This window comes from Cajanus cajan, chromosome 7, assembly GCF_000230855.2.
Source record: "Cajanus cajan strain Asha chromosome 7, NIPB_CcT2T_4, whole genome shotgun sequence".
Lineage (NCBI taxonomy): Eukaryota > Viridiplantae > Streptophyta > Magnoliopsida > Fabales > Fabaceae > Cajanus > Cajanus cajan.
In genome coordinates this window covers 56,488,073-56,629,598 of record NC_138523.1, presented here as the reverse complement: position 1 = coordinate 56,629,598, position 141,526 = coordinate 56,488,073, and the positions used below count along the sequence as shown (strand labels likewise).

Genomic DNA, 141,526 nt, shown 5'->3' with positions numbered 1-141,526 from the left:
CAGATAAACTATATTTTTAGTACATTTACGATTTTTAGAAATAAGTTACCGTTTCTAACAATATATACTTCCTATTTATATCATAGTTAATTATCCAAAATAAAGCATAATCTCACTTCTACAAAATATATATATATATATATATATATATATATATATATATGTATGTATAATATTATCGATTGTTGATTTTTGATCAATAATTAAAATTTATTATTTTACCTTTTATAATGAATTGCTCAAAGAAATAAAAACCCTAACTATTAAGCCTGAACGAGTGATTTTAATTAAAATTTTGATGATGATTAACAGAAGAAATAGTTTAGGGAAAAGAGAGCGAATAGGCTTTGTTAAAAACCCTAACTATTAACCCTAACTATTATTTTTTTAATAATTCGGACGATATTTCGGATTTCGGAGGATACAACAGTTTCCATGTGAAAATGGTTTGGAAATGTCAAATAAAGCCGTTGATAATTTTTTTATTGTTTTCTTCTGAGTAAGTCTTGTTAAGAATTATTATCGAAATCCCTTTACAATATATAAGGTACAAAAATATCAAGTTGGCATGGTTTTACTTCCCCTAGCCATCATTGAATGTGAGATTAAAACTTTCAAATCGAAATACAAAATATGTCACTAAAAAACCCAACCACGTAGGTCCCTCACATTGGGCATGCATTAGACTTGACAGCTACACAAATTGAAAAAACAAGTAAAAGAAAGAAGAAAAAGTTGACCACCTCCCTCCCACTTTTTAATGGGATCTTTTCTTCTTGCTCATGCTCATTTTCTTCCTCTTCTTCCAAGATTAGTTGTAAAGCTGAGCCCACCACTGATCTCACACACCCATTTTAACTACGTTCTTACATCAAGCTTCTCACTTCTCAGTTCTCACCCCTTATATTTTTTCTTTATCACCCAAAACCTGCGTTGCACGTGCTGTGGCGCGTAAAGAGGAAGGTTGCTGCTAAGACCAAGGAAAATAGCATATGGTTTGGGTCCCAAATAGAAGAGACTCTTCTTTAATGTTCCTGCATGCTGATTCATAAATTATTACGCTAGCTACACTCATACACACCACACTGCACAATACAACCACAACATGGATTCCTTTTGCTATTCTAGTCAAAACAAGAAACATACGTTGCCACAAAATGGGAAAGAATATTTCAACATGGCAGTTAGAAAGAACTTGGAAGCAGGAAGAGAGTGACAACATGCATTTCGAAAAAGGAAAAAAGAGAAGAAAAATAAGAGTGTCATCACAAGTGACTACCACACTAGCACGTGGAAGTCCTTTCAACTAGCTACTCAGAAACCTCCATCACAAGATACCTTCAGAAAATCCCCATTAGCCAGCTTAGATCCTCTTATAATTATAATTAACTAAGGACATATATATAGTCATGCCTATTGAATTCACGTGCACTTGTTCAACATGATTTACTAAGATAATCATTGTATTGAATATATCATATATAGCATCATAGTATGAGATGTGTGTGTAATTTAATTAGACCATTAAAAAATCACCAATAGAATGTAATAATTTTTTTTTATTTCCTTTCTTACAAAAGAATGGACAAATGAACATAATATCTGTCACGCATGCTACGAAATTTTTAGTCAAGTGTATTTTGAGAAGCCAATTAATGGCTAACAATGGTTGGTTCATGACTCGTTGTCCTCATTTCCATATATCCCATGACATAATTAGGCCTCGAACCCTATATGATGTTATAATCACAAAACTCACGGGAGTAAGCTTTCAATTAATTGCTGAATTATAAGATCTAGAGGTAGATAATTATTTAAGTCAGCAGTTGAAGAAGTCTTTGAAAAGAGTACAAAAAGTTAATCAACTTATTTCACCCATCAAGTTATAATTAATAATCATATGCCTAACCTGGACTCACTTGGATCACTTATGGTTTATGTATATTCTTTGATAGTGACAATATTTGAGGGTTTTAAATAAGCTTATGAGAAAAGTGGAAACTATTAATGCAGCTTTAGAATTAGGAGGGTGCAACATCAAATCCAACTGAAGGGGAAGTAGGAAAAGAAAAATGTTACGTCGATCTCCTACTTTTTGAAAGCAATAAACAACAATATATAGAAGATGGAGAAGGAAAAGGTTGTTGGGAAGAGAATGCCTTTGTCGATAAGGAACAACAATTTTGTCTACTGCATACATAAAAATGAGATTGGCCCACTAATCAGTAATCATTTCATTTAGTTGTAATTCTGGAGGCCCACACCTTTATGATAGTCCAAGTTTGAAGATCATGCAAACGGCTGTGATAGTGAAAGTATATAATATATAAATATAATGTGCATGTTGAAGAGTTTACAAATAGTTTATTTTAATTTATAATAATTCTTGTAAGTGTTTTTCACCTTAATTTAAAGTTTATCAAAAAGGGTTATTTTAATTTATTTAATAAAATTACAATTTAATTTATGTTATAAACTCTAATGTAATAAAAAAATTATTAAATATAAATACTTATTTAAATTATTTAAGTGAACGCACTGGTAAGACTTCCTATTTCTTAATTGGGGTCAGTTGGTGCGCACGTTAGCAAAATAGGGTTCCAATACTTTTTGTTTTTGGATGATGGGGCAACATTCTGAATCATAACTGATATTTAATTAAACTAACTGGCCCTACTACTGAAGAGTAAGTAGGATAGAAGAAATTAAAATCCAAAAGTGCACCTTAGGAACAACAGCAGATGCTAGTTGATACACAACAGATTCCCATCATGAATTCCTTATATATGTTTAAATTTGAGCCAATATATAGATTGGCTTAATAATTTCAAGAAGCGTTGTTATGAAACTATTGCATATTTTTTTATGTTGTTTTTAAGTTATATTAAAGATTACAAATCCCAGTTGAAAACAACGTGTGGAAATAGTTAAAACCTTGTTGAATTTAAGACGAGCTGAAGCTTCAGCATAGCTATGGTTGTGAAAATTGTTAGAGGCTAAATTAAATTAAACTTTAGTTTTATTAATTAACCTTATTTGGTTGAACAAGGAGAAGAAGAAAATTAAGAAATGAAAAAGAAATTGTATATGTTTTGCGGAGTCAGACTATCCTTTGGGAATAAAAAAAGATAGGCAGAAGAGTGTTTGGTTTAGTTCATAGTTCACAAGAATCTTAAGATCATGGTGGGAGATTTTCTTAGCCTCTTATTAGTTGGATGCACCGAAAAAAGGATAAAGTTAAAACGCGTTTTTCTCTGGGCCCCAACGTCATAAAAAACAATGCTTAACAGTTCATTCATCTTCTTTTGTTTATATACAGTTAATAAAGACGATTATTACTTTATTTAGTATCTATATTTTTATACAATTTTATTTTTATGATTATCATTTTATAAGAATTGACAAATTTTTTATTTTTTATTTATAAATTTTACTTTATAATTATCTATATTTTTAATAATTATTTATTATTACATGATTTTTATTATTTTCTATTTTTTAAAAATAATTCACAAAGGAATGAAGAGTCTTTTATATCTAGTAAAAATTAAAACTAATATTTCAACTACTCAATAAATATAGTTCCTTGTTCAAACTTTTATACTCTACCAATACGTGTTATTTTTTATTTTTATTTTTAAAATATCTTTTTAGTTTTCAAAACGCAATCAAACAAGATTGCGTAAATCAGTGTTTTAAAACCCGGACCGACCCGGCCGGTCGGACCGGTTGGACCGGGAACCGGTGGTTCAGCCGGTCCGAATCTGAAGTTGGATCGGTTATGCAGTCAACCCGTTTCAAACCGGATTGAACCGGTCAATTTTCCGGTTCAACCGATGAACCGGTCAATTTTCCGGTTCAACCGGTGAACCGGTGGGTCAAACCGGTTCAACCACTTTTTTTTTTTTTTTAAAAAAATTTTAAGGGACCATAAATCACAAAAATAATAATGAAAATTGAATCTCTTAATGAAAAAGCAAGGAGTCTTATTAAATATAACAATGACTACTTGTTCTAATATACTTATTTGCAATATATACAACTTAAATAATTTTTATAGTATATTATTAATTTTAAATTATATATTTAATAATGCAATATCTATGTAAATATTACATATATTATTTTGTGATATTAATTGCAAGCATATTATATATGTACATATTATTTATATTTTTAATTTGTATTAATATACTGTTTAACATGTAATTTTTTTATGTATTTTTTTACAGAATAAAAATAAAAATAATTTTAAATAAGATAGAAAAATTGAAATTTAAAATAAGATATGAATTTATTAAAATTTATAAGTATAAAATATATTTAATATGAATATTTTTTAATAAAAATAAATAAAAATCGAGTCATGCGGTTCAACTAGTGACCCACCGGTTCAACCTTTGACCCACTGACCCAGTACCTTAATCGGTTCGATGACCGGTCCGGTTTTTAAAACTATGCGTAAATGTGTATTTAGATTACAATTAAAAGGTTAAGTTGAGCCGAATTTAATTTTTTAAATCAAATTTCAAAAAAAAAAAAAGAAGTAATATCCTTGTAGTTTTAGATTCAATTGAAGTTTATTTATGATTTATGCTCAATAAAATGAGAAAAAAAATATCAAATATGTAGACACTAAATTTGAGGTTAACTAACTAAAATTACAAATATTATAACCTAAATAGTTGGCCGAAGGTGAGAGAGCAGTGCATAAAATTGAGAGAGATTGAATAAAAAACTATTAATTTTTAAAATATGTCTACACAGTTTAGAAAACAGTTTAAAAAATTAAAAAATGAGTAAGAAATTAAACATGTTTATCATGTATTTTTTATTATTATTATTACGCAAGATGTCGTGTGGTGTCGGAAAATAAATAAATAAATGTCGTGTATAGATAAAAAAAAAAAAATGAAGATGTTCGTGCATAATAAAATGAAACGACAAAAAGTTGTCCTCTTTAATTCTGTGGTACTACGTACCAGTATATTTTAAGATGTGTATTTATAAAATAAATAAATAATAAATTATTTGTACCAAACTTTCCTTCCTCTATATATTCAAGACAACTAAGTCAATTATGCAAATCAAAGCAAGAAGCACTAACAACATTTTTTTTTTTGAAATTGTCTAATAATAAATAAAAAAACATTTTCACTGTAACATGTAATTTTATATCGTTTAAAATTAGATAAATTTGTTTATATAAATAATTATTCTTTATGAAGTACTTAATATGTGTACATATAAGAGAAAAAAGATATTTGTGCGTAAAACAATTTTTAATAAAAATTTTAATTGGAGTAAAAATTAAGTAAGATAAAATAAGCTATTTATTTGAAGAGCTTCCCAAATGCTCTAAGAATATACTCATATAAGATGTATCTTAGTGACATCAATTATATAACTATAAAAACACTTTTAAAAAAATCATATCTAAAAGACTAAAATTTATTCCAACAATTAACACAAAATAGATAACACACAATTTTTTTTTTCACTTAACTCTCTTGCAGTTAACATTTTAAATTTAGGTTATGTTCGGTCCATTTTTTTTATGACTTCAATTAAAAGCTAGCTTAAATGATGAAAAATAACAATCTTTTCTAATTAGGAAAATTAACAACTTTAAAAATAAAGTAGAACCCATTGGGAATTTCAAGTACTTAAAGTTGTTTTTAATAAAGTCAACATTTATGTTTCTCTGTTACACGTCGATTAATTTAGGAAGAGAGAAGTTAAGATTTGCATCTTATTTTAAAAGTTACTTCGTATAGTTTTTATGAAAAAACTATTTTCCCTTCTTTTCTTTTATTTATACATACATATATATATATATGACATTAATAAAGAAATATCTTATTTTGATTTCTAAATTTTTTTTACTTTTTTATTCTTTAACTAATTTATTTAGTTATCTTTTATCTCTTCAATAATTTATTTAATTATCTCACTATTCTAGTGTTAACTACACATTTTATTTTATTTTTAATTTCATCACTTTTATTTTTTATAACAAGGCACAAAGTCCTTATTTTCACTAATACATATAAAGAGTATTTCCTGTTTTCACGTATATTTCATTTGGAAAAATTTTAACCTTTTAAATAAGAATGAGAATTTGTTAAATGGAAATTATAAAAGGTTACAAAAGTTTTTTAATATATAATAACTACACATTATTTTATTGCCATGAATAGTTGAACAGAGACGCATAATGTCTTTTCTCTCACCAAAAAATAATAAATTTTTAATATTTTAATAAATTTCTATAATGTGTCCTAACTTATATAACAACCTACTAGATTATTACACTTAATCAGTTATTCGTAGTAGAAAACAAAAATATACTATGTAGGATCGACATGCAAGTAGTATTTGAATATGCATGTAATAATATATACCTATATAAAATTGGTTCCAACAACTAAAATAATAAGATAACTCCAAAAGTGTATATATATTTGTGTGTGTGCGTGTATACATATACACATACACAATAATCCAATATTGAAAGATTAATCCTAGGTTGCTAGTTGAACAACACTACAAACTAAGTTAATTACATCAGGATAACTCAAAAAATCAACATTGTTATCCTCTAGCATGGCTCCTAAAACAACTCTGTTTTCGGCTTATCCATGCCCTACTCCTATATAAATACAATTATCGCAATCCAACCATAGGAAAACTTGCAAGGTAAGCTAGTAATACAAAGTAATCAACAAGTATGGAAGAGTTATCTAACTATGCTGCAACTCAAACAACTCAGTATACACCAATAATCATCCATTTGCAATTCAACTTTTCCACATAACACAATTTTAACTTACAACACCAATCATGCAACCATCAACCTATCTTCACAGTATACGAACAACACAACACAATATAAGCAACAACATTGCAACTTATCCACACAACATCATAGCATATACATGTTCAACGCTTAGTCAATATTTTAACACATTTGTTAAGCAACGCACGCCTGGCATCAATGAGGCAAAGAGCCTCTAACTCGTCCATGTCTAGGCCAATCTATTTGCGCTCAATGTGAATGAGGCATAAAGCCTTTCTGACAATCACATTTGGCATGACTAAACCCACACTTGACCTCGTTCAAATAGATAATCTTTACCTAACTTACACTTGACGTCTAACACTCAACATTATCTTAACAGATAGCTTTTATCATGTTCATGCTTGTCGCCACCCGGCCCAAACGGGCCTCGGCGGTCGCGAAGACGGTCGAGCTCGCCTTTATTTTAGTTTGAAAATGTATTGGATTATTAGAACGACTTGTTCTCAAACTGAGACCTTGTCGATCTTATCCAATTTATTTATTAAATGTCTCACCAATCCATATTAATCCCAAGCGGGACCCTCCATGGATTAGTGGTTTTCGCAAAAGGAGGGTTCGTGGAGTCGCCACCAATGTTTTACTCAAAACATTGGAAAAAGGGATAAGGCAATTGATTTTATAAATCAACTTTGGCCATTACAACCAGAGTCGGGTAAGGGAGTCGGTTACGCGTGGGGAAGGTGTTAGCACCCCACAGCGCCCCTTTCGGGTTCCCTATGACAGATTATTTTCTAAAATAACAGTGTAAAATTACTAAATTACCCCTATTTATTATAAGCGATTATAAATTAACTATCTACATGATGACAGTTTAAATATGCACACAGAAAGCAGTAAAAGGAAGGATTTAAGAAGAAACCTCTTGAAGCGTGCTTTTATATATTGAGTAAAACTGGGAAGCTTTTTGGCGTTCCCTCGCTCTACAAGCTCGCTCGCTCCTTCCTAAAAACTTTTAACTATGGAAATCCGGAGGATTTCCCTTCGACTAGGTTCGATCCTCAAGCAAAATGGCTCGGGGCTCAAGAACTTTGTCGGATCAACTCTCCGAGTGATTTCTAGGGCAGAACACTGCTCAAAAACCCCAGAATACTCAAGGAGAGGGTTGAAACTATCTCCAAAGTGTGTAATGACGTCCAATTGACGTCATATTTATAGGGAACAGGCCCAATACGGGCTACAGAATCAATACGGCCGTATTGAAGCTTTAATACAGCCGTATTGAACTCAATACGGCCGTATTGAAATTTCTGAATTTCAATACGGCCGTATTGAACTCAATACGGCCGTATTGAAGTTCAAAAATTTCAATACGGCCGTATTGATTCTGTAGCCCGTATTGGGCCTGTTCCCTATAAATATGACGTCAATTGGACGTCATTACACACTTTGGAGATAGTTTCAACCCTCTCCTTGAGTATTCTGGGGTTTTTGAGCAGTGTTCTGCCCTAGAAATCACTCGGAGAGTTGATCCGACAAAGTTCTTGAGCCCCGAGCCATTTTGCTTGAGGATCGAACCTAGTCGAAGGGAAATCCTCCGGATTTCCATAGTTAAAAGTTTTTAGGAAGGAGCGAGCGAGCTTGTAGAGCGAGGGAACGCCAAAAAGCTTCCCAGTTTTACTCAATATATAAAAGCACGCTTCAAGAGGTTTCTTCTTAAATCCTTCCTTTTACTGCTTTCTGTGTGCATATTTAAACTGTCATCATGTAGATAGTTAATTTATAATCGCTTATAATAAATAGGGGTAATTTAGTAATTTTACACTGTTATTTTAGAAAATAATCTGTCATAGGGAACCCGAAAGGGGCGCTGTGGGGTGCTAACACCTTCCCCACGCGTAACCGACTCCCTTACCCGACTCTGGTTGTAATGGCCAAAGTTGATTTATAAAATCAATTGCCTTATCCCTTTTTCCAATGTTTTGAGTAAAACATTGGTGGCGACTCCACGAACCCTCCTTTTGCGAAAACCACTAATCCATGGAGGGTCCCGCTTGGGATTAATATGGATTGGTGAGACATTTAATAAATAAATTGGATAAGATCGACAAGGTCTCAGTTTGAGAACAAGTCGTTCTAATAATCCAATACATTTTCAAACTAAAATAAAGGCGAGCTCGACCGTCTTCGCGACCGCCGAGGCCCGTTTGGGCCGGTGGCGACAGATGGCGACTTCACTGGGGAAGCTTTGAGAGTCAGTCCCATTTAGTGACAGATTGTTTTTAACAAATAATAGTTAAAAATTACTTCATTACCCCTTGCTTGTATGATAACATGCTTTATATATTTGGCTTTAAATAACTGTTGTTTGTTTAAATTTCCGCAATTGTTTGAAATAAAAATTGCACACAAACCTTTGCACACAACAGTTCCCTCTATACCCGGGGGCATGAGTGGTAATCCATAGGGAGTGGATGTTAGTACGGCCGGTTGAATGGGTCTATAGGAGCCTACGAGACCGTTGTCGGAAAAACATCACTCAAGGTGATAACCATGAACTTGAGTCCGACAGTGCGTTGGAGCTTTCCATCGACTTACGACGAGAGGAATTGGGTCCCTATAATGGGGGCACCTTGGGGGCCTTTGACCAAGTGAGAACAGTTAGATCCTCCTTGAATATGCACTTTTCTGCAGGAGACCCCTACCTCGTGATTCGCTCGTGACTGTTCGTGGATGAGTGAATTGTTTGTGTAAATGCTTATGTGAAATTGTTTGTGCATTAATAAATAACCTCGTGATAAGGTCTAAAGAATAATCCCCATGCATGAAAAAACCATGACATAAGAGGAAAGACCATGTGTGAAAATATAATAAAAGTGAGGAACATGTGCATCATTACCAATAAAGATATCATGCATCCTCATAAATCATGCATTCTAGGTTCACCAATACCTCTTGACATGAGTAAAAGAGACCCATAATTATCGAGTTTCTCCGTTGAGGAGAGATCATAAGTCAAGGAGGGTGGTAACACTCTGTTTTAAAAAGGCAGCGCCTTAAAAATGGAGGGTTATCAAGCTCATGTCAAGAGCGTATTCATGAATAAACTAATTAGATTAAAAAATTCATTTTAGAAAGTGGCTGGTCATCTCTCTGTCCTCACACGCGCAAAGAAGATCAAGAAAATGGAAGCATTGGAGGAGCAAAACAAAAAGCTCACAACCGAGCTTTCACAACTTAAAGACCAAATGGCGCAAATGATGGAACTCATGCGTCATCACAACATCCATGGATCTCATCACAGTGATCATGGGTCCCATCATGAGGGAGAGGAGGAAGAGCATGAAAAAGATCCTCCACACGCTGTACCCCTTGGGGCTGGAATTATGATTAAAGAGCCCGAGGTTTCAAAAGAACAATTCCACGCCCTAGAGGATCGGTTGAGGGCTATGGAGGGGCATGATTTTGACATCAAAGATGCCGCTGACATGTGCTTAGTGAGGGACATTCAATTCCCTCCTAAATTTAAAGTGCCGGATTTCCCAAAGTACGTGGGATCGACTTGCCCCAAAAGTCATCTCACCATGTACTGTCGCAAGATGGCTGCATATGCCACAAATGAAAAGCTCTTGATCCACTGCTTTCAAGAGAGCTTAGCCGAAACTGCACTCAATTGGTATATGCAGCTGGATGGAAATCAAGTGTGCACGTGGAGGCAGTTGGCCGACGCCTTTCTCAAGCGCTATAAGTATAACATCGACCTAACACCCGATAGGTCAGATCTTCAAGCCTTGAGTAAAAAGAATGATGAATCCTTCAAGGCGTACGCCCAACGTTGGAGGGAGTTGGCGGCCCAGATAGAGCCCCCGCTGTCGGATAAGGAGACGGTGTCCTTATTCATCAACTCGTTGACTGGTCCCTATTACGATAAAATGATAGGGAACACAACGACACTCTTCTCGGACATCATCACTATTGGGGAAAGAGTGGAACAAGGAATCAAAAGTGGGAAGCTGGCTAAGCCTTCCCAACCATATGAAGCTAAGAAGGCCTTCGGGAAGAAGAAAAAGGGAGGAGTCAACGCCATAACCATCTCTTCGTCTTCTTCCACTTCGAAGTCGGGAAGATCGCAATCTACCCCTGTGAAGAAGTTTGATAAACTTCCGACCACTTATAGCGATCTCCTGCCGAAGCTAGTAGAAGCCAAACTTCTAGCTCATGTTCCACCAAGGAAGATCGACCCACCTTACCCCGATTGGTACAAGCCACAAGACAAATGTTTATACCATTCGGGGGCACCAGGGCATTCAACAGAGAGATGCCTAGCTCTCAAATACAAGGTCCAAAACCTTATTGATGCCGGGTGGGTCACCTTCGATTCGACAGCGCCCGACGTGAGCAAGAATCCTCTGCCAAAGCAGGAGTAGAGAGAAGAACAAGCCACGATAGGGCCCCTTCATATTTCTCTTTTAGGGACTCATGATCAGTACCCGAGATCATGAGAACCTTTTCATGTAAATAAGGGTTTTGTACAGTTTTACATACATATATCAATAAAGAGGCATTTTTCACATTATTCTCTTTTTTGTTCTTTTCTCTCTTTCCTCATTAACATTAATAATTCTAAACCTAAACAGAACCAATAAAATAATTATGTCTGTAATTGTTCGCTCTGACCGGGATCCGAAGGTGAAAGGGTTGAGTTGGACAGTGATGAGGAAACCATTTCTCTGGATCTGCAAAGATTGCTAGATCAAGAAGCTCGTCAAGAGAAATTGGAGACTATAAATTTGGGGCATGGCCGAGAGATAAAAGAGGTCAACATTAGGACCCATACCAGTGATGAAATAAGGACACATGTTTCCGCTATGATTATAATAAAATCATTCTTCATTGCTTCTTTTCTTGCTTATAATAAAATTCTAAACCACATTATTTTTAACCCTGTTTGAATAAACATGAATGAGGTTAAAATCATCTTAATGATAATAAACCCACATCATTTTTATGTGGAGGTGTGTGTGACAACTTGGAGCACCTTCCCTTGGCCTCGACAAGTGCCATCATGGGTAAAAAGAAATCTTTCAAAATTAAAGAAGCTCGGCAGGAAACCCAAAAAGGGGACTGCGCAAAAATAAGAGCAAAAGACCCGCTAGGAATCCCACGAAAGGGTGACCTAGGCAAAAGTTAGGGTTACAAAAATAAACAAAAACAAAGGTCCGCTAAAACGCCACAAAAGGGTGTTTTAGGCAAAAATAAGGACAATCAAAAAACAAAAGAAATCCATGATGGTACCATGAACCAAATTCAAAAAGAAAGGTTCAAGGGAAGCTATCCAAGTTGTCGAATCACAACACGATTTTTTAACTTCATAAGTGTTTAATCAAACAAGCCTAAACACTTAAGCCCACCTTGGCCACCCATTCTTACAAAAACCATTTTTGAAAAATAAATCCCCTCTAAAACACAAACTTCAGAATAAAAATATCTTTCTTTTCTTTTCTCTCTTGTCCCAAAAGATTTTAGGATAATCTAGTGGAAGCATGGAGAAATAAATCATCACTGATAATGGATCTAATCTGAATAATAAAATGGTGGAAGAACTGTCCCAAGAATTCAAGATCCAACATCATAACTCTTCCCTATATCGGCCAAAGATGAATGGGGCAGTCGAGGCAACCAATAAGAACATCAAGAAAATAGGGCAAATGATGGTTGCCTCATTTAAAGACTGGCACGAGATGTTACCCTTCACTCTTCATGGTTATAGGACTTCAGTACGCACATCTACAGGAGCTACTCCATTCTCCCTCGTCTATGGGATGGAGGCAGTTCTACCCGTCGAAGTCAAGATACCTTCTCTAAGGGTAATTATGGAAGCAAAACTTTCCGAGGTAGAATGGGTTCAAAGCCGGTATGACCAATTGAACCTCATTGAAGAAAATGGCTGAACACCATATGCCATGGTCAAGCCTATCAGAGAAAGACCAAAAAGGCTTTTGACAAGAAAGTCCACCCTCGAGTCTACCATGAGGGAGAGTTGGTAATGAAGAAATTGCTACCAACTCAAAAGGACAAAATCGGAAAGTATGCCCCAAATCACGGAGGACCATACGTGGAAAAACGAGCCTTCTCAGGAGGAGCATTGATCCTCACAAACATGGATGGAGAAGAACTTCTATACCCAGTCAACGCTGACGTGGTAAAGAAGTACTACGCTTAAAGACGTTGCTTGCATAGGCCCGCTAGGATGAAAACCCAAAAAGGGCGTCCTAGGCAAAAGTTAGGGCAAAATAAAAAGCCTGCCAGTACAAGGGTACTAGGCAAAACAAAGGCAAATTTACCCCGTTAGGATACGTCCTAAGCAAAAGTTAGGGGCAAAAGAATAAGATGTAAAAACAAAGCAAGCAACGATCACTTGAATCGAAAACCGAAAGGCGGTACAAGTGATAATCTTCTAGAAGCAAGCGTCTTGCAGTATCTACACTCCTGGCTCAGGCATTTCACCCGAAGCAATTAGGGGAATGGGAAGGGCGACAACTACAGATATAATTGTTTAAAGCTAAAATGTATATAGCCTACCCTGGCCAGCCATTCTTCGGAAATTCCTTCTGTACATCTTTCTGTAAAAACATTTGTGAATATTAATAAAATATCCATTCATTTCTTTTCTCTCTTGACCATGTGATTATGCCTCTAAATTGGTATTTCTAAAAATTGTATGAGATTCCTTAATAATCGGTCAATAAAGAAAATTGGAGGGGTTCCTGTAAAATCCATAATCTCCTGCATAAAAGGCTCACAAAAATCCTCCCTCGCGTCTATGACAGAAACTCCTCCAAAAAAGAAGAGGATAGGGAGAGTCATTCACTTTTCTAAATAAAAACAAAAATAAAAACTTGCATCGCGTGCATCACACACATTAGTTGCACATTCAAAGACCTTATCATGAGGCAATTACATAAAATAGGAAAAATAGAAAATTGCTTGTGTATGACAGCAGTCAACAAAAAGGCAAAAACACAGAAAAAGCCAAAAATCAACAAAAAAAAAAAAAAAAAGGCAAAATACAGAAAATCCAACAAAATCGTACAGAATAGTTGAGCCTGGAGAGGCTCGCCGAAATAATACTCTTTCAGAATAATTGAGCCTGGAGAGGCTTGCCTAAATAATACTCTCAGAATAATTGAGCCTGGAGAGGCTCGCCGAAATAATACTCCCCAGAGAAATCTCAGCTTCCACTCACGGGCCAAATTCCCCAGTGAAAGCTATCAAAGTGAGATCAGCAAAATTCCTTAACGGAAGCATGATTCAAACAGTATATCTAGTCAAAGGACTTAAAACTTCCTCAGTGGAAGATAGCTCTCCAACTCAAATGAAGAGTGAAGCTAAGCCTGAAGAGGCTTTCTAAATAATACTCTGGGATACATAAAATCCCCAAATCCCCAGTCGCCTACTCAAGAGACACCCCTACAAAAGGAGAAAAATAAAAAATATATATATCAATAAATATTCCCCAAGCGGAATGTGGCATCCAGCCAAGCACCAAACATCAAGATCATTTGCCTAACAAAAGAGGCCAGTCAAGAAATGAATGACAAAATCCCCAGCGGATAAACAGCCTACACAGAGGCTACAAAAATCAGAAAATCCAAAAGAGATACCCGAATAAGGACAACCGGGATACTCCACCCACGTCAAAAGGACGTCAGCCAAACATAAGGCATCGCTCAACTCAGAGAGAGAGCATCTGTGTCTACACCCCAAGGAGTCAAAAATTCCTCATGGGTACCAACAATGCAATGCAAGTTGGGGCACAAGAACCTATGAATGACTGCACATCCCCTAGACGGATCCCTGCGTTATCCAGCCCTCAGCGGCACAAAATCAGAAAAATAAACCGTCGAAGCAGCATTGTGGACTGTGGAGACAAGCTATACTCAACTGCCTCATGTTGAGAGGCAGGGCCTGGAGAGGCGATACTCAACTACCTCATGTTGAGAGGCAGGGCCTGGAGAGGCGATACTCAACTACCTCATGTTGAGAGGAAGGGCCTGGAGAGGCAATACTCAACTGCTGAATGTTAAGAGGCAGGACCTGGAGAGGGTAAACTCACACTGCTGAATGTTAAGAGGCAGGGCCTGGAGAGGCAATACTCAACTGCTGAATGTTAAGAGGCAGGACCTGGAGAGGGTAAACTCACACTGCTGAATGTTAAGAGGCAGGACCTGAAGAGGGTAAACTTAGCTACCGAGGTTGTCAGGAGCGCCAAGGTATGCAACAACCTGGAGAGGTTACTCAACAATTTTCCACCGGAAGACGCTACAAGTCAGAAGGTCGGCGCATCACCCGGACAATTGGGTCAACTCCTTTACTTGTCAGCCGGTACACCAAAAGGCCGTCCGACTAAGTAAAGGGGGGGCAGCTGTAGACCCCTAAAATTGTCCGGGTCGGAAATAAAGCTTGAAGACTCTCGAAGACTGAAGGAAGATCAGCCAGAAGGACTCCTGGAAGGCCCTAGGAGGGTTCTCTGTAGGTCTAGAGGTCTTAGAATAGCTCAAAATAAGGAAGTGGAGGGAATGAAGCCCAATACGGCCGTACTGAACTTAATACGGCCGCATTGAAGCTTCAATACGGCCGCAGTGAACTCAATACGGCGTATTGAAGTTTCAATGCGGCCGTATTAAGTTCAGTACGGCCGTATTGGGCTTCATTCCCTCCACTTCCTTATTTTGAGCTATTCTAAGACCTCTAGACCTATAGAGAACCCTCCTAGGGCCTTCCAGGAGTCCTTCTGGCTGATCTTCCTTCAGTCTTCGAGAGTCTTCAAGCTTTATTTCCGACCCGGACAATTTTAGGGGTCTACAATGCTTGATGTCACTCAACTAAGGTCCATCACCACTAAGTTAGAAAGCTCCAAAGGCATCTACACTCAATGCAATTCAACTCACGTCCAACGTGACCAAGTTAGAAGGCTCTCCTCTAACTCACATCTAACGCCACCAATCTTGTGCTCAATGTTAGTAAGGTAGAGAGCCTTTGACTTGTATCATGTCTTACACCTTGAAATTTCACCTGACATAATGATAAATTTTGCACTTGACAGATTCACAAAATTGGCTATTTTCACTTGAAAACCATAAGATCTAAGCATGCAACTCAAGAAAACACGACTACACATCTTCAACAACTTGTTTATGACAACAATTTCAACATGCAATCAACATAGGATCAAAACACATATTTCACCTCTTTATGTTCAAACAACTCAAAACTCACATCATCCAATTTCCATTTCAACCACAACACAACCACAAATTCAATATAAATTCAAGCAACATATAACATCATATATCAACAAGTAATTAAGTTATAATTTTCTTTACTTCTGAATTCAAGAGAAAATAGGAGAAAGAAAAAGAAAACGAGCTCCGAGTTATCTCTGGGAACTTCGCACAACACTTTGATCTCTAATTCCAAGCTTTCCATTAAATCACAACACTTATGACTTCACTCAACTTTGGGGAAGGATCAAAAGTCTACTATGGAATCAAAAGGAAGCATGGTTACTTATGGTTCCAAAGTTTCTTTCTCTAAACTATCTCTCTGAATCTTTTTAAGAATGGACTTAAAGAAACTCTTAAACGATTAAAACTCACGAGAATTCATAAATTCAGAGTTTCTCAACAATTAAACAACAAATCATCACAACATATATCATAATAAAACCAACAATAATTAAAATGCATGATGTTACAACTTTTTGTAAAAAAAATTGAGTTAAATACTACTTTAACACTTTTCTTACAAAATATTAAAATCTTCTATTTTTTCCCCATAAAATTAGAGACAAATGCAATTACATTTCAACCAATAGATTTATGGGTAAACAATGCATATACTAAAAATGTAGATCATATTTCAATCACAAGTTGCTATATATACAATATGGTAATTTTGTTATATATTAGATATGTCATTCGGTTATTAGATACTAATAAACTTGTTCGGTACCCTTGGATGTCGAGCACCCTTGTGAATTTAGGTATGCTCATTTGAATGTCTCGAACACCAAAGCACCTTGTTGAATCTAGGTATACCCATTTGACAACCTCAAACACCGAAACATCCTTGTAAACCTAGGTATGCTCATTCGATATCCTTTAGAATACATTGTAAATAAATATTTTTTTTAATGTAGAAGTAATTAAGATGATTAAAGTTTAATCACAATATGGAACAAATTACCAACATATTATCTAATTGGTAATTATAGGTTGAGACTTATTGAATTTTGGATTCATCATGGTTAGTATAAATAGTACCATATATTAAGGTAAAATTATTGTTCACAATATACTTACATTTATTACTATGAGTGAGAAACTTATTTAAACGTTAGAGTACTTTTCGTAAGTATATCTCCTCAATATAGCTAGACAATCAGTTTAGAGAACAAAGAGAATTGAAAGCATCGAAGAATGTATCCCGATATAGGTATATGTTAATTTTTATTATAATTATTTAAAAAAAATACACCAATAATAAATCCTAATTAGATATTAATGTAACTTTTTGTACTAATATTAGATAGAAATTAAATTTAAGTTTATTTATATAAAAATGAATGACATATATGAAAGTTAGGCAACAGGCGCATCCATGAAAATTGAATGTTTTTCATCTGATAAAAGTTAGGCAGCAGAGTGGGACTCACATTGATCCTTCTTCTGTTGAGTGTTGATGAAAGATGAGAAGAATTAGACACGAATGGGTATTATTAGTCTTAAATTGAAGGTGCAGGTCCTTAAGCCTTGGCTCCTAGTAGGCTAGTCCTGTGCTGTCAACCTATTCGTTTCTAACTCCAAAAACATTAGCCCACGTTGAAAATATCCACACCAACAAACAATGTAGCAAAAATTAAAATAATCATACACTTGTTGAATAACAAAATCGAATCTTTACAACGACATACAAATGTGACTAAAACTGTATGATTTAAAATTTTAAATCCTACTGTAGAGTTAAAAAATATAGCTCATTTAACATTGATTTGAATTTAAATATTTTATAAAGTCTGCTCTGTTTAAAATTCACAAACACCTACTTTCCTTGAATATAAATAGCCTCCCTTTTTTAAAAAAATAAATAAATCCAACTACATTGATACCCAGTTAGTTGCAACTAACAAAATCAAAGATATAAAGTAATATTTTAAAATTTGAATATCAGGAAAACTATAATTATTCTTCATTTTGACTTTTATATGCAATCAGTGTAGTGATTTTTTATATGAAGTAAAAATGTAATAATGATGTGGTTTATAAGGTTTGTTGAAAAAGAAAAATAAGCTAAAGTTTATGGAATCCGAAAGTGAATATCTTCGTTATAATAGCTACAGATATACTAGCTAGTATAATACAAAAGTTGACGAGTGAGATTTTAACCCTCTTTACTCTCTCAATTAAACCGTGTTGATATTATTATTTTTTTTCTCTTGTTTGTATGTATATTTCATAAATTAGTCTCAAAACTAATAAAAAAATTACTCTCAGTCATCTCAATTACACTTATTTAATATAATATAAATAATTAATATCAAACTTTGTGTTTGCGTATCTATATTTCTACAGCACTAACATGTTTTATTCTGTTCAAATTGATGTTTATAATCATCTGAAATAATAATAATTTAATAGATACAAATTTGTTTAAATACAAATATTTTAAAAGTCATTATATTACTTATTCATCACAATATTTTTTTTAATTATTTTTTGAAGTTGTCAACAGAAGGCACAAGAATAAAAAGAGAGACTATTATTTTACGATAGCGTTTTTAATAATTTTTAAAAAAAATCTTCTCAAATTTTCACTTTCTTTCAATTTATTTTTCAGTTTTATATACAGTTTTAATATTTTAAAATTAAATAATTAAAAATAAATTTATTATAATATAAATTATTTATTATAAATTATAAGTATATACAAACAAATATTTATAATGCATAATACACGTACTAAAATACTACTATAGTTTTGATTGAAATGTGTGTCAATTCAACAACAACTTTCACTTTTTGAAATATTACCGATTCATTCATTCAAATATAGATTTTCAAAACAACTTATCCCTTCATTAATAGTTATAAAAGATTAGCCAGAGAGGAATTACAAGTCTCTATTATTTTAAGAGAATTTATACGGTACCCTCTATAAAAGAAGGGTACTGTTGATGATGTGTCACTTACGTGTAAATCCAAGTTATTTATAATTTTTTAATTATCCAAATCATTTATGATATTTTATTTTTTCAAATTTTAAATTATTTAGTCATTTTATTTTTATTTTATATATTCTAATTTATTTGTAATAATATTATTATATATTTAAGTAGTTTAATTTTAATAATTTTTTAAGTATATTTTTATTTTTTCACTTAAATTTTTTGAATTTCTATATTTTAATTTTAATAATTTTTTAAGTATATTTTTTGTCTTTTTATCTTAAATTTTTGAATTTCTATATTTGTAATTTTAATAATTTTTTATTTCTACTATTTATTAATTTTTAAAATTTATTTTTTAATATTTTATAATATTATTGAAATCTTATAATTTTAATCTCTATAATTTTATCTTACTTTTTATTTTATAAGTATAATTTAGATTATTCATTTTATAATTAAATTAATTTTTTTAAATTTTTTTATGAATTTACATAGAAAAATGTATTGAAACCTCTCAATCTTTGAGGGTACCGTAACAATTCCCTTATTTTAAAAATAAAAATAAAAAATAAAAAGATTAGGCAATTAAAATTTACTGAAAAATAAAATAAAAATAATAATTTATAAATAATTATAAAGACAAAACCATCTAAAGTTCTAAATAATTATGTACACAAAAATACTTTACTACTTTTATATATCGTTACAAATTATAGATATATATTGTTGTAGATACAGGTGTTTGGTCCAATTATTTTTTTATTGTTATAATTTTTTTTTATTTTGGTTCACAATATTGTTGGGGATTTTATTCATTTGTTTATTGTCTCTAAGGAACACGTGAACTAAATTGTTAATATACAAATATTGGAAGAAGATATCACGTTATCATCTAGTTATTTTGTGGGCTACATTATCATGTCCTTGTTTAACTTGAGATTTTATACCTTTACATTTTAGAAGATAAGATATTTTAAATATATTTGAGATTCTCAAGTTGAGAAAATACGAGTACGGTTTTGTTTCGACATTTTTTTTTTCTTCGTATTATTAATATATTTTTTATTTCCGACATGCTACATTTTATGAAGTTTTAGATCTCATAAAATATTTTTAATAGTTTAAACTATTTTACTTAAGACATCCTTGCCAATTGACATTAAACATATTTTAAATCTTCATAAAATAATATTTTACGTAATAATTATTTTAGAAAACTTCAAAACTAAACATTTAAATTAGGATTATTTTTCAATTATATTTTTTGTTACCAATGAATATTCATCAATATATTTATATTATATATGTAATTACAGATGAGATAATTAGTAATTATAGTAAAAATATCTAGATAACATTATTCATTGTAATTTACTACTTACCCATAATATATAACTAGATAATTGTACCTTCCCGGTAAAATTCCGATTAGACCCCCTACTCGTTTAATATCCGACTGGTCTTCCAGGCCACAAGCCCTCTCGCCTTATCGGCTCAGGGCTGGAAGGCAAGTGTACCTTCCCGGTAAAATCCCGACTTGACTAACCACCACTCACCCCCAGGGCTTCGAGATAAGAATGGTTAAGGGGGATCTCGATAATCGCGAGGCCCACGAAGCCCATAACACAAAAGTATAAAACTCAAAACCCTAGGGCTAGGACGACAGATGACACTTTTGAGTGCTCTGGCTTTGAGGCTTGACCTAGGCAGAAACTCTAGTCCATCCCTTGGCCGGAACAATAATATACCCCAGTTCATTTTTACCACTAAGTTTTATATTATTATAAATGCTCCCACTTAAACTATGTTAGTTACAGGAGTGTCAGCTATTCAATCTATATTAACCTAACAAATGAGACCTATTTACATAAAACTACAAATAAAAAAAATATGAATCAATAATCTAATGCACCAATAAATCAAGTCAAGCCACGAAATAAATGGTAACTAAAAAATTTAATCAGATTAAATCAATTTTGTTATAAATTTTAGCTTCGTAATCAAATCAACCCGACCCATTTCTCAGCTATACTCAAAATGGTGATAATTATCCAAATATTGTGGGAATATGTTCCACTTATAGATGGGCATAAATTGCATGATTGTAATTTGTAAAAGATGCTTGGTTACACTCGCCCAAGTTAAATTCAATAGTTCTATTAAGGCTTTAATATATTCTTTCTCTTCTTTTCCCTATGCAAATTTACTTGATTTGAGTTTTTTATTATATTTTATGGCATCAATAATATTTAAAAGTCTTTTACGTCTTAAAATCATAAATAACTCTAAGAATTATGAATCATTAAAAATGTGTTTAATTATCATAAATATTTTTGAAAATGCTTATAAGTATTGTTAAGAAAATAATTTTTTTATTATAATAAATAAATAAATAAAAATAATACAATATTTTTATTATATTAAAATTTATTTTTATCTTAAAAAGTTAATTTTTCATCTTTTTTTTATGAATAATCCAGGATAAATCATTTCTAAACAAATATTTCTTAAATATGTTAGTTTTAATTAAAAAAATTTAACGCAAGAAATGAACATACTTAATGTCAAATGTTCAGAGAAATAAAAACTCTTCATATACCCAATGTAATTGAAATATATAATTAACATAAGATATTTTATAGCATTAAATATTAATTAATAATTTTTTTATATAATTATGATATTATAGAAAATAATAAATTTATTATATTTAGTGGTTATAATTGAATAAATAACATGAGTTTTTGTTAATAATAATTATAATAGTTAAAATAAATAATTGTTTTTAAGGTAATACTAATATCAATATGGTACGATTCAAAAAAATATTTAAAAAAAAAATAATGAAAAACAATTTTACACATTTAAAAAAAAGGAAAAGATTTAATTTTTATTATATAATTTCATAAATTTTATCTTTTAATTTTATGGAAGTTGTTGTTGTTATTATTATTATTAGTCTTTTTAATTATATATTTTTATAAAAATAAATAATAAAAAATATAAAAAAAAGAATAGAATATTTTTAATATAAAGAATAAAATAAAATTAAAAGAAAAATAATTAAATGAATAAAAAAATATTCTTAAGTTGCAATGAGGAAAAAGGTTATATATAATATTATTATGAGAACCTTTAAGCGTTCCCATAAAGCAGCAAATAAAGAAAAAAAGAGTAGCATTCTCTCTCTGAAACCGTACGCCCACAAACGCACACACTGCGCTCAAAACTAGCAAAGTCATCCCCACCCCCCTTCACTCACTGCCTCCCACTCTTCCAAAACCGTTTTTTTCCATTCTCTATCATTCTATCTATGACCCTCTCTCCCTTCCCTTCACCACTCTCAACCTCCTAGGAGTTAGTTACCTCTCTCACTCTCTCTCAAATGGAAAAGAAGCAGGGTTTCTTCTCCGCTCTGAAAGACGAGGTGGTCCGCGGGCTCTCCCCCTCGCGTTCCCGCTCCTCCAGCCCGGCCCGCTCGGCCTCCCCCATTTCGGGCCTCCTCCGCCGCAAGAAGCACCAGGCCGACTCCTCCGCCGCGAGATCCGTCAGCCTGAGGCCGCTGGGGGAGACCCTCACGCCTCTCATGGAGGGGCCCGACCCGGACGGAACCGAAAACGGGGATCCCAAGCGAATCGGGTCGGGTCTCGGGAACTGGATGAAGGGCCAGCTCTCGCGTGCCCCCTCCCTCTCCTACAAGAGGTCCGATCTCAGACTCCTTCTCGGTGTCATGGGCGCTCCACTCGCGCCTCTCCACGTCTGCTCCACCGACCCCTTGCCTCACCTCAGCATCAAGGACACTCCCATTGTAAGTTCTCGCGCCTTTCTTCAATTTCCGCAGCACGCTTTCGTCTTTTGCTGTTTCTCAACCACTCTCTCTCTCTCTGTTCTTCTTGTTTGGATGTATCTGCTTTGGATTTTTGGTCATTTTCTTCTGCCTGTTTTCTTATGAAACAGCGGACGATGAGCCTTTTTCTCATCTCACGAGAATATGGTTTTTATGCTGCTTGTCGTCTTTTGATCCCGTGCAAGATTCACTTTGTGGTTTCTAGTGTTATCCCTTGTTCTAAGTGTTAACCGGGGAGAGACTCAGTCACGTGCGTCCACTTCGAGAGTGCATACTCAGAGTTTTTCTTTTTTATTTTTTAAGCAGCTAGAATAGGGACCAACCAAAAGCCTGTAAACCCGGTTCTATGTTCTGTGATATCATGATTTAAAAATTCAGCTTGTTTACTCAAATAATGTGTAGTTATGTTCGTAAATTCATTCATAATAAGGGCCGTCTACTTTTTAAACAAAAATAAGTTTACTCTAAATTTGTGAAATTCAATTGATGAGCCAATATTACTAATTTTTTCTTGCAGGAAACTTCGTCTGCCCAGTACATATTGCAGCAGTACACGGCGGCGTCTGGGGGGCTAAAATTGCAGAACACCATACGAAATGCTTATGCAATGGGGAAGGTTAGAATGGTGGCATCTGAATTTGAAACTGCGACCAAGGTAGTGAAGAACAGGAATGCGTCTAGGTCTGCAGAGTCTGGTGGATTTGTTCTCTGGCAGATGAATCCCGACATGTGGTATGTTGAGCTTGCAGTTGGGGGAAGCAAGGTTCATGCTGGCTGCAATGGTAAACTTGTCTGGAGGCACACTCCTTGGCTTGGTGCTCACACAGCCAAAGGGCCTGTGAGGCCTTTGCGGCGTGCTCTTCAGGTTGATTTTGTTTACCAATTTCCACACTGCTGCTCATATGCCATTTGTTTTTGTGTTTGTTTGTTCCCCTTTTCTCTCTAATTTCTTAGTGGGTATATTTGTTTGATTAGGGTATTGATCCTAGAACCACTGCCAGTATGTTTGCTGATGCAAGATGCATAGGAGAGAAGAACATCAATGGTGAGGACTGCTTCATCCTGAAGCTTTGTACGGACCCCGAAACATTGAAGGCTCGGAGCGAGGGTCCTGCTGAGATCATAAGGCATGTCTTATTTGGCTACTTTAGCCAGAAAACTGGACTTCTGGTTCACATTGAGGATTCCCATCTGACCCGCATCCAATCTAATGGGGGTGATGCAGTTTATTGGGAAACCACAATCAATTCATTCCTTAGTGATTACAAGCCTGTGGAAGGTATAATGATTGCCCACTCAGGGCATTCTGTGGTAACTCTTTTCAGGTTTGGGGAGATGGCCATGAGCCATACCAAAACAAAAATGGAAGAGGCCTGGACAATTGAAGAGGTTGCGTTCAATGTTCCTGGTCTTTCAGTAGATTGCTTCATTCCCCCAGCTGATTTGAGAACAGGTTCTGTCAGTGAAGCTTGTGAACTTCCTCAGGATGAAAGAGGAAAGAGTTCTCTAGCATTACACCGGGCCAAAGTTGTTGCTCTGGAGAAATCACATAACTGCAGCATTGATAGCATGATCTGGAAGATGGAAGTCTAACGATGGCAGTAGGATCAATTCAAGGAAATTGTTAATAGCAGTCACTAGTTTTTGACTACTAACGTGTAGATGTTAGAGTAGGGGTTCAGTTGGTTCTTTGTGAAAGTTTGTTTATGCCTCTATATAGTTCTGTAAATAGAGCATAAAGATTCACGGGTGTTATGGCAAACCTGAGTGAATATTTATACTCAATGCAGAATCCAACTATGGAGTTGGAGCTCGTTTTTCCACTTCGGAATAGAGCAATTGGAGGTTAAATTTTTATTTTACCTTCCATAAATGAGGGAAGGTGGTGAAGCTTTGGTATAGTGGACCCATTAAACTTTTGTTACTTTAGCAACTTATCTAAGGGTCGATGGTGGTAATATTAATGAATCTACCATTGACCACAGCCAGTTTGGCGCTAACAGCTTCTATATGGCGTGGAAGTTCTGTGTTTGAAAAGGTAACGTGGGTGTTTATTTTTGATAGCCGACATAATGGAGTAGGGTTTATAGAGACAATACTCAGTCTATATTGATGTACCAAACATCTCTAGTATGTTACCGCTTGTGTTATGATGTTATTTTGTCAGTGCTGCTGATAATGAAACTGTCAGATAATGAATGCTCGTGATGGATATATGTGTTACTCTTTACATTATATTTTGACGGACTTGCTGACTTGTAAAATGTACCATAATTTACTTCTTGACGTGTATTTGCATGTCATTAGAGCCTAAGGTATTGGATATTCTCCAAATAGTACCACCGGGTTGAATCATTAAGAACAGTAGAACTTTGGAATTTAATATACGAATTGTAATGTAATTCTGGGAATTCAAACTAACGTGTTCTTCATGTATAAAAAATCTCAATTATAATTTGATATGCTTATATAAAATAATATTTATGGAGAAGGTGAAACTCTCAGGAAGTAGTGCTCTGGAAGCATTTACTCATCAATTGAATCTGAATGAATGCGCATCTTGTAACTCCCAAATTATTATATTGTTAGCATAATTTAATTTTCTCTGCAACGGATGGGTCCTCATGGTTACTGCATGTGTGGAAGCTTCGCTCTTTTACCGACGGTCTTGGTCAAATGAGCATAGGGACCTAACGGGAATAAATATATTTTTAAAATATAGGGTATTGAAGGCAGAGATGAATAAATAAATAAGATTTGGTTATTATGTTTCTGATGAAAGGCCCGCGCGTGTCTGTCTCCTTGCGTGTGTGAACGTGATTATGGAACGACCACGAGGTTCGGTGCTTCCAAAGCCCAAGTGATGACCAGCTTCTTTCGCTTTCCTGCTCAATCCACACCAGACTTTATTATTTTCTTTTGCTTTTTCAGGCACTGTCTTTCACTTCTTTAGCCACTTGAAATATATTCCTAGGGTAAGATTCTCAAAGCAGTCAAGATGAGTTAAGCTTTGTTTTTATTTTTATTTTTTATTTTTATTTTTAATTATTCCATTTGTATTCCTCTTTTTCTCTTTAGCGATGCTTCATGCTTGGTTGAATCTTGTTATCTACAGTGCATATATTGCATTACTATGATTGTTTGCCCATTTTCAATGGCATGTCATACTCTAAAGTAATGTATTAACCTGGAAACCAATTTTCAGAGTAAAACTCCTTGAGTTTTCGTTTTCTTTCTTGTTATCCAATTTCAGCAAATCGTTTTACTTTTCAGAAAAAGCTCCTTTAAAGGTCTACCATCCACTCAATTTTAGTGAGTTAAAGATTACATTATATTTGTGGGTACTACTAGTATAAATTAAGCATGAGTGCTTAAGCCCGTAGCACTATTATTCTATTATCCTTATTTTTACTAGCACATTCTTATTTTTATTTTTATACTTCATAGAAAAATTCGCCTTAAAATATACTATTATCCTTATTTTTACCAGCACATTCTTACATCTTTGTGGGGGCGCGGTCAAATGTACACATTTATGGCCAGCACCACCCCCATACTTGCGAAATTAATTATGTGTGGTTAGAAAAACTCTAATGTTGACTCTTGGTTGGTTGGATGGGTTTCTAAATTCTATGAAACTTACTTTGCAACAACTTCTTCCACTACAGAAGTAAGAAGTTAAAAAATAAAAAAAATGAAAAACTCGTTTGATGGGGTTCCTATTACAGACGAAAATTTCCAGAATTGGGAGAATGCTATGAAAAAAAGGTGGATGAGTAGCTGGTGTCTTTGCCTTTCTTTAGATTTTAAACTCTATCCATCCTAATCACGGTTGAGTCAAGTCAAGTCCAGGTAGCTTTGCTTTTTCATTATTTTACCATTTTAAGATGTGAATGAAATTAACTCGTTGATATAGACAATGCAACCAAATTTTGTTGAGCTGGTCCTTGTAAGTTGTAACTAACCACCGTCTGTCATTCCCCAAACAGGGATAAGGGCGCGTACATTCTGAAACGGTAAATATGGAAAACAAATGATCAATCCTCAACCTATAGTAACTAACAAATCAATTCTGATAGGTACTTGTGATAACTACATACACATGCACATAATCGATTTGAAAGAAATTAGAATATTACACAAAAATACTATCATTTTACCCTTTACACAGTATTTTATTTTATTTTCATTTGCCAGCGTAACCAATTTTACAATTGAGTATAATTTATTATCCTATTCAACAAGCAACGCATGAACGAGGTCTTGGTACAAAACTGGATGTCACATTGCACTCATGTCTGCACCGGAAACGAACGAGTCGCGAGCGTGGAAAGTAACTTACAACAATCAAGGGTACTCACTCAATTCTCATCTTAGAGAGAAATTTTTGTCATGAGACCCAAAAGAAATACAAAAGCTTACTTCCTTCTTCTTCTTCTTCACACACATAAATAGTGCTACCAAATACAGCATAAGGGTCCAATGGAGTTGAAGGTTGGATTTAATTAGACTTGTCCGGAAGTTGAGTTTCTGTTGGTCATGTAACCTTGGACCAAACAAGTTTGTACCAAATAAAACAACTACACCTACTCAACTAGTAGGACATACAACTTTAATTCATTTTATTTACAGCTGATGTTCATCTTCATCATAAAATATAAATTGGTAGATCTGAATTTTTTTAAAATGTCACATAAATTCCTTTTACTTACTAGCTCTTCCTTACTACACGCTTAATAGGCTGGTGACGCTTTCCTTGGTAACAGGGGACTGCTAATTTTGAATGTCGCATTATTTTTATTGATCTTATAAGATCCAAATCTTTTTAAATTTATACAGTGTCAAAATTCAAAAACAAAATACTAGATTATAGCGCCTGATTAATATCGGTTTGACTTTCTTAAACACATCTCTTTCCTTGTATGATCAAGTTAGATTCCAAGGTTGACTTACATAACTTCTAATTTAATCATGAAAATGCATTGTGCCTTCCTAGCAAAACCCGAAAGCCTAGTCAATTGCATGGGAATATAATAATAATAATAATAATTATTATTATTATTAATTCAACCCTACCTATCAATTTGAGTCATGGTTTGGTACCAAAGGCAAGAAGAAATTTCAGAGTGATAATATATAAGCACTTTTGAATATTATCATAATTAATTTCATCAACACTTACTGTTGATCTAAAACTATACCCCGTATTTAAGGTTAGTAAAATATCAATAGTTTTAGAAGAAAAATAATATTATCATTTCTATCTTTTTTTCTTTCTAAGCGATCAAATCTCAAATCGTATTAGCACTTTTTTTCCCCTCTTTCTAAGCATACGTATTAAAAAGGCATGGATGGAGTGTGCATCCATAATTCTTCGAATTTACGTGGCCATGATATGTAAGCATAGAATAGTGAAATCTAAGGCAATTGCCTTGAGTTTTGTGAGGCTTGTTTCGCTGACACAGTTAGCACAATCCTGCATTGCAGGAGCGCCTTAGGAGTGGTTCTTTATTTAGTTGTCACGGTGAGAAGTTCAAAGAGATGTGTGCACAGCATAAGTGAGAAATGTGCAACTTAAAATACTCGAGTGAAAATTTCAAGTTTCTAAGGAGTGTCGGCAGAGGAAGCTTGGTATGCACGAAGACGGAGACAAATTTATTATACTGTTTCTGAGTCCTGCAATTCATGCAATTTATGACACTGTCCATGTGGTACCATTTCTTACCTCTTCAGAAATTGAATATCCCCCTCAGATTGCCACATGATATTTCACTCTTAGTTGTTCCATATACCCTATTCCCACAAGGAGGGAGAACAATGACCATATATAATTAATGAATCAATGTTTATGTACTGTTGTCATACTCATGCCTATAGTCTAGAAGGTCGATAATGATTTATTATTTGAAAAATACTATAAAAAATGCTTTCAACATTTTTTAAAGAGTAAAATAAAATAAAATATAAAACAATATTAGTACTTATTATTATATATTTTACAAATACTTCACCCAAATAAATATTTCAACAAGAACATTATAATTATTGTTTTTTAATAAAATAATAATAATTGTTATTAGACCCCCAACGCTTTGACCCATAAAATTGTATGAATGCAACTATTAGGATTGTAATTAAAAACAAAGAGACTTGATGTTCTAAAGTTTAATTTTTATCTGTATTAAAATAATGTCTGATTAATAAAAATAATGTTTTATTAGTATAAATTAATTTTTGGTTATCAATTTTAGGATACTATGTAGACATGTCTATGGATAAAACAAAATCATATTTTACTCCATAAGAAAATTTATAGAAAAATCAAATTTATAGATAGAAAATATAACTAAACAAAAGCATTAAAAGTGAGTAAAGCTAAGAGTGATTAATTCAAATTTAAAATACATGTTGAAAGAAAATGTAATAAAAGTATATTCATACTTATTTCATTATGTCTAAAAGTTTTACAACACTTAGAAATTGAGGCAAAGGTAGTTTATAAAAATATTTTTTTAAGGATAAAATTGTAACAACTTATCAAGTACCAAAACAAACAATGTTTCGAACGCGGTAACCTTAATGATTTTAGTGGATTTTCAGCTGAAACATTTGTGCTAAAAGGAAGACCTTAGTCACTTTTGTTTCAAGTCCATCAAATATCAAAGCAGACAATAACTCAAACATAGTTATCCTAATGATGTTAGCATTTTTACAATTGGAACCAGTGGCAGACCTTTTATGTGACAGGGGAGCCATGACTCTCCCAAACTTTTTTTTATAATTTTTTTTATATATACTTATATATATATATATTATTTATTTATTTCATGATTATTTTATGAAATGACTAGTGAATAATAATATTTTTTCTTGAATTCCATTATCATGCATGTTTATTTTGAGTAGAGAAAATAAGAAATTTTATTATTTTTTAATTATTAAAAAATTAATTTATATATAAAAATATTAATTTGACACTCCCAAAATTTTTATTGAAGTTCCGTCATTGATTGGAACATTTAATATCTCATATGCGTTAACATTTACAACATTCATAGACTTATGGTCAAAATCTTAACCTTAGAAAGAGGATCAAAGTCACTCTTGCCCTTAGCCTCAATTAGAAACTTGTTTCAATATGCTTAAAAGGGATGATTGACCATATTGGGGCAGTTCCCAAACTTATTTACGTAAATGGGGTTGTTTTTAAACAATATACACCTTTGGGGCACTTTTAACGATGTCGCTATGGCCCATAGCGACACCGGTGACACGTGACATTTTTGTAACTCCAGCGAAGCCATGAAAGTCATATTGATAATGTCGCTACAGCCTATAACGACACAAAACAGCTTTACTGAAGTCACTATAGCCTACAGCGCCACATATTTAATATAAAAAATATAAGTAAATAATATAAAAAAAAAGAATTTGTGAAAGTGGCGCTATGGCCTATAGCGATACTGTGTCGCTATAGCCCATAGCGCCACCCGTTTAAAAAATAAAAAACAGAAATAGAAAAAAAAATATATAAAATAAAGAAAAAACAGAAAAGATAAATATATAAATATATATTTTTATGATATTCATAAAATAAATTAAAATGTGGGAAAACTTAATTTCTTTAATAATTTAAAAAAAAAGGTCAAAAAGAGTGGCGCTATGGACTATAGCGACACTGTATCGCTATAGGCCATAGCGCCACTTTTATAAATATTTAAATAGATAAAAAAAAATATGTATAAAATAAAGAAATTACATAAATAATAAATTTATAAATATAAATTTATATGAAATTGATAATATAAATTAAAATTTGAAAAAAAGAAATTAAGTAACCATTTAAAAAAATAATTTACTGGAATTAAATAAATTTTTGTAAAATAATTTACTGGAATGTTGAGTATATAATAATTTTTAACAGATAAATTTTATTTGAAAATTGTGTATAGTGTATAATAAAAAATGAAAAAAATAAATTTTTTCTAGGGACAGAATTTATTTATATAAATGGAAATAATAAAAAACACAAAAAAAATGAATTACAAAATAATTTTTAGAAAAAAAACTAATACAATAAATCTGGAGAAAAAAAAAAGCCCCAATAACCCAAAAAAACAAAAATTTTGAAAAGAAAAAAAAAAGGCTGGTGTCGCTATGGCCCATAGCAACATCAGCCTTTTTTTTTCTACCTAAAGCCGCTATGGCCCATAGAGACATCAGCTTTTTCCTTTTTTTTTTTTTAGTTTTTCATTTTTTTCTACCTCTGTTTTTTTTCTTCAAAATTTTTGTTTTTTTGTTATTGAGTCATTTTTTTCTCCAGATTTATTCTACCAGTTTTTTTTTTTTAATTTGTTTTGTAATTCATTTTTTTTTTGTATTTTTCTACATTTTTTCCCTTCACTTATTTTTTGCCCAGTTTTTTTTTAAAATTTACATATAAAAAAATTATTAATACACTTAAATAATAAATTTTCTTTAAACTACACAATTAATTGTTTTTAATTAAATTTATTAAAAAATTACTGAAAATATATTTTTAATTATATTAAACAAAATACTTAAAATATAAATTTAATTAAATTTGTTTATTTCTGTACTTATTTAATTAAAAATATAAAAATTAAGTTTTTAAAATAAAATGTTAATATTTAAAAAATAAATTATATACAAAAATGGTGTCGCTGCCCATAACAACACCTATTTTTCCTTTTTTCGTTTTTATATTTTATTTACTTATTTTTCCACAATTTTTATAAAATTTAACATATTATAATATAATTTTATTTAAATTATTTAGTTTCTGTAATTTTAATTAAAAATTAAAAAACGCACAATTAAAAATAAAACGTGATTATTGCAACAAAAAAAAATACAAAATGTGTGGCGCTATGGGCCATAGCGACATAGTGTCGCTATGGCCCATAGCGCCTCCTTTAAAAAATACATATAATTTAATTTATAATTATATTTTTAGAATATTTAATTTTATTTTTATAAATATATAATAAATAATTTAGTTTATTGTTTTTATTTTACATTTCTATTATTTTCATTTTTTTATTTTTTATTTTACGGAGTGTCGCTATGGGCTACATCATTTTTGTTAGTCCATTATCTGTGGTGGCTAAGTCTATAGCGACACTCATGTGGCTCGTTCCAGCCCAACTAAAACAAAAAAAAAATGCCACGTGTCAACGGTGTCGCTATGGGCCATAGCGACATCGTTGTAAATAGTCCCAAAGGCGTAAATACTTACAAAACAGCCTCATTTACATAATAAACTTTTAAAATAACCTCACTTTGGTCAAAAAGCCGCTTAAAAGTCTCACTTTGAGACTAAAGATAATTTATAAGTATTCTTCCTCTTTAATCCGCTAAAATATATTTTCAAAGACAAAACATTAATAGTTTAACGAATGTTAAAATTATAGACAATACTTCGAATATAGTGATCTTAACAATATCTACAAACTTACGATTAAAATAACATTAAAAAATAAAGAAAATATTTATTATGCACCAAATATATTTCATAAGCTGAAATTATTCGTTTGGCGACATAAAAATTGGTAAAACATATTTTCTCTAGAACATACTTTTAAACTTGATGAAAAGGGAGAATATAGTAAATAAATATTTTCTCTCTCCAATTATCAATTATCAATTTTATTGATATTAATGCATAAATTTTAATATAAAATAATATCTTCATTTTTTTTCCTATCAATTTATTAATAAGTAAGAGAGGTAAAACTGAAATATCATGATTTGTTTTTATAAAACTAATAAAATCAAATAAAATAATTACTTATAAAAGTTTATATGAGTATGTTATATTAAGACATATTAGGGTTTATAGAAAGTATTAAGTAATTATATTAAATTATTACTTAGTAAATAATTTTCAATATATAAAAAATATTTCTCTCAATATTATTAAATATTAATTATTATAAAAAAAATTCTAATGATAAGAGATTAAAATAGATGTAGTTAAAAACCTAAGTTCAAACCTTATTAAGGTTGATGTAGTTCTTACAGATAAAAAAAAAAGTGTAAAATAATAATCATTACTTAAAAAATTACTGATTGATATTTTAATAATTTTATAATATTTTGTTTATTTATATATTTTATTAATGTTAAAAGTAATAACAATAAACTATATCTATGCAATTTAGATCTAAATCTTGATTATTGTAACGAAATATACGACTCTACCTGAACATTTAACTTATGTGAAGAGAATAATTTATTTTAACTTCTTATTTTTTCTTATAAATACTTAATAATAACTTTATTCAAATATAAGTTTTTTTAATTAAATAAAAGGATAATTATCTTGCTCGAGCTTGAGAATGAAGATTTGTACCATCATAGCTAGTCATAATGTGGTCACAACTCATAAAATATCTAACTTAAAATCAACTTCAAAGATGAAAAAAAATAAAAAGCTTTTCACATATTGTACGATTAAAACCAAAGATATCAAATTTAAAAAAAAATGAAAAATAAAAATATTTTTTACATGATTAAAATAAAAAACTTCGTTCATTTTATATAAATTAAAACATATTTAAACTAATAATGTTTTACAAAAGTTGAATGAATTCAGTTTCTTCAAAAAGTTAATTTTAACTCAAAAAAAATTATTTGATTTTTTTCTTCTTAAATGAATTTAGTATCTGGGCTTAAAGAATTTTTGTCCAATCTCACTTGGGCCCTATCGTTTGCGATTTTAAAGAGTGGGTTCTCTATCTTCACGAGAAGTTTGGACTTGGGTCTTCATACCAGGCTTTCGTCGTGAACGTGTGATTGTATGAAGCACTTGAAAAGAAAGTGATGACCCAACACCTGACGGGTTATCAGTTGGGCTGGGTCTTTTGTCTACTGGGCCTCATTCTTTTCAGCTTTCATTTCTTGGAACCTAATAAAAATGAGGGTGATGATATATACACCTCCTATTTTTTATAAATACACCTCCAATCTCTTTTTTTTTTTTTATAAATAAAATTTCTAAAATATCCTTCTAACTAAATATGATTAAGTTGATGGAAACGTTAATTTTATCATTTTGAAAAGTATTTTCCAGAATAGTAAAATTATTGTTCCGGAAAGCATTTTCCGGAAGTATGTTTTTTATATAATTCCAAAAAGTTTTTTTTCTGGAATATTAAATTTAATATTCTGGAAAATATTTTCCGGAATTATGTAACAAGCACATTTCCGGAAAATACTTTCCAGAATAAAAAATTTACTATTCCTAAATATACTTTCCGAAACAAAAACTTTATTATTCTAGAAAACACTTTCCGGAACAAATAGTGAGAAAAATTACTTGGAAGAAAAAATGCATATGGTTTGACACATTTTCCTTCGATATTGAACCCACTTACAACTTATAACAAAACTAAAAAGAAAAGAGGATAATGCAAAAATTGAAAGGGAAGAAGGGGAGGTATGGAGATGCGGAGAAAAAAGTAAGGAAGAAGAAACGGGGTGCACAAAGAAGAAAGGAGAACGGTGAGAAGGAATATCTGAATCTGAAAAATTATAAGTTAGAAAAATAATAAATCCGGAAGTGTGCTTGTTACATAATTATGGAAAATATTTTCCGAAATACTAAATTTAATGTTCCGGAAAGAACTTTCCGGAATTATATAAGAAACACACTTCTGAAAAATGCTTTCCGGAATAATAATTTTACTATTCCGGAAAATACTTTTCGGAATGCTAAAATTAACGTTTTCATTAATATAATTGTATTTAGTTAGAAGGATATTTTAGGAATTTTATTTTAAAAAAAGAGATTGGAGGTGTATTTATAAAAGTTAGGAGGTGTATATATCATCACCCTAAAAATGAGGCTCATGATATATACACCTCTTTTATATACACCTCATTTTTTTTTAAGTAAACCTCCTTTTTAAAATTTTTTTTATAAAATATTATTATTTTAAAAAAAATTAATTTTACACTTTCAACTTTCAATTTGCTACTTTCTTCTTCTTATTCACACACCTTTTTTTTCTCTTTCAATTTTCACATGTTACCAAAATAGGTGGGGTGAAGGAAAAATAAGAAGGTGCATGTAAAAATTGAAAAAAAGAGGAAAGATGTGTGAAAAAAAATACTAAATTAAATATTGTAGATATAAAATTAAAAAATTAAAAACAAAAAATTAAGAATATTTTAAAATTTTAATTTTTTTTAAAGGAGGTATACTTATAGAAAAAAAGAGGTGTATATATCATGAAACTAAAAATGACGATGCCAAGCCCAAGATCCTTTTGTTCATAGGCCAGAGTGGATACCTTTGTCCTTCCACACTTAATAATTTAGGATTGTTTTTTTAAGTACATTAGGAATTTAGGATTTAAAGGTAGGGAAAAGTTATTTATTAATTTGAAAATTAATATTTTTCTTTTGTAGCGTTTGTTATACACTTATACGCGTACTTTATTTTTACTATAACCTTGACTATTAATTTATTAATCAATGATTATAAGGGTATTTTATTTAAAATACACTCTCACTTTAAAAAAATTAAATATGTATTAAGAATTTAATTTCAAAGAGAAAAATACGAGATAAAAGTTCCATTTTTGATAAATTCTATTATTTAATTTAATAAATTTTAATATAAAAAATTAAATAATGTACTGCCACTAATTTAATTTAATGTCTTAATTTTAAAATAAAAAAACAAATTTTTAACTTTAAATAAAAATATTTTCTTAATTTTTTATTCTGAAATTTATCATAAAAAAAACACTAATAATCTAATACTAACCATAAAAAATAATTTATTTTACATATTTTCTTTATAAAAGACAATCCTGATCAAATTTAGTAAAATTAGTAAACAATAATAAATTTTCTTCAAATATATAAGTAATTGCATACTAATAACTTAAAATTTATACTACTAATTAAAAAAGGATAACCTCACAGTTGAATTACATAAACACAATAGTAAAAGTATGTTATATAATGCATTCATTTAGAAAATTATATAATTTACATATTTTTAAATCCATGTAAATTAGATTCACATTTGTTGACTGATGCAGAGGAATAGGTTTGGTTTCCATGGCACAAAAGCTGTCTCTCCCTCTCATCCTCCCAAAACCACAACCAACACCCCTTCTTCAAGACCTCTTTTTTAACCAAAACCCCTCTTCTCCACCCCACCGTCTTTCCCCTCACGCTCACCAAATTCTCCAAACCCTAATCCACCCTTCCTTCGATTCCAATCGCTTCAACGATATTTTCCCTCTCTTATTCCGCCAACCCCCTTCCTCTTCCCTCTCCCGTGACATTCTCGCCATAATCAAGGGTTTAGGCTTTAACAAAAAGCTCGACCTTGCTTTGTCCGTCTTCGACTTCATTCGAACCCGAAACGACCGCGTTTCGCTCTTGAACGGTTCCGTAATCGCTGCCATTGTCACCATTCTCGGTAAAACGGGTAGGGTTTCTCGCGCGGCTTCGTTGCTGCACAATCTAGAAACCGATGGAGTTGAGATAGATGTCTATGGCTACACCTCTCTCATCACTGCTTATGCTAATAATAAAAAATATAGAGAGGCACTGAAGGTGTTCGTCAAAATGAAAGAAGTGGGGTGTGAACCCACCTTGATTACTTACAATGCTATTTTGAATGTTTATGGGAAGATGGGCATGCCCTGGACTAAGATCATTGCTCTTGTTCAGGATATGAAGTGCCATGGCCTTGCCCCTGATTTGTGCACTTATAACACCCTTATAAGCTGTTGTAGGGCTGGTTCTTTGTATGAAGAAGCTCTTGACCTTTTTGAGGAGATCAAGTTGGCGGGATTTACGCCGGACGTGGTTACGTATAATGTGCTATTGGATGTTTATGGTAAGTCCAGGCGACCTAAGGAAGCCATGGAGGTTCTGAAACAGATGGAGAGGAATAACTTTCGGCCCAGTGTTGTTACTTACAACTCGTTGGTGTCGGCTTATGTTAGAGGTGGTTTGTTGGAGGATGCTTTGGAGCTTAAAATGCAAATGGTGGAGAAAGGGATTAAGCCTGATGTTTACACCTACACCACCCTTTTGTCAGGGTTTGTGAATGCTGGGAAAGATGAGTTTGCGGTGGCAGTTTTTGAGGAAATGAGAGCGGCGGGGTGCAAGCCTAATATATGCACCTTCAATGCGCTTATTAAGATGTATGGTGACCGAGGAAAGTTTAAGGAAATGGAGAGAGTTTTCAAGGAGATCAAGGTGTGCAAGTGTTCCCCTGATATTATTACTTGGAATACACTTTTGGCAGTGTTTGGACAAAATGGAATGGACTCTGAAGTGTCGGGGGTATTTGAAAAAATGAAGAGAGTTGGGTTTGTGCCCGAGAGGGACACGTTCAACACTCTGATAAGCGCATATGGCAGGTGTGGATCATTTGACCAAGCTATGGCTGCTTATAAGAGAATGCTGGAAGCTGGAGTGAGTCCTGATCTTTCTACTTACAATGCTGTTTTGGCGACATTGGCTCGAGGAGGGCTTTGGGAACAATCTGAGCAAGTCCTTGCTGAAATGAAAGATGGCGGATGTAAACCTAATGAGGTAACATACTCTTCTTTGCTCCATGCTTATGCCAATGGCAGAGAGGTTGAAAGGATGAATGCTCTTGCAGAAGAAATATACTCTGGCACAATTAAAACACATGCAGTTCTCTTGAAAACACTTGTTCTAGTAAATAGCAAAGTTGATCTCCTAGTAGAAACTGAACGCGCATTTTTGGAGTTTAGGAAGAGAGGAATCTCGCTGGATATCACTACTTTGAATGCAATGCTTTCGATTTATGGGAGGAAGAAGATGGTATCCAAGGTCAACCAGATTTTAAACTTTATGTATGAGAGTGGATCGACTCTGAGTTTGACTACTTATAATAGTTTGATGTATATGTACAGCCGCACTGAAAATTTCCAGAAACCAGAGCAAATCTTGAGGGAAATTCAGGACAAAGGTATTGAGCCAGATGTAATCTCATACAATATAGTTATTTATGCATATTGCAGAAATGGCATGATGGAGGAGGCTAAAAGGATATTAAAAGAAATGAAAGATCCTGCACCTGTTCCGGATGTTGTAACTTACAATACATTTGTAGCAACTTACGCATCTGACTCAATGTTTGTGGAGGCTGTTAATGTAGTTCGGAACATGATCAAGCAAGGGTGTAAGCCAAACCAGAAGACTTACAACTCCATAGTTGATTGGTACTGTAAGCTCAAATTGCGAGACGAGGCATGTAATTTTGTCCAAAACCTTGGCAACCTTGATCCACATGTTTCCGAGGAGGAAAAGAGCAGGTTACTAGAGCGCATGGCAAAGAAGAAATGAGTATGCTTAGGTTATTAGTGCCACTAGTTGATCCATAATTTTCTGGAGCCTTTATTGGAAAGTTTCTTGGGTCTCTCTGGTTAGATATTCTTAGGTCCTATTTTGGATAAATTTTTCAATGAATACTTGTATGGGAAGAAAATTAAAAGCAAAATAAATCAAGTTTCTTTTATAAGTTAAAATCAACATATGCATTTCAATTTTTGAATAAGTTAGACAAAATATTTTCTATAAAATTAAGAGTGCATAAATTGAATTTAACATATAAAAAAATGATTCGTTTTATCATTTTATTTTTTCTATAAATATTTATTGAAAATTTTATCTAAATGAAAGTACCATGTTTGCTACTTTGCTGGCCGATGCACTGCTGCTTAAAATTACACTAGTGGTGGGAAGTTGCAAAGAGAGGGAGGGGCTTCAATTCTTGAAGGTCAATAAATTGTAGTGTACAATTATAGCGATGAAACGAAGAGAAAATAAAAATGAAAAAAATGCACCGTGTGTATAGTGATGGCTCTTGTTTTCTAGGAGTCAGATAGTCCATTTTATAAGAGATCCGTTACATCTGTAAAAAGAGAGAGAGAGATCCGTTACAGTTTTTTATTTAATTCAGAAGTTTCATTCTAGCTTCAAGCCTAAATACGCCAAAATTATGGTCTAAGAAAGTGGTGTAGCAAATGTTGATAAGTACTAAATTTCAATTTAATAGCTACACGAGAAACTGAGAAAGGCGACTTGAAAACGAGAAGCTTGGAAAAACGAAAGTCATTGATGTCAGACCCACATTGACTTCGGGACCCAAGATCACGGTTGACTTGGTTTTCGCAACTATTCCCAAATTTCAAGTAACCAAAATTATTAGTCATTCCATAGTCCATACCATATCACAAAAGCAAAATAAGTAAAAAGGAAAACCCGTAAGTGAAAGCTTCTTTCTCACATTAATTACTAGAGAAGTATCGTACGCATCTATATGAAATGAAAATAATTGATGTGAATATATAATTTAATTTATTTACATTATTATATTTTTTATTTTATCTAAATAATAGAAATGTGAATTCATTTTTTTTGTATTAAAAAAATTTGTTTCAAATTAATAAAAATCACTTCTATGATAAAACATGGAATAAGACCCTTCTGTTCTGTGTGAAGCAAAACATACCACTTTTCTTTCGGTGAGATTTCATAACATATGGTGGAATACTAAAGTGGGTTAATTATATTGCAACATATTATATGTTTTGGTTTAACTTATCTTAAATGAATATTTATTATTTTATTAACTGAAAGCTTAATTGTTGTTGTTGTGAGAGTTGAAAAATATAAATTTGAGCAATCAAATCATATTTAAATGACTAAGTCTAGAAAATTAAAGTGCACGCATTTTAAATGATTACGTGACCATTACTAACTTCTAATCTTGATTGTCTATCTAGATTTCTAAAATGATCTAAATTTATTATTTTCATTATTCAAAGTTAACTAACTTCAAGTTATTTTTATCAACAGAAAAACTAATGAAGAAAAGAATTTTCTTCTTCAGAACAGTCATAATTAAACACGAGCGTTTTAGTTTGATAAGAAATACTATACAAATTTGCCAAATATACCCAGGCATCTTTGAGTTTCCAGATTTGTACAGTTGTGCCTATTCCATTTCTTTTTGCTTACTAGTTTCGATATATGCTTTGTTTAGTTAATTCAATTCATCGTTGGGGACACCATCCATAGGGCTCCTTCAAATTCTATTTTTTTTCATAGTTATTCCAATTTGGTGTCAATCGTGCTTATCAATTCCTGTTCATTTCTATCATAAGGCCAACAAAAATGCCAACTCAACGTTCTATAGAATATTAACAAATTGACAATTACCATAAAGTATTTTGCTAATTAACGAGTTCAAAAGGTTGGCTATTTCTCGAACGTGTGAACATTCATTTCAAAACTCAGAAAATGATAAGTCAAATATCCCAATAAAAAACAACGCGTCTGATGACTAAAATGCAGTATGGCTAAACCAACATTTGTAAAGCACTTGCATTTCATGGTTGTAATCAATACACGTACCATGGCAACACGATAGTGCTTGTGAAAAATATCCACTCACCCTGCAATTCTTGTTAGTTGGTGAAATATCATCACCAACGCTTACCTCATACGCATTCTTCGTCGTGACGAACATCACCGTGAGATAAATATCATGACTAACCAATCAATATAAATTTTATTCACTCTTCCCCCAAAGAAAAACAAAATTGATATCACCAAACCCAAAAATAGAGACTTCACAACTATACACATGCATATCTGCACCAGAAAGAATCTGTCAGCAACTCCCCGCTACTATATCTATGCAGTAATTTGTATGATTTCTCGAGAATTCCCTTCATTTACCAACAATATTAATCTTCACCTATAAATAATTTTCGCCCCAAATAATGTCAGTGTGTGATCCTTTGAAGCAATCTCACTCTTTAGGCAACTGTACCAAGCATACTCTTTTCTGCCTCATCCGCATTTAGGGAAAAAATATCAACAGGGGCAGTTGTGTAGCCAACAGTGGTTTGCTTCACTCTGCCATTAGAGGAGCCCGCATGGTGATCAAGATAGATTACAATTACAGTGATATCATCATGGAAGTGTCGTCTTATTCCTTTGTCAATTTTCTTTATGTCATCATATCTCATCTCTCTCTTCTTTGCAGCTTCTTGAAGTGCAGCTCTCACTAGTCTCTTGGCAATTCCCTGCACATACCAGAAACACAAATCAAAATCATTGTAAGAACCCACAAAGTTGATCATTATATGCAGCTCCGGAGTAACAGAAGGTACTCACAGCTCTTGGATATTTGAAAACTATCTGAACAGCTGCCTCATCACTTAATTGTTCCCAGAGGCCATCGGATGCAAATATCAAGAATAAATCCTCTGACTCGAGCTCCCTAATAATTATTGATGGTTCAGCTGTCATTGCAGGACGCTTCAAAGGAACAGGATTCCCATATTGCTGAAAGACTGGGTCTCGGTAGAAATCAGGTTTCTTCAAATATACATCACCAATAGATCTTGACACCTGCAAAACACGAAAGCTGTCAAGATTAGCTATCCTAATCCCATGTTTCTGAAGTGAAATAAACTGGGTGTAACGTCTCTGAACCTTTCTCTTTCAAGGAAGCAAACACATGAAATGAAAAGCAGAAAATCACAGGTTAGAGCATCCAAATCCTTAGTTCTAATCAGTAATCAATAATAGGAAACCTCAAATTCTATGTCATCATTGTGTAGAAGGCTGGAAATACATCAAGTTCATAATAACCATGGAAGTAGGTAAAGAAAAGTTGGAAGAAAAAACAAAAAAAAAATAGATGAACTATTGAACTGGTTTTACTAACTGTAAATAACAGAATTAACACCTGAAGAAATTATGCTACAACCAGACACAATTAGGAACGGCAATCATGGATAACACCACGGATATATAAACAATGTATTTATCTATATTCAACATGAAGTTCAAAATGAAGCACATATTTGATAAGAAGAGAATGATAAATGGTATACAAAATATCAGTTTATTATACCTGTATAATGCCCTTAATCCTCCAAACCCCACGGCTGTAAACCACAATGTGCGAGTCATCAGGATGGAGAGCTTCAACTTCTCTTCTCACCTTCTCATCAGCTACATTATGGTCAGTTGACAAGCGCTGTGCCACCACCGGACTGTTCCTTCTCTCTGTATCCCTCCTGCCAAGAACTGCTCTCGAGTCTCCAAGGTTGGCAACATACAACACATTATTAGAAATTGCACCAAAAAGGCAACAGGATCCCACGGAAGCAATCTGAGGACTAATGGGCAATGATAGCTTGACCAAATGCAAGAATTCCTCCTCCGTGGCACTAAATGCCTTCTTTATCACATCCACAGACAACCCCCCTTGCTCAGTGGCAAATTCTACAAATCAAAAACAACAAACAAGTGGGCAAGGTGCAATTTCCTTCCAATTCTTCGTTCACAAATTTAGTACAAATTAACATGGCTTATGTAAATTTGGGTAAAGACTAAAAGAATGGAAATGAGGATGGAAAGGGACAGGTATAGATAGCAATTGTACAATCCATTGCAATTCACAGATGCCTCTTTCGAATAATTCTTCTTCGTACTAATGAGTATCATCCATACAACAAACGAGGGAACAAAACCATGTGCTTCCATTTGAGGAAGTATAACTGGTGAGAGACAACAACAGTTGGCATATCACTTTTTATGTATCACAAAACATAGAAGAAAAAGAAAAAGAAAAATCCGAATATCAATATCATAATCCATATCTTTCAGAAATATTCTTCGTACTTAGGGGGCCTAGCTCAGTTGTTTGAGCTGAGTAGACATGAGTTGTTGTAAACTACTGAGTACCGAATTCGATTCCCATTGATCAAAGAAATAAAGAAAGTGTTTAAAAAAAAATCTTATAGCAAAGAACATAAAAAAAATAAAATTATGGATAACAATATGAATATGATATCATCCCCAAATATTGATCATAAAGAAAGCATTAAATTAAAAAAATGGAAAAGTGAAGAGTGATTGAATATTTGAATTGAAAGAAAGGAGTGAGCGTGGAAGCGGAAATGGATCTGAAAAGGTTGTGTAGAGGAAGGGGGATTAATTGATTACTGTGTAAATAAGGGAAGAGGCGCTTGTTGACGAATCTAGAAGCTTCGGGGCCGCCGTGGCCGTCGTAGACGCCGACGTAAGTGGCGGAGGGAGAGGTGAAGACTTGGCTCTGATCCTCGAGAGTGTAATTGGCCTGAGCGACGGCGATGGAGAAGTCGCCGGAGGCGTGGGGCTTGAGGTCGTTGTGCCAGAGAAGGGCGTCGACGCGGCCACCACGGCGGTGGAAGCAGCAATCGAGAGGAGCGTAACACAAACGCAGCATGATCCGTGTGAGAGCGAGTGCGCGCGTGATCCCAATTTATTTAGGTTAGGTTTGGTGTATTCAGATTTGAGAGGAATGAGAGAGAGAGAAGAAAGCGCGTTTGTAGAATGAGAGAAAGATATGATATTGTTGAATTTGAATGTTGATGCTTCAGTTGACGCGTATATCAATATCACTCTCACTCTCCCCTTTTCTTCCACTCTTCTTTCTCTTTTCTTCTCTATCAAACCAATTTACCACCTTACACTTAACACTTACCTTACTCTTTTCACTTTTCACATTCTCTCTATTTACACTTAACACTTACCTTGTTATAAGCGTGGATCAACTCCTACCACTGAACTGACTATTTACTAACAATATAATCATTTTTAATATTTTACTAATATTTTTAAATACTTCTTACTAATTCCTTATATACATCATGATTTCTAATTCCTTAATAATGTTTAATTTTGGATCACTATTTACTTTTTTATTTATTATCTGACTGTTTAATTATATTCAAATATCTATTACTTATTTAGTTATAGCTTTACCAGTTTACTTAAAATACACTAATATTTATTTTTTAAATATACTATAAAATAACGTTTTAAATATTCTTTTGATCATATTATTCAATATTAAGATTTGAAAGAAAAACTAAACTAAACTTTTATTATATGCTTGAAAGTTTCAAATTATTAGCTAAGTGTGTGATAACAGTTAACATGACGTGCATACACATAATCTATGAACGTTATTAAAGCCTTACAAATTAAAATCTGACCTGTTTTAATCTATTCTTATCCGTACCAACACATATACATGGCGTGCATGACAAAGTATTCCTTAAAATAAAATAAAAATCAAAACACACACACAGATTAATACTTTTCTGCGGGCTGTATCATTGACTTTCTTTTGCCTAAACACAAACACAAGGGACATTATATTTAAATTTTTCTTAACAATTGATTTAAATTTAAATTCAAATTCAATTTGTAATACTTTTGTTTATAACATCATCTCAGTTTCTTTAATTTCTGATTCCTCCTTCTTCTTCTTCTCCTTTATTTGTTTTCACTTTATTTTGTAAGTAAAAATACAATAATAGTATAATATCATGGGAAAATAATTCATAGATTTGTGTTTTCATGACACGTCCTTTCCTTTGCTGCGGTTTTTATACTTTCAAACAAACCTTGATGACTAAGGTTGTTATTAAGAACTTGTACACTCCATTTTTTTAGTTATATTATTATTATCAATTATGTAGTGTTTGTTTTATTTTTATCACACCATTTATCTTATTTAAAAAAAAATATCTAATTTTAATATCTCTCTCTAGTTGTAAAAAAAAACGGTGTTTACTTTTATTACATAAAAACTTCCATGTTATTTAGAGCTATATATTAATTTGAGATAGTTTGAAATATTGAAGCTAACACATCACGTTAGGTGAAAATTTGATATTTCTAGATTTTGAATTAAAGAATAATATAAGAGGAGAGAATGCAAAGGCAAAATAATGTTTGTTTGTAAATTGTAGTGCAGCATTGGAATGTTTGTGGTGTATAGAAGACGGTTGGGTTGACTCTTGAGTTGAGGTGAGGTTGTGTTCTTGTCTTGGTCTAAACGCGTACGAACTTGCGTTGCTTGGAAAGACAACAACGCGTTCCATCAATTTAATGCTCCTTTCTCCCCATACAACACCTCTCCTTCATGCTACTTATTATACAACCGTTGAAAACTTTATGAGGTGGGAGAACAAGTGTTTATTTATTAAATTCTCTTTTCTTTCATAGTCTTTAATAAGAGCAAGAAATTAAAAAAATAATTAATATTTTATAAAAAGATCTACTTATTCTAATCATCACTTGTTAGACACAAATTAGAGTGGAGGAGAGAGAAAAACACATAATTTTACAAAATGTTATTGTATATTCATGCTTAGAGATAATGGATTAGAAGAGAATTGTGTAGAATTTCGGTAGAAACCACTGACAAAAAAATTCTATACAAAGATAATCAAATTTATTTATAATTTATTGGTTAAAAAAATCATATTTACTCACTGTTGTGTTATATATACTAAACATATTTAACTATGCTTATACATAATTAAATATGACTATAAAAAAAAATTTAAAAAGTAACGAGATAAACAAAATATCAATAAGGGGGAGAACAATAATTATTTAAAACGGAAGTGGTATGTTGTAGTTTCTTCCACCAAGCACCAACCAATGATATCTTTTTGTAGGGTATGTATGGAATTATCAATAGTTGCCATACAATGATGATTGTTCCTGTTGCAAGCCAAGTTAGGAAGGACATAAACTAACAAGCAAGTGGGGTTTCATATTGTTTTTACTTATGTTTGGGAGATAAGGACAATAGCAAAAGACCTAAACTTCAATGAGTTTTCCCACAACACACGTCCTATTCCTTGGTATGACACCCAACTATTGTCTTCTAGTTGTTGGCCTTATTGATATTTGGATTTGTATGATTTTTTTTAAATATCAACAAAGTATGATATACTTGATAAATAATTTTATTTTTTAAACATGTAATCCACGTTTATATTCAATTATTAATTTGTGCATATAAAAAAATTTAATAGAAGAGGTTAATTTCTTAAATAAATCTTATTTTAAGAGACTAGTCACTAATTTTTTATTAGAAACTACATTACTTGATTTACTAAAATAAACATAGATTTTTAGTCTTTATATAAAATTTATTTTCTATCTATTCTCACATAAAACAAGTTTGTAAACAATTATTCTAATGAAAAATCTTTTAAAATAATTTTTTATCATTATTTCATGTTATAACACGGTTAAAATAAGTTTAATTTGTTTAAAAATAATTATTTATAACGAGAAGTCAACGTATTATTCTTGAAATACGAGCAATTATGTGAACTTAATGTATAAAAAAATATAATTATGTAAATCATCCAATTATGTGAACTTAATGTATAAAAATATAATTATATAAATTTAATATATAAAAAATACGAATTTTAGACGGTCAAAGTAAATAATATATATCTGATTTATTATTTTATATTAGGGTTTAGGATTTATCAATTCAGTTTTTTTTTTAATTTAAAATAAACTAATCAAAAATTTAATCTTCTTTTGTTTTTCTTCTATTTTCATTATATCGATGAATCTCAACTTTTTCTTTATTTATTTTTTATTTATTCTCCATTTTTTTCCTTCACCAACTTCTTTCAATTTTGTCTTCTTTGTCTAACATAATGCAAATAATTAAATGTTGGTACATATTTACATGAGAGTGAAACAAAATTATAATTACTTTTAAATGTCACATTGCATAACTCATGTTGCATCATAAAATGAGAACGAATATATGAGGTGAGGAAAAAAAAACCATTGTGTATAACATGATAAAATAAAATTTTGTAAATGCAAATTAGTCATTGATTATGTTTATTTTAAAATATTGAGCGAATTATGTTTATAGATAAAAAAAATATTATAATTATTTATAAATTTAAATTAATGAAATTAAATATTATATAATTTTTATTTTATTTTTATAAATTTGTAAGCTTAATTTATATATTAAAAATTTTAAATTTAATGATTTAATTATTAAAAATTGATATATAAACGATGAAAAATTAGTGGGGATAATTGTCCCCACTCTTTCATATGACAATATACAAATAATTTGTGATTAAGCTATGTTGTAATGAAGGTATATAAATATGCTCCTTCAATTTGAAAAATTACTTATAAATATCATAATTTATTTTATATTTTGATTACCAAATATTATTGATTTAAACTCACTACTCTTGTAATTTAAACATTTACGACTTAATCTTTATATGTATTATAGTAATAGTTATTTTTTATTTTTAAATAAATTTTCCTACTAACATAGGGTTCTAGATTTATCACCACTATTTTCTCTCTACTTCTACATCATATCATTAACTATATATGTGATACTTTATTTTTTTCAGGCAAATTTGTGATACAAATAACATTTCTCATTTTAAAATAGAAACTTTATACTGCGTATACTTTCTCTTCAAATTTACTAACCACCACTACTAGTCCAGTCCATTGTGGGAGCAAGTATTATAAGGTACATATTGGGCCTTGACTCATGTATATTTGTAAAATCTGCATTGTAGATGAGTGATATTCCCCCGTTTTCTTTAATCTGTGGAGACATTCCCCTACTTTACGTAAGAAGTTGATTTTTTTTAAAAGTTAAAAATATAAATAACTAAGAGACGTAAACATCTATAATTAATGGTGGTTTCTAAAACCAGTTGAAAGATAAACCTATTTTAAAAAAATGTCTATAATAAATGAGTATTTTCTTTATTATTTACTATTACATTTATTTTTGGTGTTCAGTTAAGTAAAGCATTACTTTGAATTGAAAGAGAGAAACACTAATTTATATTCATGAGACATATTTTTACTAATAAAATATTATTTTAATTTTTTTGGTCTATAGTTATATCCTTATTGGTTTAATTTTTTGTGTATAAAGTTTTCTCCATTTTATTCTTTAACTCGTGCATTAGAGAAAGGAAATTGAAATATAAATGAAAGATAAAAATGTCCGAAAAAAGCGGAAATTAAAAAAAATATATTGCTATAGATATAATAATTATTTACATAAATATAAAGACTCATAAATTTATAAAAAACCACAAATTCTTTTATTTTTTGTCAAACAAACATATTACAATAGAACAAAATCAAATTAACTAAAATGTAATAAATGAATATTGATACAAATGAATGCTTTAATTTTCCAGGTAAGAATGCAGATATTAAAATTACTATTCACGAAGTATAAGAACATTAAAACACGTATTACAATACCCTATTCATCTATCCATAATTCCATATCTTACCCATTGATTGTGATCGGGAGGTGAAATTGAAAAAAGAATAAATAAAAAAAACTAGATAATTTCAATACAAAACACAACATCGTTACAAAAGCCAGCTGCATTACAGCATTCTTGTCCTGTGGTACAACCACGGAATGAAACAAAAAATCTAGAAAGCAGCTTCCCCTCCTCGTTGTGGTTAGTTAGTATTTACAACTATACATCTTCGACAGTATGGACAGTCACCACAGCAGCGAACCCAAGGATCCAAACAAACAGAGTGGAATTTATGTTCACATGGCAAACGTATCAGCTCATCTCCATCTGTGAAAGATTCCAGGCATATACCACAATCTTGCAGTACCCTGGACTCCGATCCTATCTCGCTGCTGCTAAAAACTTCCTGATGCAAACAGTCCAAGGCCTCCTGAGAAAGTCCAGGAGGCTTTTTGTTCAGTTCTTGCAAGAACTGGGACCTTCCCATTTGTGAAGTCAAGTCAGTAACTAGAGAGGCCTCAGTTGGAACTTCATTTGATGATTCACTTGCTCCATCCTCACCCACTGAATCTCTACCATATTGCCTAGGGAAACGAAACAAAACAAACTAGAACTTCAACTTAAATAAATCAAAGGGCAATGGCATGTCTTTTAACAATAATCATACCTTGAAAGAACACTAAAAATCTGATTACTAACTGCAACTAGAGCAGCATCTACTTGAGAAGACAAGTTCTATATGGAACAAGAACAAGTATGTGCTATATGAAAAACTCAACAAAATAAGTACTACAAAATCCTCCAACAATTAACAATACATAATCTTAACTTGCAGAGAAACTCATTTAATTTTTTTCTTCTCCTAGAAGGGCTTATATATGAAGAAGTTTATCCAAAAACACAGTGAAGTAACTAGATCATCAAAGAATTATGACATTCACACTGTAGGCATAAAACTGGTGTGAAAAAGTCACGAATTAATATTAGATAATCAGATAATTTATTTTAAAGACATAGGCATCTCAAAGCAGAATTTACAGTGATCTTAATGAAACAGAAATGAAATTAACAGAGGTAGGAGTACAAGTTAAAAGGCAATTAAATATTGGTCGATATCGCACACATTACTAAGAAAATGAAAAAGGTTTAAACGCTGATGAATAAGCAAATTAACCTGTTTGTAGATAAAGGTTCCCCTCTCAACCTCTGAAGGAGTCTTGCCCGCGCAAGAACCACACCTACGGGTAGTCTCTCAGTGGCAGTCCCTCCAAGACCACCTCTTACATTTTCAGCAGAATCAACGCTTTCACTCAAGAAAGAGCGGCGATACCTCACATCAATTCTGTCAGACGCACGCTCCTAGCAACCACAAAATTCGGTTCATCAATACTAGGCAATAGGCATCCATTTTCCGCTCGTAATAAATACTAGGCATAGGAATCCTCAGAAATTTCAATTGTAAGAAGAGATTGCGTACCGGATGGTGACGGAGGCGGCGGACGCTGTAGTGGCGGCGGAGGGAATCGGCGGCGTGGAGTTCTGAGTCGAACCCTAGATCGAGAGCATTTCGTCCCAATCGATGCCTTCTGGTGTGGAATAGCTCCGAAGCGCTCGTCATACACTGAATCCGTGCTCCTCTCTGCGCTGAAGAGATTGAGAATAGAGAGAGAGATAAAGAAAAAGAGGTTAATGGAAACTGGCAAGTTCGATGAAGAAGCCCAACAGTGTCTGCGATTCTTCCGTGATCCAATCACTTTTTTTTTTCTTACCAGAAAGTTCGAAGAAGCTATGACAAATTACATAGCCGATTAAATCAAAGAAAGAAAAAGATATTTTTACTTGTAATGCTCTGTGTAAATCGTGAATCTGTGATGTGACTTGTCATATACAAATAAACAAATGGTTTGAATTTAATAATATTCACACACATATATTCACATAACTCTGGCTGAAATTTTTTAACTTCATATGCAAATACACAATTGTACTAAATGTAACAATGTTTTCTTATTATATTACTCACAGAATTTATATTTCTTAAAAAATCAATATGTTCATTTCATGGTGATCGTTGATTCGCTAATGAAATGAGAATTTCATATTCATTTTTCAAGAATAATATATTTTTATTTGAAAAATTCAACTTATAGTTTTATTTGAACGTATGTCGAATTCAGAAAAAGATCTTTCATTTATATATTTAACCACAGATATTTACAAATACTTTTGTTGCGTGAAAACAAATACAATATTTTTTTTTCAATTTTCAAATTTTTTTAAATAATAAATTCAATAATCTGAATATATTAGTTCAATTTGTATTTCAGAAAAAAAAAAAAAGTTAGAGAAATATAATGAAAACCAATCTGATTGAATATATTTGGATCAAAAAAAAAAAAAAAAAAAACCAATAGAAACTCATCCCTAAAATTGATATCCAATCCACCCAACACTCAGAAACTCATCTTTAGTGTAATGGATTTAAGATATGCCTGGTTCGCCCTATCATGAGCCTTGCTCATATTAATCTTAAGTGCCACATCTCTCATTTTCTTCTTTTTGTCTTACACTTCAAATGATGTATGATTTCAATTGTGACTAACACATTATCAGTGATGGATTGGTTTGCAACAAAAGTTGATTGCTCCTCCGCAATGTACTTGAGTGAAAAAGGATTCGGACTATTTGCTAGGACTTTTTATAGAATTTTGTAAGCCACAATGCAAAGGGAGGATTATCTCATTTTATAAATGGAAACTACACAATAAACTTCTCTTTCATGATTTCTATGAGAATGCAAATGATAAATATTCTAGTTAATTTCTATCCCATATCTCTCGTTTTGTTTTTTCTTCCTCTTTCATCCCTAATACATTCATTGAAGATAAAGACAGTGTAAAGGATCCAATTCCAATGATGGTCACCCTTAGACCCCAGGATAAGATTCTAGCTTTTGCAATATCATATTTTCTATGCAATCCAATAAATCTTTCTCCCTATTTCAGTCAAAAGCGGAGAAATTCTTCCATACCCCTGCATGTCGAGAAAAATTGCCTGACATGACTTAATATTTTCGATCGAATATCATATAATGTCGCTAGCAACACAAATAATTATTTGTATTCCTCTTCCACTAAGCCAATCCTGTGTGGCTAACAACACAGAGTATGGTGGACTGAATATGTCACAAAATACTCGAAAAGATATTTTCTGTTTAAGTGAAAAATATTATTACTATGTAGGGAATATAAACAGTGTGTCATACAAATGTTTGTTTCTGTTTTATTTTATTATTATAAATCGTTTTTAAACATCCTTTTTATTTTTCGTTTATTAGTTATGTCATAATATAATTTCATATTTTAATTTTAATTGTATTTTTTTTAAAAGGTTGTAACATTTTTTTTATATTTTTTAATGACGTAATCCCTCTTTTCCTATTTCATTAAAAAAAAAAAAGAACTATTACACTGTGTTTGAGAGCACTAATTTAAAGTGGAATCGAAGTGATCGAAGAGTGATAATTTGCAAAGGATTGCAAAACAATTTGAAGACAATAATTTGTAAGAATTTTAGAATAAATAAAAATGGATCCTACAAAAAATAAATTCCTACTTAAATAAGGAGATTTGTGTAGATTTCTAAACATGACAAAAAAAATTGTTCGTTCATCTTATTTTTTCACCTTATTTATAAAAGTACTTAACATAGTCCATTATGTAACGTTTACAATGATATATAATATATCGATTCCAACAATTAAGTATGTGTATACATAATTGATTGTTGGATTAGCATTTTCTGTTGTGAAAGAGAAAGAAAATGAATATAAAATAAAAATAAATAAAAAGTTGATGGCATTAATCATGCTTAAACTGTGTGAAACACCACACAGTAGAGACAAGAATACTTTGAATCATCGGCCATAGGTTGCACTTGCCATGGCATCATTCACGCTGTTTACTTCATGTTCATGTCATTGCCATTATAAATTAGGGAGAAAGGCACTTCATGCCTTTATAAAAAAAAATAGAGAAAATAATTTTTTTTATAATTGTTTTAATATTCGTGATTGTTTTTGACAATTTTTTCAATAATTATTAAAGATAAAATAAATAAAAAATATTATAAAAATTAAATAAGACAACTCTCTTTATTATATTAGTATATATAACAAAGCTAATACTCTAATAGATTTATTTATAATACAGGTTACAATCTTTATAAAAAGTGTTCGTTTCAGAATTAATAAATTGTATATTTTTATTTTTAAAAACTATATTTTAAATATATTTTATATTTTAATATAATAAATATGAAGAAATTAAATTAATCTGAAAATAACTTTTATTATCTATTTTCTCAAAATTGGGGCCTCATTCTAGAAATGAATTGCTAGCAACAGAGTTCATCCATAGCTATAAGTTCTCTTCTTACAATTGATAGAGTAAGAACTTTATTTTTAAGGATGTAGATTTTTTATTTATTTTTATTTTCTTTCTTTCTTGTTTTCTGACGTTGTATTAAAAAAAATACTTGTAAGAATAATTAAATTATGAAAATAATAAAGACGAGAATAAAATTTTCTTCCTAATAAATATTTATTATTTCTTAATTTTAATTCTTGATCGATATATTTTTAGGATAATGATTAACGCACATAAAGTAGGCACCAGGTTTATTTAGTCTATTTTATAATTAAAATATTTATTTCAGATTATAAATTTCTATCTAATTTAATTTTTATTTATAATAATTATATATGAATTAAATATTAATATTTTAAAACAAGTTATCAATAAATATAAAAAAATTTAGCTACAATATATATTATTTATTATAAATTCAAAATATAATTTATATATTTAAAATATCTATTTATATTAATATAATTTATATATCCAGATATAATATTTATTTATATACATAATTTAATTTAAATTTAAATTATATAATAAATATTAATTAACCTATATATTATGCATACTAGAATACTAGTTATAATAATAAATTAAATTAGATTTTAACTAAACTAAATTATAATTTTTTATTTTTTTTATTTTTCTTATATATTAATTTTATATAGTTTGAAATTAAATCATAAATAATAACTTAATATATCATTTAAAATTATACCAGTAAATTTAAACTATATATTGAAATTTTTTCTCTATATTTAATTCATATAAAAATAGAAAAAGGTATATGGTTAAAAATGATATATTTTAATTTTATATAAAATAAAAATTGAAAAATACATTATTTCATTTTTTATGTTATCTATGTCGAACTCTATATTATTTACGATTGCATACGTTATTTTCTACAGACTGCAGTTTATATTTTTATTAAATATAAAATAAACTAATAACTTATCAATTATGGGATTGCATTTTATAAATTTTTATTATATATTCATATTTATTTTACAAATCCTTGATATTTCATTTATTTAAAATTTATTTCCAATTAAAATTATTTAGTTTTTAATCTATAATTATTAATAATATTTAATATTCAAAGAAAATATATTTAATATTAAACTTTATTTAGTGGGATCTTCATTCTCGAGTGAATATGCCTTCTCAATGCTCATTATTGAGTAATGGTGGAGTGTGGGATAAGGATGATTATTTGTAAGAAAGTACTGAACACTTGAGCTCTTTTATCCATTTGGATTAATTTGTATCTTTTAATTCTTAAGATCTACTACTTTTACAAAATTATCGTGTATTTGTAACATAACTTTTTAAATGGAAGTCGTATTTTATAAATATGAATTTTATTTTTGAAAAAGATAAAAGAAAACTGGAAATCGTATTTTAAAATCCATTTTTCTAACAAAAGTTTGCATTTAATTCACCACTTGCCATTTTTTAAAATTAAATTATAAAATTATATTTGAAAATCACGAGTTTCACATAAAAAAAAGGTCGTGTTTATGAAATTTGAAACTTCTGTCAATAGATGAGATTATTTTGTTAACATACGTAATTTTTTTATTTTATAAAAATTAATAAATATTTGACTTAAATATATTTTTAGTTCTTCATATTTAAAATTATTTTTTTTAGTCTTTATAATATTTAAAAATCTTATTTTAGTCTCTCAACATTATAATAATATATACGAAAATGATAAATTGAAAAAATTATGAAGCATTATCTAGATTTAATGTTTGACAAATATTTTAATAAGATTTAAATATAAAAATTAAAATTAAAATTTTAAATTTTAAAAAATTTAAAAATTAATTTTAAATTTAAGAGATGAAAAATAAACTTATCTTATATTTAACATGTAGGACCTGGACTGTTTTCCATCTTTACCCATGAATGGCCGTTTTCTTGCCACCCTGCAAAATAAAATATAACTATTAAAAATAAGAAGAAAAAAAAATTACATGCTATATACGGTCATTTAATCAAAATCTATATTGTATAATAAATTTGTTGAATATAAAAATACTCATTTAAGAAGTTATATTAAAACATATTTTATTTAGTTGATGATCTGAGATCTTTAATTTATAACATTGTATATTGACTAAACTCCAAAAATTATCTCTGCCTCTATGCTTCACTGCTTCTCTTTGGATCCACCGAGAGATGTTGGGTGGGGACTTCAACACCGGACAGCACTTAAATGAGTAGGGAATAAATTACACAATGAATTTTATACTACATCATAATTTAAAATTTTAAGATATTTATTAATAAATACATCTTTCTCATTTATATATTATTAAATATATCTAACTCTAATATAATCGACATGTGAATTTCTTCACACTTTAACTCAAATAAGTGATACATAATAATACATCATACATGCACAGTAATTATGGGTCAAAAAATGACCGTATACATGCAGCATTAAGATGGCAGGGCAATGATATCTCTCGCTTTTCCTAAGCCATTTCAACACAGAAAGAAGTTGTTAATCAACTGTCAAATATCGTTAGAATTTGAACAAATAATTGCAGTCGGCATAAATGCTTTTATGATTGAAAACGCTTTTTTCCTGTGAGACTTAATTATTCGAGTACTCGTGCTGGAAAACAATCACCTGACGGTGCAACAGAAAGTTCAAGCTGCACCACAAACTAGGCTTTCATATTATTATTCCTTTAGAAAAACTTGAAAACACTATCCAACTAATTTATAACACAAAAGTTCGTGATGTAAAATGTAAATTAGAATCCATCCAGATGCGAAGATGATCTTTTTGTGATTAATATTATTGGCTACTTTATTTAGTGCTTATAAATATATAACTGTACCAATAGCAACAGAAAGAAGCTAAGAAACTAGGCTTGTGATACAGATAGCTTAGCTTAATAAACTTACGATACATATAATCATTATGCATGCTTAAAAAGTCATCACTACTTCTTGTACCACTGAATTGCCCTTAAACTAGTTGTCTCAAAGATTAATACATGGTCTGTATCATGTGGTCTGACCAATCTTGATGTAACACAGATTAATTAAGGTTGGTGTTCGTGATTATTTGTCCACACCATCAACATTTCTGAACCAATAAGTCTGGTTTAAACGAGCTGCATCTGCTGGAACATCTTCCATCACCCACTCATGCCCTTTTGGGAAGTAAATTCCTGTGCGTGGGTGTGGGACCCACCAATCCGATGAACCCTCTATCTTCCCACCACTCTTAACTCCTCCAGAGTTTTCTGCAGCAGCAGTGCCTGAGAATTTGCTAAGTCCACTCTTTGCTCTCTTAGCTGCCCTGCATGACCTTCGCATTGCATTTGCCATATGTTAGATCATGACATGATCTTTGAAGTTCTCCACAAAAATACAAATAAAAATCTGAAAAGGATTACGACTATCAATCAAAGATTCTCTCCTTTCATTAATTAGCATTCAAATGAACAAACATATCATGGTAAAGAAATTAATATCTATTCAACACAAATATACTACTCTATGAAGTATGTAGATCAGTCCTAGTTTTGTCTATGTCTAAAAAAGATATACTACTACTCTATACAGTATTTCAAGTTACAACATTGAAGGGAACTATTAATGATAATTTACCCGAGAAGCAACGAGTTTGCTTTGGTGATGCCTCCTCTAACCATTCGCTGCAAGAAACAGAATCAATGTAGTTATTGCAGTACGTGTGTAGTACAACAAAAATATGTCTCAAAACACGGAACGTTTTCGCTTTTGTAAGTCTCAAGAGCATGTGAAGGGTATTTATAGGAAAGGATCCAATAGAGAACAAGTTCAAGTGCACGTGTAAGGCACGAAACCAGACGTTTTAGATGTGAAAAGCTCAAACCTTTTGTTTGTGCGGAAACGAATCTGCGGTTATAAAACCTTGCTTTAGATACAAAATGTTTCTGCCTTCTAGTAAGGGAAGGCAGTATATAAATTATGGAATTTTTCTTCCTCTTAATTTATCACCTATATTTGTAAGTGTATCACCCTCCAAGATGGATACACTCAAATGAATTTATTGAAATGGGATAGGTTACTAATATATTATTTTGATACAGAAAATATGAATTAAATCTTATTTTTAATAAAAATAATATGTCAAAATATGATATTTATATTATCTTATCAAATCTTGAAATTCTCTCAAGGTCCATAAACCCATATACAATCAATTATAATTACTTTAATCCTAAAATAAATATGAATAAATTATACTTTTAAATATTTTTATTTTTACCATTTACCTACAATAAATCCTAAAACCCTAAATATGTTTTGGACCAAAACATTAAGACAATATAGGATTCTACTAGTGGACTACTAACGTTTTCATACGATGCCATTTGATATTGTTCTAATTAATTTCTCTCGTGAAAGGGTTCACCCTATCTCGTGTGGAATCCGTGTGAGAATAAATGCTATGGAACTCTCGTTTCCCATGTTTTTTACTTTTTTTTTTTTTTTTTTTAGCTGAACCAATCGAACAGCATCAATCAGTTGAGCGTGTAGCTTAAAAGAGTTGAGCCACTCACAAAAGAGGAAAAAAATAAATAAAACAAAGTGGTGCATTGGGAAACAAATTTAGTAAGCAAAAGCAAATGCTTCCGCACCACCCAACACACACTTGTTCAGTGTGCTTAGACAAGAGAAAAATAAAATAAACGGATAATAACATGTTTTTATTTGGTTAAAGTGGAAATTAAATAAAAAAATTAAAGACAATTAACCTTATTTTTTAATTTTATATATATGTCATTTTACAATTTTTTCTACCTTTTTTCAATGTTAACCTCTCCCTCCCTTAAAATTCTTCCCCCCGCTGCATCTATTTACTCTCGTGGTTTAATTGCCCAATTAACTATATCAACATATCAAATTTTACAAGAATAAATGTACCTAAAAAAATTTCCATACTTCCCAAGAATAAAATATCACAGAATGGACCCTTACGTACATGCATCTATTCAAATAGATTTGGGTGCACGAGCACGAATATGTAATTTAATTCGATAAACTTTTTTAGAAGAATTTATTTCGTGATTAGGAGTATTATTTTATTCGTGTAAAAAAAAGCTTGATCCGGTTTAAAAATTTATATCTCCTTATTAAAAAAAAAACGTAATCTTTGTCTCAGTAATTACCTTCAGTTATATAAAAGGTTAGTTGTGACAAAATTACTTTTTAGGAGGTTACCACAAAATGTACGAGCAACAATGCAAATGTGATAGATGTTACAATATTGATAAAATAATATAAATTTATAATCAAGTTATAATAATATCACAACGTATAACTTCTAAAATTTCTTAACTATATATTTTTTTGTTCGGCTCTGGATACCCCGACAGTAGTGACTAATTTCCTCGCTAGGTTGGAGGCACCTCAAAGGGTGGGATAGCTGGCCCCAAAATTTAACGCGACTGCATACACAAGGTAGGATTCAAACTCCTAACCTTGCTTAAGCGTGGATCAACCCCTACCGCTGAACCACACGCTTGGAGTTTTAACTATATTTTGATATATTATGTTTTAGTTATAATAAAAATAAAGTTCTCATTTTGATATGAATGGTCCGTATAAATATATAACACGTCTACAAATATATTATTTTAATATTTAATGATGAAACAACATAATATTGTAATTATATTAATACATCTTATTATTTTATCACGAGTGATAACGCATGTTTAAAACGTGAGTAATTAATAATTTTGAATTAAAATAATGTGATAAAATATTAAAGTTGATAATTATATATGTAACACAAATTTAAACATGATATAGACATAGATATGAAGATATGATAAAATAAGAAAATATAAAACACGTGAACATGACATATATATAATATAAAAATGTAACGTGAATATAACTCAAATAATCTTTTATTTGTTTTTATTTTTATCAAGATTTATTATTTGTTTTTTAAAAAAATCTCAAATCCACGTATTGAGATGAAGACATATTCATTTGCAGGTGTCTATGATACAGACGCGTCAGTTTTGTAAGCATCCATGATAGAAACACGATACTTTTGTAGATATCCGTAATGGAGACGTGTCTAATTTGTGTGAACATAATCTGTCAAAATGTCCTATACGTGTCTAAGATGTGTCCATTCTTAAAAAATGTTGAATTTGGAAACACTACGATTTCATATTATATCTATGTAACATAGGTGGATAAAATTGACTCAATTCAGTAATTTGATTTATTTGATTGATTATGCATCCATAATTCAAATATTAAACTCTTAAAGTTGAGATCTATAAAGAATAAGGCCTATTTGATTTATTTGATCGGTTATTCATGACATGCGTCTAAAACTATTAGGTCGAAAGTTATTATTTTTGTGTCGTCCAGGTTGAAATCCGACCTGCACCTCTATTCGACAGTGGGGCGACCATGCCTACTCGGCACCAACCCGACCGAGGGCTCAGCATAGACCTAGTCGGTCATGACTCGACTCGACCTGGGGGACTCGATTCCTCTCGCCTAAAAGGATTAAGGAGACTACTCGGCATTAACCCGACTGGGTCTCCTGCGCGGACCCAGTCGGTAAGAACCCGACTAGACTTATCCCCTTTAACCTCGCGCCATCAAGATAAGAATGGTTAGGGAAATTCCTTTATTCTCGGGGCCCAAGAGGCCCATGAACGACGTACCATAAAACCCAAAACCCTAGAGTTGAGAAATGAGATTACACTTTTGAATGCTCTGGCTTTGAGGCTAGACCTAGGCAGAAACCCTAGTACATCCCTTGACCGGAACAATTTCCATTTTAAATTTTTAAAAAATTTAGAAGAAAAAAAAAACTAAAGAACTAATTTAGCTGAGTTTCTTCTTTCCTAAACTATTTCAAACCTTCTTTCTTTTATCGCTCGTCTTTTCTTGTTCTGTTCACACCCACAATTCCTTTATTCTCAATAAAGATCTTGACATTATATTTCACAACATTCTTTAACATTCTCATTTGCTCCTCCTCATCTAAAGCATAAGTGAATATAACATTTCCTTACTAAGACACCATTTTAAACGAAAATTACAATGTTTCTAAAAGTAATTTTCGAAACTATATTTTAAAATATATTTTTAAAAAGTATATATATTGTTTCAAAAATATTATTTAAAATTATATTTTAAAATATTATTCTAAAAAGTACTTCTGACTATTATATATATTTGGAAAATTTAGGGTGGAGGAGGAAAGGAGAGAAGGAAGATATATTTATTATAAAAATGAGGCACATATATATCATTTTCACTCTAAAATATATGAAAGATTAGTCAAACTTTTAGTTAACAGTTGAAATCAGGATTTGATTATTACTAGAAAATTATTGTAAAAATGGGTCTGACTCTCTTTCACTACAAACTCTCCTTGTGAAGGCGTCGAGAAAAAAATAAAAAATCCAAATGAGCTTGACTAGTATGTTGAAAAAAGGATTAGTAAAAGCTGCATACAAGTAAATAACACACTTCTTAATTAGGTTGAATGCGCTATTAATATTTGAGACTACTATATCTTATGATCAGTTTCTTCCTTCTTGACTTTGTGCATGTTTGCGATATATGTCTATTTTGAATTTTTGATCCGTATTAAACATAAGTTATCATTTTAATTTCTGCAAAAAAAAATTGGTTATTAAACAAGATTTTGGATCTTAAAACATATTATTATCGTGGTTCTTAATAAGTAATTTAAATTACAAAACAGAATGAGATAACCAGAGTTTACAAAAATAGGTTTACATGTAATATAATTCAGGTGAATATTAGAAGAAAACTGAGATTATTTATCTAATAGCTATTAAGTACTTCCAATTTTTAGAGTTATCATATTCATAGGTTTTAGTTTATTGGCTTAAATATGTTTAAATTACTTCGAATTAGCTCGATTTTCAGATTACTACTTTTTAATTTTTTTTTTGTTAAAATTACTTGATAAATTTTTTTTCTTCAATTTAGTACCTGACGTTAGTTTTCTTTGTTAAATGATGACGTGACAAACGGTTTGCCACGTCATCACCCAATAGTGTCTGCCACGTCATCGAAGGGACTGCCACATGGACATGATGATGATGTGGCAAACAATGTTGGGTGATGACGTGGCAGTCTGTCTGCCATGTCATCACTTGACAGAGGGGGACCAACATCAAGTACTAAATTAAAAAAAATTAGTCAGGTATTTAAAACAAAAAATAATAAATTAATAGGTAGTAATTTGAAAACCGACCTAATTGGAGGTAGTAATCTGAAAACCAACCTAATTGAAAGTAGTAATCTAAAAATCGACCTAATTGAAGGTAGTAATCTGAAAATTGTCACTGAAGGACAATTTATTTTAAGGTCACCATATTTCGATTGCATAAATTACACTGAGTGAAAGGAGCGTATACGAATATTCATACAATTCATCGACTTCAAACTTTTTTTTATTTATTACGTGATGGAAACGTTAAAAAAAAAGATTTGATATAAATATAAAAAAGTTAAGTGAATATTTGTGGCATTAACTTTCTTATCTTACAAGTAAAATTCATAAGATTTGAAATTAAATTTTTATTTAAAAACTTATTATTAGTAAATATAAATATTACACACACATATATTATATATATACTGAGTTTTAATATAATCATAATTTTCTTTTTTTATAATCAAGTGCAATAGTTTCCATACATAATGAATGAGAAGCTAATTTATGTGCATTTGTTGCTTTTGTTTTCTAATTACAGGTGTTTTATGTCTTCTTCATCTTATTAATTTTCACTTTTCTCCACTTCCTTATTGTCCACTATCTTTGTTGAAATTTTTGGTCCAATTTTTTTATGATAAACCAAAGTTTGAAGTCGATGGATTGTATGAATATTCACATACGCTCTTTTCACTCAGTGTAATTTATGTAATCGAAATATGGTGGCCTCAAAATAGGTTGTCCTTCAGTGACAATTTTCAGATTACTACCTTCAATTAGGTCGGTTTTTAGATTACTACTTTCAATTAGGTTGATTTTTCGTATTACTACCTCCAATTAGATCGGTTTTCAGATTATTACTTATTAATTTATTATTTTTTATTTTAAACACCTGACTATTTTTTTTCTCTTCAATTTAGTACCTGAGGTTGATTCCTCTCTGTCAAGTGATGACGTGGCAGACGGACTGTCACGTCATCACCCAACAGTGTTTGCCACATCATCACCATGTCCATGTGGCAGTCCTTAGGATGATGTGGCAGACACTGTTGAGTGATGATGTGACAATCCATTTGCCACGTCATCATTTAACAGAGAAAACTAACGTCAAGTATTAAATTGAAAAAAAAATTTGTCAAATAAGTTTAACAAAAAAAAAGATTTAAAAAATAATAATCTGAAAATCGAGCTAATTCGAGGTTGTTTAAACATATTTAAGCCTAGTTTATTTGAAAGTTTTTATACAAAATTGATATATATATTTTTACTAAATATAGATATTCGCTTAAAATTATTTACAAAATAAAATTTTGTTGCGAGTGAATAGTGGTTATTTGTTAAATTACTTTGGTTTTCTTCTTAAATATAAGTAATTAGTAAGGGTTGGTGTGAAAAAAGAAAAAGAGAGTGAACTAAACGCAATGTGGTGCAGAGTGGGGGTAGGAGAAAGTTGTAGACATGTGAAGAGAAGGTGTGTCACGCGCTACGTCGTCGTACGGGGAGTGAAGGATGCGTGTGGGGGAGTGAAGAGGAAATAAAAATAGAAGAGAAAGTAGCAATAAGACGCGCCGTGAATGCGGAGTGAGAGAGGAGCGAGTGAGGCAAGCGAGTTGAGTTCCTCTCCGATCCCATCCATAATTGAATTGTTTCCCCCAATTTTCAAAACCCTAGCTTTCCCACTCGCGCTTTTCCCCACTCGCGGCTCCTGATCTCCCGCCCTTTAAGGTTTTTCCTCTTCCCTTCCAATTTTCTGCGATTTTTTCATTATGCTCTGTGAATGCCAACCTACTTGCGTGCCTTTTCTAGCTTCATCTCATTTTTCACATCCAGATCGTTTTAAATTTAGTTCTGAATAAATAAAATTAAATAATACTTGTACTCTAAGAAAACAAGCGCCACTGTCAGCAAATGAAAATGAGCTATAGCACGAGTTTTATAGTTAGAACCCAAACGCAGAAGCTTTGGTAAAACGTGATTTCTGAGTGAAGAGCTGGAAACTGCGTTTTGCTCTCTCAGTGGTCACTGGTCACTGTCAAACTCTTCTTACCTAAAGCTTCGTTTGTTTTTCGTCCGTTGGCCATTTTGTGTTCACTCATCAACAAGTTTTTAAGTTTAGTTTACCTAAAGCTACTTCTTTGGGCTAATTTCACACAGCAGCATACTTTCTTTGGATTTACCGTTTCAGTGGCCTTCTTTTAGATTGTTTGCTTAGCTGCGGATTTTTGCATAATTGGCTTCTTTCAACAACTTGTTTTCTGATAGTGATACCATCGGGAGTAAGATCAATTGGAGGAGATTAGTCTCTAACAATGTGCTTGTTTGGATATAAGTTTAGAAGAGTTTTTGAGAAATTCACTGCTAAAAATAAGGATTTGTTTTTTAGTAGAGAAGTTCTCAAAAATACTTATTGCTTGTATCTTGACATGCTGAATATGACAAACAATGTTTGAATCTTCAATAGGAAAGATGTTGACATTTATTGTGAGTCTGAAGGAACAAGAAACCAAAACAAAAAAAATGTTTTCTGATTTAGTACACTTCTCGGTATGGCTGCCCAGATTTGGAAACATCTATAACTGTTGTATTTTCTAATGAATAAACAGCCTCTTTTGTCTTTAAAATTGGTAAGGGCTATCACATTATTTTCTAAAATTAAAAAAATGTAAAATAAGTTTTATTTTACTTACTGTCATTTTGATCCATAAATATATGACTTAATATTATCATTCTAGTTATGCATCTTTTTGAGTTTTAGACTAATTTGATTGTTAATTCACACTTAAGTTTTATTTTATTTTTATAATTTTCTTCGATTCAAGAATTAATAGAACAATGGCTTCCAAATTTAGAGGCCAAATTGACTGTTTACTCATCATTTCTTAATTGTCTAAAGTCAATTGTTAATGAATAACAGTAGTCCTTAAATTGGGTACTGGCTGACTATGACAGTTATCGTAAGTTACCCTACAATTTTATGTGTTACATTTTAAAATTGCAAGGTGTGCACTCTTTCCTCCCTCACGAATCACTGCAAATTTTATATTTGGATGACTACATTTGTCTGTTGAACTTATTATTAACTTTCTTTTGTTTTATTGTTCAGTGACAGGTAGCAACTACTGAAGTGCATGGTAGTGCAGTGCGTCAAAATATGGGTGATGCATTAAATGAAGTGCATCGCAGAGGTGGTACTCTTGCTGCTTCTCCCAAGAGGGACATTGCATTGTTTGAAGGAGACAAAGATTTTGAGCCCCACAATGGCATTGAATTTGAATCCCATGAAGCAGCATATTCATTTTATCAGGAATATGCCAAATCTATGGGATTCACTACTTCAATAAAAAACAGCAGACGCTCAAAGAAAACAAAAGAATTTATTGATGCCAAATTTGCGTGCTCTAGGTATGGAGTTACACCTGAGTCTGACAGTGGGAGCAGTCGAAGACCAAGTGTAAAGAAAACAGATTGCAAAGCTTGCATGCATGTGAAGAGAAAGCCGGATGGAAAGTGGATCATTCATGAATTTATAAAGGAACATAATCATGAACTTTTACCGGCCTTGGCATATCATTTTCGGATTCATAGAAATGTGAAATTAGCCGAAAAGAATAATATTGATATCTTGCATGCTGTTAGTGAACGCACCAGAAAGATGTATGTTGAAATGTCTAGGCAATCTGGTGGCTGTCAAAAAATTGGGTCTCTCTTGGGTGATATAAACTACCAGTTTGACAGAGGCCAGTATTTGGCTTTGGATGAGGGAGATGCCCAAGTTATGCTTGAGTATTTTAAGCACGTACAAAAGGAGAGTCCAAACTTCTTCTATTCTATAGATTTAAATGAAGAGCAGCGTTTAAGAAATCTATTTTGGATTGATGCAAAAAGTATCAATGATTATCACAGCTTTAATGATGTAGTTTCATTTGATACCACATACATAAAAAACAATGACAAGTTGCCATTTGCACCTTTTGTTGGAGTGAACCACCACTCTCAACCTATATTGCTTGGATGTGCTTTGGTTGCAGATGAGACTAAACCAACATTTGTTTGGCTAATGAAGACATGGCTTAGAGCAATGGGAGGGCAAGCTCCCAAAGTTATAATCACTGATCAAGACAAAGCTTTGAAGACAGCAGTGGAAGAAGTCTTTCCAAATGTACGGCATTGCTTTTCTCTTTGGCACATTCTGGAGAGGATACCCGAAAATCTCTCTTTTGTGATCAAACAGTATAACAACTTCTTGCCAAAATTTAACAAGTGCATTTTTAAATCTTGGACAGATGAACAGTTTGACATGAGATGGTGGAAAATGGTCACTAGATTTGGACTCCAAGATGATATATGGGTTCAGTCACTGTATGATGACCGGAAAAAGTGGATGCCAATTTACATGGGGGATACCTTTTTAGCTGGAATGTCTACTCCTCAGCGCTCTGAAAGTATGAACTCTTTCTTCGACAAATATATTCATAAAAAAATTACCCTTAAAGAGTTTGTTAAACAATATGGGATAATTCTTCAGAATAGGTATGATGAGGAAGCCATTGCAGATTTTGATACATTACACAAACAGCCAGCACTTAAATCTCCTTCACCTTGGGAAAAACAAATGTCAACAGTTTATACCCATACAATATTTAAGAAATTTCAAGTTGAAGTTTTGGGTGTAGCTGGTTGTCAATCTAGGATAGAGGCTGGAGATGGAACTATTGCAAAATTTATGGTTCAAGATTATGAGAAGGATGAAGAGTTTCTGGTAACTTGGAATGAGTTGAGCTCAGAGGTCTCTTGCTTCTGTCGATTGTTTGAATATAAAGGTTTCCTTTGCAGGCATGCATTGAGTGTTCTCCAACGTTGTGGTTGTTCAAGTGTTCCATCTCATTATATCTTGAAAAGGTGGACCAAAGATGCCAAAATTAAGGAATCAATGGCAGATAGGACAAGAAGGATACAAACAAGGGTGCAACGTTATAATGATTTGTGCAAACAAGCTATTGATTTGAGTGAAGAAGGATCATTATCCGAAGAGAATTACAATGTTGTTTTTCGTGCACTTGTTGATGCCTTGAAGAACTGTGTACTTGTCAATAATTCTAATATCAATGGTGCAGAAGCCAGCAACAGTGCCCATAGCCTTCGTGAAGCAGAAGAAAATCAGGGTGCTCTTGCTTTGAAACCAAATAAAAAGAGGAATGCAGCTAGGAAAAGAAAGGTCTGTTCTAAGTTTTGTGGTTGATCTGTATATTTGTTAAGTAGTTTTGGCTTTTTTGAAAAATCGGGAAATTGATTTGAGAATTTTCTTTTACAGGCACAATTAGAGCAGGATGTTATACTTGTTGATGCTCAAGATAGCCTGCAGCAAATGGTTTGTGTTACCTCTGTTTCGATCATGATCTATATTAGTTTTTATGAAAAAGAGTACATTTAATCCCTTAAAAGTGCTTTACTATTTTCGCAAATATCCATTGCATTATATCAAGACCGGAAGGAGTTCTATAGACTATGTTTCCTGTAACTTGTGCTTTTATTCTTTTAGGATAATCTTAGCTCGGACGCAGTAACCCTTAATGGGTATTATGGTTCCCAGCAGAATGTGCAAGGACTGGTATTTTATACTTGTTGATCAATAAATGCTTACATATATCCTGTATTTTAAGAGTCAATGCAATGTTTAATAATTTTGGTTTTGCAGCAAGTACAGTTGAACTTAATGGAGCCGCCTCATGATGGTTACTATGTTAATCATCAGAGCATGCAAGGCCTGGTAAATTGTCCTAATCATTGATTATAATTAGCAGATAGTGTTATATTCTTGTATTGAAACAGGATTATAGATTGATATCTATATCATTGTAGGGTCCTTTGAATTCTATGGCTCCAAGCCATGATGGGTTTTTTGGAACACAGCAAAGCATTCATGGGCTGGTAGAGTACTTTTTCCTTCTTTTTTTTTTTCTATGAAATTTTGGGACGTCGGATTACTTGACTAACTTTAGCATGATCAATAATTGCTAATATGTTGGATCATGTAGGGAGGGCAATTGGAATTTCGTCCAGCTACTACTTTTGGATATAGCCTTCAGGTTTGTGCATAAAATGGGCCATATAATAGCATATGAACATGGAATGAAAGAATTTATGCTTTGTTTTCACTGTCTTTAACACAACCTTGATTGCAGGATGAACATGATCCCCAGTTTCATGGCAACAGTTCAAGAAATACTTAGTAAGTTGTCTCTTCTGCAAATGGCAGTTTCCTCAGAGGCTGTCAAATTTCTATGTGATGATTGAAAAGACCATCAATGGAACTTGGGCACTTCATTGGCTCGACAACAGTTCATATTTCAAAGTTTCTGTAACTATATTCACCAGTGAGGTTTTGTTTACCTCATCTTGATAATATTTCACCTTCCTGTATTTTACACGGAAGTTGCCCATTGTAATCTAATTCAGGCATACGAGATGTCCATAGTCTGTCTCCACATGCCTTCCCTGCATTGTGGTGACCACCTCAAAATGATTATATGAATGAGTCAAAAACCATCTTTCTTTATGCATTGTCATGTGTTCCTGGTGGCACAAAAATTGGGAATAAACTGTTCTCCCCGATTGAGTAACACGAAAACCTATGCTAGTATGCTGAGAAAGAAGATAGAGTTCCTCACGCGAGATGCAGAAGTTGTTGCCGTCTGTCACCAGAACAAATACAAGCACGTCACTTTCCATGGTAGTAATTATACGAGGTAATCGTAACTGACAACATTTCCTGTTAGAAATCCAGTGCCATCACGGACCCTTTTCCGAGATAGTTCCAACTGTTGTAGTTTTCATATTGTATGTAATATAGTTGATGGTATATGCGTTACAAGGTTTTGTAGGGGTCCTCCCACATCTTTTAACCCAAAAAAGCTTTACAAGTTCCATTGTCGTATGTATTAGAACGATTATGTTATTTGTTCATCCAAATTGGAGCTTGCCAATTACAGTTAATGTTTATACCTTTCTGTATAAGAGAACTGATTCATGTTAATAAGGTTTCTGGTTTGGAGGGATTTCATAAGTTTAGCCGAAATGCGTTCCTAGAAGTAAAATTGAGGAGTGGTGAATGGGGGAATTCAACTTAAATAATAGATAGCGGAACAGCTTAATACACGTATGGTCCTAATTGTGAAATTAGACATTAGAAAGTGTAGATTATTGAGTCATCATGGTCCTAATTGTGAAATTAGACATTAGAAAGTATAGTTCATTAAGTCATCGATTCAACTGTCAATTCAATAATATGATTAGTAAAATTATATATAAAAAAAACTTATTAGAACTATTAAATATTTCGTGCATTACATAAGTATATCCACAAATAAGTAATAAGTAGAATGCAAAAAAAATAAATAATAATAATATAAAAATATCATAAAATAAAAAAAAAATCATTTTCAAACATAAAAAATCAAATATATAAAATAAGAGCGAAACGTTGCATGACTTGATTAATCATTCTCTTAGTTAAGATGTGACAATAATTGAATAATAAAATTTGTATTTCTTTCAAAATATATATTAATATATAAAGGGAATACCGGATACTACTTTCAATAACTACTTTTGATTTACACTTTTACATGCACTATTTTATTTTATCCTTTATTTATTTTTCAATAACTATTTATTTTTATGAGTCACTTCTCATTCTTTTCATTATTTATTTATTTATTTTTTTAATATAATGCAGACACATAGTGTCTTTTTCCTGCTAGTATAATAGTAAGTTGTTACGAATATATTTATAATAATTATAATTATTATATAAATATTTAGTTTAATTGATCAAAATTTGGACACATTTGCTTCTCTTTTGAAATTGCTGCCAGATAAATGTTTTTTTTTCTTTTTTGAAGTTTTAGACAATTATCAAATTGATTTCTTGTATTTAACTAGATTTATATAAAAGGAATATTTATAAAAGCAGGAATAACGTATAATTTAAATGATTTACATTACATAAAAATATTGAATATTATAATTTATTAATATAGTTACCAAATTAATTTAAATTTAAATATATTGAAATTTTGTAAAGAGAGAAAAAGGAAAAATAATTAATAATTTAAATGGCCGTTACAGGGTAAATGATGCAACGGCTAGTTTTTTTCTTGTTCCATTTTCGCAACTAAAAGGAGGATTCTACTCCGCGAACACTAAACGGTAGCAATTATCATATTCCGTGTTTTTTTTTTCAATCTGAAACTGAGAGTAAACAGACAGATACAGTGATGATGGATGTTGGGTCAGAGAATCACTCCCCCGATGCCTGTGCTCCTCCTCTTCATTCTCCCACCGCCTCCGTCAATTCCAAGATCGGAAAGGCAAGCCTTCTACTTTTTATTTTCAATCGTTTTTCGTCCTGAATTTCGATATATTCAAATGTACCTTTTGTTTTATTTACGATTCTGCAATCCTCCTTTAAGTTTAGTGTTTACTGATTCAAAACCCTAACCTGACGAGGCACTGATCCGTTAGTTTTTCTGGATCCCAATCCCTAATTTTATACAATAACTAGTAATAGAGAAGGCCTTGTTGCTCGCGGAACTACTAGCGCGTCACACTCTGCTGGATTTTGAGTAATTCCAGATATGAGCGTTGTTTAGAAAAGAGTATAAACATTCAACCATAAATCACTTGCATGAAAATCATTTTAAACCAGAATCAGTTTTGCTAAAGCTCACCCAAAGTCAATAATAGTTCACAGAGAAGCAACACTACCGTGAAAACATGCTTAAGACTGGCAGTGAACTTGATGAATTAGTGAAGTACACACAGCAATCATCAAATAATTTGAGAGTTCGAGCATATGATGATATATTATTGTCTTCAAAAGTTTACTAAATAGTTTTTTCTATGCTTTGCAGCTTTATTTATTTATTTATCTATCTAACTGTACTAATTGTTTGGCTTAGCCGTTAACAATTCTGTGTTTTCTTTTATTGAATGGTGCAGAATAAATTGACAAAGGAGGCTGGTCAATCTACATCAAGTGCTCTTAACAAGTTCAAATCACAAATTAGAAAGCCTCCTCGTCGTAAAACCTCTCCTGTTAACTGGTTCCCACGCAAAAAAGGGGATACCTACATGAATAGGAAAATTAAGATGCTTCAGGTTTGGCCATGTGCATACATTTGTTACTTATTATTTGATTACTTCTGAATTCCAATGCTAACTCACATTTGACCTTTTCAGGAAGTAGGTGGTATGAATTTGACCCTTGATCAGACGCTAGGCAGTTCTAATCCACATTATTCGAGAGTTCTGAGAGAGAAAATGGCAGCTAAAGAAGCGGCAAATAAGGCAATGGAGGCCCGAAGAGGTGCATTAGTGGAAGCCTCTTGGTGTTGTATTTTACGTGCTGCCAGGTAAAGTTTTCTGCAAACAATTGCTTGGCATTGTTGATTCTAATTTGTATATCTGTATGTTGGATTTTATGATCTGTCAGGTAAAGTTTTCTGCAAACAATTATGCTCAGTATTGTTGATTTTTTATTTGTATGTTAGATTTTTATTCGTTTTTCATATTGGTGTTTTCAGGATTCCTAGTGATGATGCAGAGGCCCAACTCTTGAAGGCAGAAAAAAGTGCAGTGGAGGCTTTTGAGACGGCCCAGGCTATGGGTGTTATTATGTTTGACTTGCCAAATTGCCCTAGCAAGCATTGTCAAATAGAGACATCCTCTGTTAATGGAGAAGGATCATCTACCCATACCGTTACTGCATCTTTTGAAACTGCCTTTGAGGTGGACAGAGAAGTAGCTGCTGCAGTCAAAACTGCATTTATTAGGCTTGCAAACTGTCCTTCATTCAGTAAAGGTGAATTTAGAGATCTGCTAAAAAAAATTAGTGAAAATCCAGATACAGATGAAAGTAATCTGGACTTGTCAGAGTTCTCTTCAGAGTATGAATCTGAGTCTGGGTCAGAGCTTAATTCAGTCGCTCAAAAGAGTGACTTCAACTCCCAAGACTTGGAATCCAAAATACCATTCCTTGGGATAGGTCAGAGGAAAAGCCGGAAGAGACAGTCTCTTGATAACAGAATAAAACTTGTGGATATGATGATTGAGAGGTTAAAATGTTTGCAAGAAGATGAACTTTCTTCTCTTGCCACTATAGTCGCAACTTATGGTTTGAATGCTGCCTTGGCTGAAGTACAGAATGCCAAACTGCACAATCCAGACTCTACTACCAAGTATTCATCCTCTTCAACAATGAATTTTCCAGCAAGAAGAATGTCATCATTAGGATTGGGAAAGTCAGCCTTGGATGCGATGAGAAAGAAGCAAGTTGAGCCAGAATTACCAAGCCTAGATAAGTTTTTAGTTAAGCATATGACAAAACTTGAAAGAGAGGTTTGCGAAGCCAAAAAAACCCAAAAGAAGGAAACAGAATCGGTCAGGGACAGGGATCGTAAATCTGTCAATGAAACTCCAGCAGAGATGGTACCTGATTTGGGAAGTATTCTAGTGAAGAATTATTCAAAATTAGAGAAAGACATCAAGGAGGCAAAAATTAACTCAGGAAAGGAAATGTCAGAAGTTCCAAGAGGCATGCCAACCAGTCGAAAGGATCACATAGAAGTACCAAGCTTAGATAAGGTCTTAGTGAAGCATGTCTCAAGACTAGAAAAGGAAGTCCAAGAAGCAAGAAACAGAACAATCAGTATGAAAGAAAAAATTTATCTAGATACGTCAGGTGGACTGGACTCAACTTTCTATTCTGACGAAGCATTGGACAGGAAAGAAAACATAAATTCAAATACAGAGATCAATTCAGGGGAAAACAAAGATGGGTTGGAAAAAATACTGAAAAAGCCGGTGCACAGATTGGAAAGGGAGAAGTTGCATGCATTGTCACAGGGAAGCCATGTTGAAAACTATAAACAAAGAACGAATCATGAAGCAAACAATGTCGCGGATTGTGAGAGCTTGGATAAAGTTTTAGTGAAGCATGTCTCTAGACTGGAGAAGGAGAAAATGAGGATCAATTTGGGGGAAGAATGGGGGCAAGTTAAGAGAAGTCACAGAAATATCCATTTGGAAACAACTGAAGGTGGTCTGGATCAAGTCTTGGTTAAACATAAATCCAGACTTGAGAGAGAAAAAATGGTTGCTGCTCAGCAGCCGGAGAACTCAGTTAGTCTTTCAAAGACCCGTCGTGAAGCAAGGGAGAGAGAGTTTCAAGAAGCTTGGGGAGGACTGAGCTTAGGAAACATCCATTTGGAAACAAATGAAGGTCTGAACAATCATAAATCCAGACTTGAGCGAGAAAAGAGGGTTGCCACTCAGCAGCCAGAGAACTCGGTAAGTCTTTCAGTGACTCGCCGTGAAGCAAGGGAAAAAGAGTTGCAAGAAGCTTGGGGAGGACAGAGCTTAGGAAACTCCATTAAACCTCGTCTCTCCAAGCTTGAAAGAGAAAAGGTTAGTCTTATATATAGCACCTCTGATTTAGCTTTTGGAACTTAAAAACCTTTTCCAAAACCAACCTGCAATTCGTGAGTGCTTGACAGTTGACGCTCTAAATTTTTACTCGTATTCTTTTTCAAAATCTTTTTATTTTGGAATGACAGTTGTAAAAAGGTATTGACTCTGCCCAATCTGCTTTGCTTTGTTTTCTTTTATCTAGGCTTCTTGGATTAAAGCTGAAGAGGAGGAAAGGAAACAAGCAATGAAAGCAATTTGATAGTAATTTTCCATACAATTTCCTTCATTCATCCTTGTTGATAAAAATGTGCTTACATATATGATATATCGATTGTGTAATGTAATGCATTGGCTTCTTGATTGTACTTAAGCTTCTGGCGCATTGATTTGGTCCCTTTATGAAGGAAGTCGTTGCGACCCTGCTTTGTTTTCTCTTCCTTTTGTATTTTTTTTTTATAATAATTTGTGATGCTGCATATAATAACGAAATAAATGATACTCTCAAACCTCTTACAAAAATATTTTATAAAATACACGTATACTTTTCTATAATGCCATATGTTTTGACTACTTTAAGTTATGCAATTGAATAACTGTAAAAAAGTTGGTAAAAAAATCCCACAAGAAAGTATATATAGCTTGGGAAGGCAGGGAGTTGAGTTCATAACATGGCCCTTTTTCTTTCTTTCTGCTGAGACTCTTCTTCTTCCAAGACAATGCTTCTTTTGTTCTTCGTTCTGACAATGGTAGCTCCCAGCGCACCCACACCCACGACGCCAACGCAAGAAATGAACAACATCGTGGACGCCCTGATAGGCGCGGGGGACTTGAGCGCGTGGGTCTCCATCCTCTCCTCCGCGAACGCCACTGGTCTCCCGGTGAGCGCGACCCTCTTCGTCCCTCGCGACGGAACCGGCAACCGTCCCCCGCCGGACCCCTTCCTCCTCCCCTACCACGTGGTCCCCCAGCGGCTCCTCTTCTCCGACCTCCTCCTCCTCCCCCGGCTGGCCCGCCTCCCCACTCTCCTCGGCGCCAAGTCCATCTCCGTCACCGACAACTCCCCCGGCAACTTCTCCCTGGACGGCATCCCCCTCACCCACCCCGACCTCTACTCCACCCCCTCCCTCGCCGTCCACGCCCTCCAAACCTTCCTAAACTACGATCTCTTCGGCGATGGCCTCCCCCCGCCGCCTCCGCCTGTTGCCTACGCCATCTCCACCCACTCGAACCAGGCTGCGCCCTCCTTTTGCTCCCGCCCCGACGACACTGTCTTGCTGCTCTTCTTCTATTTTCTTCTTCTGGTGCTGCTCTGATAAGACAAGAATTATCAAACCTCACTTTCTTTAAAGTCTTGGTTTAATTCTCATTTTGGAATAGAATAGAGCTCTTCTGTTTGTCAGCCAATTGGTTTGTATGTACTTCTGTATCACTATTCATGCTTCCACTACTTTCTTTCTAATGTATATACCAGGATTATGCACTCATTTTTCTTTCTTTTCTTTTTCTTTCCCACTTTGAACATTCAAATTACTTCTTGTTCTTAGTTTCATTATTTCATCACAAAATATATCACATAATTCATCTTTAATACGAAAGCAACTATTTTTAGTGTCTGATTTTATTATCCACAAAATATTTCCCTTCTAATTACTTTTTTCATTTTATCTAAAACATTTAGAGTGTCTCATCATCTTTTTTTGGCTTTCACACACTAAGAAAAACTTGTTCCAAAAATGCAGCGTTCTTTCAAATATTTTATTAGTAATTCACCACACGAGACTTGAGCTTTAATTTTTTAGTCAATTTTGAAATGATCTCAAGATTCAAGATTCAAGAAAGTTTATACCAAGCAATTGTTCATCTCCATTTCATTTTCTACGGCTAACAGAATATAGAGCTCAATTCTATTCCAAGAAAATAAAGAGTGCATGAATGGAGAACTAAGCAAACCAAACCAACACATGAAAATATTCCGAAACGTTATCCAAATTCTTCTTTACTTCAAAGAGAGAAAGAAAGCGAAGTTTTGTAATTCTTGTCTATCAGATTAGCGCAAGAAGAAAGAAAAAGAAAAGAAGCAAAACAGTGTCGCCGAGGCGTGAGCAGGAGGAGGACGCAACCTCATTCAGATGAAACTGCAACTTGAGTTATTTTCATGATATGATACTCTTATATAGTAGATGAGTTCATCCGTGGACAACCATTTCAAACGGTTTACGGTGACTCAATTTTTTTAAAAAGTTGTTATAATTTAAAAATAAAATAAAAGAAGATCTTTTTATTAAATATTTGATTTTGAATTAAAAGATTGATTAAATTGATAAATATTTTATATTGTTGATGGATTTTATCATTTTATAAATAAAAAAAATATTCGTAACTTATATTATCGATATGATATATTTAAATTTTTATAATTAAAAAATTTTAACCCCTCCTTTTACATAGTGATAGTTCCATACCAATCAACAAATTGCTATTTTATTCCGGCCCTTTTTTTTCGATTTTGTCTTCTGGATTGACAGAACAATTAACAAATGTTATTAAAAAAAAGACTTCGTTAATATCTATTTCTTGGGATAGAATATGAAATAAACATGAAATATCTGATAGCAGCATTAAGCATTTAGCCTTTCTTGAATGTCAAAGAAATAGGCTGGAGAGAAAAAAAAATAATAAATAAAAAGTTAAAAGGTGTGAGATTGCTTGTTATTTTTAATATACTAGTATTTTAGTCATGTAATTCATCTACTAAATATTTATTATATATAAATATAAATATAATATATAAATTATATTTAAAATTTGTATAAATAGATATTTTAAACATATAAATTTTATTATAAATTTATGATAAATAATTTATATAATAACATAATATTATTTTTATTTTGTATAATTTATTTTAAAAATATTAAAATTTAATTTATAAATAATTATTATAAATAAAAATTAAATTAGATAAGAAGTTAAAAAAAATATCCAAAAACTCTTTCATAGAAAAAAAAATGCTTAAAAATACTCTCATACAAGATTGATATTCTTATTTAATATATAAGAATTAATTTCTTATTTATTTATTTTTTTCTTATTTCTTATTTTCCTGAGATGGAAAATGAAATAAATAATTTCAACATTAAGCATTCAGTCTTTCTTTGGTGAAGAAGAAAATAATGGATGGAAAATAAAATAAAAAAAGTTAAAAGATGTGAGATTACTCGTTCTTCCTTTATATTTTTCATTTATTTATTTTTTTCATACTTTTTTCAGGGTGGAGACTTGTAAAAAAAATGGGGGAGAGGAAAATAATGGATGGAAAATAAATAAATAAGTTAAAAGATGTGAGATTACTCGTTACTTCCCTTATATTTATTTATTTTTCATACTTTTTTCAGGTTGATTTAGTTTAAACTTTATAATTTTTTTTGTTTGATACAAACTAAATCAACTCTGAGTTGGTTTGTTTTGGATCATCAGAAATCCAATGAAAAAATAAAATAAAAAGTGAGAAAATTAAAACAAATATGGTTTTATTTCTAAATTGATGAGTAATGCTTAAATATGAATAGTTTTTCTCTGTATAAAATACGAGCAATTGTTTTATGTGGGAGTGCTTTTAGGATCCTCTTTTATGGGAGAGTTTTTATAGTTTTTAGGAATTATTTTAACTTTATATCTAATTTGATTTTATTTATTATAATTATTTATAAATTAAATTTTAATATTTAAAAAAATTATTAATAAATAAAAAAATCTTTTAATAAAATATAAATTATTTATCATAAATTTAAAATATAATTTATATATTTAAAAATATCTATTTATTCATATTTTAAATGTAATTTATATATTCAAATATAATATTTATTTACATACATAATTTATTTGAAATTTTAATTATATATAACAAAATTTAACTTTTGTATTACACATGCTAAAATACTAATTATAAATAATAACATTTATAAAAAAAAAATAACAAATGAATAGTTGATTAAATCATACTACTTAATTTAAAACAATTGAATATCTAACACAAATCAATGTGTTTAGCTTACACCAAATTGTATAATAAGTCAGATCCACTCACACACCTAATTTTCTAAATTACCCAAAGTCACATATGTTACTATGTTAACTAATAAAATAATAACATATAAATAGTTAGTTTGGTTTAAGTTGGTTCCAATTTCAAAAAGTATGAATATAATATTTAAACTAATTAACAATAGATTTCAATTGATTTGATTCCGATCCAATCCATACTTGAAAAATTATAAATCAATTTAATTGGTTTCATTTATATCATAAATTCATTGAATTGATATGAACCGATAAACACTTCCATTTATATTTTTATTCATCTTTCTTATTTTCATTCCAACCTATTCTTTTACCCTTTTTTTTCACTGTAGATTTTGGGACATGCCCTTCGACGACCAGAATTATGCTGTTTAACCAATTTAATTACAAGTTCTTTTAATTGTTTATTAAATCAACACTAATCAGATTTTGTATAAATTAGTAGTTTTTCTAATGATTTTTGGATGACATATTTCACATTTATCTCCTATATTTTAATTGATAGTATTAAATGAGGTCACATGTATAACTTACTAACTTTGTTATTTAAATAAATAAAATATGTAGAGGCAGTACGTAGTATCTAATTAATGAGGATGTTTATATGATAGAGATAGAGGATGATTCTAGAATGAGTGGTGAGGTGGTTGACGAGGACAGAAAGGTAGCTGCATTTCATTAACCTTTCCCTTTCCTCCTCCGATTCCGATACAGCCATGGGTGGAGGCAATGGCCAGAAGGCCAAGATGGCTCGTGAGAAAAACATGGACAAGAATAAACCTCCTAAAGGTATCTCTCTCTCTCTCTATTCTTATATACATCTCTCTTTCTTTTCTAATTATTTTTTACCTTTTCTCTTCTCTAGGAAGCCAGTTAGAGTCCAACAAGAAGGCCATGAACATCCAGGTATATATATCAGATTCATTCTTTTCTAGATAATTAAGACTTTAATCATTTCTGTTTATTACATGAAATTTATGTTGCCTATAATTTAGTTCCATAAATTAATCAAAGATTTGGTACTTGTTATTTTGGCCAAAAGGTTTATAGAGAATTTATTAAATCCTTGAACATAAGTTGTGACTTGTGTGGATAATGAGTGCAGTGCAAGGTGTGCATGCAGACATTCATATGTACCACATCTGAGGTTAAGTGTCGGGAACATGCTGAAGCCAAGCATCCCAAGGCTCATGTCTATGCTTGCTTTCCACATCTTAAAAACTGACTATGCCTATGTATTCTACTTTGCGTTCGCCAACTCTACTTGGTTGATGAAACTATCTATCAAAAATTCCTTAATGTGTTCACTACGAACTTGATTTGGAATTATGAACTTGTGTGCTTACTGGGTGGGATGGAAAAAGGAATATATGTTGTGTAATTGTCAATGACACAATTCTTTTTCATTTTTTTCTAATAATAATTTTTAATTATATGACATATGAAAGTAACTTATTTCTCTTTTTGATTGTGTTGTTTAACGGGTTTATTGTCCAATAAAAATGTTTTGTATGATGTTTTAAAATTTAAACCCCTTGATGAAATTAACTACAAAATATAGTCACAAATGTTACTCATCTTCTTGGAGTAACTCGAGACCGACAACACTTTGAAGATGCACAAACAATTCCTCTTGAGAGAAATAATGAAATAATATAAACCACAATTAAATTATGAAAAGCACAATGTGTGGGTATATTGATATCTCTTTAATCATTATGTCAAATAAACCTTTTTTACATCTTTCTTCCAAAAATGTGCAAAATGTTAAAGTTTGTGAAGCAAGAAGTAAAAGTATTAGACCAGAAATAAACATTGGTTTAGATAACAAATCCAAATGGACTAATTTATGTATCACAATAAAGTTATGGCAGTAAAATCTAATTATTATTTTTCTCTACGTAAATTTATAAAGTTAACATTCGGTGGTTACATGATTTTTTCCTACAGATGATTATACCATTTCATTAATTATAATAAACTTGATAGGACAAGTGTATGATTAAAAATACGTGGACTAGCATGAAATTTAAGCTAACTCACAACTAAGTTCGCTTGATTGACATATTTTTTAATAATATAATTTTTGATCTTATTTTTATTAAATAAGTGTAGTGTGTTATTATACTTTCATTCGTTAAAAAAAAATTGTAAAAAATTATAAGTTTTGACTTTTAAAAAGAAAATTTAAGATATGATTTGTGAATATATTCTTTAAGTGTTTTTTTTGGGAAAGGGAAAGTGGAGAAGAATAATAAGAAAGTGCAGAGAATGTAAGAAAGTTGACAAAGTGATTGTGCTTGATAAAAGGAAAATTATAGAAAAATATGGAAAGATGTTTTAGCAAGTTCCATAATATAAAACTTTGGCATAAAAAAATTTACCTTATAAAATGAGGGAAGTATGTGGAGGTTATGTTTATTATATATATTATTTTAAAATATTAAACAAAACTAATTTTTATAATGATACTAATCTTATTTGATATTTTTAAATATTTTCTTTTATAAATTTTATGTTTATTTATTTATTTTAAAAATAATAACTTCCATCAATTAATAATAATAATAATAATAATAGTTTTCACTTATTATTTTTTAAATTAAATTTTTTATAAAAAAAATTAAATTTTCACTTTGTTTCTTCTTTATCAAACATTTTTATTTCTTCTCTATTTTTTTACACTTCTCTTCTTTTCTTTTCACTTTTTTCCCCTCAATTTCTTTTCTTATTACTAGACACAGTATAAAAGAAATGTGAAAGTACAAATCCTTTTTTAAATGGGCTTAAATCAGTAAATCCATTTATTTATAAAATTTACATAAAAATTAGGATTTTATTATTTGAAGCACTACTAATATAATTTTTTTTTATAGCAGAGATAATCCCCAAAACCAGAAATTAACTAAATTAACTATTCAATCATACACATCACATCACAGTAGACATTTAAACAGTACCACAAGATCTTTTACTTAAATCTTACCGTCGCTGTTGTACACAAAAAAATTAACATCATGATTAAATGTAATTATCGAAGATTCACTATAGTTGCTCTAGTGGAGATTTGTTAAGGTTTTAGTTTTATTGTTGTGATTAAACACACACAAAAAGAATGTAACTATTGAATATGTATAATAAATTATGTAATTATTTAAATTTTAAATCAATAACTATAATTTCTGTTTTATTTTCTAAAATGAATTTCTCATTTTAAAAATGTTAAATTTAGAAAATAATGGTATAGTGATAGATGTTGTGGTTTTTCACATTTTTTCAAATTTGTTATTTATGTAAACTAATTAGGAGTAATGGTAACCACTAAATCACTTTAAATGATATTTACAGGGTTTTTTATTATCTCGGTTGCATTGCAGTTGGCGGTTGGTTTTATCTACTCTTTTGGACACTTATGATTCATTTACTCTCTTACAAAGTGTATATACCAAACACTTACCAGAATTAAATTGCGTGCATGCTGAGAATCCTCATATTTAAAACACATGTTTGGATCAACGTCTTATAGCCATTCTAATGTTATATATATTAGGCAGGGTTCAATTTGTTCTTGCTGGGATTCATCCCAAGTTCCACATCTGTAAAATGCAGGAACATTGGCTAGTTTATAAGGATGTCTACCATTTCATATAGTATGAGGCCTTTTGGGAAGGAGCCCAAAAACAAAACCGTGCGGGCCTAGCCCAAAACGGACAATATCATACTATGGTGGAGCAACAGGTGGACTATCGGGCCCAACACTTCTTGAAGTGTAGAAGTTCCTTGACCAAAATGATTTATGTATTTAAGTAAAATCATAAAATAGTTGGGAAAGAAAGAAAGTTGAATAAGAACAGTAGCCAAAAGAGGAGTAGTCCAATCTAGGCAATGCAGTATGCTGAGGCCTTTTGGGAAGGAGCCCAAAAACAAAACCGTGCGGGCCTAGCCCAAAACGGACAATATCATACTATGGTGGAGCAACAGGTGGACTATCGGGCCCAACACTTCTTGAAGTGTAGAAGTTCCTTGACCAAAATGATTTATGTATTTAAGTAAAATCATAAAATAGTTGGGAAAGAAAGAAAGTTGAATAAGAACAGTAGCCAAAAGAGGAGTAGTCCAATCTAGGCAATGCAGTATGCTGAGGCCTTTTGGGAAGGAGCCCAAAAACAAAACCGTGCGGGCCTAGCCCAAAACGGACAATATCATACTATGGTGGAGCAACAGGTGGACTATCGGGCCCAACACTTCTTGAAGTGTAGAAGTTCCTTGACCAAAATGATTTATGTATTTAAGTAAAATCATAAAATAGTTGGGAAAGAAAGAAAGTTGAATAAGAACAGTAGCCAAAAGAGGAGTAGTCCAATCTAGGCAATGCAGTATGCTGAGGCCTTGTTCGTTCATTCAGATTCAGTAAAAACAAAGTTCACAATATTTAGTGGAGATGTTAGGTGAGAAGAAGACCCCAATCAGTAATCACGTTTATGATTCCAGACAGAGAGAGGTTAGTACTTAGTGCTTCCATTCAGGTCTGCACTCTCAACACAACAACCATGTAATAATGTAATGTAACAAGTGAAGTACCCCTAACTCATAAGTCATAAGTAAACAAGGGGTTGGGGACTTTTGGGGTAGGGTGCCCCACACAACACGCTAAGAAGACTCTGTCTCACTTCACACCACTTACATTCACAACCAATGCGTGACTTTTCCACTCATGTTTTGAACCATAATATAATAATTTGACCACTTCTTCTCTCTCACTCTTCTTTTTTTTCCAACCACTGCCAACTTGGTCCACTCTTCTCTTCTTTAGTCCTAACTCTTCACTTTTTCTTTCCTTCCTCTTTCTCTTTCACTCACCGAAAATTTGCTCGCAAAGGAGGAAAAATGGCACCTTTCATTTCCCTCTCTTTCTTCTTTCTCTTTCTCCACTACCCCCTCCTGTCCCTCTCAACCAACTCTGAAGGTGTGTCCTACTTCTTCATTTCTCACCCTTTTCAATTCTCTATTCTCAATTTGGCTTCTCAAAAAGTTAACTGCAACTGGGGGACTTATATTCACAGTTCTCATAACTAGATCATGTGTTGTTTTGTTTCAATTGTTTGGTTTTCCTTTTTTTTTTCTTCTTGTTTTGGGAAAGAAAAATATTTAATCCAAATAATTGTGTAGGGAACGCTCTGCATGCTTTGAGAAGCAGGCTTTCTGATCCCAACAATGTGTTGCAGAGTTGGGACCCAACTCTGGTTAATCCCTGTACTTGGTTTCATGTTACCTGTGATTCCAACAATCATGTGATTCGCTTGTAAGACCTCCTTTTGTTCTTTTCTTTTCTTTCTGTTGTTACTTTGTTCCAGACTTCTTTTTTTGAGTCTTTTTGTTACAGTAATTGGGTTTGGGCTTTCTAATCAGTGTCTAATCTTTGGATTTCAGAGACTTGGGCAACTCAAATGTTTCCGGGACTCTGGGCCCAGAACTTGGCCAGCTACAACATCTGCAGTACCTGTATGGGATTCTTTCTTTGATCTGTTCTTTGATTTAACAACATGTGCTTTCTGACATTATTCCAACAGTGGAATTGAACAAGCTAATTTTTGGATTTTGTTTTGTACTAGTACCCATTATTTTTGTCCCGGGCTAGAGTTAGGAGAGTACCAAATTATGAACTATTCTTTCAATTTTATCATATGGTTGGAGATTATTGTTGAGGAAATTTTGGAGAGATCTTTCTAGAATTTGGTAAAAAAAAATCTGTAAAATTAGCTGAATCAAACAGCGGGAGCAAATAGGTGTTCTATTTTTGCTTAATCAAACCATATACTTTTTGCTGTTTTAAAATTTTTACTTTTTGTGGAGTTGGGGTTTGTTTTTGTAAAATCGGAAGAGAGATTCTGAAATTCTTGATTACAGGGAGCTCTACAGGAATGACTTAACAGGAAAGATTCCCGAGGAACTTGGTAACTTGAAATCACTTATCAGCATGGATTTGTATGATAACAAGTTCGAGGGGAAGATTCCAAAGTCATTTGGCAAGTTGAAGTCACTTAAATTCCTGTAAGCATGTTTATGTTGATTTGCCAAAACCTTTTTGTTTTTAAGTGATGTATAAATTGCTGCATGTTTTGCTTACTCATTTGCATGGATGAATTAGGCGGCTAAACAGCAACAAGTTGACAGGATCAATCCCAAGAGAACTCACTCGTCTCACTGATCTCAAAATGTTGTGAGTTTTCTTCTCATCTGGTCTTCTATTCTTGTTCTTTTGTTTACTTTTGTGATAGGTTTATCAGCTAATTTAAAAACCCCAATTTTGCAGTGATGTTTCTAATAATGACCTCTGTGGAACGATACCAGTAGAGGGCAACTTTGAATCTTTTCCGATGGAAAGGTATAGCAACTCTGTTTGATTGTTATTCCATATGCTTAACAACTAATAGTGGCTTACCAATCCAAACATGTTCTTGCATCAAACATGTAAAAATGGCAATACCAATTGTTCTGTTGGATTCACACATGAAAAACCAGAAGACATCTAGTGCTTTCTCGCACTTCATTTGTATAACTTTCATGAAGTTGTACCTAATTATGCATCTTAACAACTATCATTAGGTACAGTGTCTAGCTTATTCCTCCTCTACAGGAAAAACATGACCATATTTGACATGCATATGCATGAGATTAATGTAATTGACTTGAATGAAACATCCAAAAGATAAAATACACTAATATATATGCAAACTGTCTTGCTTGTTAGAATAGCCAGCAAGAAATTTGATTCAAAACCAATACACGATGGCACAAAATCTTCACATTTTAAATTTGAAGGAGGAGTAATTTGGATTTCAACAAGTTGATGCTGTTATATTTACTAAATATTTCTCCTACTCTTGTTTCAGTTTTGAAAACAACAGGTTTAGTGGTCCCGAGCTGATAGGACTTGTTCCATATGATTTTGGATGCTGAAGAAAGATAGAAATCGCATATCATCTAAGCAGACTGCAATGAAGAGGCTTAGTTAATTTACGTAGGGAAAGGGAAAGGGTGGTGTTATTTGCATATCAATATCTCCTCACCATTTTTACACTTTTTTCTTCATTGGGATAGTAAGTTGGAATCTATGTTTTCTTATTTTATTATAAAAAAGGAAGCGATATGAGAATGTTCTGGAAAAAGAAAAATGTATGTAAATAACATTGTAATGATGTATGCTAATGCTTGACCCGAATATGAATCTAAAAATGTCAGCACTTGCATGTCTATTTATCATTTATCTAATTGCATGATTGTACAACCAATTTTTGATTGCTGGTAGCATGGAATAGTTTTGTAGTAAGATATAAGTGAAACAGAAACTAAAATATCTCTCACTACCCAAAACTGGACCCCTGATAAGAGTGCAAGACATTTGAAATTGAAGAGAGCTAGAATAATCAAAATAAGTTTGATTTATATGAGAGCTGGTTTTATGAATTTATAGTTTATGTTCATAAGATGATTGAAATAGTTTATAATTTATAAATTTTTAGTTTTTTTAAATTAATTTACTTAAAAAAGTTATTTTTTAATTTAGAAATCATTTTGTTTACATGTTATTCTCTAACTTAAGTTATTAAATAAATAAAAATAAATGTATTTTACATTAATTAAACAGTTTAATCACAATCAGTTAATTATAAGTTGTTAACTTTTCAGCTATTTCTAGCTTAACAAATACGAAAATTTTATAAGAAAAAACATTTTTTTTAAATACATTATATTTTAAATTGGTTAAATTTCATTCTGAAAAAGACAAACTACTAAATTTTTTTATTAGAATATTTCAAAATGGTAAACACTTCATAAACTTACTAAGTGATAAACTTATTTTGGTAATTCATATGCTTCGAAAGAAATTAATCACCAATTATCCTTTTTTAAATTTCTATTCATAAAAAAAATTCTTTAATTATTCTAAATATAAACCGAAAATATACTGAAATAACACAGAAATTTTAAATCATTCAATATTTTCTATGGTATTAGGTGTTGCTATGAGCTAAATTTTGTTTTAGATTCACGTTACAGATATCAAGCTTCTTGAACATATAATCACGTGAATTAATTTAGGGAACCCCATTAGATAATTTGAAAGTGTGTTCGAGATGAATTCAAATGTAATTTGTTATATAATATATAATTTCTACACCTATGGTAAAAAAAAAAATGTTTTTTTAGATTTCAAGATAATGCATTTCTCTCTCCTAATATTATCATAGTTATTTTTTGGTATCGGAAAAAATTAATTTTATGATATTATGATATTTACAAATTGGTGTAACGAAAAAAGTTTGGTGGACGCTCAGGGTCTTTACTGTCAATTGCAAATCTAATAGTCAACTCTGGCGACCATATTATTCAAAGAAATTCACATTGAAGATGAAGACAACGTGTTAGGTTGAACATATACACGTGTCACAAAATGAAAGGGCGTATTAGACACGTGGCACAAACATGCAGCTTGGGCCCCATTTCTTTAAGGTTACTTTTCAGATTAATTAACAATTTATTTACAAGACATATGTTAATTTATTGTTAGTTTTAAACAAAATTTCGTTACCGAAGTTTGTTGAGTCTTAAATTTGATAGAAAAATAATTTTAAAAGGGGTAATTTTAATATAGTTAAAATTATTATAAAAAAAAAGATTAATTTTAGACAAAAATAATAAATACTCTTACTAATACTACGATAAAAAAAATGAAATTTGATTTTAGTTACATTCCAATCATGAAACGTTGAACTGTCTAATAATATCTAAAATTAAAAATAAATCAAATTTTTGAAATATAATTCTATAAAGATATACTCTAAAAAATCATTAAAAAAATAATCTCAATATTCGTAACGTGTTATAATTTTGAGTAAATTACACATTTTCACTGATACTTCATAAAATTTTATTATTCTCATTGTTGTATCTCTATATTATTTTTTCTTAATTATTTAAAAAATGTTATACTTACATCTCTTAATTTGATTAAAAAATAGTTAAAAAGAAAAGAAAAAAAATGTAATCTAAAAAAATTAGGTAGTATTACCTAATTTATTCTATTATTTTTTAATTACTATATATATATAGTAATTTTCTCTCTAGAATAAAACTAATGTTTTAAAATAATTAAATCGAATATTCTGTCTGAGAAGGGTTCAATGTTTTTCCAAAATAAGACACGTGACGAATGAGGTTGAACAGTTGAACTGTTGAAGAAACAAGCCGGTTTGCATTTGCACTTTTTTCATTTCTCTTTTCTGACATATGAACCACAATCCAGAAAATTCCCGTGAACTTGGAAGTTTCAGAATTGAGACTTAAATAAAGGTTCAAACTTTGGTACCTAGCCCTAAACCCCCAAACCCCAGAGAGAAAACAATGAAGAGGGCTTTTGTAACGAACCCTGCCCAGCTTTCACATTTGATGATGCAGAGTCAGAGGCAGTTGATGTTGGTGCAGCATGTCATTCATCCAATCAAACCTCCTTCTTTTCTCTGCAACAAACTGCACTCTACACCTTCTTTTCGATTGCCACATTTTCTGAGGAAACCCAGACAGTATCAAATCTCTTCATCTTTTTGTTCTTCTTCTTCTTCTTCTTCTTCCTCCACTTCATCCGCTGCTGCAACCTCCGTCTCCAAGGTTGGCTTTGTGGGTTGGTATTTGGGGATGATTAAGTCATGGCCTATTTTGACTAAAAGTGTTACTTCTTCACTTATTTACATTGCTGCTGATTTATCCTCCCAGGTACCCCTATTTTCCTTTTAAGCTAATCTCTTTTTTTTTTTCTTTTCTTGTACCTTTGAGATTTTGTTATGTGGAGATTGGTCACTGTGAAAGCATTGGAAATGCTTAGTTATGTTGAAAAGGAGCATAGCGGTTGAAAAGGGACCGGGAGGGGAAATGTCTTATATTTCTTGTAAAACCTCTAGGGTTTAATATGCAATTTCTGGTACGGCCTTTTCTAATGTCGTTGTAAATTTTCAAATAGATTCAACAGTGGTCTGTAGATTTTCTTAATAATATGGGAACTTTGCAATTCCTCAGCAGTGTAGCTATGATTCTGAGAGTTCGTGGTTTTCCTTGCTCTTTCTTACTTTGCTCGCTGTTGTGAATGTTTCATTAGTTGGGCATGATGTATAAAACTGGGAAAGTATAAAACTGTACTCATCTGGTGTTTAAGTAGTAGCATAAATTGTGGAGATGCATTGAAAAAGACCTAGCAATAAATTTTAGAGGGTAGGTTTTGGGGGACTTTCTGGGAGGGGATTCTTAATTTCTTATTCTATTTGGTCGTTGTGTGTTAATCTGTCTGTCCATATTTTCGTTGTCGCTTTGTTACTCACATGGTTGGGTTTGTCTATTGTTACTCAACCAAGAGATGTTTTGGATGCAATACAAATGCCTATTTTTTCTTGGAAAATGAAAATCATTGTTTGGAATTTTTTACAATTTCTGTATATTTTGGAATTAATCATTAGGATCGACCTAGTGGTGGAAGTTGGAGTAGTATGTACAAGTTCTTAGGTTTGAACTTTGTTAATGCATTGCAATTCCTACTTGTTTAAAAAAAACATCTTGGAATATATGATTTTTCTTTTCTCAATTCTTCAATTTTTAGTTTTTAATACCAATCGAGGTTGAACACTTCTCTCTTGCACCTTATCCCTTCCCTACTAGAAAATATGCCCATATTTAATGTTTGCCCATGCCTTGAGTCTGATTTCCTCATATGGAGAATACTTTATCTAATTGATATTTCTTTTTGACACATTGATGGTTAATCGTTTTCCTGCAGATATGCCAGTCTGCAGCTTTTTAATATTGTGAGAATATTTGAAGTGAATGAGTTCTTTCTGTTTTCTCGTTTACCTAGCAGCAAATTGGATGCGGAGAACCTTGGCTTTTGTTTTCTTTTGATAGATAGATCATTGCTTGTTGACTTTATACCACATTTTGTATTAATATAACTCATTCACTTTCATGTAAAGTTTGTTGACTTTCCACATTTACTTTATGCTTGGGCCTAAGGCTAATCTGTACTTATTTTGCTTCTAGGTATTTTTCTTTGAGCTAGAATGAATAAGTAGGAACATAAGCTCTAAAGGAATGGAGTATGTTTTAACATTTGTATCAGTGTGTACTTTTAATCGGTAAAAGAAATAATTAAGAAAGGAGCAAAAGGATACTTCATAATCGATAAGATGCATTTATATAGCCTCAAATTTTATCCTGTGATCCCGTTGTTGTTGCATGTTTTGGATGTGCAGGTGAAATATGATCTTGAAAGTACACATGTTTCATATGCAATATGATGAGAGTTTTTGCTGCTCACTTAATCTTCCGAAGTTTATATGGGTTGAGGAGCCTCAAGGCTGACTCTCTTTAATTCTTCCAATGCTTCTGTTGGTTCACATTCTTGCACTTACTTGAGGCCTTTTCTAATCTAATAAATATATATTGTTTCACTCAGTTTATATTGCATGCTTAATGCTCATTTGTTGTCAGCCATACTCATGGTATTTAGATCGTTATTCCTTCAGACTATTGTGCGGGAATCTTCAGAACCTTTTGATTTTATAAGAACTTCGCGCATGGCGGGATATGGGATGATCATTTTAGGACCATCACTGCATTTCTGGTTCAATTTTGTGTCAAAGCTTTTCCCAAGGAGGGATCTTTTCTCTACATTGAAGAAAATGGCCATGGGTCAGACACTTTATGGACCGGCCATGACTGTTATTTTCTTCTCCTTGAATGCACGTTTACAAGGTATGTTCAATTCTCGAGAGTGATATTTAGCACGCAATTTCCTTTTGTACATTTTTTCTTTTTCTTACCTTTTTGCTTTTGGAGGGGCTGGGATGTTCTTAATATTATTATGCTTCTATTTGCTTGGCCTTTTATTTCAAATTGTAATGCTAACGAGTGTGGATTACTGCACAAAAGACCATAAATTAGAGATTTTAATAATGTAATTACATAATTGATGAAGTGGAACTCTAATTAATGAGGCCATTTTAGAACCGACAAGATTGAACCAGATGACTATAGTAGTTATTACTTATTAGGCTATCTATATTAGTTTGTTTCCTAAATTTTTGAATCCTTAAGTTCTTACTTCCATTTCTAACACTAAAAATACACCTTTTCTTGCAAGCTTACAATGTGACACTGCATTGTTGTGGGCCCTGTTTTTAATATTCAAATGTTATGAAATTTTGGTCTTCCTTCAACAATATAAGCTGGTTTTCCAGATGCAGGGAATATTCCCCTTATACATGCATCTTGATTAATGTTGTGTTGCAAAGTGTCCGTGTGCTGTTATTGAATTGCACTTTACCTTGCAGATTTTTTTTTAACATTTATTTTGTGTTTATCAATGTGTTGAATTTCATGCATCAGTTGTTTGTCTGCGTTTGTGCATTAAACATGTTTTTTGTCGGCAAATGTTATTAATTAGTGCATTAAACATTTAACATGAAAGAGTTTGAGCAATGGAAAAGGAAGGAAAAGAATAGGGAAAGGAAACAAGGAGGGTGAAGTTGGGGAATAATAGTTATTCTCTCTATTTTACCCCCTAATTTAACAAGGAAGTAGCATGAACACTTCTCTCTTGCACCTTATCCCTTCCCTCATTAAAGAACCTCCAAACAAAGGGTTGAGTCACTTTTCTTTTCCCCATTTTCCTTTCTGATCACTCACGCTTGGCACGACTGAAGAAGAGAAGTTTCACAACTAATGTGGGAGTGGGACTGAAGTGCATTGTAGATATTCAGATATTGTTGGATCTACAACTTTTTTTTCTCTATATTTAGTGGATTAGCCTTTGTGTTGTACTTTACCGTATTGTTTGGTTGGTGGGAATTGAAGAAGAGGGGAGCGGACTCAGAGGAGAGGTCTTTTAAAGAATATCTTGTTTGGTTCAATGTTAGCTGGGGACGTCAGGGCAAACTAAGGATAAAATCCCTCTCATTTTTTGTCTCCCTTCGGGAGGATTTGGATGGAAGGAAAAATACTTAAAGCTTTAAGACTGTGTTGACTAAATACAATATTTTATTTCCTCTTTCCTTCCTTTGAACCAAACAATATGCACATACATGAGTCCAAAATTTATGAATAAAATGAAGCTGTGTATTAAGAGTCAAGACCATTTCATATTTCATTTTCTGCTTGATTCTTTGTGATTTGCTAAACAGTTTCTCTTGGTTGCCAGGTGAAACCGGTTCAGAGATTGTTGCACGTTTAAAACGTGATTTGCTTCCTACATTGTTGAGCGGGATTATGTACTGGCCTATATGTGATTTCATAACTTTTAGGTTCATTCCTGTCCATTTACAGGTACATGCTCATTGCCTTTTTTGTCTTGCAGCATGCCATGAAAATTAAGTTTGCACAATGCATGGCATGGAGTCCAATATATTTGCATTCTACTTTTTTGTTGTTGACTCGTGATTTTCTGCATTGTTTCATTTTAACAGCCATTAGTCAGCAATTCATTTTCGTACTTGTGGACCGTTTATATGACCTATATGGCAAGCCTAGAGAAAGCAAGCGCACTGTAAGCAATGCCAAATTTTGTTTCATGATTGAGACCGGAATCTGCAGGATACAATCAAATCTTTTGGGGTGTCTGCAGGGAATTCTGATCTCACATTGTCCATGGCTATGCTACTAACCACGACACTCAGTGTTATCCATTTTTATTAATCTATATATTCCTCTTATTTGCTTTTGTAGTGTAACTCGTTTATATGTATGGGACCTATTTGTAGAAGCTCTATGTTAAATTTTTGTATTGCAGATTTTATTTTATTTTCCTCTTCACGAAATGGATTTTTTAATCATTGTTGCGTAATGCATCTCCTTTTCGATAACATCCTTGAAATTACTTGACCCAGAAAGTACTACATTAAAAAATATTAAAAAAAAACAAAAAAAAACCAGAAGCCTTCGATACTTCAAAAAGAACTTTCCATCCTATGCAAGTGTCACGCACCTCGAAAATGTACAGCACTTCGAATAATCATTTTATACTTTTCAATAGTTATAAATTTGTGTAAGAATAAAATATGGACTATATAAATTGATGTTCTAATTTTATGTTAAAAAAATTTTTGGTTAATAAAAATCATGTCTGGCGATTATGAGTTAGGGTTTGAATATTAACTTTGAGATATTATATAAATTATTTATAGAAAAAATAATATATATATATATATATAAAATTTATTTATTTTAAGAGTAAGTCTTTTTAAATTTATTTTATTTAATAATTCATGTTTATGTTAATTTTAACGATTTAATTGTTAAATTAAAATTTTTTAATGTAAATATCAAGTTTATAAAATTTTCAAAAACTTAAAAATTATTTAATATTTTATTTTATTATTTTAAATTAATATAAAATATTTTTATAATTATTTATTAATTTAAATTTATAAAAATAAAGTATCAAATAATTTTTAATTTTTTATAATATTTACAAATTTGATTTATATATTAAATTTTTTTTAATTTAACGATTAAATTACTAAAATTTAATATAAAATATAAGATATTAATTAAAATAAATTTAAATAAATTTATTCTTGAAATAACGATCTCTCTTCATTCATACACGCATATACACATATATATATATATATATATATATATATATATATATATATATATATATATATATATATAATTTTATCTCAGGTTCACAAGATACTTAAAAAAACAAAAAATTATACACATTTATTTCTTACTTAATAATTATATTTTCTTCCTCTGGTTTCTTTTGAACTTTCATTGCTACTGCATTGTCATTATCGTGTATTCAAGTATCTATTAAACCCAATGGTATTGCACACCACACATGAATCTAATGCGTCAAAAACAACCCTAAATTGGTACTATTTTTCAGAATTTTTGATAAGTTGTTTTAAATATTATACTACTTTTTGTCAAAAAAAAAAAAAAAAAAAAAAAAAAAAAAAAAAAAACCAAAATCATTAATTGTCAATGCAGCTTAAGCTAGTCAAAGGATTATTGATGTCTATAGCAACCAGCAGCTTTTTGAGACAAACTAAACATGCTAACCCCGAGAGAAGTTAAATCTGAATCAAATAGAATTGCCTAGCAAATGAAAGGTAGATACCATGAGGCTAACTTTCATCAAGATTGTCCAGTAAATCCTCTGATATGGCCTAGTTCGTGGGAAATATCAAGAAGCACAACATTGCAAACTTCAGAACGAAACATATGAGCAGCAAAAATAGATGTCATAATTAAACAATAATATATTATACATTGAACTTGCTCAAACCTTTAGCTCTTAAATTCTGTCATATTTATTTGAAATTAACCATGCGAATTAAGAGTAAGGACAGTTGTCGCAGTAATTCAAGATGAAATCCAAAACCTGTTGTATATTGAACCTACCAATGCAAACTTGGGAAGGAAGCATATGAGAAGCAAAAATTAAGAGTAAGCACTACCATTGCAAACTTCAGAACGAAACATGATAGCAGCAAAAAAGATGTAATAATTAAACAATAATATATTATATATTGAACTTTCTCAAACCTTTAGCTCTTGAATTCTGTCATATTTATTTGAAATTAACCATGAAAATTAAGACTAAGGACAGTTGTCGCAGTAACTCAAGTCCCTGTTGTAGTTGACCGGCCATTGTAGAGATAAACAATTAAGAATGCAATTATGAAACCTTCGTTTTATTTCAATGAAAATTGGTTGAACTAAAACAAGTACAAGAAATGAAGACAGAAACAAGAATTAGAACTAGATACCATTGGAAAATGGTGATCCTCATGAAAGTATGAAACAGTGAACTTCTTAATCCGATAGAAGTTCACATTTTTTGTATTAACATGACTCACTCCCTAGCAATCATTAATCCTATATCTAAAATGCTATAGTTTATTCTATTTTGGTAAATTGTGCGATCCCAGGAAAAGACAAAAATCCAAATGTCAGCTTAAGTAAATGCTTCAACGCTCCGAGCTTTCAACAATTGCAAACTACCCATTCTTTCCCTTCTGATTTCATCTACCAGTAAAATTCTAATCTACAGCTAACAAAGGCAGCTTCACTCTTCGGCGGCTCGAATGCAAATCTTCTCGAGTTGTATTGGCCAATCTGGTCCAAGAACTTGTGGATTTAATTCCATTGCAAGACGAAAATCTAAAGCAGATGCAACAGTAGATCTTGTCGCTGTCTGCATACATCTTCCAGGTAGCAATACATTTGAACCGGTTACCAACTGTCTGTTTTGTTGTCTTACGTGCTCATTCCCAGATCTTGACCCAGCTAAATCCATAAAGGACTCAATCAACCTCTTCAAGTACGAATCCAATGCATTATTCAATAGATTTACACAATCCACTGAGACAGTTAAACCCTCCTTCTCCATCTTTTGCTCCAAACGGCTCCTCAAAGACCTGGTGTCAGGGAGATGTCCATTGCCGTGACAGCTCTCTGGGAAATCTTTGCTACATAATGATACATTAGAATGAAGTCTACGGCATCGACTGAAATTCATGGGTATACCAAGAGGAGCTGTAACTGGGCTCCTACTCTGAATGCTGGGGCTTCCAGCCATCTGTTCAACCTCCTCTCCTTCTTCAACAGAAATTGGAGGTCTGCTGCCAAGGGAATTCAGTTCTGTTGCACTCTGCTGCTCCAGTGTCTTATGCATCATTTCTTCAGACGCGAGACCAAATTGGGGCTTTCCCAGCGGCCACAAACCATTTTGGCGGCACTTAAACCTCCGGTCTCGGTCTCGAGCAGCCAAAGAGCCTATCCTCCGCATGGAAGGAGGAAACGCATCCCCAAACATTGTTTGAATGGAGCCTCTTTGCAACCCATTTGAATCCTTTGCACTGGATGCACTTCCTCCTCTTGGAGAGCCTCTAACAGGTGGAACTTTAGCAAGATAAGCATTCTTCAGAATCGCTTGAATGAGTCGATTATGAAGAGGAATATTTTCTCTCCCCATTATCGTGATGCAGATCCTGTCAAACTCTGACTTGCTTATCTTTAAACTCAATAACCTTCGAAGCTGATCAAAGTACTTGTCAGCTCTCTGATGACCAATTTTCCGAACAATCAGAGCTTTCAGCTCCAATGTGTCAATTCGAGAATAGCTTCGTTTGGGTATTGTCATTTTGCCCCAACAATCTTCTTCTCACAATCACTGAGCCAAATTACAAAAATCACAATCTCACATGCTCCAGCAAACACCAAATGATCCAAAACAAAAGCTTCCTTAAACCCTAGTCCCCTAACAATGCCCCAATCTGCAATTCACCAAAACTTCAATCAGAAACCATCAGTGAATTGGCGAATTCAACCATTTACTGATTAGAATACCAAATCAGAGAACAATTGCAGATAAAGACAGAGCACGCATTTGGGGGAAATTGAACAATGAACAAATTTGATAAACATAAACACGATTACGAAAGAAGAAAGGAAAGCCTTTGCAAGATTTTAAAGAAAGTTGGGAAATTGAATGAAGTTAGGGGAAAGAAGGAATCATACCGAAAAGGGTCGCCGGCGGTGACTAGGAATGAGGCTTAGGCGTGGCACAATTGCTATTATGGTGCCGTGTGTTTGTTGTGATCGCGGTGGTTTATGTGAGAAAAGAGACCAAACCCTAACCGAAAGGGATTAACGAAAGAGTTTCTAACACCCTTCGCTCTTTCTTGTCGTCAAGCTTGTCGTTCGCTCCCTTTCTTTCCAAATTGCAAAAACATGACATTCACTTGACCATCATCTGCCCCTTTTATCATCAATCATTTCATTTTTAATCACATTTCTTATTTATTATAGGGGAGACAACTACTTTCAAATCTCCATTATACTGCAAAATTGCTTATTTTATACAGTTATAATCATTTATAGAATTAATAAATAAATATTTTTAATTATATAAATTATATTTAATATTTATGTTTAATAATTTATATCGTAATATAAAATTGAAATATTGTACTTGAATGTTTTATAATATATAAAAAATTTATATTAATTTAAGATAATTTAATATCTCATTTATATAAATTAAAATAAATGTAATATATAAATTTTAAAATATAATAAAATATGAATAATTTAATTATTTTTGTTAAATAAAATTTAATAATTTCGGTTAAAAGTATTTTTTATATTATCTTTATTGAAGCTTATTATTAAGAATAAAAATAAGTCATTGAAAATACAATTTCAATTAAATAAGAGATATTTTATAAATAATTATATTAAATACGGTAAAAATAATTAAGATTTATTTATATTTAAGTTCATCATTCATGTTTTTTTTTTCTATATTTGTGTTCAAAGAGAGCATAAGACAAAATGTTTTAACTTTTCAAATAAATAAATTTTGATACATTAAATTTTCAACAAAAAAAAACCTTAAAGTTTAAAAAAAATACATTCACTTTTAGTACATGAATGCATCTCCTTCGGCCAAAAAAAAATATTAAAAGTCTATGTTTTAATAAAAGGGTTGACATTTATTTGGTACATGAATATATCATTTTAAGTTGAAAATTTTAAACTCTAAATAATACCTGTACAATTTTTACTGAGTATTACATCATTCAATAACTTTATATTAAATATAAATTTTATAAATCCAACCGTTAGATTTACTTTTATATTATATATATATATAATTTTATATTAATCCAAGATGATTTGATACTTTACTATTATAAAGTAAAATTGACGTAATATATATATTTCAAAATATACTAAAATACGAACATTTTTATTATTTTTAATTTATTGTTCAATTTTAACAAAATTTGATATAAATATATAAAATAATATGAACTTTTAATCTAACGGTTAAATTTACAAAATTCACATTTAATATAAAGTTATTAAGTAGTATAATATTTAATAAAAATTACATGAGTATTATTATAACCCTCCTCAAATATTAGTATTTCAAATAAATTATCAATTAATACATAATTTTATATTACAATATAAAATATTTATCATAAATCTAAAATATTATTTATGTTTTAAAATATCTATTTAATATTTATTTAAATTTCACGTATAATTTATATATTCAAATATATTATTTGATTTATTATAATCTTATTTATGTATAATGAATATGTTTCTATATTGCATAAATTAAAGGACTAGTATAGGGGAAAAATGGCATTCAACTGGTACATGAATGCACCTTTTTTGCATTTAAATTATACTTTGAATTTACAGTGAATAATTAAAATGGCGATATAAATTGTTTTGAAATCGAAATGATTAGGATATTGAAAGAAAAAAAACTAGTATAAAGATAAAATAAAGTAATATAATAATAAAATAAAATAACCGTTTTATGCTTGGTTGTATAAACAATGTGGGAATACATCTCAAGAAATGGGGAAACTGGGGAGAGGGTTGAGAATCTTTAATTGAGTGAGTGACATATTCACAATCCAAATGTAGGAATAAGTAAGGAGTATATAAAATGAAAACTTGTTTTTATTTTTTTAATGAATGATGATTAAAAATGTATACCATTTTGTTTTACAATAACTTCAAATGTAAATGTAGACAATCAGATCATATCTGAATTATCAAGATTAAATAAAAAATAAATTGTATATCAATTAAAAGATCAAAAACACCAATAATAATTTTGCATTATTCTACAACTTCTAATTAAATTTGTAAAAAAAAAAAAAAAAATCTTATCTCAAAATATATTTGTTAGAGTGAGAGATCCTTTCACTAACAATGTATGCAAAAGTTTATGTTAGTATAAATTTTTTTAATTCACATTTGATATGCACTAAAATTGAAAGAACATGTGCTTCTAAAATATATAAAAATATGAATAATGTGATCATCTTTATATTGGCGTTGAATATTGATAAAAATTAAGACAAACAATCAACGTAACATGTAATTATAATTGAATGATTGAATTGCTTAAAAAAACTACATTTTATTCAAAATAATTGGTAATTTAAGTTACGTCAATATATAATTTTATTTCTCGCATGTATATACTAAATGACAGTTTTATAAGGACTAAATAGAAATTTCCTAAAAATGTAATTAAAAATAAAAATAAAGATTTATATAAATAATTTAAAAATATATATGTTAATGAAATAGAGTTATTTGTCAGACCTATTTAATAAAGTTTTTAGAATTACTAAGTTAAAGAGATTGGTTGTTTAAACTATTAATATATATATATATATATATATATATATATATATATATATATATATAATGGTGAGATGTATATAAAATCCAAAAATCAAAATTGAAAAAATTAGGTTAGTGGGGATGAAGATGATGTAATGACATCAAAAGAAACAACTAATTCACATGAGTATATTTATTTCAATATAAACTACAAAATAATACAAGTAAATATTCAGTGAATAAGGAAAATAATTGCACAAAAAAACTATTTTGAATTAATTATCTAGTTGGAAAATAATTAATTATTTAATGTTTTAATTAATGAATTTTTTCTTTGATTAAAAATTTATGTAATATTATATAAAATTAATATTTCATCAATTGTTTTTTTTTTTATAAAATCAAACTCTTTTTTTTAACATCACAAAATCAAACTTTTAAATCCTTATATTTTTTGGCAAAATCTACCATGAACCTATGGTTTTTGTTGTTTATGGGTGGACCAACAAAACAAAGTGTAATTTTTATGTGATTTATCAGTTAAGAAGTAAAAAATATCGTTATATATATATAAATAATTAAAATAAATAGTTCAAATTTATTTGATGGTAAAAAATTCATTAATGTTTTAATTTAATTTTCTAATGGTAAATGACCAATTTGTCCAACTAAAAAAAAAATTTTGAACCCTACTTAATTACCCCGACTCTCCCTTCCACTTCTCCATCACCATTGCCCCCTTTCGCTTCTACGACTTTGATTTTAATGACTGAATGGACACTTTCATTGTCGTCACCAACATCTCGTTTGTGTTTCTCTTTGTACATGATCATTTCCTTTCCAATCCATCCATGCTTGATGAATCCCAACAACTAGCTCCAATGGAAGAAGTGTAGTTCGTAAAAAGGCCAATAACTACCATCGAAGCTGAACCTAAACCTGAACCTAAAGAGAAATCAACAAGCATTGAAGAAGTAGAGAAGACCTATGAAGACAAGTTTTTTGAATCGATTTCCTTCAAGGAGGAGACCAATGTAGTTGCCGACCTCCCTCGCCCTACTACAACTACAATCGTAGTCGCATGAACCCCCACTCCATTGCCTGCATTCCCTCAGCCTCACCTCCAACAACTTCGCCTTCTCTTTCTTCACCTTTTGTGTCACCCTTGTCCCCTGTTGCGGGTTGCATCAATTGTCCCGTGGCGGAGGCTAGGTGGGCCAAGTCACTGTCGAATCATGGCGCTTGGACTGCTGCGCTCTTAAGTAAAAAAAGTTGCGCCCTGACTATAAGCTATAGCTTTGGTAGTGGTAAGCACTCGATCTAACAATTGGTATCAGAGCCAAGGTCATGAGTTCGATACCCAGCGGGGCAATTGCTGAGGGGGAGATTGTTGCGGGTTGCATCAATTGTCCCGTGGCGGAGGCTAGGTGGGCCAAGTCACTGTCGAATCATGGCGCTTGGGCTGCTGCGCTCTTAAGTAAAAAGAGTTGCGCCCTGACTATAAGCTATAGCTTTTGGCCTAGTGGTAAGCGCTTGATCCAACATCCCCTTTACCACGTCTGCGTTGGACACATCTCTATTATCAAGCTTGATTTGTCTTTCAATCGCCACATCACGCATTCTTTCATCATCACGTACTCACGAAAGACTAACCTCCTCGCTCCACCTCCGACATCGCCACACACCCTCTCTTCAACTACGCCTCCCTCATCAAAACCCAACTGGATCAAGCCCTCAAAGGCCTTAACCCACTTTCTTAAATTCACCTTGCTTGCGTCAGGTTCCACAACATTGACAACGATTGACAAATGACCATCCTTGATGAGTGTGTCTGTGGCAAGTGCATCGTCGTTGGGGTGAAAAGCAAACGATGGCCATTGGATTAAGTCCAAATAACTTCTAATAAAAAATTGTTTTTTTAGTAATTTTAAATAATTTAAATAAATAAATAAATAAATAAACTACCATTCACTTATCTACTAGTGGACAATATAATAAAACTGTTCACCATAATCAACGCCTTCAAAATCTTTGATTTATAATTTTTTCTGGGTAGATTTTTTAAGAGTAGATATACACATGCAATGATTTATATAATACTATTATTTATTGTGTCCATCTTTCACCGATCCATCATTTATTATATTCGGATAGGGGTGATCAACGGCAGGATATGATCGTTTTTTTGAACGATATAGCCCAAACTAATATAACTCACACCTTGCATTATTTAGACCTAAACCCGACCAAATGACTTATCGTTTAAGTGGGTTTTGGTTTGAGTGGGTCTCAATTTTATCGAACAACTTTCTATGAATAGTGATGTTTTAGGTTTTTAATAATTTAGTTGGTTCAAATAAAACTTTTGTCTAATTTATTATCTTTTTCTTTTCAAGTAGTGTATCTTTTTTATTTTTATTTTTATTTTATTATTATATATATATATATTTAACCATTCAAATATTATTTAGTTTGTTTAGAGTCAAAATGAATAAAATTGTTCAAGTTTCAAATAATTTAAATATTAAAATTTTTTTTGGGTACATGATATAAAAAAGGAAGTTACAAACTATACACTCAATTAATTTTTTTTGTACATTAACAATAAAGATTAAATATGGGCCAAAATAAGCTTAATTTTTAGGCCTAAATAATAATTATTTTGGTTTTTATTTTGTTTGAATGGTTGAATTCGGACATCAATAGTCCAAAAACTTAAATTGAACTTAACTGAAATTAATCATTTTAAATTATATTTTAACTCCCTAAATTGATAACCCGTTCAAATATACCCATCTACCTTATTTTTCTTTCAATATATATATATATATATATATATATATATATTTATTTATTTATTTATTTTGGGTCGGATTTTGGATTCGTACTCACCCCTGCATTCGATATTCTCTCACCTTTTCCTTGTTTCACACTTAGTTGTAAAATCATTTTTTAATTTCTATTAAATTATATCTTTATTATATGTAATTATAAAATTTTTAATATTATGTTAGTTTAATATTTTTTTCATATGAATTATTTGAAATTGTCCCACTTGGTAAGGGTTAGTAATATTTTAAAGAAAATCTTAATTGAATTAAAAGAACTCGAAACCAAAATAATATTTTGACAGGAGCGAAATCTTTCCCAAAGTAAGAGAAAGATAGTGTGTGAATTTTCAAAGGCCCAGTTCAGTGAGTTATAAGCCCACCAAAAGACAACAAGAGGAGTGTTGGGCTAAGATTTAGCCCAAATGATGTTTGACTTCGAGAAAACCCTAATGTGAGGTTTTGTTATAAATTGATATCTGCAGATAACAAAGAGAGTCTTCCACATTTTTCAGCGACTGCGTGTTTGGATCGGAGCCTCTTCTGCGGCATAGCAATGGGACACTCCAACGTTTGGAACTCTCACCCCAAAAACTACGGTCCCGGTTCTCGCGCTTGGTATGTCACTCTTTCACTCTCAATTTCAAAGTCTCTTGATTTTTAATCTCTGTTTTATTTTGATCCCAAATATAATTTCCCTGTGTCGATGCCCTTACCGTTTTCATTTTGTATTTTATTTACCTTGGTTTGGATTGTGTAATCATGCTGGGTGTGTTTACGAGTCATGTTATGCATCATCATATGTTTTTGAGGGTTTTGTCGCATTTGTTCTAATTTAAATTAGATTACTTATTTGCCGTCGTTATGTTCACATCACATGTTTTGTAGCGCCATATAGTTTCAAGGATAGTTTTGTATCTTATGGGTAGGTGTTATCAAATTGTTTGTATGAGGTCTTTCCAATTTGATGTAGTTTTAGTTGGTACTGATATTTTGAATGGAAGTATGTATTGGTTTGATCCATGTATCCTGCTCCACCCAGTGGAAAGGGCTTTGGATGCTGTTGTTGTATCGGTACTGAATGTAAATACGATTTTTAGGCTATTATATTTTAGGCTTGTTCAGAGTTGTCGGGAGAATTTGGTTGGGTTTGTTATATATGCTTTTTTGTAGTTCAATTGTTTTGATGAGCTTTGCTTAATTGTTGTTTCCTGTTCTCCCTATGTTGCAGCCGCGTGTGCGGGAATCCACATGGATTGATTAGGAAGTATGGCCTTATGTGCTGCAGGCAGTGCTTCCGCAGCAATGCCAAGGAAATTGGCTTCATTAAGGTATACATTTAGGGTGACGTTCCCAGTACTAATCTTACATTAGTTTAATGTGAATTTATGCTTTGGTGGTAGGTTAATTTGCTGTGATTCACCTATTGTCATGCCATGAGTTCTGATTACATTTTTTTGCTGCTGTTGTTGTTGTTGCAGTATCGCTAAAAGAGCTGATGTCTCCACTCAACCAATTTTATGTTCTGGCACTAGGATGTTTTAAGGAAGTTATGTTTGAAGAAACTTGAGACTTGTTTTTTTGCATCTAATTAATTATCAGACATTATTTGTTGAATGAAATATACTTTTATATAAATGGTTTTGGACTACTAGGTCCTCCATCCCTGATCCTTTAATTATTCTGCAGCTATATGCATTCGCATCATATGGGTGAATATTCCCTGCAGTCACTCATCTCTTTATTTTTCTCCCTGCATTTTTTTCTCTATTGTTTTGGAGAAAGCAAAATTAAGGGTTGTGAATATGATAGTGGTGGATCCAATGGTGGTAAAATATCTCAGTGTGAATGTGGGATTCCCTTGACTGCAGGGAATCTGGTTCCGTATCATACAGTTGCATGCCTATACTACCTTGCATTCGCAACCCTTTGTCTCTTGTGGTTGCTGTGTCATTAGAATTAGAATTACCATTTAGTTGCATTGTTGCTTACCACTGCTGAAAACAAATTTAAACTGTTGGCGGAAGCTATTTTGATCTTGTTCTTGTGAGATTGCCATTTGAAGTTAAGAGCCGTAAATAAAGTTAGAGTTGATTTTTAGTATCGCAAAACTCAAAACTACAGTATGTAGTTTATGAAGAATTTGTTGATCGTCTTTTACGTTCATTTTCATTCAGGTGAGAGTAATCAGTGATATGCAGTGTCTTGTAATTGTCAAGTGATGCATTCCGAAATGCTAGGCAGAGAAATGTATGGTTGAGAGATATTGTTCGATGGCTGTTACTTGATTTTGACAGTTTCTTAATTTGCTGTCGACGTATTTTCTAAAGATATATTTCGAAGAAAAAATTAAAGGACAGAGAATTAACTATATTTAGTAGATATTCTTTGACATCTTTCAATAGGTAAATAAAATAAATTACATTATTTTGGTAGTAGTTTAGCTGTCAAATATTTTCTGCTTCTGTATTATACGAGGTTCTTGTGCATATCTTTGTTGAGTCAAGTTGCTGATTAAAAATATTGAACTAGTTTTAACACAACTCTAATTCACATTATTTTGGAATATAGTTCCGGTAATCTCTATATTGTAAAAAAGTGGAAGGGGTGAGACTTTTAAAATGGAAAGTTGTATTTATTAGTTAGTTTCAGCTGAATAAAATTTGCATTTACTAAGCTTATAACAAGTAAATAATGCATGTTACAAATGGAGGGATATAAAACATTGGTATCTTCGGACAGTGTTTTTATATACGTGTTTTCTCTGGAGGATCCGACGCACAGAATAAAAGCACACAAATGCTTATGTTACCTGCTTTATAAGCTGTACCAACTACTAAATGCGGAGCTCCAATTTCCTTCACATTCAAGTCACCTTAGCATCTTACTTTTATTCTCTGATGATTCTTTCCATGCATGAATCCCTCACCTGCCATTCTCCAATATTTTATTATATCTGCTTTTCGATCTTATCCGTCACCATCATAAATTTACTGTGCATCCAGCGAAGATCATGAATAGGTCTTCTCTTGATGTTACCAAGCATTACTGCAGTGTACTCTAAAATTAATAGAATAGTTGCTCGGCTTTAATGAAACTTCATTTGGGTGATAAGTTGAAATCAGAAGAATGGAAATTATGTTATGTTGCATTGTTAAATTTTAATAAGGGTATGTTATCAACTTCCGATTTGGATGGGAAACTGCAACTTTAAAAAATTGCAAAGGATTAGGATCTGTTAGAGTATAATGATCCAAAACAAAAAGTGTTATGAGCGGTACTTTCTTATTGGTAAGATGTTGCAAAAAAGATAACGAGCAGTGAAGTGGTTAAATCTTTAAAGGATTTCTGTGGTCCATAACTCCTCATGATAACAAACACATAAAATGAACAAAACTTTTTATTTATTTATTTATAATTTTAAATTGCTTTGTTTATTTTGATCAGCAGCACTCTGCGAATCACCTAATTTGGGAGCATAAAAAAGTTAGTTCTAAAACAGTGCCAAGGGTCCCGTCCTAACTAACTTACTGTATCACCCAAAAATGACCCCATAATGAATCCTACTCATTCCCTTGCGTATGCAATTAGAGTGATAACCACAATTTCTATTACATAAGGTAGAGGAATTAAATTCATATTTCCGGAGTTCTTCTAAATGCGTTCATTCTCTGTTGAACAAAACAAATCAAAATAGAAGGAATGCTAAAATATGCATGGCTTTGTTATATCATTATAAGCAAGAAGTGATCGTACAAGAGGTGACCTCTTAAATCGTAGTGCATACGACCTTTGAAAAGAATATTTCGTTATACAAGTAAGCTGTCATTTTCGGGATCTCATTCTCCTAACAAAAATTGTACTATTTTACAGGTTATGATAATGGAACTTTTTACTGATGTTTATGCTGTGTTGGTAATTATATCCCAGTAAATTTCTGCACAAGACTGCTTTAAGAATTAAGATAGGAATAGAAGAGGGAGGTAAGGCTACTAGCATTGGTTGATTATTTAAGCGGTGATTAACATAATCAAAATTAAAAGAAAAAGCAGTTTACAACTATAATTTTGATCACAGCGTCAATTTCTGAAGTCTGCCTAATCACATATGTAGCCGCATCAACTATATTTGTTTTCAATTTTCGCAATATCAAGGAATATGACAAACAAGTCATATGACAAAACTGTGACCACGGCTATAATTTAAAATCTTAACAATCAGTTATTACATAGTAATTAAGAAAGGAAGAATACGTGACAAACAGTCATATTTTTTGCTGGAGAGAAAATCCTGCTGCAGACACGGAAGAATCCTACAAAGTGTTTTTATTTTTTTAATCAATAAGAGAGTATATCATAAAAATCTTGATTTTACGGTAACTTAGACTCTTAGAGTATTTAATTGTCTATTAGGGTGGTGCAAAATGTTAAAACTCCTCTTTTTCTTTGGATTGTGTTGTCAAATGTAATCATCCTCCAAAATAAGCATGAAAACCGAAATGCATCCATAAAATAGGAAATTGCATAGAACTTTGAGTACTCAAAGAATTAGCTCAAAAATTGAAATATGAGGAATCTTGAATCTTTGGCTTCAAGGGTTATTAACCCCAGCTTAATATAAAAATCACCACATTTTGGAGCATGCAAAACAGCCGCCAATACGGACACCAACTTTGAGTTCATCACATTTGATAAAATAATCACACACTTTCCTTGGTGGGGTTGAGGTGGAAAGGAGAAGCAAAGTTGGAAAGCTATGGGACAGGGGAAGAATTATTTCCTTAACCCCATAATCACTTCCTAAGCAAAGTTAATTAATACCCTATAAACGGACATCTATGAGTGTGTGTTTACTTTTTATCCAATTATTCCATTGAGTGTAACGTAAGTTACATGCCTTCAAACAATTCTGCCTTTCTCATCATTCCGTGATACATTTCCCATGGATTCGTTAATCAAATTCCATAACCATAACTATAACCATATCTTCTGCTTTCAATTGCTGAATACAATCAATAAATCAATGAATGTTAACTGATGTGAGGATTCATCATAAACTATTTATAATTCAGGGCTAAACAATCAGTGTCTCTGTTGAAGTAGCTAGTTGCTGTGGATAATCATGTTGTTCTAACTAATTATTAGTTAACAGCAAAAATAAGAATTCAACCAACCCCTAGTCCTAAGTTTGTTGTAAGTTCTTTTGCTTATAGGATCTCCCGAAACTATTTTGGATAGAGATGTCTCTTCTCTAGGCATTGGGAGATGCTAAAGTAATTATCGGTTGTAATACCACATTCTCGCAATACAGCACACATTTTTCACATAAATGAAAGGGAATTTATGAGTAAAATTAGACTATAAAGGAAAGGGTTGCTTCAGTACTGGTCAAGATTTGGAATGATATGCAATTTGCAATTACTCAGATTAATAATTTGTTTTGTCAAACCATTACCTTAGAAGTTTTACAATCTTAAATATATTACTCTAGTTGCTTAGCTCCTGCGCACAACCTTGTTCCACCTTGGTTTTTAATTAAATTACTCTATAAAGACACCCCAGGTAGAATTACTGTGAACCCGTGACAACATCAAAGAATCATTTTAATCTCTCCCCTTAATTAAATAACAAAAGAACTACACCCTCAGCCTAGGAAATAGTCACCATCTTAAATATTTATATAACACAAAGATGCTTTCAGATCAAACAAGAAGCAAGCACATTCGAGGGCAAGGGAAAAGGAAAGGAAATTATCAAATATTTGGAAGATATATATATATATTTTTTATATTATTTATTTATTATTTCAATGAAGATATTATTGACAAAAAATAATGAAAGCCAGTAGAAGATACAGAGGGACAAACAAGTAGATGCATGAAGAAGAAATCTAGAGGAGAACCAAAGGTTGGAGAAAACAAAGAAGAATGTTGATATTAAGAAATAAGATGCGTTCAATGGCTGCAATGAGTGGCGTAGATGGAGAGGGACAGAAAAGGATGTGGCATCTTAATCTAGTTATAATAATAAATTGATTATAGCTTAGCTTGCAAAAATCACAATTAGGCAACATTGCCTTTCTGTTTGATAATGCCTAAGCTTTTTGGGCATTTCATTGATAGCATCAACCACTGTATTTGATTTAGAGATCCTTTCATTATGGTTAGCTCATTCATCTCTTTCTCAATGAAGTAATCTATCTATCTCACGTCACTCTGAGTGCCAAATCTCAGTATGTATACATATTATTTTACACATACAATATACACACGTGAAAGCATAAAACATCACATTGTCTTGTGTGGTGGTGAAGCTCTTTTGTATTCTTGTATACGAAATCAAACGCTCTACCCATTATACGTCTTAATTATAATTAAATTAATATTTCACCTCAGCATGAAAAGGACAACAATCTAGTCCTCATGGCAGAAATAGTTAAATCAATACGATATATGTAGTTGTGGATTGAATCCTGTGACTGACTAATTTTGCAAGCTACCTACACAACAAGTGCTCAGTCATAAAAATATAAAACCTAAGAAGGAAATAAAGCAAATAGCCTATGAATATTGAGAATAATGTGTGTACAGAAATACATGAAACTTATCCATGTACTTGTAGCTATGGAAAAGTTTCATTCATGACAATCGCTTAGTTGAATAGTTGAAGGGAACAACATTAATGTCATGTTTGGTAAGAAGAAATTGGAAGAAAAAAATGAAATAGATCTATTGCATATAAGTTTAATTTAAGTCTAAATATGTGGTCAACTTGGTTTCTTTCTTTTCAAATCTCTCCTACCAAATATTGTGAAATGCCAAGCTACTAACTGAAGAGAGAATTCCATGAAAATATGAAGGATTTTGAATCTCTGAACAAAGCATAAATTGATGCAATATCGGTTTAGGAAAGGGATGGACACTAACCCGTGTTTAAACTAATTGGTGAAGGACTTCATTAATGACCAGAGTTTATGAAATCTATAATTAGTTGCCAAAAGAAGGTTTATTTTTTAATTACTGTACTATTTAATTATGCGTTGGTATAAGGTAACGTAATCATATTATTGTTATTAAGTTCTTTTAATAATATGACAACACAAAAAATGATGGCATTAACGCTATACTACTTGTATATATTAAATTAAGCTACGTTTTCTTGAGTATGACAATTTTTTAGCGTATTCTTCCTTAAAGAATGATATATGTTAGTCTTAACTTAGTTTTAAAATTTAAATTATATTGAAACAACATTAAGTCATTCATCACATGTATATAAGAAGAAAAAAAACACATCTTAAAGAGTTTACTTTTTTACAATGAACTGGACTTTAACTTATTACTGTAGTGATTTTTTTTTTTTTTATTTACTATGAAACTTCATACATTATTGTATTATGGTGTTTCTGGTTGAAAGGTAGTATTATATTCTCTTTTAAATCTATCCTTGTAAAATAAATGTTATATATATATATAATATTTTTTTTGCTTTTTCCTTCCTTACAAGTAAACGGCAGCGAGGAATTTACACCTTGCAACTACGCATTGCATAATTAGGTTAGAGAGAGGAATAAAATTACATTTTGAGTGAGGAAAAGAAAAGGAATGATCCGAAGAAAGAAAGGGAATAAGAAGAAGCTTATGAAATAATAAGCGTGATTAAGAACAAGAATTAACATAACATAACATAACGTTCCTCCAAAGATTCACCAAAACCCACCCCAAAGGCTCACTCACACTCACCTGCGCAAGCGCAACACTCTCTCTTTATTTCTATTTTGATTTTCCTTTTTCTTTTTATTACACCTACTTCCCTTTCTCTCTCTCTCTCTCTCTCTCCACACCCTGCAATTGCATCGCTATTTCTCTCACGCACTCACTGTGCCTCCCAAACACCGAATCTGAGCCAACACCCTTTGATCCAAGATTCGAGCTTTGGGGGAAGACGAAACCCTCATGAAAGAGGCAATGTGAGGGCAAGTTAGGAGCTTTCGGAAATGGTGGCTGCCATTTCGGAACACCCTTCTCACAAAGACAATGGCACCATCCCAAGAAGACCAAAGGGTAGGCAAGTTTCTTCAAGGTACATGTCTCACTCGCCTTCACCTTCTTCAACCACAACAACAACAACAACAACAACTACTTCAACTTCAACCTCAACATCAACCACAAGTTCTTCTTCTCGCCGATTCCCTTCCCCTCTTCTCTCGCATTCCACCAATTCCTCCACCCCTTTGGTCCCCAAGCGTTCCCAATCGGTCGACCGACGCCGCCCGCGGCCAACCACGCCGCTTCCCGAGGCGGCCAAGCTTCTCGTGACCTCCACCCGGAGCCTGTCGGTTTCCTTCCAAGGTGAGGCCTTTTCGCTGCCCATTAGCAAGACCAAGGCGGCGGCGGCCACCCCGCCGCCGCGGAAGGCTGCCACGCCGGAGCGGAGGCGGGCCACTCCGGTGAGGGGGGAGAATTCAAGGCCGGCAGATCAGCACCGGTGGCCGGCGAGGACCCGGCAGGCGGATCACCTCTCCAAGAGCGTGGATTGCAGTGACAGGAACAAGGTTGCTGGGAATGGGTTTGGGAAAGTGGTGAGGGCTTTGCAGCAGTCTATGGTGGTGGAGGGTGATAGGAGAAGGGCTTCTTTTGATGGCTTGGGAGGGTTGAGTTTGGATTTGGGGAAAGCTCAATTGTTGAAGGGCAATGCTAATTCTGTTACTACTACTACTACTAGTAGTAGAACTGATAATGATAATCATGATGATGTGAATTTGGTGAGTAAGTCTTCATTGGCTTGTGATCTCACTGCTTCTGATACTGATAGTGTTTCCTCTGGGAGCACTTCAGGAGCACATGACTCTTCTGGGGCTGCCAAGGCACTTAAGGAGCCTCGCGGCATTGTTGTGTCTGCAAGGTTTTGGCAGGAGACTAATAGCCGCCTTCGCCGGCTGCAGGACCCTGGTTCGCCCTTGTCAACCAGCCCTGCTTCGAGAATTGGGGTCCCGGCAAAGAATTCTCAGTTGAAAAGGTATAATAGTGATGGCCCTGTGTTGTCACCGCGGACCATGGCTTCTCCTGTCAGGGGGAGTGTGAATGCTCGGCCTGCTTCGCCGAGTAAGCTTTGGGCGGGATCTTCCCCGTCGAGGGGGATGCCTAGTCCTGCTAGGGTGAGAAGCACGGTTGCCAGCTCCATCAATAGTAGTTCTGGTAACACACCCTCAATTCTTAGCTTCTCGGCCGATGTGCGGAGAGGGAAGATTGGGGAAGATCGGATATTCGACGCCCATACGTTGAGGCTGCTGTACAACCGGTATGTGCAGTGGAGGTTTGTGAATGCAAGGGCGGATGCTACATTTATGGTGCAGAAACTGAATGCTGAGGTATGGTTATGTGTTAAGTCATGCCATATTTAGTAAGTATTTTGGTTGCTGTTTTTAGTAATTGTCTTGCTTAATGCTTTTGTATTGTACTGTTTTGTGGAGTGATTTAGATTAATGGGGTCTTTGTCACACTTGTAACATTCAATAGAATAGGATGTGCTTAGGAATGCATTATCAAATTACATTTGAGAAGCACTGTGCTTGAAGTTTAGGTTGCTAAGATCTTATGGTGAGCAGTGATGCCTCGTTTTCAAGGGAATATGCTAGGTTTCAGTTCAGAAAGAATGCTGATTGACTAAGGCAGTGAAACTTGTTATCTTTATGCTTTTGCTGGGTGTAGCATTTAAACCTGGAAAATGTATATAGGATTTGTTTGGATAAACTTTTTCAGAAGCACTTGTGAGAAGAAAAAAAAAGTAGGAAGAAAAAATAAACAAACTTCTCCATAAGTTTAAACTAGTTTATGCACATGCTAATTTGTAAATTTTTTGAAGTTATATGAGAGAGCTTCTACAAATTAGCTTATAGAGAAACTAATTTCATTTTGCCTTATTATTTTTTCCTCCTATAAATACTTCTAAAGAAGTTTATCCTAATAGATCCATAGTATTTCTCATCCATGTTCCTTGCTTGTAAATGCTTGGAGATTTCAAAAGTGCACAATATCATTCTAATGGCAGATAGATTATGGTAGGCTCCTTAGAGTCTTATCTTTGTTGGTAGTGACTTGAGGATGTTGTATATAGTGAAAGGTTGTCATGTAGAAATGTATAAATAGTGTTGTCCCGTATTTGGCCCAAGTTTACAACTAGTTACAAGTAGAAGTTCACAGGGATTGATTCAAATGGAAACGTAAACTTGTGAACCTTCTATCTATGTGCACAAAAGAACATATTACATGCAGAGATGAGGAGTGTCTTTAATGGTCATACACTTGAGTGAGCATATGTACAGAAAGTAGAAGTAGTTGGTGAAAGTGTATTTTGTGTAAGATTCTTGGTAGCATACCTTGACCTAGTCTTGTCGACCTTAAGTCAGGTGTATAATGAAGTTGAACCATATGATCTTTTTTACATCTCATTATGGGCCCATAAATATACAGGTCTTAGTGGCATTCAACAATTTCATTCATGATTTTCAGATTTTGGATTAAATGTTCTGAATTCTTTATCATGAGAGGCAATCACACATTTCCACAAGTTGTGTTTCTGCATGTAGATCTGTACTTGCATGTTTAATTTCTTCTCGTATTGTGAAATGATTTACTCCCACAATGTTTAGGTTGACATTGGCTATGCTATTGGTTGATAACAATTACAATACTATCACCTGATAATATACTGTAGGCTAACCCAAGCTATTTTAATTGTGCCAGAGACATTTGTGGAATGCATGGGTAACAATCTCAGAACTCCGACATTCAGTCATACTTAAAAGAATCAAGCTTGTATTGCTGAGGCAAAAATTGAAGTTAACTTCCATTCTAAAAGGACAGGTATAATTCAATTTTAAAACAATGCCTCTTGTGCAATGAATGTGTAACTCTTGGATGGTGATTAACTTTCTAAAGTTTACATTTTAATATGTATTGCTTTTTTGTTTTTATAAATAATTGCTCACTGTTGAAGTACCTGACCCTTTTTATAACTTGATGCAAAGTTGAACATTTGATAACATTTTAGCAATTCAATATTGTTACTTCCAACTTCCAAGCATATCTTATAACTTATAAGGATTAAATGCTGTGTTTACTTGAGAGTCATAATCAGCATTCATCAATCCAATTGATAGTTTCTTTATTACTACTATTATCATTATTGTTGGTGATAATGGATGTTTGTTGTGCTTGGGAATAGATTTCTTATTTGGAGGAATGGGCTGTTCTAGATAGAGATCACTCCAATTCTTTGCTTGGAGCAACTGAAGCTTTGAAGGCCAGTACCCTCCGTCTTCCGGTTGTTGAAAAAGCAATAGTATGTGTTACTTTTCTTTTGTAATTTGGATATTTCACACTATTTTTAAAAGACTGTCAAATATTAAACTGTTATTTCTTCATCAGGCTGATGTACCAAATCTAAAAGATGCTTTGGGGTCAGCAGTTGATGTAATGCAGTCTATGGCATCCTCAATATACACTCTTTCTTCAAAGGTGAATTTTTATATCCTTTTTTTTCTCCTATGATGCACTGCTCTTTTAATTGTCATTTTATACATGCAATGTCTGCATGAAACTGAGATATGTATAATTTATTTTTTGGACTTCTGTTTGATAGTTGGTTTTTTTGTTTGAATGTGTCTGGGCAATTGAGGCATTCTAGCATAAATTAATTGTAAATACTTTTCTAATTTTTTTGACAAAAAACCCTAAATCCTTGGATTTTAAGTCTGCGAGCACCAAAATTAGTAATCACAAAAAAAAAAGATATTTGTAATCACAACAGAAAATACAGTTTTTGCCCATATCAATTTAACTATATTAATAAAAACATCTTTGGTAGAACTTAAAGCTAATATTGGCTCTATACAATAATAGCCTGACTCAAAAGCATCATTACTAAATTATTGTCTAATGCTAATTGTATTACTCTCTTCTCTCCTGGTACCTTCATCTAGAAAAAAACATAGTTTCAAAGTTTGGTTCATCAAGAGAGAATTCTGCCAATTTAAGAAGTCTAGCATCATCATCAAGTGTGTGATGTATACCTCTACTAATGTCTCAACCTAGTCTCCTTTTTTATACTCCATCTTTCATAGGCAAAAGTTGAAGGTTGAAATGCACTTAAATCAAATCTCTACCCTTTTTGGTCCATTTTTTCTTCTTCAAAGAATGAATAAGGGAGTATGTACTCAAATTCCTTTCACAGCATGATAAAAAACATGATTGTACAAAAAACTTAAGGCAAATTTTTTGGATGCTTTTCTGATATGTATCTAGAAGTGACTAATAAGAAATTAGTATTTGGAAAGTATGCAAGGAAAAAAAAGGTTAAAAATAAATATAAAAAAATTAGATACTTTTTGGTCCTTGGATACGTATCCAGTAGCATCCGAGGAGTATTGGTATTTGACATGGGTACAACACCGATACCTTTCCATTTTTGGAGTATCTGGGCTTCATATACCATTGTGGCTTGACAATTGCATTTTCTAACCTGTTTTAAATTTTCAAGTTTACTTTTGAATTTGTTGATGCCTTGTTCCTTGAACTATTCCTAGGATAAGAATATGGGTGCACTAATCCATGCATTGTTACCTGGGGTCATTTCTGCAACCATCAAGGATATTGTTTTGCTTTCTGTGGTCATCTGCTCATCTAATATGATGAAAATGTAACAAAGTTGGGTGAATGACATGGATCTTTCAACACCATTTTGCTGTGTACAACCAAAGCAAAAGTTAATTGATTAGAACCCATTGAAGCCTTTGTTTAATTTAGAAAAGAGTTGCTCAAGGCCAATGGCTAATTTGCTCATAAATTAGTTCCATACAATTCAAGGAAACTACTTGGGGGGAATTAGCCTATTGGGTTACAGATAAGCTTCTGTTGCACTTCTGGTAGTATATCTAAAAGCATGGGGTTCCTAGCAGGTGGAAGAAACTAACTGTTTGGTGGCGGAAATCCTAAAGGTGACCTCAAAAGAAAGGTTTTTGCTTGAACAATGCAAGGAGTTTTTGTCCTCGTTAGCAGCTATGCAGGTAACTTTGCTCAAAGCTATCTCATACTAAAATGCTGTATCAATATTCTTAATTGTTGTTTTGTATCTATTAATTCTGGCAGGTCAAGGATTGTAGCTTAAGAACACATATGTTACAACTTTCTCGCGTGCCAACTTCCAGCTGCCTGACAACACGTGTGTAGAACTGATCTTATTTGACAACTCACTCTTAATGCTAACACTACTCCCAGCCTTTTATTTTCCACGGGGTGGAGATATAACACAGAAGGTAATAAGAATGTAATGGGGTCAATAGCTGGTTTTCGGTGTTCATTTGACATTTTTGAAAGTTGTTGTGGTCTTGTATGCCGTGTGTAGTATATCTTTGTATCTGAATATTACAATTTACAAAGGAAAAGAGGTGGCTTTTCACTCGCTAGTTAGCTAGCTGTATACAACCTTGTCATTTGAGGAAAAGCGAGTGTCTATGTATATATCTATATGTAATCAACTAATCATTGTTTATTAGGTAGTTTGTTGCTTAGATCTTCATTTGAATCCCCGGTATATGTCTGATGTATTTTGTCACTATAGTTTTAGCAATCAGAGACATGACTTTTGCATTTCATCAGAAAAAATGTGTTGTGTGGGACTGTCAAATTGCTAGCAGGTGGGAGAACAAATGTTTGAAGGTGTGTTTATGGTCCAAGTTGTTGTAAATTAGTAAAACATAATAATGATATCATAGCAAAAATGCAGCTAGAACCGTCCGTTTAAGTGAAGAAAGCAAATATAGTATTGCTTCAATATGATCAAACTATGCCTTTATTGTTTTCTAATAAATATCTCGTGTTTCTCAGTTGAGATCTCTTCAACCAAATCACAAAATAAAGATGTATGGAGTAAAAGTACGATATGTAGATATATTACATGAATTTCTTAGTTTGGAAGTAATATCGTCCAATGAATAGCGTCTTAGCAGATAGATGTCCTTGTCACCAAAATCTAACAGGCGACTTTTAAGCAATTCTAAGCAATTAGCGTGAGGAACGGTACTTAAGAGTGAAAAAGAACAAAACAACGAATGCATTCCAACCACAAAGAAACGAAATTATTTCCTGCCACCATTGCAGCCTGACTAACATTGTCCTTTTAAACGTGTCTAGTCACCCTAAGTTGTATCCATATTTTTTCAACATTAATTATCTCCATACACAATTTTTGTTTAAGATTGTATTCTTGAAGCTTTTTGTCACGCATTCTCGCCAGCAACTATTATACCACTAGTTATTTTGAATTGATTGTATACATCTGTCCACCCCAATATTATCTTGAGTTGTAAAGGATTAACTGGATTCCATTAGTTGGTCAACCACAAATATAGGCCTTAATATGATAAGTTTCTTTTTAATACTGTGCCGAAAATTGCGGGAGAAGTACAACACTACTGGTTATCCTTTATCAGTTTTAAGTTTATTTTATTCTTTAATCCAAGGAGACACTGTAATAGAACTTCCAAGGAAAAAAGGAGGGAATAAAGAAATGAAAAATAAGCAAAGTGCATTGTTACAAAACAAACCTGCACACTCAATTCATATTTTGCACCTGAGCTGACATAAGGATGTTTTCAATTTCAATTTACTTTGACGGGGATAAAGACAAACAATATAGGAAAGCCATTTCTAACAGAAACCTGTATCTAGCAACTACCTAGCTCTTCACAACATTTTACATGTAGTTTTTGGTGTTCACTAGAAGGAAGTGAAACAGTAGAACTGAAGGAAAAAAAACAAAAAAAAACGAAGAAATCACGCTGGAGGATTAGGGTAGACTTTGGGTTTCGGCTTGACCTCAATCTCGTTCACACTACGAACGAAGATAGCATCTTGTTCGTGGCTGTAAAAAGAAAATAACAAGTTATTCAAAACTAGCACGTATAAGAAAGACAGACAAATAGGGAGAGAGAGAGCATACGGTTTAGGTCCCTCTTCAAATGTGTAACTTGATGCAACAGCCAACAGGCGTCCATCTCTGCTAAACGAAAGTGCTGCAACGCTAGTTGGGTATTTTGAGTACTAGCAGAGAAAACGGTAATTTAGAATAGGACTTTATTACCATAGAGGAAGTTTCTGGTCACTAAAATTACTCAGAAATAATGAATAAAACCTGGTAAAGTCTCTTCTTATTGTTTCCGTCCCATACGTTAACATACCCATCACAGCCTCCCGTGGCAAATGTACCATATCTGCAGATTAAGTCAACATGAGTTGGTAATACTAACATGCAAAGATTAATAATAAGGCCATCTGATTCCAAATCATCTTTTGAGCTCTTGAAATTTTAGGGATTAGACAGGAGTAAACGAGAGGGAACACTAGAAGAATGATTTACCAGAGATTCTGGATCTATAAAGTAAACACTCTAACACATACATTGGACACAACATGAACACCAACATCTGACATGGCTAATGTCTAAAATACAGGAGACTAAGATGCATACACAAAAAGAGACTCTCATGAAATGAAATGAGTAACATAACAAAAGATCTAAATTGATGGCATATGTATCTTTTTAAACCAACCTTCTATGTTTTTTCTATGATAACAAGGCTCAAAAAAGGCATGACATATTATCTATAAGAGCAATAAATATTTTTTTAACAATATAAGTGTGTATCCATCCACATGGAGGTGTCGGTTCAAGTGTCCAATAGAAAAATAATTTTTTAACACGACACATTATATATAAAGGTGTTGGCTAGTATCCAAGCCAACAGAAAAATAATTTTTTAATTGGTCACCTAATTAGAAATGTCTAACATGTGTCAGACAAATGTCGAGGAGTGTTACTGTCAGAAATGTCTAACACTGCACACCTCAAACAAGAGATGTGCGTACTTCATTGTTTTGTATATTTGTAATACAGAACATTCATCTACCACTTCAATATATTGTACTCGAACTATATCGAAGAAAATACATCTATTCCCTCCACTTTGGATGAACTATAACTGCTCAACCAAGAAAATTTTCTTAATATATGAAGGGTGACTCGGTGTACACTTTGTGGAGTATTGGGGAGGGTAGATGTACACTACCTTATCCCCACAAGTGAAGAAAGACTGTTTTGAAATTAAAAATAAAAAATAAAAAAATTCCCCAAGCACTTGGGAAAAGAAAATAAGATTAAATGAATTGGGTTTTTCTCACAAGTTAAAAGCAAAAAATGTACTTCAACTTTCAAAGTTAGATGAGAAAACTTCTTTAGAAGTTGAGAGCATAAATTGATTTTAGCTTATAGCAGTAAGTCAATTCATTTTACTTTTATATCTTTTTTCTGTAAGTATTTATAGAAAAAATTATTCAAACAAGACCTTAGACCCATGACCTCCAAGCCACAACAAAGCTATTAAGAAAATTTTCTTAATATGATTTATAGTCATGAATGCTACAAGCTACAGCTTTTGACACTGTAAAACATAGAGAAACAAGCAATTCAAAATTATCTTTAGAGTGCCTCGTTATTTAAGGAAATGATGAATCTAGGTGAAAATGTGACAAAGCACTCTAAAACACTTACATGGGGTGGAATGCAATTGCATTTACCGGATAGACAATATCCCTTCCGGCTTCTGATTTTCTGTGACACTTAAAAGCATATCTGCACGAAGATTACAGAGGTCATTAGCAGGTAAAAGTTGATGAACACGTGCACTGAAATACTATCATATGTGTGGACAAGTAGTTCAAAAATAAAAATATTCACATCACAGTACTATTAGAAGGGGAGAACATGAAGGAATACAGAGAAATTGATACTTTTTTGTTTGGCTAGCTTCAGAGAGGTCAAAGAATTCCATTGCAACCCGGCCTTCAACAGAACTAAGTGCGTATCCTGTACAAAATAGTTATTTGAGTATGAAGGGTAACAAATATCTTGGCTATGAAACATAACAGAAATCAGTGTGTCATCTTGGGAAAAATCAATGATTGAGTTGTAACTATTAGTTGACGTTAACCTGTTCCATTGGGATAACAGCGAATACATCTGGTTTGATATTTCAATGAAGATTCTCTTCGTTGCTCAGGTTGAGACATGTTCCTCAAATCATAGATATTAACATGTCTTCCAGCAGTTGCTACAACCAGACGATGTCCAACCAGGGAAAGAGAGTAAACACGCTCAGGTTGTGGATATGTCCCAACTAGAGTGCGCTCCTGCCCACTTGCACCTCTAGGGTCCCAACATTTGAGGGTTTTGTCCCAACTACCAGTGATCAATTGACCTATAGCGACAGACAAGATATAAGTAAATACTTATTTGTTTGAGGAATTAAGTGATATGATAATAAAGGTGAGCATTATAGAGAAAGAGGGAAGAGAGACCTGCAGCATATGAGTACTCAATACATCTGACAGGCGCATCATGCCTTCCTAGAATATCCTCTTTATTGGAGCTGAAGAATAGCCTGGAGCAATCATATAATAATAATATAAAGGGCGAATTACTTATTACTTAGAGATGAATGCCCTCTTCAATGCTTGGTTAGCAAAAGCTACACCCCTAGAGCACATATTAATGTTTGGATACCAATTTTGAGAAACTGAGTGAATTATGTTCATAGACCAAAGCAAAAAAATTACATTACTCCTCTTATTTTAAAAAGAATACCATATGTCGTTAGTCCCTCTAAATTTTTTCATCTTATTTTAGTTTCTCGAATTTAAAATGCATCACTTTGAATCCTTCAAGTACTTTAGATAGCATTTAAAAATAATTATAAAATCTTATTTAAACTACTTTGAAGATCAAAAATGGTGCATTTTCAAATTAGATGGACTAAAATAGGGCAAAAATATATAGAGGACTAAAACCGAACTTGAGAAATTTTAGAGGAAAATATATTTTCCCCTTTTAAAAAACTTCCCTCTGAGCAGAGATGTAATGTGCAACAATTGAATCCATTCTAAAAGTAAACTAATCTCTAAGTGGTAAGCAGGAACTATAAAGAGGCCTCTCCAAAGGGGCGTTTTTTCTTGCTGCAACTAACAATTAATTTTAAAATTTAGAAGAAAAAATGGTGTATTATATAGAGAGTGAGATAGTGACCGTCTAACAGTGTTGTCGGCGGCGGCACTGAAGCCGGAGGAATCGTCGTGGAAGCAGCAATCGAGGACAGGACCAGAGTGCATGAACTCTCCTCTCAACACATTGGCGCTGGCATCGTACAAACGCACGCTCTGAAGCGAAGGATCCAAATAGTGAGTGAATGAATGCATAGATAGCAAGTGAATGAAAAGTGCGAAAGAGAAATGATACCTTGTCCCATGAGGACACAAGTAAGTGATCGCTGTGATTCGAGAACCGCAGGTTGCTGATGCCGTCCGACGGAGGATTCGACAACTCTCGCCCCGTGGCGGGGGGAAGCGCAGATGCCATCTGTTGAAATTTGAAATTGAAAGTATAGCGGTGGGAAGAGGGAAGAGGGAAGAGGGAAGAGGGAAGTGGGAAGTGCGAACGAAAAAGCTTCAAAAATGGATAAATGTTACACAGGCCGCTGACCTAATCAATTTTTAAAACTACCCCCGCCCCTCTTTTTCCCTCAACTCCACATATATTAATTATTTTCTTCAACTTTTCAAATTAAACATTTAGATGAAGTTTTAATGCCTCTTAACTTTTTCAAATTTTTTAATTAAGTCCCTAGTTCAAAAATATTATAATTAAACTCTTTTTTAATATATTTTTAAAATATAATCAATTAGTAATTAATTTATAATTTGTAAAATTTTGAGAAAATATTGTTTATATCTTTATATAAGACAATCATATTAAAATTTTATTTCTAATTTTTTTTTATACTTATTTTACCTTTTAGTTCTTATAGTTTGAAATAGATATTTTATTCTTATATTTATTTTTTTCAATTATTTTTAATTTCTATAATTTAAGACATGCTTTTAGTTTCTATATTTGCAATTTTGTAATCCCTTTAGTCCATATAAAAGAGACATTAAAACTTTTCCTATTGTGTTAACATTGTCCATATAATAATTTTTTTTTGTATTGTTGTCTATTGTGTTAACGTGGTAAAAGTCTTAAATTTTGTAAGGGTAAAAAAAAGTATGTCTTAAACAATGGTCATTGCAAGTGAAACCATAAAGATGCATAAAAAGTCAAAAATTTAATTTAAAATAACTCTAACAAAGTATATTCAACATCTACACAAAATTAAATTAATATATTTGTCATATTAATACAAAAGAGATAATATTATAAAAAAAATTAACAAATAGATATTAAAATGATTAAAAAAATTACAAATATATGAGACTAAAAATATTTACCTTAAACTATAAAAATTAAAAAAATTAAAAATGTAAATATAAAGACTAAATATCTATTTTAAAACTAGAAGAACTAAAAAGTAGAATAAGTAAAATTATAAAGAAAAAGAAATATTTTAATTTTTTTTAGTCATTCTAGTCATGAAGATATTTTTGTAAAAAAAAATATTGTTATTTTGTGGGTGTGTGAAAGATATTTTTGTAAAAAACAATTTTCAAAAGAGTTTAAATAATAATTGGGGCAGAAGGTGTGGATAGTAACATCCCACACTCTAAGGAGACAACAGCCCATCTACCTAACCCGGCCCATGGAGTTTATCTTATTGCACCTATTCTAAACAAGGCCAAAAAAAAAAAAAACCAATCATTTCATTGAATCTATCTTGTGTCGTCTTCATCATGACGCTCTTTACTTCAATTTTCTATTTCCAAACCCAACCGAATTTTCTGTATCATACCATACCCAATTGGATTTTACTCATCAATACAACGCTGTTCTGCAAATGTCGCATAGTTTCGCTCTTTTCCTTTCCCCCCTTCCCAGTTCCCGCCTTATAGTTTCTCTTTCCAAAACCCTCTATTCGGTTTGCACAATCATGTTCCATTCGCTAGCTGGGTATGCAGACACTTCTGATCAATTATGAGTGCTCACATACTTTTGCATTTTGTGTATTTTTTTTAATGTAAATTTGTGATGGAAATGGGTTCTTTAAACTGTGTCGTCATCGTGTTAGTGCATGGAAGTGATATAAATGATTAGTCTTGTCGTGTTTTTCCATGTTATCTTCTTTTCTTCATTATCTTGGGGGAGTTATGATAGTATTTTCCCATTTTCTTGCTTAGAATAACAACTAATGCTATGTGGTGAGTTTGGTTTGGGTTGGTCATATCAACTTTATAAGTTGATTTCATGAAATCCAAAAGCCTCATGTTGAACCATCCATTTCTCCAAAAGTTGCAAAAATGCGACAGCCTCAACACCCTTAAGCAAGCCCATGCTCAAATGGTAACAACTGGTCATTCATTCCAGACATACTATCTCAGTCACCTCCTTAACACATCCTCCAAATTTGACTCAACCTATGCTCTTACCATCTTTAATTGTATCCCAAGCCCAACAGTTTTCCTCTACAATACACTCATTTCTTCATTGACTCGTCAGAGTGACCAAATTCATCTAGCCTTCTCACTTTATAACCGGATTCTCACCCACAAGACCCTCCAACCCAATAGCTTCACTTTTCCCTCCCTCTTCAAGGCTTGTGGCTCTGATCCATGGCTCCAACACGGTCCTCCTCTCCATACCCATGTTTTGAAATTCCTTCACCCCCCTTATGATCACTTTGTCCAAGCTTCGTTGCTCAATTTCTATGCTAAATATGGAAAATTGTGTGTGTCAAGATATCTGTTCAATCAAATTAGTGAACCTGACCTTGCTACATGGAATACCATGTTGTCTGCCTATGCACAAAGTGCAAGTCATATTAGTTACTCCACCAGTTTTGAAGATGCTGATATGTCCTTAGAGGCATTGTATTTGTTCAGTAACATGCAGTTGTCTCAGATAAGGCCTAATGAAGTTACACTTGTGGCATTGATTAGTGCATGTTCTAATCTAGGTGCACTTAGTCAGGGTGCGTGGGCACATGGTTATGTTTTAAGGAACAATCTTAAACTGAATCGTTTTGTGGGAACTGCGCTGGTGGATATGTATTCCAAATGTGGCTGTCTGAATCTAGCCTGTCAATTGTTTGATCAGCTGTTTGACAGGGACACATTTTGCTACAATGCCATGATTGGGGGGTTTGCAGTTCATGGTCATGGTAATCAGGCACTTGAACTGTATAGAAAGATGAAACTTGAGGGCATAGTTCCGGATGGTGCAACTTTTGTAGTTACTATGTTTGCCTGCTCTCATGGTGGATTGGTAGAGGAGGGCCTGGAGATTTTTGAGTCAATGAAGGGGATCCATGGGATGGAGCCAAAACTTGAGCATTATGGATGCCTAATTGATCTTCTTGGCCGAGCTGGGAGATTAAAGGAGGCAGAGGAGAGGTTACAAGATATGCCCATGAAACCGAACGCAATTTTGTGGAGGTCTTTACTTGGAGCAGCAAGACTTCATGGCAACTTAGAGATGGGGGAAGCTGCTCTCAAACACTTAATAGAGCTAGAACCAGAAACAAGTGGAAACTATGTTCTTCTGTCTAACATGTATGCTAGCATTGCTAGGTGGAATGATGTGAAGAGAGTGAGGATGCTGATGAAAGATCGTGGGGTTGACAAATTGCCTGGATTTAGCTTGGTGGAGATTAATGGTGCCATGCATGAGTTTCTCACAGGTGATAAAGCTCATCCATTTTCAAAAGAAATATGTTTGAAGATCGGGGAGATAAATAGAAGGCTACAAGAATATGGTCACAAGCCAAAAACATCAGAAGTTTTGTTTGATGTAGAAGAAGAAGATAAGGAAGATTTCCTCTCTTACCACAGCGAAAGGCTAGCTATAGCGTTTGCACTAATATCATCTTCTTCAAGTTTGCCTATAAGAATTATAAAAAACCTGAGAGTTTGTGGGGATTGCCATACTATTACCAAGCTAATATCATCGGCATATCAAAGAGATATTATAGTTAGAGATCGAAATCGGTTTCACCATTTTAAGGATGGCAGTTGTTCTTGTCTAGATTACTGGTGATACCTTTTTCACCTTACAACAAAATCAATACCTGAAAGAATAGTATAGTTTGCTACGTTAACAGATGACATGAGGAAAACTTCCATCAGCTCATATGAATCCAAATTTTTCTGGAAATTAATTTTTGTTATTTATTTCTGTAATATATATACTTGATTTTTCAGTAGCCGAATCATAATTTCAATAACTTATAAGAAAGTGTCCATCTAATTTTTGTCAACTTCATTCATAGTAACCATGGAAGAGATGATGTAAAAGAGTTATGATTCTGGAAAACTAATTCAAGACATCATGTCTAATTTTATTAATTGGAGAGTGAATGAGTCAATATTTATATTTTATACTGTACCACTTATCTATGATTATTGTGGTAAATTGTTGGCTATTGCTGCAGAAAAGTTGCATTTTTTGATTATTTAAATGCGCATATTCATTCATTTGTTTTTCCTTTTGGGACGATACTTTTCTTTGCGGCCAGAGTTATTTTCCTTGTCTATTTTATCCTCATTAGAAATAAAATTTCTTTAATTTGATCTGTTCTTTTATGCAGACTTGTATGCAAAAGAATATCTTTGGTAATCATCCAGTTTCATTGTCAGTTACAGAATCAAGACATCCTTTATACACTTCAGTTTCAATGATTAGTGGGGAGTATCATTGAAACTCAGACTCAGTTGGATGGGGATACTCACCAACTCGGTCACAACCATCTACACTTTCAGTGACACAATGTGGAGATAGATAGCGTTAATACAGCAGGATATTTCATGAAGGGCTCAACCGCTCAAGTCCTGTTGGTGTAAGGGGATTTCTTTTTCTAGTGCACTTGGAAACTGTTGGCATGTCTGTATTTAAATTTTAATTAGTAGGACTGAATTTTCTTGTTTTATTTCAGTCATAAACGTGAGATGTATCTTCTTTCATGCATTTGGCATTTTATCTTATATAATTTTGTTCTTATTGCCAATAATAATTTAGCATGTTGACCCCATGAGGGAGGGCTCTCTCCATGTTGAACGACAGAATTCTGAAATCTCATACGGTGCTGCTGATGAGGGGAATTATAAAAAGATTCAAAAAGAGGTGATATACTATACTATTTCGGAATGAATTTTAATATTTGAAAATAGTGTGATTAACATTCGACATGTCTTCCTCTGTTCATAAATGCAGAACCTTGTCTTGTTCAGTTTATTAATTATTTAATTCAATTATCATCTTTAAAAGTTTAGGTCCGTTCCTGCATGAGTTCTTGGAGCGTTGCTTCCTTTTTGGTATAGTGCTTTAACTACTCTATCAGTGACTGACTGCAGTTGCAAGGAAAGATGCATCAAATGCAACCGAAGCCTCAGAGGGCCGTGCAGAGCATCAAAGATAATCAAGGATTAACCCGAGAAGAATCCTTCTAATTACAATCATGTATAACTTTTCCTTCTCTTCATGTATATAATATGTAATAATCCGAAGTAGGAAGTGCACCGGGGGGAAAATGAAAGAAAAAAAAAAAAAAAGATTCTGAAATTTGTGCTATTAAAGTTAGTGTTTCAAATTTTGAATATAGAAATTTTGACACTTATACTAAATACATTTGTTTTTATCTTCTGCTTTTATTTTATTTTTTTTTATCTTTACGTATATCAAAAAGATTTTAACTAGAATATTCAATGTAAAAGTTTTTTTTACATTATCAGAAGAGTGCAATTTTTTTAATGGTAAATAAACTCTAAAAAATATATCACGAAATCAGAAGAATAATATTTTGTTGTCCTAATTTTGTGATCGAGAAATATTTTCCTAATGTTATGGTTTTCTTAAAGAAGCGCGCAGACTTTTAAGAGAGAAGTAGAACACTCACCATAAACTCAAGCATTTAAGTCAAGAAACCAACAGAGTAATGATAAGAATATTTAGAGATAATGCACACAGGAAACTGAGGAAGAGAGCCAAAGTTATATATTCAGATCTCTAAATTGAGGAGGATACAGGTTCTAAGGTTATTTTTGATGGGCAAAGCATGGCGGAGAAAGACAGCAGCAAATGCACAACAGCAATAAAGACTCTACAACGTTTAAGTTAGTGAAATGTTGCTGATTTAGTATCTAGTTACTTATTATTTTATTTTATTTTTTATTTTTGGTATTGAAAACAAATATCTTTTACGGAAACAATTCTATTTGAAGATATGACTGTGGGTGGCAAAACTCATATCTAATAACGTATTCATGAGTTATAAAATTTATTTTTCACATCATTCTTATCATGAAATAAAGACGAACAATACCGGATTAGCTAGTTCATGGCTGAGAAAGTGTAAGAAGGAAAATAAGAAAGTAAAAACAATATTTCATATTTAAATTCTAAACCTAAGTTTGTCCATGTATTGTCATGGTAGATACTCATCCAATAATAAGAGAATATAAACAAGAAGCTTTTAGCTACTAACGAGAAGTCAGAAGAATAGTGGAAGGAGCTTCCTTTGACTTTGAGCATGAGGAGCACAATCCTCTGCTCTACTTCTCAACGTGGAGGTCTCGGATTCCTCAGAAGGTGTCCGTGTCCCCACACGTGGCTTCTTTAGCTGGTGACATGTTGCACCTCCAAGCATCACTGTCTCCACATCCGTTACTTGGTTTTGTTGATGTGCACCCAAGAAGTGAGGTAGTGGGGTCAACGAAGCACCACCTCGGAGCACTTTCTCCACACCCATTTGGCAGAGGTGCCAGTTCCCAGTCCACAACAGCCCCACTGCTCCATTCACTGGATTTATAGTACGCCCCACTGCCTCATAAAGCAGTGACTGAAACAAAGCTGCAAGTATAGTGCCACACACCACAAGTCACAACTTTCCAAACTTCTTCATAGACACAAATAATAACTAAATACACCACACCTCCTCATTCATCAATTATATATGCTACTTATTCATATCAATCATAGATCACCAGACAGATGAATTTCTTATATGTATGTAGCACTTATAGCTAGTCACAATTTTGCACGAGATATTATTAGTTCTTGCATGCTAAAAATATAACTACATACGTACATACGAGATATTATTAATATGCTAAAAGTATGTGCATATTAATCCAAATCTTTTACCAAACTCTAATAGTTCATATGGGACTGGTTGACATATAATATTATGATCTAATGAAGATTACCATCTTTAGCTTGCTATTTGAAAGATTAGTGATACAAGAGCATCTCCTATGTAAGTTGTTTACAGAGTTCTTAACCTTAAGAATCAGTTTTACCATTGGAACAATTAACCTGACAGTTATTATATAAGAATAGTTACTTATATAAGCAATGTTTCTTGACTGTTCTTAAGAATTGTGAGAAAGTAATAGAAGCCATTAGATGTTTTTAAGGATCGTACCATTGGAAATGTCTCAAGAAAACTAAAAGAAACTCGTGTATTATATGGTTTTTCGTTTTTGATGCATGGTGTTTATAAAGGGTTGGGTTGCATAAATACCGGATCTTTGGTTGGCGGGTACGGAGGAAAGGAAAGACATGAGAGCGGCACGGCCGAAGAACTTGGCGACGAAGAGGGTGGCGTGAGCCTGCCCTTGTGGATTCTCTATCCATTGTAGGCAATGTCGTAGCATGCATTCCTCACTGCAACCCTTTCGGAGGACACGACAACCATTGCAACTCATCTTTTTCTTTTATCCTTTCTAACTCACACTTCCCCACACATAATAATAATCTTTCTCTCTCTCTCTCTCTCTATATATATATATATATATCATCAATCAACTATACTAGGACAGTATATATAAAGTGAGGATGCAGGTTTTATATACATGGAGGAAGGAAGCTGAGTTAGGCATGTGGTATATATAAAGTGAGTGTGGGAACATGCATCATCAATTAATCAACCAACCCTAGCCTTGTTCACTTTTCTTTATTTATATATATAACTTTAGAATGACAACGTTACTCGTACATAATTTTCTATTATATAAATTCAACCATGGTTGAGTTACTAATGGGTAGGGTAGGGTCATGTGGAAACAATGTGCGGCTAGATAGTATTCCAAAGAAACTGGTGTTCTGGGCCTGCTCAGGTTCTCCGCAGATGTTGGAATTTCTCTATAGTTGGATTCCCATCAACGTATACGTATCTGTTTCCAACCATCAAGTTCTAGATTAATTGATTCCCACATTCAGATCAATGAAAATGGAAGCTCAATTGTTCAATGAATATCGTGATTCAATGTAAGTTTTATTATATGATATTGTTGCAAGATTTATCCTCCTTTATCTTCTTTTCAAAGCTTTCCCATATTCTTTTCAAAGTTAATTTAGCTAGTGAAGCTGTAACTGAATACATGCATTTTTATATTTTTGTTTGCAGAAATCAATATATAATTCCATCTGGAACATGCTTATTCTCATCAAGTGAGCTAGATACCAATTGATTAAAAATATAGTGTGAGGTTTGATGATACATGACACAAGGATGATAATGATTAAGCTGGCGTATAAAGCTACTTAAGTTGGATACGTGGCAATTGGCATCTTTATCCGAAATGGACCACATCTGCACCCACATGAAAAGAGTTTGGCGTATTTTCCAACAAATTAATGTCCGTGGAGAATGGGATTCCAATTAGGTTAAACTTTCGCAGCTAAGACTTTGGCCTTATATACATGCATCTTATGTGGTTAAAGGTGACTCCACCATTGTATTAAATTGATGTTATATTTAAATTGGGGGGGGGGGGGGGGCAGGACCCAATATATCCCCTGCTAATATTAATACTATAAATTAAGTTATATTAGGCCCTACACATTTCAAAACTAGTTTTGTTAAAGAGGGACTATTATTGGTGTATCTTCATTATCAAACACAAACAAGTATCATTGTCCCTTCAATGCATCAGGAAGACAAATGGAATTTGGGCATTATTATTATTACTTGCTTGTAGACACCTTTCAATGAATTTGACCTTTTTTTGTTGAATCTAATCTCAGTTGAAATTGGAAAATGCCCTCCTCTAAGTGCCCTCCTATATCAACACATCGATATCTGTGTATATTAAATAACCATTTTTATGACAATGATTTTAATTTTTCTATTTTCTTATGTTGATCAATATTTTGTGTATAATAATTATAATCATTCCAACGGCTTCGATTTTAACATTTGCCACTCCTTTGTAATAAACGAATAAGCTTTTAGATTTTGGAGTATAGCTCCAATGAAGCTGATCACACGCACCTTGTGACAGAAACGAAGTGGAGAAAGATACAATATGCACAATATTAATCAACTGAAGTAAACAGATAATTTATTAAATACCACTAGCATAGTAACTATTGGTTGCATTAGTAATATGTATTCTGGTTTGATTAAACTTGCTGCCGCGGCACAATTAACTGGCCTAAGGAGTAACCTTGAGTTTATTAATATATCATTAATCCAACCTAGAAAGATTGCTATGCGGTTAATGGATGCCAGATTACAATTAATTTTCAAATGTTCGTGACGTGCATTTTAAAGCATGTTTCTGTGGATTTTAGGGAACAAGTTTGTTTCATTTGATATATAAACAAATTCTAAAAGTCAAATTACCATTTCACAGCACTCATCTGCCTAAAATCACTTGGGTCACTTGGGTTGGTTTATCTTATTTCCCCGTTTTTCTTTGGCCTATACTGTGTTGGAAGTCTCACTTCGGATTACACTCGCACTAATTCCCTTGTACCATAGTGAAATATATGAAAATGAATCTTTAAAGAATCCACAAGTGGCTATTAAATTATATGGAAAAACAACTGGTTTGACTTCACCACAATAATGGATCACACAAGGTTGCAGTTCCACAAAATAATAATGCATGTGTTATGAGGCAGTCTCTCAGATCCCCCCACAATAATATCTTTATTTTAAGTAGTAGACGAATCTACTACTTGCACATCTTTTCTAGCACACTCTTGGTTATTCAAACATTAGGTACGAATAATAGACCACGAGGCCTTTGTCAGACTTTAAGCAAAATACATTGCAGTAACAGATGCTATGATTGAAGTGGTAAGTGGTAACTATCCGTTTATACCAAGAAATGGGGTGTGATTGTAGTCTTGGCAGATTTCAATTTCAATGAAGTGCACAGGGTGGTTTAAAGAACTAAATGATAGGATAGATGTTTGGATTACACGATTTCCATTCTTCACAATTCTACTATTTTAAACTATATGTACTCTACTCAATTAAAACGAGATAAAACCAGTAGTGTTGGAATCTTGTCGTTATAGTGAACTAGTAAAAAGAGAAAGAAAAGAAACAGGAATAGAAAAGCCAACAAAATGAACCAAACTACTTTCATGAAACTGAATGCCTCCTATTTCTAGATGGAGTAGATTTGGCTTCTTCTGGGTTAGCAGAACTAATACTCTCTGATGAGTCCGAGCCACTATTTTCACCTTGTCCCCCTTTGCTGGCCCAAAGCTTTATGAAAGACTTCTTTGACTTGAGCAACCCTTTAACCTTGCCAATGACAGCCTTGTCCATGCTGGGTTTGATATCTCCATCTTTGTCATTGTTTCCAACTCCATTGCTCAGCCTCAATGATGCAAGTTCCTTTCTTAACGCCTTCAGCTCCTCAGCCGTTGCCACAGCATCCAACTCATCTTCTGGGTTAGTTGTCCCTGACCTTGAGCTTCCATTGGATTCATTGTTCAAGTCTTTGATTCCTCTAGGTATGTCAGGAGTGCTGGTACCTGATGATGCAGCAGTCCTTAACTGCTCAAAATATAGTACCTGCACAACTACACGCAATGGTAGCCTCTCGTTTTGCACCGCATGCAAGCATGCATCAACTGATAGCTTTCTGCAATCCATCAGCTTGCATATCCTCTTCTTTTCGCCTTTGCTGATCCCAGGGTGCTCCTGTGGCATTTCGAAATTCAAAGCAAGATTAAAATAGAAGGAATGAATTAGTTACCTCCTCATAAACCTTTCTAAAAGGGTGTCACTATCAGACAGCAAAGTCTAGTTGGTGAAGCTAGAATATTAACATAGGTTGAGCAGAGTTTTTCTATATTGATGAAATACCTGAGTGTAAAGCACACTCTATATTGAATCTTAAATGAAATAAGCAATTTGAATCACAGAATTATCTTTTCAAGAACAGTTACCTTCAGATAAGTGTCAATAGCTCTATAAAGGCCATCATGAGCTGGCCGAGAGATGCTTGATACTAACTCAGCAAGATTAACAAAATCTGTCAAAGGAAGATTGGGATCTTTTGCAATTTCAGCAAGGTATCCATCTATAAGTTTTGCAACCATCAGCTTTGAAGCATCTGATAAAATCCCAGGTTTTCTTATCCCCTCAAGTTCACCACCCCCAATTGATTCAATCTCAGCATTGTGATCTTTCATAAAAAACTGTCTAACAATGTTCTGTACTGTACTAACATCATAGATTGTAGCATCCCCATCTGGGGCTTGAATCAAAATATCACTTACAGACGCCTCCTCCAGTTGCTCCCCAATTCTCCTTACCAGCTCTTCTTTAGCCCTATCTCCTGATTCTACAAAAATGGCAGCTTTCAATAACTTGAGTAAGAACCTACATGGAACACTGCCTTTCTCAGTAGGCAACAACCACACAATAGTTTCTACTATTATCCGATGCTTTGACACATCCCCACACTGGATCATACCCTTGCTGAAATTTGGCAATCTTCTGTAAGCATAAGCTTTCAAAGCTTCACCAATTACTTCATTAGATTGAACTGCCTTAGATTTAATATTTGTAATCACAGACTTGTACAAATCAACTTCAAGCTCACATAAATCTTCAACCCACCAATCTCTTGGCACCAGTCGAGTTCTGACTCCATTTTGGTTTGACTCGATCCCATTTTCCTCTGGAAGCTTCTTACGGTTATAGGTGTAGGACCAGTCAACTTTGGATACATCAACACAAGCCTTATTTGCTATAGATTCAATGCAATGATTAACAACCTTTAGGTCCTCAACCAAAGGTAACATAGACTTTGATGTCTGGAGAAGGATGATCGAATCCTTCCAACTACGGAAAATGCTAGAGCTTAGGAAAACATCAATCTTGTAAATGAGGTTCCCTTTCTCAATGCTCTCATGCATTCCAAGATACTCTGCTGCACACCGAGTTGTTATTACGTTGTAAGCATTGAGGGTAACAGTCATCCCATAGCAAAACTTAGCACATATCTCGAAGGCACTTGCACCACCAGGAATGTCAGAAATTTGAACTTCATCTACATTTTCTTCATTGTTGAGGGAGATCAACGTCTGTAAGTGCGAACTCTTTGATAGGAGAGGAAACTACACATCAAAGGATTTGATATATCAGTAACATAAAATGAAAACTTGCAGCCAAATTGATTTAACTGTTTATTTGGAAGTTGTAACTATTAGCTCATGTTTTCCCAACATCTACAGTGATTTTCAGGTAATGATGGCTCAATCAGATTCTTTGTAAACCTACCAAGTTTAAACTCCTAATAAATGAAACTTAAAACTGTTCGATTCAGCCATTACATGTTCTATTCCCTATTAAGGTCATGCCTGAATTACTCAATTTATCATAGAAACGTGTATGTAAACAAATAGTTTATTGATTTTTCACGAGTTTTGTTTCCAGGTGCCCTTTGGGTTCATGTTAATGTTAAGGAAAAAAACAGAACATATTATGTTAAAAAAATTAAATATCTTGAAATAATAATGCTATTATTTTTATGTATTATATGTGTCTTACACGAAAAGAACATCAAAGAACAAACCATCCCCACCCTTGAGACATTATTATATTAGGTAAAGAATATCAAAGCATGAATTTCTGACAGTAACAGTCCAGAAATTGCCAAAAATAATTGAGATTTGAGGCTTGTAAAACTCAAATAAAAGCCAATATGGAAATTCTCAGCAGGAGACTAGATAATTTACTGGGCTGAATAATACCTTGTGTAAACAAAACTTTATATCCCCTACACTAACAATGATATCTGATGCCAACTCACTTGCCACATACCTGCACATGAAATGCATCCTGAGAAAAAAACTGTCGGAAAAGAGGGTACATAAAATGAAAAACAAAAAAAGAAAAAAAAGTATGGTGGCTGGTTTATATTTATAAAATGATTGTGAATCTAAAGTTTTTACCTTTTCTTAAGTTTCTTTTAAGCTCTTAATAAATGTCTTATTCAGCATCACAAGTGGACTGAAATCACTGAATATACTTGTCTAATCATTTGTGTGGGGAAGAATATGAAGAGAAATAGTGATGAGAAATTTTTTTTGATGTTCAAATCCTAGACTCAACATGGAAAATCTTATTGTATTTAATTCTATATGAATCATAAACTTCATGCTAAAACCTTTGTTTGGAAAGAGGATATTCAACTAATGTGTAATCGCTTCTGAAATCTTGTTTAACAACACTACAAACTATTTCCAAATAGTTTCTTCTCAGGGCCCTATATGGATTCAGCATGAAAGTTAATTAGCTTCATTCAGGCTAATTTTCTGTATAATTGATGCAGTTCTGTAGCAAAAGTTGCAGTGAGATGTAGTTATTAGGATATTGAATGTTTGTGTTCTGTAGCAAAATGTAATGTCTAAATTATGGTTGATATGAATCAATGTAGCTTTTAAAAGGGATTTGAAACAATGTAAGACTAATGAAAGTGATACTGAAAATGGGGACGGGTAGCCAGTATGTTATAAAATAAACATAATTTGCATGTGACAATGCCCAAGAATACAGTTTTACTGTTTTAGAGAATATAGAAAATGCAAGTGGATATTGTTAAGTTCTTCCACATCAGTCATATAAAAGACTTAGCAATATTTTGAATAAAAAATGGATAAATAGTAGTGGGTGGAGGCAAATATATAAAAAGACATAAATTAAACATCAAAGGAATGTATGAGTCCTAGCTAGGGCGGCAAAATGCGCAGGCATCAAAGGAATGCCATTGGCCAATAGCTTTCAGGTACAGGGCCTGGTTATTGTTCATATATCTAATCTAATATTTAACAAGCTGCACTTCCCAGCATTATCTTTTATCTTTTTTTTATTTTATTTATACCACACATTATAATCACCAGTAGCCACTATGAAAGGTGGAAACTATTCACAGATAAGAATAGGAAAAGATTAAAGTTGTTGTTCCCAACTAAAGAGAGGAAGAAGAAGGAAGGAAATCAATAACCTCTCCTTAATCAATGAAAAGCACGTGAAGAATGAAATTCATCTAAGAGGAACTGTCTAAATTGATTCAATTACAACCAACAAAATAAACTACCGGGACTAATGAAAGACCCTATTGGGAGAATGCATGTGATGCTTATCAGCTTATGTAGATTTATTCATATTTGGAGGAAAAGAAAAGAAACAACAACAACACCAACATATCAACAAATGTAATTCATATCACATCTAAAACTAGTAACAAACAACAGTGTATATTGAAGAGAGTACATAATCTCACTCACCTAACATTGTTCCCATCAGTCTGAAAGGTATCTGGCTTGGAACCAAGCTTCATGAACTTCATCTTGACAATGTAAGATCTGCTTCCTCTCAGCTGAGGCCAACTCAAGTGAAAATAAAAGAAAAAGTTTGACCAATACTCAAACAATAGCTGATTACAAAATCCAACAAGTCATAGCTAGGTAGCCCCACCAAACATCCCTAGATGAGAGTGAGATTGATCCAAGTTTGTTGGCTTTGAGAGAGAAAAGAAAGGGTTTATGGAGAAAGAAGGGTTAAATAGTGGAGAGTGTGAGAGAATCTTGACAGCAAACAATGCAAATGAATGAATGAAAGAGAGAGTCCAATTTTTTAAGCAAAGGTTCTCTTAAATGGGAAGAGAGTCCAACAAGAGATTGTTTCCTTGGTCGGCGGCAAAGCCCACGGAGCCCGGGCGCACCGAGTCAGCTAAGGGGACATAGCCAACAGAGTGTTAACACTAAAAAATTCTCAAACCAGAGACACAAATCTGACTCCACCTCACTTTCCCATATTTCTTTATCTCTCACTTTCTGTTTCTTTCTTTTTTAAACATTCACACCTCTACCTCTACTCCTTTAAGCTCCAACTTCCCAATCCACCACGTATATATTGCTTTTTTCTTGCTTTTATATGGTTGAAATTTGAAAACCTGCAACTGAAAACAGCATCTCGGTATCAGTTGAAAAAACCACCAAAACTGTAGACAGCAAGAATCTTTTGCCAAGTATGGAATAAATGAAGAAGATCACGAATATGGAGTTATTATAGAAATGAACAATCATGCATCAGCTACTTGCAAGAATATATCATAAACAAACTTGGGCTGCTGAAATCTGAGGAATCCACCAGAATGTATCACAGATATCTAGTAAAATAATGAAGGCAAGATCATAACTTTATGCTGTGTGGTGCTGCTGTAAAACTCTCAACCACACATGGCCTTGGATCAACTTGCAAATCACAATGACAACCACCAAACTTCACTCTCCGTGTGGCGTGTAGTTCCCAACAACACCCAACACCCCATTTTTTAAACCCGTAATATAGAGATAAACAACTACACGCATTGCTTTAAAAAAAATCCAATCTTTTGTTGAATTTAGAGGGAAAAAAATCTTTTTTTTAGAGAAAAACAGTAACAGAATATCAGCACATGACATAACCGACCATGGAGCTGTTGGTAACAACAAAAACAAAGGCATTGGAAAGGTAAATGAGAGAATGGTGAAGCAAGATCTTACACTAGAGTAACAGTGAGAAGAGACTCTCACACAGTGGGAGTTCAATAGAAGATGGACAAGACAAATGGAGCAGTGCGACAGGTGTTGGTGCTGTGCATGACAGTGTGTTTGTTTGTGTATGCACCAAAGTGTTTGAAGACAGCCACGGAAGGCAGAAGCTGAGGGAAGAAAAAGTAAAAGAAAAAGAAGAATGAATGAGGGAATAAGGTGGTGGTGGTGTAACTCAAAGTATAGGATTGAACAACATTGGCACTTTGTTACACTTTTCCTAATGCATTTTGGTCTTTAATTTTAGGTGAGAAAGTGTGTAGACAGCATTCAATTTCTGGGGTGCACGTTGCTGAGTTGTGCACGCCAAAACTGACACTTCAGCTTTCTCTTTTGCATCCCTTCATTCAATAACGCTAACGCGGACTCCTATACTATAGTAGTAAATGGACCTCTCATTAATGTCTCAGTTCTGATCTGATCAAAGGCCATGTACTACTGTAGACTGTAGTAGTGTGTGTAGACTCCTTCACCCTTTCATTTTCATCATCACTCACCTCTTTTTCCTTAGTGGACAGTTGGCAAGAGCCCAGACTCATTTTACTTTCTGCGTCTGCCTACAATGAACTATTATTCTTTTCAAACATCAATATATGCTTATTTCTATGTTTATCCATAGTTCTTTCTTACTGTTAAAGAAGTGAAAATACAATATTTCAAATGTGGAGTAAGGATGCAATAAATTTTAACTAATAATAGTAAAATGTGCATTAAAAAGAGTGTTCAAAAAAATTTGTCATTAGCATCCTTCTTGATTGATAGGAAGGCAAAATTTGCAATTCAAAATCATGAACAGTTTACTTTCAATCGCAAACTATTGCTTTTATTATTAGTAGCAATATATTGTTTATCAAAGGGGTTCTTGTCGATTAAGTGTTGAGCTAAAAAAAATAATGAGTTATGGGCATTTGATAAAAGTAATTACTTAAAAAAACAAATATATCTTTAAAAGAAGATCAATGTAATATTTCCTACCTATTAAGAATGTGTTTATATTAAAATATGAATAACTTGATTAATTTTTTTATTGGTGTTTAATTTTTATAAATTTTAACATATTAGATTAATAAAATTTATTTTTGATATAAAATTGTTGATGATATAATAATTAGCAAAAGTTAAATTGATATAATTTTGATCTCTCTTATTTTTAAAATTCATTAAATTAAATATGAAATTAAAATTTTCAATTTTCCTATATTTTTTTTTACACTTTTTCCCTATGCTTTCTAAATGGCATTGAGTTAAAAGAAATCAATTATATATATATATATATATATATATATATATATATATATATATATATATATATATATATATATATATATATAACATATGAGCAATTAACCAGTAAGAACTAAAAGTATTAACATTTTTATTTTAAAATGATGAAAATAAAATACTATAATTAGAATTTGTTTGTTTTCTAAAAATTAAAAATATATTTAACTTGTTTTTAAGCTCGAGTTATAGAATTTATTTTTCTTCAAGTGTAAAAGTTTACATATACTCCTATACTTAGTGTTGATGACATTAAACTTACTATTTACGTACAGGTTGACGAACTTTCCAACTTGAAGCAACTTATTAACATGTGTTTGATTCAACATCCACAAGACCAAGTTGATGCAAATGTTACGTTAATTTCGAAAAATAATGCAGAAGCAACTGCTTATTATTTCTGATATGATGATGCGTGTTTACGGCTGAAGACAACCATTCAAACATGTTAAACTATGATTCTCTTCATAAATTTTTTCGAGTACCACCACTGATTATATTGATAATGGTTTGTGTCACTTGAACAAGCGGTCCAATGTTATACGTAAAATGTAACTATATAGGATAAATGCTACCCAAAAGGATTTAAAAGTACTTCAACTCTCAAATGGTTTGTTAATAATAATTAAGTATTAGTTCACTATTGATTTTTTGAGTGGGTAATAAAAAGCCTTTAATTTCCTCTCCAACAGACACACTCAGCAGTGAAGAATATATGATATTCCCATTTGAACACATCCCCATAATAGTGGTGGAATTGTTTAAAGAAGAAGGTTACCTGATGCACATGTTTAGGTCCCCCCATTCCCTAAAACTCTTACGTACACGTGCTGCTGAGTGTATGACCACAAATACCTTGAAATCTTTCTTTAGTATATTCCTTGGCCAACACTTGATTCCCTTTCAACTTTGAGTTTGAGATTGAGCTAGCTGCTTCAAATTCAAACATGGTTTTAGGTTTTAACTCATCGCATTCCTATTCTGGTGAGATTCCCAACATGGATTAGTCAACGCCGAGTGCCAAAAAGTATTCCAATAATGTCTACTTTTTACATTGCTTACTTTAATAATTTGTTTTTGAATAAAACTTGGTGAAACTAGTCTAAGACTACGCCTTATAAACGCACACTCATCAACTCCAACGTTGCTGTGTCATAAGGTTTTAAATTTAAATAATGTTCGTTGGGAACTTGGGAGAATGAATTTAATTCTTTTTTCCTTTTAGGGAATACACTTGAGTAACACCATCAATGTGTCATCAGATAATTCTTTTTAACCCCAAAATTAGTTAAATTTCTGGTTTTACGATGTTTTAATAAGTAACCCTAACGAGTTATAGCATGAAAAAGAAATATTAGCATAACGCTTTTTTAAACACATTCACGTGAAATTTATTAAAAAATATATAATTTAGTAGGTCTTATATTCTATTTAATAATTTTTTCTCATAATTTTATAATTTTTAATAAATTATAATTAATAAAAGTAAAAATATATCAAGAGAAATGTGCTAAAGATTATGTTGTAAGTGCTCTTCAAACTATGAATGAGTCATAGAGACTCTCTCTAGAGTGGATATAGTTACATGGTTGGGGCTTGGCTTTTTCTGAATTTTTATTAATTTAAAAACTTATATATATATATATATATAATATATATTATTTAAAATTATTCTAGTTATTTTTATTTGGGATGATTGTATAACTAATAACGTTTATTTTGACAAAATAGTTTATTCTCTTTCGTAGTATTTAATATGAAAATAGTGACATTTTTTTATTATTTAAAACAAATATATTATATTATTTAAGTTTTATTTATTTATTTATTTAAAATTATTTTCCTTTTATAATAAATTGTTGTTATTTTAAAGATAATAGATTAAATAGCATAATTCACTATAATTTAGTGAATTTTTATAACATAATTAATAAGATTTTTTCATGAAAATTACTATCAATGCATTTAATTGTGTATATAATTAATAGGGTTTTTTTATAACATATTTGATGCTTAGTTTTCTTGTGTGTGAATACTTTTTTGTTATATGTTTGGATTGTATTTGAAAATGTATTTTTATCAATACTTTATATAAAATTTGATACTTATATATATACTTATCCGATGAATTTAATTTAATATTTATCGTTCTTCCTCCTGCCATTTAAATTTGGATCAATCATTCCACCCTCTGCCTTTTGACACTGCCCTTTTCGTTTTTTTTTTTTCTTTCTAACATGTATGGTTTGCTATAAGATAGAAATATTTATATGTTGAGGTCTATGTTTACAATTATGTTAAATATTCAGAAAAAAGTTTCTCAACTTATAATAATCTTACTCAACTCAAACAACATTACTTTATATAAAAGATAAATTAGATCTATAAATAAAATGTCGAGAATGCATCGAAACACCGTAATTTTTGTGTAAAATAAGAATTTGAAGTAAAAATATTGACAAATGTATATATTAGATGTGTGTTTGAAGTAGTGGTGATTTAGACTCATTGTGATTTTGAAAATAGTAAGCAGTTACCTTTTTTTTATAGTGAAAACTCACCCTATCATTAAACCATGTAAAAAAAAATCCTATCATGAAACCAAATATAAACTATAAATAATTAAAAATGCAAGCAAAGACAGTACATAGATGTACTAAGAGTGTGTAACACTCCATGTCTGATAATTTTGAGTATAATGTGTTAACCTAGAGAAGTAATTCCAGCTAATAGATTGCAGTAGAGGTCTGCTGAAAATTTATTTTCAGGAAAATAGTTGTGGTCATAGGAAAGCAAATTTTGCTTCTATTATAAGTACCTAACATTGCATTGCATTAGGATCTCAATAGATTACAACCGTCCTAGAATAGTTATGGAAAAGGCTTGTTTCTTGTGTTTCTTTGGGTAAAATAAGCAAAGAAAAAGTAAGTTAAATTGGGTATAGAAAAAAGTGATGAATTATAATTAGTCTAGTTTCTTTGTGTCCATCACAGTGCTCTGTGGGGACAGCATAATCATAATAGAGTGTAACGGTTTAATGCAGCAGATTTTGCGCATAATCTCTCTCCCATTCATCATGCACAAACTAGCCTGTTACACAAATTCGTACGCAAATTTAATTCATCCCTGCGCACACACATGCCTTATAATACCATTTGCTGCCAGCTTATCAAAATATAAAATTAAACAATCACACCGTTAGGCACACCGCATAATTATAAATGTTTAATATATTACCTTACTCTAAATCTAATTAAGAAATAAAAAATCTTAAGACTTCAACCCCTCACATTAAAATATAATATATAATATATAGTATTTGACATTACATTCATCCATTATTTGGGAAAAGATATCGAGTATATATAAATTAAATATATAGACATGTCCATCAATTCACAATTTTGAACTTTTAAATTTTAATCGGTGTGAAAGTTGTTCATTTGAGTTTGATTTGATAAGTCAATGCAATCCATCTATAAATAAGTTCATATTGATCTTAATTTTAAAAAATAATCTAAATAAAATTAAGTTATTTTGATTTCGTCTATTAAATATAATGGATTAAATAAGTTCAAATCATGTTAACTTTTAAATTTATGAATTAATTGATTAAATTAATAAGTAAAATAATATTAATTATTGCCAATTTATAAATTTGTAATATATTATAATATAATATACTAATAGTAATAATCTTTCAGTATTTTGTATTTTTTTTATTGAGTTGTGATGATTACAAGTTTAGTGTTAGAATTATAGTGTGTTTGCATTCGAGTTATGACGTGAATTTTCACGTTTACCTTGAAGCAAAAAATATTAACTTCCACATAAAATTCACATTTGACGTGGAGAGAGAAGAAAAAATAGCATTAGAAAAATGAATAATAAACACGTACTTAGTCATTATAAGAGTTTCGTTACTCTCATTGTGTCTTTAATGACTTGACTTCATTACGCATCATCTTGGTTTTATTTGTGAAAGAAGACGAAGATACAGTCACGTGTCTATACCTATAGAGTCACAATAAAAGTAAAAATAGAGATATTAATAACAAAGACCAAAAATATTGAAGAAAAAAAACTTAAAAAATTAAGTATAATACCTCTAAAATATAAAATTATTATGAAAGGATTGACTTAGTTGATGATGGGATGAATAAATGTAAATGTAATGATTATAAAAAAAATTATTTACATGTAGAGTTATTAGATATTTCATGACAGAATATAATCATATTATAATTTTTCTTTTTATCATCAAAAAATACATTTAATTTTTTAAAATTATTTTTTTAATTAGACCAATTTAACTCAATGATCCAATATAAAATAAAAAATAATTAAAAATATATAAATGAATTTAATTTAATCCAAAATAATATTTAACTCGTATAAACCGTACCAGATCAGATTAACTAAACTTATAAGTATTAGATAGCTTCAAAATTGCTTAATGATACAAACTTGTGACATGAAATGATACTCTAATTATGGCTATCATCTTCAAAGTTGAGATGTTGGCATATAATGTAATATAGCATGGTAGCATGCGTGGCCCATGCATATGACGTTCGTCGTTCCTAGACCAAGACTTAATTACACAAAATAATTTGAATTTGAATGTCTAATGTGACGATGTGTATGGAGCACTATAATAAGCTTAGCTTTAGGGTCACCCCATTATTCCTGTTTCTGACAGCTATAAGAAAATGAAAGTAGTCGTACGAAGTCATAAACTGCAAATGAATGCGTATGATGCTATAAAGGTATCAAGATTCAATCCATATGAGAAACAACTTAAATTACTTGTTTCCTCTCAGTTTTTTACTATATCGCGTTAAACATTGTCGAAATAGTATTATGCCTGTTGCAATTTTTTTTAGATATTTCAAAACTCACATGTTTTACATGACTTGCTTTAACATTTTTTCTAGTGTTTATAAGTCAATATTTTTTTTTTTGAGGCTTTGAAACATGTATAAGATTGGGTTTTGTAGATTTGATGGAGTGCAAATTTATTGATTTGTCCCTCTGTCCCTCGCCCCCAATAATGGAAGAATTATTGTTTTATGATTTAATAATTATTTTTCAGACATTAATTTGAGTTTGAATTTTTTAATTTAAAAAAATTATACGTGAATTTTTAGCAAGCCTATATATATCATGAAAAATAATTTTTGAAATTATCCTACTTAAACATTTCAATTATTATTCTCTGATTCTTTTACTTAACCTAAGTTTTTGAATCGCATTTTTTTTCTTCATTCTTTAAGATTTTCAGATCGTTGTAATTAATTTATCAGCTTTTATATCTTAATTTTTATCACGTGACATTTATTATATTTTTAGTTGTGTATATGCATATTTTGGTTAATACAAAGTACAATTTGATCAAAATATGAATTATAGATCACTTTTAGTAAAATTTAATTTTTAACTACCTTTTTTTTTCAAAACTCAAATTTGAGTCAAGTTTGATATTACTTTTGGATCAACGACTTGTTAATCCTAACATTAAACTTTACTAGTGATATGTTAGACTTTAATTAATTAATTTCATATAAATGAAAAGATATATGTATTTGATCCAAAATATTGAAATTTGACAATAGTAAAAATTTAAATAACATAATTTTTCCACTTTTTTTATGTTTAAGAGTTACATGAGTTTTGTTTTATTTATAAAAAATACAATAATGACAATGGAATTTGAATATATATATAAAAAAAATGCACATACTACTGAATTCCCCACCAAGAAAACCAATAAGTCTACTATATATTATTTTATTTTTATCAAGTTCATATAGAACCAACTCAACAAGAAAACTTGTAAAACAATGTAAAAGATAAAGAAAATATTAATTTCTTCATGCTTGTTGAAGTTTAGATCACTATTGATGGAAATAATAATCACCCCCAATTCATTCTTCATATATATGAATAGAATCTATGAACGAATTATGTCAAGTGATGGAGGATTGAAGATATATTTTATTAACTAAAAAAGTAAACACAAAAGAAAGAAGAAAAAAAAGGTAATAAATATTATGTGAATCAATTGATATCTGCTTAAGCACGTAGATTAATTGACACATATTTGTTTCAGTTTAATGAAAGTTTCTTTATAAGTTTTTTTTCCCTTTAAAAAATATTTTTAATGATTTTTATTATTTTTTTAATCTCTTTTGATTTATATTTTTCATCTTTATTTTTAAAAATAATTTTATAAAATAATTTATCATAAATATAAAATATAATTATATAATAAAAATACATTTTTTTATAATTATTAACTATAATATAATTTATATATTTAATAATTTTTATTATAAATTTTAGTTATATATAATAAAGATTTATCTTATATATTGTACACAAGTTAAAATATTAGTTATTTTAAACATAAACTGAATTCAATAAATGGTTGGATTAACTTAAGACTTTACATGGGCTTTGAAGTTTGAACCCAAAAAATATTTAGCCCATTTAAAAGCATCTTTTCTCTAACGCAGACCACCAAACTTTCACGTTAAACCGGTTTGATCTGCATTTTAGAAAACCCACAGGTGAGCAAATATTTTTTTACTAATTGTTTGTTTTGTGTTTTATTAATACATTTATCATATTGTAAATATAACTTAATTAATAGAAATAAAAATTATGAAAGATAATATAGATAATAATTGTTTATATTTTTAAAAATTTAGTTAACCTTCTGTTTTAAATTTCTTTAAATATTTTTTTAAAAAAACTATCCTTCACAGAGACGGCCCACTTAAGTGAAGCTTAAAAAAAAAGGGGGCTTAAATAGACCAGGCTGACCCACCTATATTTGTGCGTTGCATCCCTTTGTGCATCACTTTAATTCTGGGCTTTCAAGTTGTTTCTTTTACTCGAGGCTTTATTGAAAAGAAAATATTTTTATCAAGTCATTTATTATTTTTAAAAATTATATAATTTTAAGGGATTAATTTTTGATACATTATTAAAATAAATATTTTTATACAGTCAACTACATAAAATT

The 141,526-nt window shown here is 32.2% G+C and overlaps 17 protein-coding genes across 21 annotated transcripts; 11 read left to right on the top strand and 6 right to left on the bottom strand.

Annotated features, from left to right (window-relative positions):
- Window positions 1–22,171: 22,171 nt before the first annotated feature.
- Window positions 22,172–25,089, top strand: LOC109795154 (glutamyl-tRNA (Gln) amidotransferase subunit A (DUF620)). Its single transcript, XM_020354578.2, has 3 exons — window positions 22,172–22,836; window positions 23,393–23,740; window positions 23,851–25,089. Exons 1-3 carry the CDS (start codon window positions 22,414–22,416, stop codon window positions 24,466–24,468), a joined length of 1,389 nt encoding a protein of 462 aa, XP_020210167.1. The 5' UTR covers window positions 22,172–22,413; the 3' UTR covers window positions 24,469–25,089.
- A 10,825-nt stretch (window positions 25,090–35,914) lies between these two features.
- On the top strand, window positions 35,915–38,426 carry LOC109805460 (uncharacterized). The gene has a single exon (XM_020367545.3). It carries the CDS (start codon window positions 35,971–35,973, stop codon window positions 38,242–38,244), a length of 2,274 nt encoding a protein of 757 aa, XP_020223134.1. The 5' UTR covers window positions 35,915–35,970; the 3' UTR covers window positions 38,245–38,426.
- A 2,022-nt stretch (window positions 38,427–40,448) lies between these two features.
- Window positions 40,449–43,342, bottom strand: LOC109815407 (Protein phosphatase 2C family protein). The gene is made up of 4 exons (XM_020380128.3): window positions 42,928–43,342; window positions 41,831–42,204; window positions 41,086–41,322; window positions 40,449–40,994 (listed from the first exon to the last, which is right to left on the bottom strand). The coding sequence occupies exons 1-4, from the start codon at window positions 43,187–43,189 to the stop codon at window positions 40,725–40,727; spliced, it is 1,143 nt and encodes a 380-aa protein (XP_020235717.1). The 5' UTR covers window positions 43,190–43,342; the 3' UTR covers window positions 40,449–40,724.
- A 4,788-nt stretch (window positions 43,343–48,130) lies between these two features.
- LOC109817688 (RING/U-box superfamily protein) lies at window positions 48,131–49,881 on the bottom strand. The gene is made up of 3 exons (XM_020383018.3): window positions 49,546–49,881; window positions 49,243–49,427; window positions 48,131–48,652 (listed from the first exon to the last, which is right to left on the bottom strand). Exons 1-3 carry the CDS (start codon window positions 49,684–49,686, stop codon window positions 48,271–48,273), a joined length of 708 nt encoding a protein of 235 aa, XP_020238607.2. The 5' UTR covers window positions 49,687–49,881; the 3' UTR covers window positions 48,131–48,270.
- Window positions 49,882–62,129: 12,248 nt separating this feature from the next.
- FAR1 (FRS (FAR1 Related Sequences) transcription factor family) lies at window positions 62,130–69,103 on the top strand. Its single transcript, XM_020350431.3, has 8 exons — window positions 62,130–62,459; window positions 63,838–65,949; window positions 66,046–66,102; window positions 66,274–66,342; window positions 66,430–66,501; window positions 66,594–66,662; window positions 66,770–66,820; window positions 66,917–69,103. The coding sequence occupies exons 2-8, from the start codon at window positions 63,886–63,888 to the stop codon at window positions 66,962–66,964; spliced, it is 2,430 nt and encodes an 809-aa protein (XP_020206020.1). The 5' UTR covers window positions 62,130–62,459; window positions 63,838–63,885; the 3' UTR covers window positions 66,965–69,103.
- On the top strand, window positions 68,970–72,636 carry LOC109805014 (myosin-2 heavy chain-like protein). The gene is made up of 5 exons (XM_020366945.3): window positions 68,970–69,103; window positions 69,735–69,893; window positions 69,975–70,147; window positions 70,319–72,200; window positions 72,406–72,636. Exons 1-5 carry the CDS (start codon window positions 69,011–69,013, stop codon window positions 72,460–72,462), a joined length of 2,364 nt encoding a protein of 787 aa, XP_020222534.1. The 5' UTR covers window positions 68,970–69,010; the 3' UTR covers window positions 72,463–72,636.
- A 137-nt stretch (window positions 72,637–72,773) lies between these two features.
- On the top strand, window positions 72,774–73,819 carry LOC109805024 (FAS1 domain-containing protein SELMODRAFT_448915-like). The gene has a single exon (XM_020366957.3). It carries the CDS (start codon window positions 72,920–72,922, stop codon window positions 73,514–73,516), a length of 597 nt encoding a protein of 198 aa, XP_020222546.1. The 5' UTR covers window positions 72,774–72,919; the 3' UTR covers window positions 73,517–73,819.
- Window positions 73,820–76,894: 3,075 nt separating this feature from the next.
- LOC109795373 (uncharacterized protein At2g23090) lies at window positions 76,895–77,726 on the top strand. The gene is made up of 3 exons (XM_020354847.3): window positions 76,895–77,075; window positions 77,152–77,192; window positions 77,392–77,726. The coding sequence occupies exons 1-3, from the start codon at window positions 77,003–77,005 to the stop codon at window positions 77,509–77,511; spliced, it is 234 nt and encodes a 77-aa protein (XP_020210436.1). The 5' UTR covers window positions 76,895–77,002; the 3' UTR covers window positions 77,512–77,726.
- A 3,319-nt stretch (window positions 77,727–81,045) lies between these two features.
- On the top strand, window positions 81,046–83,542 carry LOC109817081 (leucine-rich repeat protein 2). Its single transcript, XM_020382278.3, has 7 exons — window positions 81,046–81,252; window positions 81,456–81,588; window positions 81,717–81,788; window positions 82,194–82,337; window positions 82,435–82,506; window positions 82,600–82,671; window positions 83,180–83,542. The coding sequence occupies exons 1-7, from the start codon at window positions 81,174–81,176 to the stop codon at window positions 83,244–83,246; spliced, it is 639 nt and encodes a 212-aa protein (XP_020237867.1). The 5' UTR covers window positions 81,046–81,173; the 3' UTR covers window positions 83,247–83,542.
- Window positions 83,543–85,513: 1,971 nt separating this feature from the next.
- LOC109804681 (uncharacterized) lies at window positions 85,514–90,171 on the top strand. Its single transcript, XM_020366513.3, has 4 exons — window positions 85,514–86,060; window positions 87,857–88,085; window positions 89,530–89,654; window positions 89,795–90,171. The coding sequence occupies exons 1-4, from the start codon at window positions 85,692–85,694 to the stop codon at window positions 89,876–89,878; spliced, it is 807 nt and encodes a 268-aa protein (XP_020222102.1). The 5' UTR covers window positions 85,514–85,691; the 3' UTR covers window positions 89,879–90,171.
- A 1,848-nt stretch (window positions 90,172–92,019) lies between these two features.
- On the bottom strand, window positions 92,020–94,109 carry LOC109817148 (transcriptional regulator of RNA polII, SAGA, subunit). 2 transcript variants are annotated; one of them, XM_020382364.3, is made up of 2 exons: window positions 93,864–94,109; window positions 92,020–93,635 (listed from the first exon to the last, which is right to left on the bottom strand). In XM_020382364.3, the coding sequence occupies exon 2, from the start codon at window positions 93,484–93,486 to the stop codon at window positions 92,410–92,412; it is 1,077 nt and encodes a 358-aa protein (XP_020237953.1). In that variant the 5' UTR covers window positions 93,487–93,635; window positions 93,864–94,109; the 3' UTR covers window positions 92,020–92,409. The 2 variants fall into 2 exon arrangements, with proteins under 2 accessions (XP_020237953.1, XP_020237942.1); XM_020382353.3 differs by having other exon boundaries at window positions 92,020–93,619.
- A 5,683-nt stretch (window positions 94,110–99,792) lies between these two features.
- Window positions 99,793–100,985, top strand: LOC109792963 (small ribosomal subunit protein uS14z/uS14y/uS14x). The gene is made up of 3 exons (XM_020352422.3): window positions 99,793–99,952; window positions 100,566–100,665; window positions 100,816–100,985. Exons 1-3 carry the CDS (start codon window positions 99,891–99,893, stop codon window positions 100,822–100,824), a joined length of 171 nt encoding a protein of 56 aa, XP_020208011.1. The 5' UTR covers window positions 99,793–99,890; the 3' UTR covers window positions 100,825–100,985.
- A 5,924-nt stretch (window positions 100,986–106,909) lies between these two features.
- Window positions 106,910–112,985, top strand: QWRF2 (QWRF motif protein (DUF566)). The gene is made up of 6 exons (XM_083060186.1): window positions 106,910–108,703; window positions 110,079–110,198; window positions 110,560–110,676; window positions 110,763–110,852; window positions 112,292–112,399; window positions 112,482–112,985. Exons 1-6 carry the CDS (start codon window positions 107,330–107,332, stop codon window positions 112,560–112,562), a joined length of 1,890 nt encoding a protein of 629 aa, XP_082916312.1. The 5' UTR covers window positions 106,910–107,329; the 3' UTR covers window positions 112,563–112,985.
- Window positions 112,986–113,922: 937 nt separating this feature from the next.
- BUB3.2 (Transducin/WD40 repeat-like superfamily protein) lies at window positions 113,923–117,926 on the bottom strand. Its single transcript, XM_083060188.1, has 9 exons — window positions 117,682–117,926; window positions 117,472–117,602; window positions 116,748–116,830; window positions 116,381–116,647; window positions 116,181–116,256; window positions 115,942–116,022; window positions 114,526–114,604; window positions 114,334–114,434; window positions 113,923–114,255 (listed from the first exon to the last, which is right to left on the bottom strand). Exons 1-9 carry the CDS (start codon window positions 117,799–117,801, stop codon window positions 114,168–114,170), a joined length of 1,026 nt encoding a protein of 341 aa, XP_082916314.1. The 5' UTR covers window positions 117,802–117,926; the 3' UTR covers window positions 113,923–114,167.
- Window positions 117,927–119,058: 1,132 nt separating this feature from the next.
- Window positions 119,059–123,012, top strand: LOC109807141 (Pentatricopeptide repeat (PPR) superfamily protein). Of its 2 annotated transcripts, none has more exons than XM_083060187.1 (3): window positions 119,059–121,051; window positions 121,958–122,206; window positions 122,386–123,012. In XM_083060187.1, exons 1-2 carry the CDS (start codon window positions 119,620–119,622, stop codon window positions 121,984–121,986), a joined length of 1,461 nt encoding a protein of 486 aa, XP_082916313.1. In that variant the 5' UTR covers window positions 119,059–119,619; the 3' UTR covers window positions 121,987–122,206; window positions 122,386–123,012. The 2 variants fall into 2 exon arrangements, 1 of the variants encoding a protein (XP_082916313.1); XR_014428015.1 differs by having other exon boundaries at window positions 119,065–119,325.
- Window positions 123,013–123,612: 600 nt separating this feature from the next.
- LOC109795428 (LOB domain-containing protein 38) lies at window positions 123,613–125,223 on the bottom strand. The gene is made up of 2 exons (XM_020354933.3): window positions 124,889–125,223; window positions 123,613–124,215 (listed from the first exon to the last, which is right to left on the bottom strand). Exons 1-2 carry the CDS (start codon window positions 125,070–125,072, stop codon window positions 123,857–123,859), a joined length of 543 nt encoding a protein of 180 aa, XP_020210522.1. The 5' UTR covers window positions 125,073–125,223; the 3' UTR covers window positions 123,613–123,856.
- A 2,314-nt stretch (window positions 125,224–127,537) lies between these two features.
- NPY2 (Phototropic-responsive NPH3 family protein) lies at window positions 127,538–133,768 on the bottom strand. 3 transcript variants are annotated; one of them, XM_020351045.3, is made up of 5 exons: window positions 133,168–133,768; window positions 131,908–132,581; window positions 130,372–130,441; window positions 128,560–129,735; window positions 127,538–128,311 (listed from the first exon to the last, which is right to left on the bottom strand). In XM_020351045.3, the coding sequence occupies exons 2-5, from the start codon at window positions 131,967–131,969 to the stop codon at window positions 127,745–127,747; spliced, it is 1,875 nt and encodes a 624-aa protein (XP_020206634.1). In that variant the 5' UTR covers window positions 131,970–132,581; window positions 133,168–133,768; the 3' UTR covers window positions 127,538–127,744. The 3 variants fall into 3 exon arrangements, with proteins under 3 accessions (XP_020206634.1, XP_029126522.1, XP_020206638.1); XM_029270689.2 differs by lacking the exon at window positions 133,168–133,768 and adding an exon at window positions 132,822–133,061; XM_020351049.3 differs by lacking the exon at window positions 130,372–130,441 and having other exon boundaries at window positions 133,168–133,765.
- Window positions 133,769–141,526: the final 7,758 nt, after the last annotated feature.

What these genes read in the sequence shown, in the direction of transcription:
- LOC109795154 (XM_020354578.2), top strand. Translation starts at nt 22,414, where the DNA reads ATGGAAAAGAAGCAGGGTTTCTTCTCCGCTCTGAAAGACGAGGTGGTC. An exon ending in GCATCAAGGACACTCCCATT is followed by an intron (nt 22,837 to 23,392) that starts GTAAGTTCTCGC and finishes TTTTTCTTGCAG; the next exon opens with GAAACTTCGTCTGCCCAGTA. An exon ending in CTTTGCGGCGTGCTCTTCAG is followed by an intron (nt 23,741 to 23,850) that starts GTTGATTTTGTT and finishes TTGTTTGATTAG; the next exon opens with GGTATTGATCCTAGAACCAC.
- LOC109805460 (XM_020367545.3), top strand. Translation starts at nt 35,971, where the DNA reads ATGGCACAAAAGCTGTCTCTCCCTCTCATCCTCCCAAAACCACAACCA.
- LOC109815407 (XM_020380128.3), bottom strand. Translation starts at nt 43,189, where the DNA reads ATGCTGCGTTTGTGTTACGCTCCTCTCGATTGCTGCTTCCACCGCCGT. An exon ending in GGATTAAGGGCATTATACAG is followed by an intron (nt 41,323 to 41,830) that starts GTATAATAAACT and finishes CGTGTTTTGCAG; the next exon opens with GTGTCAAGATCTATTGGTGA. An exon ending in TTTTCAAATATCCAAGAGCT is followed by an intron (nt 40,995 to 41,085) that starts GTGAGTACCTTC and finishes TGGTATGTGCAG; the next exon opens with GGAATTGCCAAGAGACTAGT.
- LOC109817688 (XM_020383018.3), bottom strand. Translation starts at nt 49,686, where the DNA reads ATGACGAGCGCTTCGGAGCTATTCCACACCAGAAGGCATCGATTGGGA. An exon ending in GCCGCCTCCGTCACCATCCG is followed by an intron (nt 49,428 to 49,545) that starts GTACGCAATCTC and finishes TGTGGTTGCTAG; the next exon opens with GAGCGTGCGTCTGACAGAAT. An exon ending in GAACCTTTATCTACAAACAG is followed by an intron (nt 48,653 to 49,242) that starts GTTAATTTGCTT and finishes TCGTTTCCCTAG; the next exon opens with GCAATATGGTAGAGATTCAG.
- FAR1 (XM_020350431.3), top strand. Translation starts at nt 63,886, where the DNA reads ATGGGTGATGCATTAAATGAAGTGCATCGCAGAGGTGGTACTCTTGCT. An exon ending in AGCAGAATGTGCAAGGACTG is followed by an intron (nt 66,343 to 66,429) that starts GTATTTTATACT and finishes TTGGTTTTGCAG; the next exon opens with CAAGTACAGTTGAACTTAAT. An exon ending in ATCAGAGCATGCAAGGCCTG is followed by an intron (nt 66,502 to 66,593) that starts GTAAATTGTCCT and finishes ATATCATTGTAG; the next exon opens with GGTCCTTTGAATTCTATGGC.
- LOC109805014 (XM_020366945.3), top strand. Translation starts at nt 69,011, where the DNA reads ATGATGGATGTTGGGTCAGAGAATCACTCCCCCGATGCCTGTGCTCCT. An exon ending in TCAATTCCAAGATCGGAAAG is followed by an intron (nt 69,104 to 69,734) that starts GCAAGCCTTCTA and finishes TGAATGGTGCAG; the next exon opens with AATAAATTGACAAAGGAGGC. An exon ending in TGTATTTTACGTGCTGCCAG is followed by an intron (nt 70,148 to 70,318) that starts GTAAAGTTTTCT and finishes TGGTGTTTTCAG; the next exon opens with GATTCCTAGTGATGATGCAG.
- LOC109805024 (XM_020366957.3), top strand. Translation starts at nt 72,920, where the DNA reads ATGCTTCTTTTGTTCTTCGTTCTGACAATGGTAGCTCCCAGCGCACCC.
- LOC109795373 (XM_020354847.3), top strand. Translation starts at nt 77,003, where the DNA reads ATGGGTGGAGGCAATGGCCAGAAGGCCAAGATGGCTCGTGAGAAAAAC. An exon ending in CAAGAATAAACCTCCTAAAG is followed by an intron (nt 77,076 to 77,151) that starts GTATCTCTCTCT and finishes TCTCTTCTCTAG; the next exon opens with GAAGCCAGTTAGAGTCCAAC. An exon ending in AGAAGGCCATGAACATCCAG is followed by an intron (nt 77,193 to 77,391) that starts GTATATATATCA and finishes TAATGAGTGCAG; the next exon opens with TGCAAGGTGTGCATGCAGAC.
- LOC109817081 (XM_020382278.3), top strand. Translation starts at nt 81,174, where the DNA reads ATGGCACCTTTCATTTCCCTCTCTTTCTTCTTTCTCTTTCTCCACTAC. An exon ending in AACAATCATGTGATTCGCTT is followed by an intron (nt 81,589 to 81,716) that starts GTAAGACCTCCT and finishes TTTGGATTTCAG; the next exon opens with AGACTTGGGCAACTCAAATG. An exon ending in TTGAAGTCACTTAAATTCCT is followed by an intron (nt 82,338 to 82,434) that starts GTAAGCATGTTT and finishes TGGATGAATTAG; the next exon opens with GCGGCTAAACAGCAACAAGT.
- LOC109804681 (XM_020366513.3), top strand. Translation starts at nt 85,692, where the DNA reads ATGAAGAGGGCTTTTGTAACGAACCCTGCCCAGCTTTCACATTTGATG. An exon ending in CTTGAATGCACGTTTACAAG is followed by an intron (nt 88,086 to 89,529) that starts GTATGTTCAATT and finishes CTTGGTTGCCAG; the next exon opens with GTGAAACCGGTTCAGAGATT. An exon ending in TCATTCCTGTCCATTTACAG is followed by an intron (nt 89,655 to 89,794) that starts GTACATGCTCAT and finishes TCATTTTAACAG; the next exon opens with CCATTAGTCAGCAATTCATT.
- LOC109817148 (XM_020382364.3), bottom strand. Translation starts at nt 93,486, where the DNA reads ATGACAATACCCAAACGAAGCTATTCTCGAATTGACACATTGGAGCTG.
- LOC109792963 (XM_020352422.3), top strand. Translation starts at nt 99,891, where the DNA reads ATGGGACACTCCAACGTTTGGAACTCTCACCCCAAAAACTACGGTCCC. An exon ending in GGTCCCGGTTCTCGCGCTTG is followed by an intron (nt 99,953 to 100,565) that starts GTATGTCACTCT and finishes CCTATGTTGCAG; the next exon opens with CCGCGTGTGCGGGAATCCAC.
- QWRF2 (XM_083060186.1), top strand. Translation starts at nt 107,330, where the DNA reads ATGGTGGCTGCCATTTCGGAACACCCTTCTCACAAAGACAATGGCACC. An exon ending in TATACACTCTTTCTTCAAAG is followed by an intron (nt 110,853 to 112,291) that starts GTGAATTTTTAT and finishes GGTTCCTAGCAG; the next exon opens with GTGGAAGAAACTAACTGTTT. An exon ending in CCTCGTTAGCAGCTATGCAG is followed by an intron (nt 112,400 to 112,481) that starts GTAACTTTGCTC and finishes TAATTCTGGCAG; the next exon opens with GTCAAGGATTGTAGCTTAAG.
- BUB3.2 (XM_083060188.1), bottom strand. Translation starts at nt 117,801, where the DNA reads ATGGCATCTGCGCTTCCCCCCGCCACGGGGCGAGAGTTGTCGAATCCT. An exon ending in TTGTGTCCTCATGGGACAAG is followed by an intron (nt 117,603 to 117,681) that starts GTATCATTTCTC and finishes CCTTCGCTTCAG; the next exon opens with AGCGTGCGTTTGTACGATGC. An exon ending in TTTGAAGAGGGACCTAAACC is followed by an intron (nt 114,256 to 114,333) that starts GTATGCTCTCTC and finishes TTCTTTTTACAG; the next exon opens with CCACGAACAAGATGCTATCT.
- LOC109807141 (XM_083060187.1), top strand. Translation starts at nt 119,620, where the DNA reads ATGAAATCCAAAAGCCTCATGTTGAACCATCCATTTCTCCAAAAGTTG. An exon ending in CATGCATGAGTTTCTCACAG is followed by an intron (nt 121,052 to 121,957) that starts GTGATAAAGCTC and finishes TCTTTTATGCAG; the next exon opens with ACTTGTATGCAAAAGAATAT.
- LOC109795428 (XM_020354933.3), bottom strand. Translation starts at nt 125,072, where the DNA reads ATGAGTTGCAATGGTTGTCGTGTCCTCCGAAAGGGTTGCAGTGAGGAA. An exon ending in ACCCGCCAACCAAAGATCCG is followed by an intron (nt 124,216 to 124,888) that starts GTATTTATGCAA and finishes CTATACTTGCAG; the next exon opens with CTTTGTTTCAGTCACTGCTT.
- NPY2 (XM_020351045.3), bottom strand. Translation starts at nt 131,969, where the DNA reads ATGAAGTTCATGAAGCTTGGTTCCAAGCCAGATACCTTTCAGACTGAT. An exon ending in ACTGATGGGAACAATGTTAG is followed by an intron (nt 130,442 to 131,907) that starts GTGAGTGAGATT and finishes TTTCATGTGCAG; the next exon opens with GTATGTGGCAAGTGAGTTGG. An exon ending in CTATTGACACTTATCTGAAG is followed by an intron (nt 128,312 to 128,559) that starts GTAACTGTTCTT and finishes GAAATGCCACAG; the next exon opens with GAGCACCCTGGGATCAGCAA.